This window comes from Pholcus phalangioides, unplaced genomic scaffold (genome assembly GCF_987345545.1).
Source record: "Pholcus phalangioides strain wild (caught in Gottingen) unplaced genomic scaffold, Ppha-v1.0 ptg000028l_1, whole genome shotgun sequence".
Lineage (NCBI taxonomy): Eukaryota > Metazoa > Arthropoda > Arachnida > Araneae > Pholcidae > Pholcus > Pholcus phalangioides.
This window is the reverse complement of record NW_028301618.1, coordinates 676,616-778,950: the sequence shown is the minus strand read 5'-3', so window position 1 is coordinate 778,950 and position 102,335 is coordinate 676,616. Positions and strand designations below refer to the sequence as shown.

The 102,335-nt window shown below is 41.6% G+C and overlaps 5 protein-coding genes and 1 non-coding gene across 7 annotated transcripts; 4 read left to right on the top strand and 2 right to left on the bottom strand.

Moving 5' to 3' along the window:
• The first annotated feature begins 11,710 nt into the window (after positions 1–11,710).
• On the top strand, positions 11,711–13,096 carry LOC149067698 (uncharacterized). Its single transcript, XM_089252357.1, has one exon. The coding sequence runs from the start codon at positions 11,711–11,713 to the stop codon at positions 13,094–13,096; it is 1,386 nt and encodes a 461-aa protein (XP_089108483.1).
• An 8,513-nt stretch (positions 13,097–21,609) lies between these two features.
• Positions 21,610–43,165, top strand: Atg3 (Autophagy-related protein 3). Of its 2 annotated transcripts, XM_089252095.1 has the most exons (10): positions 21,610–21,682; positions 26,261–26,449; positions 29,015–29,056; positions 32,380–32,500; positions 35,435–35,542; positions 38,060–38,112; positions 38,226–38,351; positions 39,940–40,104; positions 40,237–40,364; positions 42,753–43,165. In XM_089252095.1, exons 2-10 carry the CDS (start codon positions 26,378–26,380, stop codon positions 42,907–42,909), a joined length of 972 nt encoding a protein of 323 aa, XP_089108221.1. In that variant the 5' UTR covers positions 21,610–21,682; positions 26,261–26,377; the 3' UTR covers positions 42,910–43,165. The 2 variants fall into 2 exon arrangements, with proteins under 2 accessions (XP_089108221.1, XP_089108220.1); XM_089252094.1 differs by lacking the exon at positions 21,610–21,682 and having other exon boundaries at positions 26,249–26,449.
• Positions 22,374–25,899, bottom strand: LOC149067697 (uncharacterized). Its single transcript, XM_089252356.1, has 2 exons — positions 25,811–25,899; positions 22,374–24,781 (listed from the first exon to the last, which is right to left on the bottom strand). The coding sequence occupies exons 1-2, from the start codon at positions 25,897–25,899 to the stop codon at positions 23,905–23,907; spliced, it is 966 nt and encodes a 321-aa protein (XP_089108482.1). The 3' UTR covers positions 22,374–23,904.
• A 9,138-nt stretch (positions 43,166–52,303) lies between the features above and the next one.
• LOC149067694 (uncharacterized) lies at positions 52,304–80,600 on the top strand. Its single transcript, XM_089252225.1, has 2 exons — positions 52,304–52,422; positions 75,445–80,600. Exons 1-2 carry the CDS (start codon positions 52,320–52,322, stop codon positions 76,989–76,991), a joined length of 1,650 nt encoding a protein of 549 aa, XP_089108351.1. The 5' UTR covers positions 52,304–52,319; the 3' UTR covers positions 76,992–80,600.
• Positions 73,565–73,759, bottom strand: LOC149067695 (small nucleolar RNA U3). The gene has a single exon (XR_016195313.1). It is a non-coding gene; the product is annotated as a small nucleolar RNA U3 (small nucleolar RNA).
• Positions 80,601–84,000: 3,400 nt separating the features above from the next.
• Positions 84,001–100,170, top strand: LOC149067693 (PAT complex subunit CCDC47). Its single transcript, XM_089252106.1, has 12 exons — positions 84,001–84,268; positions 84,374–84,610; positions 88,017–88,139; positions 89,481–89,655; positions 91,082–91,263; positions 91,719–91,820; positions 91,962–92,069; positions 94,051–94,133; positions 94,247–94,305; positions 97,019–97,128; positions 99,139–99,306; positions 99,837–100,170. The coding sequence occupies exons 1-12, from the start codon at positions 84,263–84,265 to the stop codon at positions 99,906–99,908; spliced, it is 1,425 nt and encodes a 474-aa protein (XP_089108232.1). The 5' UTR covers positions 84,001–84,262; the 3' UTR covers positions 99,909–100,170.
• Positions 100,171–102,335: the final 2,165 nt, after the last annotated feature.

The following is a 102,335-nucleotide window of genomic DNA, read 5'->3' as shown; positions in this document are numbered from 1 at the left end:
TCAGCATAGGCGGACGTACAGAGCTGCATATCATTCGGAATGGCACTTTGACGGCCCGAAGGTATACAGACGAGATACTGCGACCTCATGTCATCCCTTACGCTGGAGCCATTGGAGATTCCTTTGTTTTCCAGGATGATAATGCCCGACCGTATAGAGCTCGTCTGGTGGAGAACATGCTTGAAGCTGATACAATACAGCGTATGGAATGGCCAGCGTGCTCTCCTGACCTGAATCCAATCGAGCATGTTTGGGACATGCTCGGACGACGCATTGCTGCGCGACCAAGGCCGCCTGTTACTGTCCGAGACTTGCAGATTGCACTTCTTGAGGAGTGGAACAGTATTCCCCAAAGTCTGATCGATAACCTCATCGCATCCATGGCAAACAGGTGTTCAGCAGTCTTAGCTGTTCGAGGAGACCACACGCCCTATTGTTTAGACATGATGCATGAGTTAAAACTCATGCATCATGTCTAAACAGTACTTTTTTTTATCGTTTACATGTAACCAAATTGTTGCCCTAAATCATCTTTTCATGTTTTTTCCATATTTTCAAAGAATTAAAGCTTAATTCCGAATTTTTTTACGTCTTTTTTCTGTATTGCGCATTGATACGCGTGTACTATCCATTGTATGCCAATACGTGGCTGTCTCGCACGGTTTTCTTCACTTTTTTGCTTGCTCCCCTAATTGTTTTGAGCAGTGTATGTATCTATCCACTTTTGACATTTATTCGCATCTATTCGATTTGTATCTTCTCATTATTGAATTTTGTATATACACATATATTTCCCAATTGAACTTGCATATTGAGCTTGACCTGCATATGATGTACATTTGAAAAAGGTGTAAAAAAAAAAGAGCGAGAAGACTCTTTTTGAATTTTGGATTGTTTTGCTTACATAAAATTTGTCAATGGTAAATGCCCATTAATTTCTGATGCACTGAGTTGAAACAGAACTTTATTACCTGTATTGCATTTTTGATGTTATTGCTGGGGTTTTTTGCGTCACGACTCCCATGTGACGTTTTTTCCCCCATTTCTCTTCGAATAGATGTTGCTAGCTGCAGATTGTGTGACCTGCTTCTGTGAACTGTGATGACATTTGCCTGCTTATAGCCAGATCATGACTTTTAACCAATTCGACCAGTTCTTTTTACATACACTACACATTCATGCAAACCAGGGTTGGTAAAAAAACCGGTTTTTTTGAAAAAAACCAAAAAACCAGGTTTTTTTGGTTTAAACCAGGTTTTTTTGGTTTAAACCAGGTTTTTTGGTTTAAACCGGTTTTTTTTGTTTTAAATAGTATTAACATTAAAAACAATGAAATTTCTGAAAAATCATTCAAACTTCTAATAATTAACTAAAATAAAATGGTTATTACTGTAATTAACACTATTCCCATACTAATTAATCAATAAATATTTCTTACATTTTAACAAAAACCAACTTTTGCAATTTAATTATTTTTGCTTAACTCAATGGATTACTGTGTGTTTGAAAATTCTTTCAATCTTATTATTAATCATATAATATATAAAGGTTTTTCTCTAGTTACTTTCAAGAAACTTAATTAGGAAGCTATTTTGCAAAAACTAATAAAAATTAGGTGAATATAATGTATTTAATGAAGCATAAATAATGCAGATTAATTAGCAATGATTTACGATGTACAGGGTGATTATAACTAAGGTTCTGATTCCAAAACGCTGTAAAAAAGAACGATTGTCAAAATGACTTGAAAATTGACATGAATATTCCTGAAAAAATTCAATTTTATTTGGTAAAGGGGAAAAAATACTTGAAAAATTAATGACATCATCCAACAAGTGGGAAATTTGCTCACAGAATGGAAACGATAGCCAGTCATGGCAAAATGATACCTTAATTATAGCATTCACGATTTCATAATTCATGGAAACATCACAAAAAACGAAGTAATTGAACAAATAACTACAACTTACTTAAGAAATGTTAAATATGTTGTCCAACCTGAGGTTGAAAGCACAAAAATTGTTGTTCAACAACAGAATCGGAGTATGCCATGGTCATGATGTGGATGTGCTTGCAATTCAGCTTTATTAAACCAAACGCCCCCCCCCCCCCGTTCATATTCCTGAGGAACTTCTAACATATAGGGAATGTGCTGGAGATTGCAATACACCAAAGTTAGCAATCTGCCCACTGTTTATAACATTTTGAGCTACACCCACAGCCAGAAGTTGCAAGGGTTAAGGTGCATCCTGTCAAAATTAGTCTTCAGCAGCTGCTTTGCTGGTATTGCAATGTGCATCTTGATAGAAGTTCTATCCACACACTGATGCTGTGGAAGTGCTGAAATGATGTGGTTGCACAAAATAGATTATACTGCTGGCCAAGTACAGCATCATCTACTTGCACATTTTGCACTACTTGCACTTTTTTCCTTTTGCAAAAGAAACTTCCATTGCTTCAGGAGTATCCATGCAAATTTTCAAGTCATTCTGACCAGTACTTATTGTCTTATTGTATAGCTTTGGAATCAAAACTTAAAATTATAATCACCCTGTATATAGCTGATTATGTTTCATAAATCTGTTACTACACTGCTGGCCACCCAAATTGCAACACCAAGAAAGACAAGAGATATCGCAACAATATTTATTTTGTAGATAGCATGTTGACCAAGCATCAAATGATTAAATTTATAGACTTCTGTGAAGTGTGGTTCCTGCCAAAATCAGTAGCCAGAGTAGCCGCCATTGCTGGAGATGACCGCTGCCACACGCCTCGGCATTGATTCAAAGAGACTTTGGATGTGTTCTTGGGGTACAGCAGACCAAGCAGCTTCCACGCATTGCCAAAGTTGATCTGGCGTGGCAGCTGCGGATGTAATCTGGGTCAATCGTTGAGCAACCATGGACCACATGTTTTCTATCGGCGAAAGATCCAGAGAGCGAGCTGCCCAGGGAAGCAATTCAATCTGGCGATTGACGAAGAACCTTTGGACAATGCGTGCCACGTGTGGTCGCGCATTACCCTGTTGAAATATGGCTGTGGCCAAGCCCTGAAGGTAAGGAAGGACAACTGGCTCCAACACCGCGGAGATGTAGCGCTGGCTTTTTAAAGTACCGGCAATGCGTACTAGAGGAGTGCGAGAGTGATATCCATTACCGCCCCATACCATAATACCCAGTGCAGGACCAGTGTGGCGGTGCATAACGCAGCTGTTCAGCATCCTCTCTCTACGGTGTCTCCAGACTCGAATCCGACCATCGTGGTGTTGCAGACAGAAGCGTGACTCGTCAGTAAAGACAATTTCATTCCATTGTGACGCCCACATCCTTCTTTCATCGCACCATTGGCGGCGGAGACATCTGTGGTTCTGCGTCAAGGGTAGACGAAGCAATGGACGTCTTGCGGACAGACCACTCTGCTGTAAACGGCGTCGAATGGTACGCGCAGACACTGGATGATGCGGTACAGACTGAATGTGCTGTGCTATGGTTGGTGATGTGGCTGAGCGATCCGTCACTGCCATACGCACAATATGCCTGTCATCACGTGAAGTGGTGCACTGAGGTGGATGCAATCGAACATGTCGGTCCGTCGTACCCTCCTGCATCCAACGATTACATATCCGCATTACAGTTGTTTGGTTTCGTCCAACACGACTACCGATTTCCCTGAAAGATAATCCACAATCTCGGTAGGCCACTATCCTTCCTCTGTCGAACTCGGATACTTGATCAAAAGATGATCGTTTTTTTGAAAAAACCACAAGAAAAACACAATTGCCGTACTTCAAATCGTTGAAATCTCCAAGCCTTAAATAGCGCTTTGAAGTGCCGCCACAGGCACGCGTGATGTGCGTCTGCGCTGAAATTCTAATCATTTGCATATCTCACATCCGCTAATGCATGTTGTAAATTTCATATTATTTGCATGCTTCCTTCAGGGTGTTGCATTTATGGTGGCCAGCAGTGTACTATACAGTAGAACCTTGATTAACTGGGCTTAAGTGTGAAAGTATAAAAAAAAACAACTATTGAATATTAAGACTGGGAGATATACAGTAGGAGATGTACTACTTCTTATGGGAAAGAAAATGAAAATGTATGTTAGGTAATGTAACTACTAGTACACTGGTCTTTGTCCTTTAAGGACAGCTGGTGTCTTTATTGGATTATAGGACCACCTGCCCCTAGCATGATGGTGTCACTACTGTTGCTGCTTCTTTGTGAAGGGAAAAAGAAACCCCGTGAGATAATACACCACTACATTTAGATGTGTGATGCAATCCTTATTCATGAATTTGCTGAAGATAGAGCATCAGAATGTAGCCAAAGGTTAGAAAATGTTGTAAGAATGAGAAATTTTGGCTTTTATATATAACTTTAAATAACTAAGATACTTCATATGAAAAATATATATATATTCCGGCCACTTTTATGAGACTTTTTGAAAAAAACCACTTATAAAATCTTATGTCATTTAAAGATATACCATCAGAATGTACCCCAAGGATATAAAATGTGGTAAAAATGAAGCATTTTGGCTAATAATGAACCAATATGATATTTTTCAAGGAAAAAAATTATATTTAGGCAACTTTTATTTGATTTTTTGAAAAAAACCAAACTGGTTTTTTTAAAAAAACCACTTGGTTAAAACCAAGGTTTAAATGGTTTAAACCAAACAACCCTGATGCAAACACATATCTATCTACAAACATGTACACATTTTCTTCTTCACAGGACTTCTTGGCCAGTTTTTATGCCGCCAGTTGGCCCTCGCGGGCTGGGAATCGGCTCAAAGTTCAATTCTGGTCTGGTCTGGTAAGTACGACAAACACTGAAATCAGTGTTTGTCGTAGATATTCGACGAAAATTCGGAATTGGCGGTTGCAGATATTTTGGCGACAATTTGATTTTGCAAAAAAAAATCGTAAAAGGTGACACTACCTATATCTACAGGACGCCTGGATTTAATTGCGAGATGACCAATTTGGTTTATTGTTATTCTAGGCTCTTTCGGAAGCTGGTGAAATGGACAAGTTTTTGGCAAATTGACCGATTATAGCAGCTGGGAGGGTGTTTGGGGACCTTCAAGTATTACGTCAGAAAAAGTCCGCAAAACTCTGACCCCTCCCCCTTGCCAGCAAAATTTCGTCACACACACACACATCTGCCCCCCCCCCCACCTCCTAACACATATTGGTGAGATCAGAGTCGTATTTGGGGGGGGGATGTTCGTGGCCGCCCTACCCCCCAGACACGATCAAAAATTTATTTGCGAAGAAATTCATTGCGACCCACCTCCTAAGCCTTATATGCTAAACCTTGGCCCGAGGTCCAACTGTGGTGGTGTGGGGGGGGGGGTGATTATCGCATGCGGCCTTCCCTCAAACCTAATTTTGTAAAAATGAACTAAGCGGCACATTCACATATCACTTAAGTGACCCTTGTCTCAATTCCAGAGCATTTAAGCGGCCCGTGGCACATTCACAGATCACTTAAGCGGGGCGGGGGAGGGGGGAGAGTAATTATCTCGGGCGAAAATTTTAGGTGGGAACAAAGAACTCCATTATAAAATTGTCGAATTTTAAAGTTGTGGGTTCGGCAAAAAACATAGTTACGGCCCTGACTTAAGTGACCCGCAACACAGTTCCAGAACACTTGAGCGAGTCCCCTCAAGTGACGACGGAGTGAAGACGTGTCCCTCGCTGCTCTCCTGAAGAAAGGAAGGAAAATTTTCCTTTGAGTTGAAATGCCGTTCTGTTAGATTTTTGGAAATATTTTTTGGAACTTCATCGGGTCCCCCACGGAATAATACATGGTAAACTATCAGTGTACAGCGTTCGTCATCTCAACAACGCTCTCAAAACTGTTTGTGTTATATACTGTGTGTGTGTGTGTGCTTTTAGACGCTCGAAAATGTGTTTGTGAACGAACAGTGTTTTGCTTATAACGACGCTTCAACCAACAGAGGGATTTTTCTCTTTTTATTTCAATAAACAGACGGAACACGGTAAGCTTGCTCAACTTTATAGCCGCTTAACTTTGCGAATTTATACATTTGATCCATTCGATCTCCATTTCTCTCTCGTACATCGAGCAAAATTGCCGCCGCCGCCGGAAAATTTTTGATATTGGTAAACCTCGGAACACATCTTCCTACGGACAGAATATCAAGGTGTTTGGTATCGCTGTGACCGTTATAAGGTGAATAAAGGCAATATACTGTTAAAAGTGAATTTTTCGCGAGTAATTTCAATTGAAAAAAAAAAAAAAAAAATTCAACTCTGCGCCATTTTCGTGTGTACTTCCTGTCCGGTCTATTGATAAAGAAAGAATCACACATTCCCCTTCCCCGAGGACAATACGGTGGCGAAGAAGAGCAATACAATAGGAGAGGGAGAGAGAACCTGACTGGCGGACAATAAAGCCCACACCCATCGTATTGCGACTTGGCCCAAAGCCTGCTTGATAAACAACTCACCCTTTTGCCATATATCCTCAATTCCTCAGGACAGTCTCTTTTCTTCCGGGACACAACAATCGTCTTGAGTTCGCTTCCAAAGCAGAGATTTGTTAACGAATGGTCTCTCTCTCAACACATGTACGAATGTTTTCTTCTTTTCAACAACACTTCATTCATAGTGTACGGGCTATCACGGTTACGTGTCTTACCATATTCCTCACACCGTCCCGTTTTTCGTCCCGTATCCCTTCTTCACAGTACCTACGTGAAAATAAGAATAACGGTCACCTGTGTTTTTGAAGTGGGAGCCATAGCGCATCAATAATACGTCTTTAATACGCTTTGGTGGGAACTTTCCCACTGTCTTCATAGATTTTCGCGTTTTCAACACGCCTCGAGCAGTATAGTAGCAACTCCATCCGCGAACTGATTCTGAGACATCTGACGAGTCTCCCTGTACACAACAGTGCACAATCTACGAGTTGTCGAATACTAGATAACGACAATACCACCACAATCTTCTGTGGGACATAAACTGTCATTTGGCTCTTCGGACAAACAAACACGACTCTCATCTAGCGATGGACCAGCCAACTTCCTCTCCGTCTGGAGCAGAAAAGAAGACACCCCCTCCTCGCGCCCGTACGAAGCCTCCAACAGTCATACGATCGGCAAATACGATCGGCGATCTCAGGACCTCCACCGCAACGCGAGAAATTGTACTTCCCCCATCTCATAAAACATATTCGCGTGGTGCAAAAATAGCACTATTGGCTAGCCAGCGCAATAAGAACCCTAGTGTTACGCAACCAATTACCGCAAGACACTGGGTAATGATCAGTCCAAAACCCGGGAACACCAAAGACCCGGACACCAGCAGAAATAACAGTGCTACCGAAACCGGATGTAGCACCAAACATGCGCCAGAAAGAGATGAGCCGGAACTACAAAGAAGCACAGAGAAGACCACCCCACCTGACTCCCCAGAAACTGAGTATCTCGACAACGCCACTATCTTCAAGCATATTTGGAATACCTTGGTGTCTCCTACGCAACGGAAAGGTGACAACAAGCCTATCAAGAGACTTAACAAACTGAAAACGCAAGACCTCAACCTACTAAAGCTCCTCATTCGAACCCTTAAAATCAGAGCAGACCGAGCAGAAAGACAGAGCAAAGGAGAACCCGCAGATCACATCATCCCTACCGAAGAAATAAAAAGTCGCAAAGAACAATGCAACAAAGAGACGCAAACGGAGAGCAGAGAACAGGAACAAACAATCAATACACAACCATTAGCCATGGAACAAACCAACAGCGGGGAACCCCCAAGTGTGGAAACAAGCCTCACGAAAGAAGAAGATTCCCAAGCAGTAGCACAAATCATCGAGGACCTGCTGCAGAAATGCTGCCGCATTCCTGATCGTGATACAACCGCTGAAGAAAACGATAACCCAAACGGAGAGAAGATCTCCAGGTTCTTCGGCGGAGGAATTGAAGACGATTTCGAGCTATCAGGAGAAGCAGGACTCGAGGATGTCCTAGACCTCTTCAATGAGCAGCCCGAAAAATACTCGAAGAGTGCATACCTGGTAAAAACAGACAATGCAAAACAGGGAACAACCAGGATTACGAGACAGGGAAAGAAAGCATTGAGGGCTAAGGGTGACAGGGAACAGACGACCCCACAGCCCCCCCAGACATCTACCCCCGGAGCGCCGCAACGAAAAAGAACATCGGGCCCTGAGCGGAGAAAGAGGGACACCACACTGGAAGAGGACACAGACATCTCCGACTCAGATATTGATATACCAACAAACCGGGTCAACGGGGACGAGACTCCAAAAAATTATATAGATGCAGATGCGGAAGATCCCGCCTACATTGAGAAGATTCTAAAAGAACATGAAATTATAAAGAAAAAATACGGAGTTATAAACATAGCTGAAATGATAAGACGGGTGAGAGTCGCCCTGCACTACAGCACCGGTCCGAACGAACGACGAAAATACAGCGTGCCCACCCACGAACGCCGTAGAGCGGACAAAATGTTAGATATTATCCTTCTATGGGCCGAGGCAACACTGAAAGTAGCAAGATCGACCGCTTGCCAGACCGAAACAAACGAGCAGAACGGACCATCGGCACAAAATGAAGGCACTAAAGATGACCCCAGCGACACACAGGACACTTGCCCCACTGTCGACCAAACTGACAAGACAGAGGAGGAAATTTCCACCAGCATCCCCGAAGAAGCGAACCCTCAGAGACCTGAAGTGAGAGAATCTGGAGAGGGAGAGAACGGAGAAACCACAGGACCCCAGAGGCGAATCCCCAAGACAACTGCGAACAGCAATGGAAGAGGACAGGTACAACAGACCACTCGAAATAACGACCAATACGCCCCACTCAAAATCACCATTGCATCATCGACCACAGAACGCACAGTGGAACAGATAGAGGGAACAACAGAAGAAGGTTGGAACACAGTAAATACTAGAAGAAGAAAGAATAGGACCTACTTCAATCAGAACCTCCTAGTACATGATAGCAGAAGCGGCTATGAACAGGGAGGTAACAAACGTATGGGAAACCCGGACACTTGGCAACGAAGGCAACACATCGCAGGCTCTCATATACAGAGATACATGAGGCAGACTTTTCCAAGAAGGAATAATCAACAAAGATTTAAAGAGATTGACAGAGATCAAATTAAAGAACACAACCAACTGCCACACACACTCCGAAGGAGTGCGTCAATCACCCAGCACAAAACCTTCGCTCAAGCCATCTCACAAAGGTCAAGCTTCACACTCCAAACTTTCTTTTTGGAACGTATCAACACGCAGAGAACGAGACGAGACCTCATCGAACAAATGGCGTACTCAAAACTCGATAAGTACATTCTTAACACCAAAATGACCAACGACGGCATACAAATAGTGTGCTCGAGCCCAATCTTCGCCAACGCCATCAGTCGAGAGATCTCAAACAATTTCAAATTGAAATACCATCTCGCAATATCGTCCACAACACACCGCTGCTAAAACAACTACATATCTAAACGAAAGAAAAACCCAAAAAATGAACCAACAGAGCACTAAACTGCTTCAATATAATTGTGACAGGAGTGAGCCAGTCACTCATCTTCTGATTAAATTTATTCAAGAACAAAAAATAGACATGGTTCTACTGCAGGAGCCCTGGGGTGTCAGAGACGACGGAACACTGAAAGGATTCCCACAAAAATGGGCACAGTGGACCTCGATCAACAAGAAAGCTGCTATCTTGATCCCAAACAACAGAATTCAAGGAACAACGTTCGCAACGTCAGAGAACAGTGTAACCATCAAGACCAGTCTCACGAATCGAGAGTACATATTTTCATCAGCTTACTCGTCCCCATACGATAAACTAAAAGATACGACAAATGAACTCCACACAGTAATAAGAAGAGCTGGCACCACACCGACCATCATCTGTGCAGATCTCAATGGACCCCACACGGTGTTTGGATACAAAAAAACTAAACCCAGGGGCTCAAAACTCCTGGATTTTATAAGATCCTCTAACCTAACGATTCTCAATGACGGAGGAATCACATACAGCCACGATGGAAAAACAGGGTCCCCTGACGTCACCCTTATAAACGAACATACCATACTGGACCGCATCGAGTGGCAAATTCACGAAGAAGCAAGCCCAGGTCTACACAAATACATAGTCATTCAGGTACACAATAGCCCCAAAACAGAATCAATAACAAAATTCTCAAACTCAAGAAGGCGGATCGAAAACTTTCTCAAAAAGCTAAAAACAAAGGTGAAGGGGCTGACACATAAATTCAACAGGGCCAATAACGAAAATGAACTCGAGCAAACAGTAGAGGAAACCTTTAAAATTCTCCAGAACATCGGGGACGAGACACTAAAGGTCTCCAGAGAGACAGAAAAAGATCACACCCCATGGTGGAGCCAAGACCTCGAGATCATGAGGAAACGATATCGGGCCAGCAAAAAACGATACAACAAAGCCAAGGACGAGGAAAAAATCAGGGCCAAGGAAACATTCCACAGAACTAGAGCAGCTTACTCAAAAGCGATTAAAAAAGCCAAACGAGATCAATGGAAAAAGTTTTGCACGGAGGCATCGGATCCATATGGTGCAACATATAAAGGCACAGTAAAAAGAAAAGCAAGACCAGCCCAACTTATGATGGAGGAGGGAGAAAATCTCACGATAATGGACGCAGCAAAACGCCAACTGGAGAGGATGTTTCCTGCTTGCAACACATCCAGGGAACTCGATCTCGAACAACTTTTAAGTACCCCCAGGAACAATAAAATCAGAGAAAGGCCGATTACGAAACCAGAAATATCTAGAGTTATTAATCGTTTCAATGACAAGAAAGCACCGGGCCACGACCACATCAATAATAAACTTCTCAAATCCATTAACCGAACGTTCCCCGGATTCCTGCCTGCTATGTTTAATAAATGTTTTCAATTGAGTGTATTCCCTCAGCACTTCAAGTTGGGGAAGATTTTCCTTATCCTCAAGAAAGATAAGGATCCAAGGGACATACACTCGTTCCGTGCAATACATCTTCTTCCAACTATCGGAAAAACGCTGGAGAAGATCATAACCCAACGTATCATATACCACACCGAGAAAGAGAACTGGTGGAGCGACAAACAATTTGGATTCCGCCAGGGACGCTCAACTGAGCACGCATTGCTTGAAATAAAAGAAGAAATCGGCAAACGAAAAAAGGCTATGCTCGACACAGTGCTTATCTCATTAGATATCAAAGACGCGTTCAACTCGATCAAACACAGTACAATCATAGAAAAACTCAACAATATGCCAATCTCAAACCAACTCTTCAAAATAGCATGCAACACGTTGAAAGGAAGAAAAGTTGCGATACAGACGCAAGACGGACTAGCCACTCACGACCTTTCCAAGGGCTGCCCGCAAGGCTCTTGCTCCGGGCCAACACTTTGGAACGCAGTCATAGACAGCCTACTTAAAACAAAGTGGCCAAACAACACCAGAATACAAGCGTTCGCTGATGATATTGCAGTGTTGGTATCGGATCATACCAAAGAAAAGACAAGGAAAAGGGCTATGGGGGTCCTCGACACAATACATAAATGGATGGAGGCACATGGATTAGAGGTGGCTATGAGATATGTAGATATGAGAGGTTAAATACCTCGGAGTACACATTGATGGAAAGATGTCGTTTGTGGACCACATTCAGCAACAAGGAGACAAGGCCAATAGAATTCTCCCCACTCTACTCAGCTGTGCGGGCAGCAACTGGGGAATAAACAGCAGAATGCGGCGAATATTATACATCACAGTCATCCAAAGAATTCTCACATACGCGGCACCAGTCTGGGGGAAAAAACTGTCCCAACAAGCCAAAAAGAAGCTGGATTCTACGCAAAGGGGCTTCTTGCTATACATCACGAAAGCATATTCGACGACCCCGACCAACGCCCTTCAGACGATCACGGGTCTCCCCCCACTAAGTCTCTGGACAGAGTTTGAAGCCAAGATGGGACTGCTGACCAGGCTTAAAAGACCCGCCAGACCGGAGAGAAGCTGCGGGATAGTCACGCCCTCACAAATAGACCAAAAGGCTACAGGATGGTCGGCCCACCCAGCCACCAGCACCAAACAGGGACAAATCTGTCTGAAAGAGGAGCAACCAACAACAGAGACAGAGATTTACACAGACGGGTCTAGAATGGATGAAGCCACGGCGGCAGCTCTCGTCATCATCGAAAAACAGAAAATTACACACAAATGGGCCCATAAACTAAATAACGAGACCTCGGTCTTCCAAGCAGAGATGTATGCTATTCTGGAGGCAGTCAAAAAGGCCCAAGTGATGAATCGACCAGTCAGAATAATAACGGATTCTCTCTCATCACTTCAATCGATTGCTGACCCGCTATCCAAAACGGAAGCAGCCAGAATTATCAGAGGAATTCTTATTAATAGCTCAAACATCTCGCTCTCCTGGGTGAAGGCGCACGAAGGCAACTGGGGAAACGAGGAGGCAGACACACTGGCTAAACAGGCCACCAAGAAGGAAACCGTGGATCACCACCTCCCGTTCCCCAGAGCATGGGTTAAAAACAAGTTTAAGCAAACCATGCTTCGAAAATGGCAACAACAGTGGGAAACCAACACCAAAACAGGAAGAAAGATCTATCAGATCCTTCCGAAGGTCAAGATTGGTGACAATGGCTGGTCAAGGGGAATGACCCTGTACCTTACAGAGCACGGGCCCTTTCCCGCCTACCTCAAAAGATTTCATGTTCGATCAACCGACAGCTGCAAGTGCGGGGAAAGAGGCACCCCCATGCACTACTCCACAAAATGCCCCCTCACAAAGGAGTTACATTTTGGTGCGCCTTCAGAAGAAAACATATCTTTATGGAGAGCGGAACTTCTGAAAAGGGCAGACCGCACGGAGAAAATAGGAAAACTTATACGCCTTCTTGAACGTAACCAAAACGACTACATGCCTATAGAAGCTCGTCCACAAAGTAACAGAAAACCCTCGATGGCTGCTTCGTCAGAGGAAGACTCAGACGTGGTGGAGGAATAAAGTGATAAAAGGACATCGCCAGTGAACCACCCTCTAACACATCCGAAGATACGTTTTCAACTCTCAGCTTAGATACGAAAGCAAACGACAAGCACCGACAACATCATCTGCCCCCGAGGTGGCACAATATCGCGAGGCAGAAGATGAACTGCACACAGGAAACGCTGCGCCCCAAGGAGGCGAATGCTCGCGAAGCAGTTTCTGACAATTTTGTAAATAATTGTTAAATTTTGGAGAGGTAGGGCTTCGCTGGGTGGTGCGCATGTGCAACATCGGGAGCCACAGCTTGGTAAGGAGCCAGATGGCAGGATTGCATCAAATCAGGTCGGAACGAGCGGCCCACAGGGACACCACTAATGCTGGGCTGCTTGATGGGAGGGGGGGGGGACTGGATAGTGCCCTCATCATGGATAAAAAGAGGAAAGGGGGCTGGATGTGCCGGACCGGATGGCCTTCGAATGTATCTCGAGGGCTTCCCGGTCGGACACCTTCAGCACTCTCCAGCACGGACCAACTCAGCCGAGTAAATGGCTAATATCCCTAGCGGGACAGAGCCAGGTCCCTGCCTGGTAAGAAGAAGAAGAAGAAGAACACTTGAGCGATCCGTGGCACATTTAGAGATCCCTTGAGTGACGTGGTGCATTTTTCGAGCTCTTAAGAGCCGTTCGTCAGTGCGGTTCTATATCACTTAAGTTCATGGCCCCCACATGGGGGGGGGGGCTGACAGGGCTCCAGCCCTGGGGCCCGGGAGTCAGGGGGGCCCGTGGAAAGATCTTTCGATTTTTTTCCCTTTGATATATATATATGCCCCATAGGAAAATAGAAAAATAGACAGGACTCTTTAATATCAATCACATCAATTTGTACTCGTATGGACGGATATCTTGAACTACGTACCTTAGATCTCATTGAAATTTTTTTTAACTATACACATGTACAAGTAAACAAAAAAAACGAAAGGAAAACCCCGGAAACGAAGAAAAGAACATTGTACAAGGCCCCCCCCCCCCGGCTCTCATGGCAGTCGTTCTCCTAGGAAGGAAGAAAAGTGTCCTCAGGGCTATAGCCACTAGAATAAGGGAGGCCACTAGAAGTCGAGCGTGTGTAGGGACCTACAGGGCTGCCGCGCGACCCCTGCTGTTCCAGTTCGTAGAAGGCCATAATGTCTCGATAGAATGGAAATTGGAGTAAACAGACGTCGTATTCCACAGTGAAATTGCCTCTGGGTGCCGATAAAGCACATGAACCCCCCTCCCCCCCCCAACATCCTGGAACAGGGGCCCGTAGACTGCGCTCTTCAGCGGACCCCCTCTGAGAAAGATGAATGAGAAGAATGGTCCAGGCCCCACTCTCGTGGGTGGGTTACGATACTGAGACAGCTTTGCTGCAAGCTTTTGTATACAGTGGATCCCGCATTATTTTTTCCTTCTTGGGTCCTGCGACTCTCTGGTGCCAACTTTTATTACTGATACTCATCGAGATTTCTCGTTTAAAGCGTTTTCCCGCAAAAAGTATTGTACGAAATAGCTGTAATGACGTGTGTACTGAATCACGGCCCCTCTAGTAACCCCCTCCCTCTCCCAGTCCGAACAAATCAAGGGGTTTTTTTCCTTGCTTCTGAAAAAAAAAGGCTACATTCCGCAAAGCTGCATTAAGTAACTTTCAAGCGGCTTTGACATTCCGCATCGGCCTTTTTTATTCCCTGTACTGTCTTGAGGACACATCTCCCCTCAAAACTTCTATTCACGGACGATATTGTTGAACAGAAAAATATTTACGGTTCGCGTCTGCAAAAATCCAGTTGTTCGAAATCTTTTAGTAAAATAGTTGAACGAGTTTGCGTACATAAAGGATTAATTTTTTTCCCACGTGGATGAATCCTACGGTTCTAGCCCAAAAGAACGGTAAGCAAAACTAAAAATTTGAATTTTTGTTAAATTTTTATTTTGAGCATTAAGAGTTAACTGTAATGAATCTATGTTAGAAGAGTTTGGCCCTGCATCGAGGCTAGTTGCGATGTTTGTTGAATTGTGTTTCATAAAGTTTAAAAACGATTATTTTTAATAGGGCATATCTACAAATTACAGAGTAACCTCGTTCATATGTCACTCAGTTATACAACTTTCATGTTTATACGACGTTTAACTTGGGGAAGCAATTGGTAACAATACATTTTAATGTTAAAATATTTCATTCATTTATTTAACGTAAAACCTCAATTATTCGACGTTTTCACTTCGACTAAAACTCGGAAACTTTTGAAAAAAGAAAAACGTAATTTATATCCATCAAATGCGCACAAAATTTTTGTATGCAGTGAAAAAGCGTTGCTGCAACAGTTCTAGCATATTGTCATCGCAAAAGACATAAATTTTAGGGTGATTGCTGACGTATACGAAAATTGCCACTGAGATGGCTGATGATCATTTAGAGTGGACTTAGATGATTTGTTTATTGCCTCTTTCTGAGAATACGCAGATGTGGAGAGTCCCGAAGAAATGGGTTTCAATTGTTTTGACGGCCATATGACCTTTCAGAATTTTTTCTCTCCCTATGTTTTCAACGTTATCCAGAGAGGGTGAGAAAGTCTACTGTAAGCATTTGGGGGGTACAGGTCTGCCGAAAATAGGTACACATGCACAGCAAGTTCTTTCGATCATTTCCTGTAGAACTTTCTTTCGATGTGGTGCTTTGCTTGCTGACAGGGCCGTCTTAAGAGCATCATGGGCCTCCGGGCCAATCGATTTTTCAGAGGCCCAACCTAGAGAATTCTCGAAAATTTCAATTACTTCCCATTTTACTGAGGCCCCCCCCCCTCTTCTCTTGAGGCCCCCGGGCCGTGCTCGGGTGGGTCCATGCGTTCAGACGGCACTGCTTGCTAACTGTGTCAAATTCGTCGTTCGTAATGTCGGAAAAACAAAAAAACGCTCTCTCTAAAAAAACTGGAAATTTTGGAAGAATTCAACAAGAATTTTAAATTGATAACGAAAGTTCATCTTGCAAACAGGCCCGTCATTTAGGGGCTTTAGGGTCATTAGGGCCCTGGCTTTTGAAAATACACTAAAAATGGTATATATATACATACATTGAGTACCCTTGTTTTCCCCTATAGTTAAAACGTTTTATAAAACGTTTTGACTCGGCCTCTTGAACGTCGTATAAACGACTGTAACAGAATTGTAAAGTTGCTCAGTTGAATAGATGAAGTGAACATAAATATTTGAATTATTTCAGTTCACACACACAATTTTTCAGGCCGGTGCTTCAACCAAGGCCAATGAAAATAGTTTTCAGTATTATTACTCTAACTTTTTAATTCACTAAATTTATTTATTCTTTTTGCACGCCTGTAGTGAATCGCCTGGCATAACGGAATCGCTTCGTTTTATCAAAAAAAGCATTGCATGGAATAACTTCCCGTTAGAGCAGGGCGTCTCAAACTTTTTCCACCTGAGGCGCCCTTTTTCCCTATTCAATGCTTATCTGCGAGCTCCCCCGGCTCTCCAGACCTGTTTAACAAAGAATATTTTCGAAAACGTCACACCATGACAAAGGTTGGAGGAAAAATAATCTTTGATGTTCTAAATTGAAGTTAAACGTTTGGATAGAAATTTTGTTTTGTGTAAAACACGTTTCAAACTGGTTCGTCATGTATAAAGATTCTACAGTAGTTTCATTTGGTGTAGTATGAGTATACTTGCTTGCTTGGTGAACAACGAAACTATAGAGATGCGGTGGATATCTTATCTGAGAGAAACTAAGGATAAATTTGATACTGTGCATATATATCTATATATAATTGATTTTCTGTCTGTGTGTATGTTCTATATACAAATCCACAATTTTAAATCGATCGTCGCCAAAATTTGGATATATACCAAACAGGGCCCGGATTGAACGATAGGCAACTTCAAAACTTCGTCAGAGAAGGGCAGATACCCGAAATGGACGAAAAATCGTCGGCAACAATGGTTTCTGGGCCTCAATAATCACTTTCGAAATGTTTACTTTGATTACCGTGGTTCCCTAGTAATGCGTTGTACACGTGCCTTTACAATGGCTTGTCACTTCTTTAATCCTGCCAGTATTATATATTTATTCCTTTGTAATGGTTTGTCACTTTTCCAATCCTCCCAATAAATGAAGAAAACACGGGCAGCGCCGGGTATTGTAGCTGTTATTGCTAATATTATGCATGATAAAATTGCAGTGAAATCTCGATATAACGATATTCTGTGGACGAAGAAAAATACCATAATAGAGGTATTATCGTTAATCGAGAGACTTTGACATTGAACACTAGCCATCAGGGCCGCAACTAAATGCTTGATCAGCTGAGGTAAGCACATATTTTGACATTTCCCCCCCCCCATCTAATTTTGAAGAAGAGGCTATGAAAGGTGAATTTTGCGCACTCTGCTAGTCCTGGGCAAGATACCTGCTTGTCCCCCCCCCCCAGTTGCGGCCCTGCCGACCATGGATCGCGATCACCATTGGCGTATGCAAAGAAGGTTTAGGGTTCTAACCCCCCCCCCCCAGAGCCGAGATTATAGGGAAAATTAATATAAAATTATTGCAGGAAAAAAGAACGTAACCCCCCACCCTCGTGAAAATGGCAATACGCCTATGGCAATCACAAGTTTCTATGAGAAAACCATATCGCCTAACCAATTCGTTCTTTTAACTGGCCCATAGGGGAGCTCTATTATATTGCGTAAAATTATATACAAATCACATGATCATATCTCGAAATGTGATAATATTTATCACACACACACACACAATTATATTTTATTCTTTAGTTTAAATAGACAGTGAAACCTTGATATAACAATATTCTACGGACCAAAAAAAAATATTGTGGTAGAGAGATTAAAGAGGTAACATTATCCTCACGTGTGATCAAATTTATGCTATTGTCATTTTTTCTATATGGGCATTGTTAATATTATCGGAAAATACGCTTTTATGTATTTATTCGTTACAAAAAATTGTAATTGATTAGTTTATTTGTGAAATTCACTTAGATGTGTATTGTCCCTGTACAGAAGCTTACCGCATAGTGCTTTTGTGTGTCGTACACATATTGCAGCAATACAAATAACGTTAGCTTTCGGTGATCATTTAGTGAAAAATATTGTGGTAGCGATTTAAAAATTCTCCTAAGAATATCGGGTTATAGAGGCGTTGATCATAGTAGATGATGTCTTTGTACTGAGAGTTTAACATTAAGCCAGGCAATTCCAAACAAGATTTGAAAAAAAATATCATTGTAGATGTATTTATTATCGATTATCGTTGTAGCGATGTTTTGCTGCATATACAAATACCGTATCGTATGCAGGATTTCTCATGAAGGGGGGGGGGGGAAGAAGGGCATTCAACATTTTTTTCTTCCCGAAAGGGGTTTCTTTTTTTTTTTACTGAAAAAATACACCATAATCATTTCTCAAGGTTTGCACAAAATTTTTCGGAGGGGGGGGGGGGGGTAGGGGGCCCGGCACTAGCATGTGGGGGCCATGCTTAAGTTACCCGCGGCACATTCCCAGATTACTTAAGTGAAACGCGACGTAATCACGGATCACATGTATGACGCGCGACACATTTCCAGATCACTTGGATCCACGAACCATTTAGAGATCACTAAAGTGGCTCTGTAGGGGACTTATAAGTAGTGGGGGGGGGGGATGTTACTTCAGGTGCCCACAAACTAGCGAAAGATTTTTCTCGTTTTTGGCGCACCGAGTAAGATGCCGTTAAGAATATTTCATATTTTTATAAAGGGTGTGGTTGATGACGTAAGCATCATTCCAACCCTCTCCCCTTTGTCATCAAAAGTCATCAAATCGGAAACCCCATCCATCGATGCTGACGAAATACTTGAATGACCCCTTATCGCACACTAACACAGGTCATATCTCGGGCTGCCCTTTAGCGGTGCCTCTGGCAAAGGATGGCGGATGTTTGAGAACTCCTGACCATGGGCAGAAATACGGGGGGCGTGGGGGCAATGCCCCCCAGCGTCAAAGGTGGAGTTGACTGATCTAATGTATATATGAATTGACATCATCATCGTGCCCCCCCCCCCAGACTTCCAAGTCTATCTCCGCTATGCCCCTGACAAGGGCCGCAACTAGATGCGTGGTCACCCGGGGCGAGCGTGCATTTTGACGCTCCCCTTGTAATGTTGAAGGAGAGGTTTCAGAATGAAATTTGTGCCCCCTCGGGTCTAGCGCCCGGGGCACGAGCAGCGCCATCTTAACGCATGGGCTCACCCGGGCACGGCACGGGGACCTCAACAGGAGAGGGGGCCCCCCACAAAAATGAGAAGTTTTGTTGAAATTTTCAAAATTTTCCAGGTAGGGCCTCAAAAACATCATTTGGCCCGGGGACCCATGATGCTCTTAAGACGGCCGTGCTCATGTCGTCCATACAGCAATTTACTACCGATCTAGTTGGGTCTTTAGAGAAAGTCATGATACACTTCCGTACTAGTCTTGAGCACGGTAGCGGACTTTGCGAGGGCATATCAAGAAGGCGCCATCTATCGGTAGTCACCTATTGTCTGGTAGGGAAAAGGACTTTTCGTTATTCAATTTTTTTTTTAATCGGACAAAGCCAAATCATGTGATGGGGGGGGGGGGGCATGCTGAGGGTTAGATTGAAAATTTGTGGGGCTAGGCTCAGGAAATCTCTTCCAGAAATTTTAGTTGCTAAGGGGCCATTCAAGTATTACATAAGAAAATTTTTGGCCATTTTTGACCCCCCCCCCATTGTCAGCAAAACGCTGACCCCCTTCTCCCCCTCCCTCCTTGTCAGCAAAATTTCGTCATCAGCGCTGCCCCTCTGAATCCAACTCATATTTTCATAAAGGGTGATTGATGACGTAAGCATTATCCAAACCCCCTCCCCCCCTTGTCATCAAAAGTCAGCAAATCGGGAAATCCCCCCCCCCCCATCGATGATGACGTAATACTTATACGGCCCCTAATCCCCAAAAAGTATTTTAAATTAACAAAAATTGATTATACAAAACTTAGGTCTTTTTTCCTATTTCATTTTTCCCCCACCATTTTTGTTGTCTCCCGAGTGCACGGGCTCCCCCTATGCCCTTCCCCGCTTACGTCTCTAAGGCCGGTATTACATAAAATCCCACTTATAAAACTAGAAAAATCATACTTCATTAGTACCTAATTTTCCGCTATTGGCAATTTCTCAGTGATTTTAACAAACTGTTTACTCACTTTTGGCATCATTTTTGGCAATAATTGGTAACGCCCCGTATATTTTCGAGAAAATTCAGGCAGTTTGTGATGACTAAAGCTCTGATTTTTATGACATAAAGATGAAACGTCGTCGTTTATAAGAAAAAACCTGAATTTCAAGTTTTTTAATCCATCAGCAACAAAGTTTCATCATAAGGTCAGGGGCCATTCAAGTATTACGTCAGCAGATTTTTAACCCTGTTTGACCCTCCTCCCCCCCCGTCAGCAGCTTAGAATATTTCATATCTTCAGAAAAGGGTGGTTGATGACGTAAGCAACCTTCAACCCCCCCCCCCTGTCATCAAAAGTCAGCAAATCCGAAACCCCCCCCCCCGATGCTGACGTAATACTTGAATGGCCCCTCATGAAAATCCGAGCCCTAGTCATTGTCACCGTGACTCACGGTGGTCAACACTGAGCTATAAGTAGGGTGACCATACGTCCCGTATTTCCCGGGACAGTCCCTGTATTTTTGGCCGTCCCGACTTTTTGGCAAAAGTGTCCCGGTTTTTCCCGTATTTCACACGAAGTCTACTTGAATTTTTATTCTTTATTCAAATCAAAGATTGAAATTATTTTTCAACTCATGAATTATATTGTAAGAATTACACTATAAATGAGAATATTAATCTCCCACATTTGTCTTGAAGAACGTTTTGTTTTTCGTGGAATTAATTTTAATCCACTGCAATTAGCAGTAATGCTTCATTTCCCACTATTGGGATTTTTCCGTAATTTCAACAATATTTAGCAACTTTGTTCGGATTTGGCGTCATTTTTGGCAATATTCGGCGATGTCCCGTATTTACCCGTATTTGGAATCGCAATTTCCCGTATTTCTCTCGAGGAAATATGGTCACTCTAGCTATAAGTATCAGTGAGGCATGACAGTGAACTACGGGACTATTCAAGAAAATACGTGTCATATGGTCACCGTAAGTGTAACATTCCTTCCGTGTTGCAGTATCGAATCAAAAATGAATTCACAATTAAGTATCATTCAGAGATTTATTAACTGTGCTATCATTGGTAGTTACTAAAATGTCAAGAACGCGCACTTCTAAGGAATGAAAAATGAACTACTCGAACACAAAGAAATAAATTAACAATCTGAACATATTCAAAATAATTTATCAACATTTAAATGTAAATTTTTGGCGCGAAAGGTTAAAATATTTCTTGTGTAATATAATTTATATATATATAATATATAATTTTTTTTCCAGATATTGGCGAAGTGTTCCTATCGTTTGAAGCCCACCTAGTTAAAATCGATCATTGATCACGAGATCAGCTGACAAATCCGTTTGATACTCACTGTCAAAGCGCTTGAAGAGGAAGCGTCCCCAGTGTGCATTGCGAGAGGCCGCGAATTTGCCTACAGCGCCATCTTGCGAACGGGGTCAGCACCTACGTTTGACCACGCCCTTACCCATGTGTGATTGACAGTTCAACTCGGCAATATTTATTTTTCTCCAACGCCCGATGCATTTTGGGTAGGATTTCCAGATAGTCATATTCAAACGGTAAATATTGTGTTTTCCGAATTAAAAAGCAATTTCTCTACGAACCCGTCCCGGATCATTTTTTAATGTCACTCCCTTATGTAGACACGATTAGATAAAGATAAATTCTTGACAGAAATACATATCAAATTGTTTGAGAGGAAATATGGCAATATTCAAGAAAATTTCGTCGTGCAGTAAATGAAAGTTGTTAGCCGCAAAATTCACTTATTTCGTGCCTCAAATATATAATACTGATTACAGGATGACACACAATGAGCCCAAATTCTAATCAAAGTATTTGATACAAATTTACCTAAATTTGTGATTTGTTAGTCCATGTTACAGATGCAGAATTTCATATATCAATTGATTTTTTTGATGCACATCATGTGAATTTTATGATTTATATATAACTCAACCTCCCCTCCCCCACAGCATATAAAAATCCGACAACCTGTTACTGCAAAAATTTAAAAAAAGCAAAGTAACAAAAAACTCATTTATTTTACCAGCTTCTGTTCCATCAAAAAATAGTCTTACAAAGAATGAGTTACAAATATGCCTTCAGATGACAAACAATGGTATACATAAGACTTGCATTTCATGACTGATAGCAGTTTTAAAAATTTCAATGAAATGAACATATATCGTATGGGCAAACTGAGAATATCTAGGGCTGTGTAATAGCGTCCTTCACATAATTCCAACCTTAAGATATTCATCAAATAATAAAAATCACAAAAAATAACAATGATGAAATACATTTAAAAAAACCTTGCTATCACCACACATTGGCTATGACATTAAATTCAGTAATTCAATTTTTATTAGTTACTGATGATTCATCAGACTGTGATTACACATACAAAATTTAGTTTTGTCATAGTTGAATATTGCACTAACTTGTTAACATGCCTGTTTCAAAAGAATTTCAGTGGCTAATAGGTGTAGTGGAAATGGATGTTAACGCAAAACACAGGAGGTCTCGTATTTCACACCACTACCAATTTCTAATATTACAATGTAAAAAAAATCTATATTTATAAATGGGCTGTTTTAGAGCATTTCACAACTAGATAATAAAAATTATATTGGTTACAAAATCCAAAATAAAATAAATATCCTCCCCGACTCCTTAACTCTTGCCAATAATTTCAATTCCCATTTCATCAATGTTGTCGCAAATACTCGACGCTCTAAACAAGAATACAAACAATATTTGCCAAATAACCGTAATTCTATATATTTTTCCCCAACCGATGTTACAGAGATAAAAAAATCAATAACTTTAATAATTCTGTCAAGATTCAATGAATGCAGTTTTTTAAATATGCTCCAGATGGTGTTCTTCAGACTTTTTCTGAACTTGCTAATAATTGATTAGAAAATGGGATTTTCCAGGCTCACTGAAAAATGCAGTAATAATCCCTATCTATATAACAGGTGATAATAATGATTTAATAATTAGACCTGTGGTGGTCCTTAGCACTGCTGCTAAAATCCTAGAGACCATCATCAGGAGCAGACTATTCTCATTTTTAAACTCTAATCTATTTTTTTCAAATAAATCAACACTACTTCCTCCCTAATAAAAAAAAACAAACTGCTCTTTTCGAATTTAATAAAATACATCGTTGATAGCATGGACAAATTTAAAACAACAATATCAATTTTTCTCGACATTCGCAAATGTTTCAACAATATTAGTCATAGCATTTTGCTTGACAAACTATGCATACAGCATTAGAGAGGAGAAATGCATATAATCTTTTTAACTCTTACCTTACTAATAGGACTCAAACTGTCAAATGTTAGAAAAGTGTCCAATGATGGAAACTATGATTTAAAGTAAAGTTTTCTTAGTTGAGAGGTTTTGAAGTTTTAAATAACATTTTTCTACTAATGCAAAGATAACTTAATATCAAGAAAATTAAAACAAATTATCAGCAGTAGAATACAGTGACTACTACTATTATTAAACCAGACATGCACGTCGTCCGTATTCTTCTGCGGAACCTCTAACGAATTGGTTAATTCATCTTTTATCGTAAACCAAGAATGGTTTGATCGACATCTCGTCAAAAACCAGAGCAAACAATCGTTCTTGCTTGCCCTTTCCTTGCAAAACGTCTTTCAATGCAGTTAAAACATCTCTGTTAATTCCGGGCTTAGACAAACGTGATGAAATGAAACGCTGAAGTGTCTGTGGTGATGGCAGTTGCAGAAAACTCCGAAGCATACGATATGCTGAACGGCTCTTGCAGAAAATTTTGTATGCATTAATTTTATCATATTGCGTAAATCTCTTGCCTTTCAGTTTTTGTGTGCTGAGTTTCACTTGCCGGGCGATGAAAGTTGAAAGATTATCGCTCACACCTTGCTCGACAAGATTCTGCTTCAGAGAGCGTTGTGTAGCAATCTGGATGGACTTCTTGTATTTGGCAAACTTTGCTCTCAATCTTCGTGCAGAATCCTTCTGTTTTTTGAGTTTTTGCGCCAGCTTTACCTTTCGAGGTGTATATTTCTTACTGGACACAGGAGTACTGTAGGACATTGGAGTAGGTCTACTGCAGGATGCAGGAGTTTGTTGAGAAGTATCTGCAGTTGATGGTGGAGTAAAGGAAGGTGTAAGCATAGACCCAGAAAGCACACCTTGATGGTTGCTGACCATGGTTACTGGATGTATGGTACCTTTATCACAGTCATCAGATACATACGTGTCTGGGTGGACATTGCGAGGAGGCTTAGGAGCATTTGGAATGGCATTGTGGACCAAACGATCTCTCTGGTTGATATTCATGAAGCACCATTCTTGAAAATGATGGTCACAAACACGGGCGTTTGCATTCAGCCTTGCTTCAGGAATCCCAACTAATTTCGAATTTCTACAGGCATCTACCCATGCTCGGCATCTATAAAAAAAAATCAAAGAAAATGTTCAATGCAATGCATCTTAGTTAAAACAAAAAATCACAAGAAACAATGTGCCTGAGACAATAAGCGTTCTATCCTGTCTATAAATCCTTGGAAAAACGAACGAAATCGCTACGTATTGTTCATGTTTAGGTGCACTGCCCATGCATTCTTTTTTCGAAAATTGCAATACAGTTGAATCCTGTTATAACAAACGCCAAGAGACCGGAGGAACGGAGGAATCACTTCATTAAAACGAAATTTTCTTATAAAGTAATTCCAGGTTTCGCTAGCATTGTTCCCATGTAAACTTATTTGGGAGTTAGAAAATTGTTCATTAAAACGAGATTTTCGCTCTATCGGTATTTGTTAAAATGGGATTCGACTGTATTAAATACACTCAAACCTTCAATTTTTTTTCTCGTCATTTTTCTAGCAATGTATATCTAATGTGTTTCGACGCCCCTTATCATTTGACACCTCGTGCAATTGCACCGCCCTGACTGCATCTACCAGCATGAATTATTTGATTCGCAGGGTTACCAGTGAATGATGGGGGGGGGGGGGGCAGTGGACAATACTACTTTTTACAATAACTTTTTGGAGGGACCCACTTTCACTCAAAAAGTACATCGATTTTGCCAATAACCTTGGTCCCGGGACCCAGGTAAATTAGAGTGCAGTGGTATTATCTCTGGTAATTTCTGCACAGGGACAATGATTTCCCCCGCCCCTTCTCAAATTTTCTTTCCTTGTTAATTTTTTTGAAAATATTTTTGTCACAGGGCACGTAATATTTCCCCCCCCCCGCGCAAGCCCGTAGCCAGAAATTTTTTTCGGAGGTGGACCTAAGTGCTAGAACAATACATTTGGCCACCTTTTCCACTTTTTTTAGGCATTTTCGCACATTTAGCAAAGCGTTTGCAAACAGTTTCTCTTCAAGCGCTTTGACATTTAGGGGCCCCTCACAACGACCCTGCATACGTCTCTGATGAAGAATTGTAAAACAAAATAAATTCATTACTAACCTGATCTTGTCTTTCGGAAAGCGAAACATATGAGCTCCTTCGGACTTCGAATTCCTCTCGCATCCTAGGAAGCTGCAGTGATTCGACATTTCGAATTACGATGAAATATGGGAGAAAAAAAACAAATAAAAAGGAAAAGAATAAAAGCTAGAGAACAGAGAAACCGATGAGAAAATAAAAAAAAATTGGCCCTGATAAGGGCCTTTTGACAAATTCGTTAAAAAACGGCAAAATTTAAGTGGAAATGAGACGTAAAAAAACACGCCAACAAGCACGTGGAATGGATAAAAAAAGTAATGGAGGATCCAATTTTTTTTTTTAAAAAAAAATCAGATGCGCATGCGCAGTGCGACTTATAGTAGTTCTGACCCCGTCCGCTTTGGCGCAAGCTTACGACCGGTTTCCCCATTGAAGTGAGAACGCTTTCTCTTCAAGCGCTTTGCTCACTGTGTCACGTACGAATTTCATTAATCGTGTGGGAATCGTGCCCTGTGTAGCGCATTCGATGCTCATCTAGCTCATATTTATCTGTGCATCTTGGGCTGGTCACTGTCATTTTGCGTCGCCATGCAGAGCGTATTCAACAACGTCAAAGGGAAAGCTCTGAACGTAGCCGAGTTCTTCACCCCCGTGCTCAAAGTGAGTCGTGACACCAATTTACGTTATTCATTCCCCGGACGTTAATTTGTCACTCATTTCTCCCGGATATAATAAGATGTGACTGTGCTGGTGTTGAAGTGCAGTAAAAGGTCACGTAGCAACGATTGAGGGGGGGGGGAGAAGGAAAGGGGGTGTACCAGCAACACGAATGGTCACGTGACAGTTTGACGGTATTTCGGAAAATTCTTGTGGAAATGATGTGGTGACTAATTTTTTAAATGCCCCCCTTTTTTTTCCTAATTATCTAGGGCAGTGATTCCCAACGTGGGCGTTAACGCCCCCTGGGGGCGATGGAATGTTCCAGGGGGCGGTAGAAGCTACGGGTTTAACATAGGATCCTATGGGTTAGATTGCGTTGGGGTGGGGGGTGATGGGACAAAAAACGTTGGGAACTATGATCTAGGGTCACTTCACGTGCTTGCACTTGTTCTAGGTCACTCTTCTGGTCATTCACATGCTTACAGTGTTTTAGTGACTCACTAACCTGGTCGCCCCTTGATCTGTAGTTCATGTCCTCACACACCCTGGGTCACTATTTTGGTCACTCACTGCTGTAGTTGCTCTCTCTCTCTTGGTTTTTTACTGATGTAGTCTGTCTTGTTCTAGGTCACTCTTTTGGTTGATCACTGACCTTGTCTCTGTCTCTCTAGGTCACTTTTTTTGGTCACTCACTGACCCCAAAGCAGAATGTTTAGCACTGTTCTGCAACGAGCCCTCGGCTGACTGGAAATGTTCTGCGGTAAAAATCCCCATACATGTAATAGTGTTTTGCGCTAATTGTTCTGCGACGTACGTCACAGATTTTAGCACATTCTGCTTTGGGGCTCACTGACAGGTTCTTTGCTTTCTTAGTAATGTTAATTAATTAATCCGTCACCCGCTTGCGTATTCTTTTGTTCATTCGCGTGCTTATTACCCTGTAGGTCACTCGTTTGGTCACTCAACTCGCTGATGTAGTGTCTCGCTCTTTAGGCAGAGGCAGACTTTGTCCAATTCCAAATGTACAGTATAACGTTTTGTCACCAAATTTTTGTATGCGCCAAACCAGGGCTACAACCAGAAGGGAGCAGGTGGGTCTCGTGCCCCGGGCGCTGGACCCGAGGGGGCACAAATTTCATTCGGAAACCTCTCCTTCAACGTTACAAGGAGGCGTCAAAATGCACGCTTGCCCCGGATCACCAAGCATCTAGTTGCGATCCTGTGACAAATGAGCAATATGTTGCCAACATAATTGTTCCAGGTCCTAAGCATAGATGCCACCACTGTCTCCGATTTTCTTTTCCGGCTTATTATTGCCATTTCGTTTTCTTCAAAGTTGGTTTTGCTTTTTCTGTGTTATTTTTTTCACGCTGATTTCTTTGTTTTTTTTCTGCGTTATGGCTGAACGCGTAGATTTAATGTATCTGTACTGCGTACAATATGAAGGGCCAAGAAGCGTTAACAACTTTTGTATGAAGATGGGCCTGTGTAAGTTTGCCTTTTCAATCATTTTTGGGTGTTCGGGCAGTATCCTCTAGTGCATAGTGCTTTGCCATAGCCTTTCTGGTTGTCTGAGGTTGATATTTCTGGGGGCTGGACCGTCCCTTATCACGTTAAACGTGAACAGGGTGTCGAAGCCATTTGCTTAACACGCTCGTACGAAGTATGGCTTACAGGCATTTATTGATTTTCATTGGTTAAATAACAATTATTATTAATATATTTAATGTAGAAATTTAAAAAAATTATCCATATGGTTTTAATCATTTTTGGGTAACCCTAGCGCTAAAGCTGGTTAGGCGATAAAAGTCGCAAAATCAAGGTAGACAAAGGTAGACATCTTCTGATTCGAGCGAATGTAACCAAAATAGGGTTATTGGTTGGGTTTTTTTCCAATTGTAGTGGAACATCTTTTATCAAGCTTTTATATTATAATCCCGGCCTTATGTATAAATAATGGAGCGGATACATAACAATTTTTACTGTTTCACTGAGGAAAATATCTGCAAGGTGTCCATTCCCTTGTACGTTATTCCCTACTGTTGCCAGTGCTGTCTTAAACATGTGGGCCCACACAGGAGCCTCAACTGAAGAGGGGGCCTTGCAAAAATGAGGTATAGTTGAAATTTTAGAGGAGCATACATGTAAATTTGACTGGTAGGGCCTCAGAAAAATCCCTTGCCCCCGGGCTCAAGGTGCACTTAAGACAGCCCTGACTGTTGCCACCTTTGCGCAACATGATAACTATGTGTCTGTGGTGTTTCCGGATACATAAGAATCGACTTGTTAATCTTTCACAGTCTACATCTGATTACTCAGAGGGGGCCATGGGTTGAGCATGTATGTTGTACGTAGTCTTGCAGGTTGATAGCGATTACTTGGATGGTGGGGGGAAGTCTCTGGTTCGACCTTAACTTTATAATATACAAAAAAAAACCCATAATATTATAATAGTGGTTCATTCTTTTTTTTTATGAAAGTGATAACACTACCCGAATGATAGCATTGTCTGTGATCATAATAAATGGTGTTTACTGTATTTTTTTTCACCCCATATTCTATTAGGAATCCAAGTTCAAAGAAACTGGTGTTCTCACTCCAGACGAGGTAAGTTTTGTTTTAAGCTTTTTTTTGATTGAGCGTAAATCAAATGTACCTCTTATGTTCGAAAAGTTCCAAAACTCATTTTATTACTGAAGAATAAGTACAGATATAGAACATGTTTTGTTTGGCATTTCCTTTGAAGTAACTACTACCCTGTCTAATTATGCGGTTTTTTGCTAGCGTTATTAGAAATATGTAAATGTTGATTGCAAGCCTCGTTTTTTAAATGCCACATCCCCCAGTGTCTTCGCTGTGTGATAAAGCCCAGTGACAGACTTAAACAGATGCTAAAAGGTTGTGACGTTTAAGCTGTCACAACCGGGATCAAAGATAAATAAGCACTGCGAGCAAACGTAACAAGAGTCGAGAATTGGAACTTATTACAATTAACTCTTATTATTGAATTGAACATTATTTTTAAACATATTGAACATATTTGAGAAATTTTGACAAAGATTGAGTTCCGCCATAAGTCTCGCTCCGTGTCGATGTGACAGTCTGAATCTTCAATCTATCAAGAATCAGTCCTTCAAAGTGTTTGTCTATCACTCTCAAACTACGCCACAGAGTTCCTTTACTTCTGAGTACCTTAGAAGACGATACAGCGCCAGAGTTGAATTCGGGAACACCGATGACAGGAGGAACAGACCGAGGAAGCAAGTTAGAGATTCGAGATGAGATGTAATGTCCCCGAGGTGATCTCGCTGTCACCTTATGTAGGGTTGGCTGCTGTCGAGGCAACCAAATGGCGGAAGCAGTAACGACACCATGTTATTTTACCGTAACAGCGATGAGGCATGTGAATCCCGACGACGATATGCCACCACATCAGACGACTTCCGGTCAACCCCAGACGAGACTTGATATTTCAAGTGAACTATTACTATTAAAAATATAAATATTAATTAGCACTTAATTAAAATGGAGTGGGGGCCCTCTCCACCCACTGCGGGTTTGTACCATTACAAGGTGCAGCTGCATCATGCAGTCTTCTAAATTTTAAGGGCTGCAAAACGGAATCTAAAAAAAAATTTTCTTAAGTTATATTTTGACTTCTTAATAAAGCAAAAGCTTAAAATTCTTTCTAGACAGGGAACACACGGCCTACGGTTTTGACCACCCCCAAAGCCAAAAAAAGCATGCAGGTTTGATGCCCTGAGCACTGGATTAGAAAGAGCACTGAATTCTTCCTCCAACAATGTATTTAGAATTGCACTGGGGTGGGGATGCATGCTTGCCTAGACCGAATGAAAATGTGTGTAGCTCTGGGAAGTGATCGTCTAGCCTTGACAGCCCTTCCATTTTGGTTTGCCTGCGTATATATTATGGACATGGAATCTTGGCTGTGTTTGTGCGTGACCAGGACAGATCCTCTACAGTGAGTTTACAGGATGAGAAGAAAAAAATATGAATAGTTCCGGGCTGGAGCCGTGTCAGCCCATAATGGAGCTGTAATTCTAAACCAGAGGTCTGCAACCTTTTTTTTCCTAGTCCCGAGCACTGCCTGTACCTATCATCAAAAAAAGCACCCCTTACGGTAATTATGAATGCATGAAATCAGGAAGATTTTGATTTTCGAATGCAATTTGCACAAGATTGAGATGTTGATGAAGTGCTTGCGAGCACGAAATCGGACAAGAGCATCGAGCGTGTTGAGTGCTTCAGAGAGCACCATGTCACAGATGCCTGTTATAAAGCTTAAAGTGCCCGGGGTCACTCTTATAATTTTTCTTCCTGAGTAGTGGGTACTATTATCTGAATTCATTTGCCAGATAGCTTTGCATTACCATGTTATGATAATGCACAGTCTGATAGTCATTATTGACTATGAAAAACCCACAGGCCGTCACGGCAGGTGAGATGCGCTCAAGAACACTGAAGGATCTGAGGGTAAAAGTTTTAGAGGGGCCTTAAAGTTGTTTTCTCATTCAACAACAAAATACTCTAGTCCGTCCCTGGACAAAAACTGCTTGCCACTATTGGGAGGACGATAAGACTTTCATGATTTGAAATAGTTTAAAAATATTCGCCTAGCGAGTTATTTTGAAAATGGTTCTGTTCACAATGTGAACAGACCATCGGAATACAGACCTGTGAAATCATGTGAAGTTCACATGATTTCACAGGTCGGTAGCCAGAAAGTTTGTTCGTGGGGGGGGGGGGGGAACCAAAGTGATAAAACAATAGATTTGGCCATCTTTTTCCCTTTCTTCGGTCATTTTCTCACATTTTGGGGGAGCAGACCCCCAAGTCGTGGTCCCCCCAAAAATAATAATTCTTTAATGTTGTTTGAAGTTGCTATAGGCCTCTGCTCAACAGAAGGAATTCAACACCATCAACAATAGGGGGAAAAAATTGGTGCTGAAACACGTCTGTGAGCAGAAAATGAAATGGGTGAGCAATGAAAGGGAAATGACAAAATTCAACAATGCAGTAAACAATTTGTCCAATCGCTAACATAGGTACATGCAAATAAGTCATAGGGGGAACGTAGTAAAATACATCTATAACCATAGATGTGATTTTCGCTTTCACTTTGTCATGACACCTCGCTGTAACTAATAAACGATAAAAAAAAAGGATCTGAAATGCTGCAGCTTACAGCAATGCAAATGTATTGGAATATTTGGGAATCACTAAATTATTGTAGGGCCCAGCTTTGCAAGCCGTTATTGTCAACTTGATGCGCTTGAACCGCATTTGATTAAATGTGTTTGAAAGGAAATGTAGTTTTTCATTGCGATAGCGGCCCCCTCTGATTAATATTGCAATACAATTGTACAGGGCTTTTGGCTACTATGATTATCTCCTGTTATCAATATTATTTCACTAAGCAGGTTTAGAGCCCTAGCAGACAAAGAAGGCAGTATAAACCAGTTTGAGCGTGCAAGCACAGAGAAATGCACGAAAATTTCTAAGAAATTCGCCATTTGGCGACTTTCTGAAGGGTATCTAAAGCCCATGCTACCGACAGCACGAAATTATCTGAAATTATGCCTGTGTGTCTGCTAGCATGTAAAAGGGGGTCCCCCATGTCCTGGACATGTAAAAAAATGTTATTTTGGACCAATTGCATCGGGGAAAAATTGCGTTCCACGTATGAAATTTCGCTGTTCCCCTTACATTTTTCCCCCGATTCGTCAAACCCTGCTATAAGGTTTGTTCAGGAATTTTATTATAGACATTTTTTTTCGCTTTACGGATCAAACCAAATAAAATAAGTCGATCAGAATTGTTCTTTTTTTGGTTAAAATGTAATTAATTTTCCATGTCAGTTAATTTCTGTTAGAAATTATTTTTTTGCGTTATTCTTTCCACAATTTCAGTTCGTGATCGCTGGAGATTTTCTCGTCCATCACTGTCCGACTTGGCAGTGGGCAACAGGCGACGATGCAAATTTGAAGAGTTACTTACCCAAGGAGAAGCAGTTTCTTGTGACCAGAAATGGCAAGTAAAGCATTCTCTCAATTTCAGTGTATTGGAAAAGTCTGATTTTACATACAGTAAAACTTTGATTAATCGTCACTCGTTTAACCGTCGGTTTCTGTTATCCGTCATCTTAAAAAAGGAAGAAAATGTGGAAAAAAAGCCTCGGGTTTTAAGGTCCAAAGAGATCGGATCACTGCTGTGGTCTGTGTAAAATTCTGATGGCAATCATAGCCGACTGCCATCTTGCCTGCTTGTAATCGGTAAATCCAGATAAGCACATGCTTTCCGAAATTTGAATATGAATGCATTGCATGTAAACTATTATGCCCAAAAAAAGTGCTTGGATGAATCAAATTTTTTCAGAATGGTAACCACAACGTTTTTGTGCCTCAAGTTAGAGCTCATATGGACGAAAAGAAGTTGCCACAGGAACTGCCTGCAGTTAATGGCCAATGCCCAAATGCACCCCTCTTGTGACATGAAAAGTGATGATGGCAAAATAACAGGCCTCTTTCTCCCAGAGAATGCAACTCCATTATCCAGCCTATGGACCCTGACATTGAAAATATGAAGTGGCGTTACAGAAAAGTTTTTATCGAAGGCTTGCTTTCATCTGATAATGCCATGACTGTCAAAGAATTTTGGAATAGATGCAACATAAAGGACTCTATTTTCAATGTCACCACTGCCTGGGCTGACCTTATATTGAAGTTTATACAGGGTGTCCCATCAAGACCTCCCAAACTCTGCACAGCCAGATTCCTCGCTTGAAATACATAAATATGCCCTAAGAGAACTGTACCTGTACGACCCATAGCTTTTGAGAAAAATGCAGAAGAAGAGTACGGCGTCATATCCGGTGTCTTTTAAATACAATTCAAACAATGGCTTGACATCATTCCACGGCACGCATGCATGCCTCTATGTGCTGTGGACATTTTAAACATTTTTTAACGGATATGACGTCATACTTTTCTTTCGTATTATGGGTCATACAGGTAGTTCTGGCATTTTTTATGTATTCCAAGCAAGGAATCTGGCTGTGCAGAGTTTTGGTGGTTTTGATGGGACTCCCTGTATTGATCGTTTTATAAAGAATAAATACAATATTTAGATATTATTCACTTTTAAGGACTTTATTTTCATTTTCGTCCAAAGCCCGCAATGAAATCATGTCAGTGTATATTTGTATTAAGAGATTTTGGTTATATCCGTCACAGCTCTGATCCAAGTGGTGATGTTTAATCAAAGTTTTACTGTAAATTTAATTTGCTAATAATTCCATCTGTTTCAGTCTGGAAAGATGGTATGTACAAACCTTTTGAAGCAGCTGTCACACATGCTTGTCACTCGGACCCCCCCCCCTCATTCTACCTCTCGCTAAGGAAGTGCCTCCCATCATGTATAGTTATTTTTTTCTTTGACTTTTACATGAGTATATATACAACAGGGTTTGCATTGCGCATCACCATTGTGCCAAATCGCTACAAAGTATTCAATTTGGCAAATTAATAAAAGATCATATTCGCCAAATCTCGAGTGTCCATTGGGCCTCTTGATGGTCGAATCAGCCATTTAACGCAGTTGTTTTAGAATTCACATTTTATGACGTGTCAATTTGTCTTAGGTTCTCTCTCATTTGGCTACAACTTTTTCCATCTGATTAGCTAAATTGTTACAATTGATAAAAAGTGAGGGAGAACCCTGATATACAGTAAAACCTCGATAAGTCATCACTGACATTCTCGAAAAATTATAACAAGTTAAGCAGGGTGATGACTTACCGAAGTGGTGTTAATTTCATTATATATATATTGTGAAAATCATGTAAATTTGGAGTAATATAACATTTACGGAAATATGAATTAGAAGATTCATTAGCAGAATGTTTTTCATTGTTCTGTAACGTTCGTCGACTAACTAGGAAATGTTCTGCAGTAAAAATTCCCGCCGCTGTAGTGGTCGAGTGGTCATAGTGATGGACTCGCATCGCGTGGACCCAAGTTCGAACCCCATTGTCGCTGAAGTTGGTTTACTGTGGTTCCTAACTTTGAGTAGCATATGCGAGCCGATCTCCCCATTAAACACACGTTATTGCACATTAATATACAGTAACATAATATTTTAGTGCTATGGAATTCTTCATTAGTAGCTCATGATACAACTAAAAGTAATCTTGGACATAAGTCCCACTTTTGACAAAGGAGGGGGGGGGGGATCCTGGGCAGGGAAAATCAGATGTTAGAGAAACAAACAACTCCAACTTGAGAAAGAAAATCTTGTTTTTCAACAAAGATATTTTGTTTAAATTCAAATCTTCAAATTAGCGGGGATGGGGGGATGGGTGTGTTATAAAGAAATCGGGTTCACCTCAAACAGTCCCTAACATTTGTTTTCTAGTCTGCAAATGAAGTTCCTCAGCATAAACTAGTGTTGCTCTTGAGCTGTTCCGATTCGGTATATAAGACTTTTATGGTCATTTTTGAACATATGACAATGCTTTTATCAAGCTTTTTCTAAAGATGGAGCCATAGAAGTCATCTGTTCCTCTCTTTAAAACTTTTCCATAGTGACTAGTTGACCTAAATTAGTGATGGGTAAATGAGGGTTTTATAGCAGTGTTATCTGCCGCTGTGGTGGTCGAGTTATCATAGTGATGGACTCGCATTGCAAGGACCCGAATTCAGACCCCATTGTGCCACAGTGGGGGTCTGCTGAGTTGGTTTTCTGTGGTTCCCACCTTTAAGGCGCAAATGCAAGCCGATCTCCCCGTTAAAAAGTCTCGTCACAGTGAGCAACAGCCCTACAATTACACCGTGATTCACAATATAATGCCCAACTCGTATCGCCAGAATTCTGCTAATGACATCGTGACGTTAAATAGGGGTTTTACTGAACACTGGTTTTTTTTGTTTTTTTTTAACGTACGCTTATAAAATATTTGTCTTGCAGTGCCCTGCTACAAAAGGTGTAAAGAGATGGAGTATATGCAGGAAAACGAACAAATTATAGAGTCTGAAGATGGGGACGGAGGTTGGGTTGACACTCACCATCATTTAGGTATGCGCTATACAGAGAAATATCTTTTTGACTAAAATATGATTATTATTCATCATTTGAAATTTTTGCATGATTTCCATGAAATTACATTTTTTGTTATGAGTGCGTCGTTATATCCAAATGCTCAAAATCCTAATATTGGTCGATTCATAATTATTTAACCCTTCCAATTTTTTTTTCTCGCTCCTTTTAATCCTAGAATACTAACTAAAATAAAAACTGCACGTTAACTGTCTGTACGTCTACGTTTCTGAGATGTAGAGCTAGTATTCTAGGTTTAATGGAATGTATTTCTTCTTACACCATGCCAGGGTTTAAGCTAGATAAAAACTTCCTTTAGCAAAAATGGAGTAATAGCTTTAGCAAAATGCTACAATGCTAATGATTTATCGTTGGATGTCTTCTCATTTCATACCTCCTGTACGCATTTTTGCAAAAGTGGCTACTACTTTTGTATTCTAAGATTTTCTTTCGCATTTTGTAAAAAATGCGACCGTAGCACAATAGAAGTAGACAATTTGGTATATGTAGGTTAGGGGATGGATGTCTATGAATGAAATTTTGTTATTAGAGTAGGTACTAGTGATTTTTGGCCAAGAAACGAGTATTTGTAATCATTTGTTTCTCATTTTAAGATGTCCATTATCTTTTCTTTTTTTTCAAACGAGAGATTTTAATCCTTACCAGTGTTGCTCGAACCCAATTCAGACAACTTAAAAGTATGTTTCTCTCTCTCTCTCCAAAACATTTGTATGTTTATAAAAGAAGTTGCATAAATCTGGAATACAAGTTAGATGTCATACTATGTGCGCCTCACTAAACACCAACTCTGGCCATATCAATACATTGTAATTTACTACCATTAATTAGTTGAGTTGGAAACGAAGGCACCATCTATCGGTGATAGGCTCAAGCTGATTAGGAAAATGTCTTATCTACATTCTCTGGGTGTGAACCTGGGACATTGACAGAAACCTTCACTGTGGTAGACGAGCATCTTACTACCATGCCACCGTACTATACAGGTACCAAAGCCAAGTGAAACTCGTCTTCAAAAATGTTTTCTTTTATTTAGATATTTATAAATATTCAATTTACTTCCACAGTTAAGAAGTGAGCAATCTTCATGTATGTCTTATAAATTTAAAATCGTGATTGTTAAAATATAAATGGGACGAATATTTGGTTCGGCTGAATGTTTATTTATTTATTTATACAATATTGTTGGCCCTTGGGCCTATACAAGAGGATGCGAGATATTTGGCCGGATGTCTGTGTGAATCTGAGTACATTAAACTAATTTTTTAAAAATTATATTAGAATTTTTGTGCATATATTTAAAATTTACTTACTTTTGTGTATACATATTCCATCGTGGGGTGTATATCTCCTCCGTGAAGTTACGTCAGGGTTAATTTCTAAGATAGGGAAAATATGAAACTGAAAATAGAATCCTACAGTAATAAGGTGAAAGTGAGTATGAATCACACAAGTCAAGCTCACTACTGAAGAATGTAGCTAAAGAAAATACTGATATACCTTGGCTAATCAACGCCTCAGCTTACAAATGTTTTGGATAACAAATATTTTTTTCAAAGCCTTTTTTCTGCCTTGGCTAGCGAATATTTTACTTGATATGGATGTATCCGATCTCATTAAACAGCTACGTCATGAACTTAAATTTTTGTGCCAATTAAAATGAATTCAATGAGTAACTGTCACTTGAGCCAGGTTAATATTTTTCCCCACCTCAATCGCTTTACTTTCAGAAAGATTTTGAGTCGTCTCATGTAAAATGAATAATTACGCTAAGAGAAAGTGCATTTAAAAAAATCAACAGAAAAACGACTTTTTTGAATGGTTTCAGTGCATACAGCAATTCTTAACACCAAACCGAACAATCTGGACGTTCTAGGAATTTTATCTTTTCTATCTGCACATGTGTGTATAAGAAAGAAATGAGCTGATTGTATTTCATAGCACATCACCTCTCGCACAACTGTCTCATGAACCCGGCTGCATAGCTTAGTGCCGTCTTAACGTATGGGCCCACACCGGGCCATCTCAAGAAGAGAGGGGCCTCACAAAAATGAGAAGTGGTTGAAATTTTCAAGAATTTTCCAGGTAGTGTCTCAAAAACATCACTTTGCCCGGGGGGCCACCATGATGCTCTTAAGACTGCCCTGCTTAGGCATACATAGTGTAAAGTAAATAGATGTTCAGTTTTTCGTCTTCCTTTAAATTTTTCTTTATTCAATTGTGAAGTTGTTTATCTTAGCCTTCAGTTAGTATTCGTCCTTTTTATGGTGCCTCGTACTGTTTTATGAAAGTTTCTTTGACATTTTTGGCAGTTAGTATGAGTTAAGCGTTAGAATTAACTCATAACTCATAACGCAGTTAGAATGAGTTATTTTCCCATAGAAACCTATGGAAAATCAGGTTGCGACTAATGAATGTGATTCTAGAACGAATTATAATATTAGTCAAGCCATCACTATTTGCTTCTTTTTTTTCCAGATGGCACGATGGAAGCGTTGTCGGAACAAGTCCAGGAAATGATGGACATCAAAGTGAGAACCTTATCAATTTGCATTATTATGATGGAAAAGTGATTTGGTTAAGCTTATTACTTGCAGCGAGTATTTTGATGCGCGTCTTGAGAGTAACAATTCTTCATTCACAGAAGCCATCAACACCAATAACGAACATGGCAAAGGTAGATGATGATGATGACGACGACGATGATGATGATGAAGTGTGTGATATGGAAGAATACATCCAGAGTGGCATGGTGGAAGAAGAGGATAAGGTAAAAATATGGTTCAACTTGTGTCCTTTCTGTAAAAGAAGTTCTTGTCATTGGCGTTTAAGATCACAAAATGGTAATATCAACAGGAAAGAATAATTTACGCAAGCAAAGATATATATAAATGTCCTTATACTCTCTTTAACCTTTGAACTCTCGGTTATTGAAACATACTTTCACTTACACGATAATTATGGCTGTATAATGTAATATAAGTTGGCAAAATAGTTCAGTTCGTGAGGAGAACAACGGCACTGGTCTGAAATTCTCAATTCAAGATAATCAAGTTTTGAGAGCTGGGCAGGTGCTGTTCTTCCACTGATTCAAATTTAAAATATGCCTGGAATGAATCTCTTACACTCAATGTTTAGATCCACATTTATTGAACCGATTCATAAAAAAAAGAGCTGAATCCAGACTTGTACTGTGTTTTTCTCACAATCCAATTGGAGTCTTTGATTTCAGTGAACAAAAATTCGATGGGCTTTGTCCGTAAAACAGGAGATCTTTATTTAAAAAAATTTGGTGGCCAAAATTACTGAGAAATACTGCAATGTCCTTGAAAACGGGTCATTATGACATACCCGTAGAAAATCCAGATTTTTTTTCCCCTTTTCATTTGTATGACATGTTTTGTTTGTTATCAAAATGTTTCGTCATGTCACAAACTGATTTTTGAAGTTAGGGCACCTATGCAATATTGGTAAAAATATCTGAATAGCATACCCATTTTGTTTGTACCCATTTCATTTGTTTCACTGCGGGACATACACTTACTACAGTGCTTGCCGCTTTTATTATGATTGCTTTTTATGCTAATGATTTTGATTTTATTACAAGTGGCTGATTTTCATGAACTAGTGAATGGCTTACATTCAGTAAGCAATTAGATAATTAACGTTATTGTAATGATTCTTTATGCAAGTGTCAATATTAATGAATCACCATCTTATGTAACTTTGACAATTCACTTTTTATATTTGAACATTCCTTGAATTAGTCCCAGGATTATATTGTAAAATTTTGATAAAAGAACTTTTATGGTGTAATCCCGGCCTTAAAGGTATTCCAGAGGTATCCATGCCCGTAAGCACAATGGCCTGGGTGCCTCCGGACTCCAAAGTCTACCATACATTTTGTACTTTGTATTTGACCAGTACGCCGTACCTTATGCAAATGGGTCGCATAAATTACAGTGCTTTGGTTTTCAAAGCCTAATATTCTCTCCCTTAGCAGTACTTGTAATACAAAAGACTTCTCTGTACTCTAAGTTACAGTACAAAGCTGAAGAACTGCTCGCTAAATGAAGCATTATTGAATAAAAAGTGTGGGACATATCGTTAAGATCATCATTGGGATCCTCCGCGCAAAATTATTTTTCTGAGGGCCCTACCTGGCTAGAATGTCTGCTTGCTAGTTTACATTCTTAATCTCTAAATTTTTAACTGTATCTCATCACAAGGCTCACTGGTCCGTGTCTGGTTGGGTCCTATGCATTAAGACTGCACTGGGGGGGGGGGGGCTCATTATTACAAGATTAGGGTTATCAAAATTGTTTATAAACCTATTCCCATAACTGTTTGCTCTGTAGGCCTCTTATGACCTTAATGCAGTGAAACAGGGAGAAACACCCGCAGATGCTGTGGACAGTGGCTGTGGAGAAACGAACATTTTGGCTACAAGAACTTACGACCTCAACATCACTTATGACAAGTATTACCAGACGCCCAGACTATGGCTATTTGGTTACGATGAGGTATGTGAATTAGCATATTGTTGAAAATTGATATTTTTCACGATCCTTGGAAAAATTACTAATTTCTGTTTGTAGCAGAATTTGTTAGAATACTTTTATTGTCCTTTAACGAGGGTCTTGTGTATTTGCTAGAATCGCAAGCCTTTGACCATTGAAGAAATGTATGATGATATCAGTCAGGATCATGCTAAAAAGACGGTGACGATGGAAACGCATCCGCATCTGCCAGGAGCACCCAGAGCATCTGTACATCCTTGCAGGTATGTTGCAATAGAAACACAGATTGATATTTCTACCGGTTCATCTCGGGTATTTCATTATGCGTTACAGTAGAACGTCTCTGACAGACACCCATGGGACTGAAAGCATTGCCTACTAACAAGGAGTGTCCACCTCTAAGAAGAGAGGTAACAACCCCCTCCTTCCCACCTTCATTACATGGCATTAGATGTTGCACACCATGATATTCTTAAAATGGATGTTGCAAACCCTGGTATTCTTAAAATGGATGTTGCAAACCCTGGTATTCTTAAAATGGATGTTAGTTTTCTTGTTCTAGAGCTGGTTTTTTTTTTTTTTTGGACTATGATTTTCATATTGTCCTGAAGCAAGAGCACAGCTGGGGGAGGAGCAGCAAGCGGGTCTGATCTCCACATGTCAGAATGGGGGGCACAAATTTCACTCTTCAGCATCACCTGTCCTGAAGCAAGATGAGTCGATTGTGGTCAGAATAGTATCGCTTGCAACTTGGATTCCTGTATTCTAGGAATTTAGATGATTAGTAAATGTGTGGGGGAAAAACGCACACGCAAGTCAATATATATGAAGGGAATATAATGTTTCAGAATGGGAAAAAAATTACGGAAACCTGAAAAAGGGGGGGGGGGAAGGTGAATTTTCTAAACGCAGGAGAATGTAGCTTGAAATTACATCAAAAAGGGGGACATGGAGCAGCAAGGCCTCCATGGCCGAGGCCAAACCATGGCCTCCTTTATCTCTGATAACCACTACCCAAAAGTTACCAGGATTTCTTTTTTAAAATTTGTTTATTTAAATTTTAGCTGTGAGCTATCATTATGCTATTATTATCTAAGGCCGAATACATGGTGAAGCTGCACGATAAGAGGGCTACTAGCCTCGAGAAAATACATCAGGGTGTTGGTAGAGGTGCCCACACATACTAGAGGCTGCTGCGGAGAATGAAAATGACCAGAGGGGTTCTAAAAACGGAAGGGTGTGATGATGCCTCCGCAGAGGAAGAGAGAAAATGGGCCAATCACCAATGAGCTAAATGCCTTACCTTGCATTAAAAACAAGATTTTTTTTTTGTTCGACTTCCTTACCTCGTTGAGTTTCCTCTTTGTCTTCTTTGACTCGCTGTTCGAGTATGTGAGGAGTAGAACAAAACAGTACAACTGTTTTCGTCACTCGCCTCTACCTTTTATTTTGCCGCTGCACTATATGTTTGGCCTAAGGAGGTCATCCTCCCCCATCCTACTTTTTTAGTCCTACCTTTTCCTGCTTCTAATTTTTTGAGTGGGAGCCCCGGAAAATGGCAAAAATTAACAATCGATTGATGTCAATTAAACTGGAGATATGGTCATCATATTTGCTTTTGGATGTCTTTCGGATATAACTATCATTTAGTTATTTTTGTCAAAAGCCCAGAATCCCGATGTGATCACTTAATGTAGCATGTACTGTATAAACTTTTGTACGCAGACATGCATCACATGTTTTCTTCTTCTGTGGCTTGAAGGGAAGAAACGCTATATTACTGGACTGGCCACATTAGCACAAGGCCTTATTATCGAGAACGTACTGTACAATCAACACTGGCTTTAGTATACTGAAGCACTCATTTGGTTGGCACAACCCAGTCAAGTTCGTAGGTGTACCCATCCATTCGTGTTTTGGTCAGCTCATTTCTGTGTCTTGTACATCGCAGATGGAAAATATAAGATCTTGTAACGTCCAGACTGTTTGGTTTTGATGTTGAGAGGCTTGTACTGACAGAACGCTTGCTCTGAAAATAACCTTTTTTTTCTCAATGAATTTTCATCTGTTCCTTGTGAGTGTAGGTTCGCAACAATGTCATGTTTTAAGGGAGCTGCGAGTCCATTAGTGTTAGTCTATTGATATTATTTTGTGTTTATTAAAGTTTATTATTTTTAAATGAGCTCGACTCGCTGTGCATTAAAAACCTTTTTTTTTGTCTGTCCGCTAAAAATAAATTCACCAGAAAGTACGCGTTCAAATACAGTTGATTTCTGTTTTAATGAATACCAATATAGCAAAAAAATCTTGTTTTAACGAAAACTTTTCTAATTCCCCAGATAAGTTGGCATATTAACACTGAATTCCTTTATAACGAAATTCCGTTGTCACAAAATGATTTCTCCCGTCTCTCCAATTTAATTATAACAGGATTCAACTATATTATACTTACATGCCCGAAATTACAGAACAATTCAATCAATAGTTTCCAGAAATGCAAAAAAGATGTCTGTACTCCAACCTGAACTGTCTCAACACTATGTAGCGTATTTTATTCAAGTTTCGTTTTTCTGATTGTGTTTCCCCCCCCCCTCTTTAATATATATGTAGCTGCTGTTTATTGATTATTATTAATGAACGTGATTTTTCAGGCATGCCGAAGTGATGAAGAAAATTATACAGACCGTGACGGAAGGTGGTCGAGAGCTCGGCGTCCATATGTATCTGATAATTTTCCTTAAATTTATGCAGGCAGTCATTCCCACGATCGAGTACGATTACACCCAGAATTTCTCTCTTGATTGGTAATTAATTGTTGAGCTGCTTCGTGTGGCAACCTTGACGGATGTAGATTGTGTGCACGGGTTTGTATCTGAATTCTGCGCCGGCGTTCTGAATCCTCAGATATCTAATTGTTGTTTTTTCAAAACTATTGCTTATTATATATATATATGAATATACATTTGCACAAAGAGCCTTTTTAGTCGAGTTTCCCTGTTCATTGAGCGTTGATGAATTGTCAGTTGTAAACGAGAGCTGTTTTGAGAATATATTTTTATTTTAATAAAGAATGAATTGGAGCTCTTGAAAAGAAAAAATTGTCTCATTTGTCTAAAGAAGCGAGCGTGTTAAATTGCTTGTTTTTGATTTGTGAAAGAAACGCAGAGGTTGGTTTTTCGTTAATTGCAATTACAGTAGATTCTGCTTATTGAAATCGGGGATATTGTTAGAGCACTTAGGTATTTTTATTACTTTGCAAAGGACAGGCCAAACATATATAACATGGGGGAATTGTTTATAGTTATCAGGATTCTGGTTTAAATTTTTTTTTTTCTGTCCATTGCTTTTTTTTCTCTCTCATTTTAAACCTGGGGTCGGGCCAGATTTAATTCTTCTATAATTTATCAGCCTGCAGATTATACAGGGTGAGCATGGCCTAATCTGCCAAACGAAAATGGGCGATAGACGAGCACAAGTAGAGCATAAAACACCATGGCAACCCTAGCCTATCTCTAACCGTTTCAGAGTTATGGTGGATTATGGAAGAAAAATGCCTTTAACTCTGAAAAAAAAAATGTATTTGTGCAGTTTCTGAGACCTACACACACACACACACACACACAAACTAAGCACATATTTGGAACGGGTAGAAAAAATGACTGTATAATGACACTATTTTTATCAGAATACCTGGATTTAATGGCGAGCTACAACGCTGAAAGATAGATGAAGTTCAACATCAAATTATAGCCAAAAAGTTTAAAATCACCAATTCTGCAAACACCCTTGTAGTTACAATCAGTCAAATTTACCAAAAAAACTTGTCCATTGCACCAGCTTTCGAAGGACCTATACGATAAACCATACTTGTGTTCAAGTTCAGAGGAAAATTCAGCCTTTTGTTCATAGTGCATCAACTGAAATCTGCATTCATGAAAGTAGGTAGTCAATGAAAATTCAAAATTTGTGATTTCAGATTTTGATGACAATTTGATTTTGCAGAAAACATCCTATAAGGTGACACCATCTCTATCTGGATTTCATGGTGAACTACAAACGCTGAGAGATTGGGGAAGTGTAAAATTGAATTGTTGCCAATATCTACTAAACTGCCTGCTTTGACTGATTTCAGTGATGTACTACAAACAAAAGGCTAAATTCACCTGAACTAGTTCACCGATATGGTTTTTCAAAGATTTAAGATAGGACAAAGTCATGGCCCCCACATGGAGGGAGAGGACGGACGAACGACTGACTCAACACATTGTATTGAGTCAGCCGTGATACAGGATATGAATCTGGTTAGTATGTTTTTACACTATAAATGAATTTATAGTACTGGGACCCTGTTTCTAAGAGACCCCAGTGAGAAATCCGGGTCTGGCTCCAGGTTGTGGAAGCCATGACCACGTTCATCTGAGCATGTGCTCCCGACACAGTGATGTTTTGATCATCATTGAAAGGGGGTGTGTCTCGTTGGGCCCATACGTTAAGGGATATGTGTGTATAACACTATTTTTAGCATAAATTACTGGTCGGGTCATTTATTTTCCCCCTTTTTCGTGTTCATCCTTATGTATTATTTTGCACCACACTGGCAATACATCACAATAGGCAATGCACCTACCTCAATGCGCGATGGACCACCATCACAGGATACTGTGATATATATTTTTTTACATGAACCGAACAAGACCCAGACTCATCGCTAATCAGCAATTTCAGCCATTAGCGGTCATTCAAGTATTACGTCAGCATCCATGCGGGAAGGGGAGTTTCCGATTTGCTGACTTGATAAAAGGGGGGGGGGTTGGTTGACTGATGCTTACGTCATCAATCACCCTTTATGGAGATATGAAATATTCTGAATGGCATCTTCGGTGCTCCAAAAAACGGAAAAAACCTTTCGATAGTTATTGGGCAACTGAACTAACATTCTCCCTATTAATAAGTCCCTACAGAGCCAATTTAGTGATCTCTAAATGCTTCACGGGTCCTTCAAGTGCTCTGGAAATGTGTCCGGGCCGCTTAAGTGCTCTGGAACTGTGCACCCAAGTGATCCGTGATTATGCCACAGATCACTAAGTAATCTGGGAATACAAGATATACAGAAGACTGGATGTTGTGAAGATATTTATTATTTTAGATGTTAATTTTTTAAGGAAGGAAAAAACTCATCTCTGCCTCTACCGGGAGTCGAACCCGGGTCCCTCGATTGCCAGACGAGTGCTCTGACTATATCTCCTCTGTAGCTTAGTGTATTCTGTATATCTTGTATTAACAAGTGGAGAGCGACATTCATGTCATAATCTGGGAATGTTCCGGGCTAACTTGAGTGATGTAGAACCGCACTGGGGGCCGCTTAAGTGCTCTAAAATCGTAGAAGAATAATTAAAAAATACTATGGTACTTGCATGCTCGTGTCCGATTTCGTGCTCGCGAGCACTTGGTCAACGTTAAAATTAAACACCTAGTACAAATTGAAATCAATCCTGATTTCATGCATTCGTATGTTAAAGGGTGTTCTTCTTTTGATGATCGATACAGTGTTCGCGACTAGAGGAAAAGATTGAAGATCTCTGATCTACATTCAAGTGAGTTATCTGCATTTGAATTTTGGAAATGTTTTGCATTTTGAAAGAAAATTAATGGAAAAGTGTAGCTTTTTGATTAAAATTTAAGCTGGTCAAGTCTGAAAAAAAAAAAAATTTGGAAATTTTTACGCCACCTGTTGATTCTAGGTCGTTTTACCTATCCCAGAAAGGTACCCTTACTACCCTCTCGTCATTAACATAAGAAACGCTATCATTCTACAGTGGAAAATCCTATAACGGACACTGCCGTTAGCAGCCACCTCCACAAACGGACTTCTTTTTCTTTATTTACGGGGGACTCAATGTACACTCATTGCCATAAAAATTTGCGCACCAAGAAATAATTGTGGGATCGAAACGAAAGTTGGCCTGAAGGTACATGTCGGGCAGATATGCAAATGATTAGAAATGCAGCGTGATGGCGCATTGCGTAATGCCACTAGAGGGCGTTGAACTTCGTTCCCCTTGGAGTATAAAACAAGTAAGCAGAGCTTGCTGGAGTGTATTTAATCGTTTGCAAAGGAAATGCTGAGGTAGACCATATGAGCAGTTGTCAGAGTTCGATAGGGGAAGAATCATCGGGATGATGGAAGCTGGGTGGTCAGCTCGGCGAGTAGCTCGTCAACTAGGCCGTTCTGATTTTACTGTGAGGAGGTGTTGGGACCAGTGGACAGAAGAGACGTCATTTACACAGCGCCCAGGTTCAGGACGCCCTCGGCAGACCAGTCGTCGAGAAGACCGTCACATCATCCGAAACGCACGCGTAGAGCCAACTGCCTCATTGGCCGCTATCCAGACACAGGCAGCAGCTTCACTACGGGCCCCTGTGTCTTCCCGAACCATCGCAAGACGCTTGGCTGAAGGACATCTGGTATCGCGGCGCCCATTACGTGTGCTGCCAATGACACCCACCCACCAACGCCTCCGTTTGGAGTGGTGTCGAGCACGACGGGATTGGACTGCAACGGAATGGAGCCAGGTCGTCTTCAGCGACGAATCGAGATTCAACTTGAGCAGTGATGACAATCGTGTTCGTGTGTGGAGGCCCCGTGGTGAACGCTTCAATCCTGCCTTCGCTTTACAGCGACACACCGCTCCCACAGCTGGTGTCATGGTATGGGGTGCCATTGCTTACGATACACGGTCACCCCTAATATTGATCCATGGCACAATGACAGCCCAGCGGTACGTCCATAACATCCTTCAGCCACATGTGTTGCCACTCATGGCAGGGCTCCCAGGAGCCATTTTTCAACAAGACAATGCTAGGCCACACACAGCAAGGATGTCACAAGACTGCCTCCGCCACATTACCACCCTTCCCTGGCCTGCTCTATCCCCAGATTTGTCACCAATCGAGCATATCTGGGATCATTTGGGACGGCAAGTTGGACACCCTACGAGGTTGGTCGAAATAGAGGCGCATTTACAGCAACTGTGGAACGAGATGTCTCGGGACATCATACGGAACTTGTATGCCTCAATGCCCGCTCGTATCGCATCGTGCATTCGCGCTAGAGGGGGGGGGGGGGGTCCAACAGAGTACTAAAACTTCTATTCATCTTTACTTTTTTCCGCAATAAATGATCCTTTTTCTTGGATTTTCTAATCACTTACTTATATCAACGTAGTACTTACATGTGTAAAATTTCGTTTCATTTTGACGACTTCTTCTGGGTGCGCAAATTTTTATGGCAATGAGTGTATTTTCAATTCAATATTTTACTATAAATTAACGGAAACTTTTCGTTAGCGGACAAAATTGTAGGTGTAGAAAGACGTCATTCTCCACTGTTAATACAACAGAAACCGTAAACTGGATCAATGAGGAGATATCGATGTTTCAGGAAAGGAAAGTTCATCTCTGTCCTCACGGGGACCGTCCGTTACACGTAGCCATTTAGCATACTCTACGGGGGAGGGGGAGGGACTCTATCTGTCTTCATAGCTTAGTTGGTAGAGCACTCGTCCGGCAAGCGAGAGGACAGAGATGAATTTTTCCCTTCCTGAAACATCGATATCTCTTCATTCATCCAGTTTTCCGTATCCGTTGTAAAAATTGCAGGTTTCCCCCGTGTGACCGTTATCGAGAGGTTCTACCAAAAAAATACCGAAGTGAATGAACGAGGTGGATATGTTTAATAGTAAACGACTGACTTCACACTGTAATTTTTACCAAAAATATTCCCATTGGAATAAACCAGTTTCCCAACCTTTTTTGTCCCATCGCCCCTTTCTTCAGAAAACGTTTTTGTCCCATCGCCCCTTTCTTCAGAAAACGTTTTTGTCCCATCGCCCCCCCCCCCAACGCAATCTAACCCATAGGACCCTATGTTAAACCCGTAGCTTCTACCGTCCCCCTGGAACATTCCATCGCCCCCCCAGGGGGCGTTAATGCCCACGTTGGGAATCACTGGAATAAACCCTGTTGCATAATCCGATAGAGCTCATCCCGGGACCGGACACCTCTCCAAGATTGTTTGTGGAACCATGGTACCCATAATCATCACAATGAAGGTGCGTCAGTTTATTGACGCATACGCTCTGCTGGCTTCCCCCCCCCCCCCCCACCGAGTGGTTTGAAATTTCCCATCAATGTATACCGACGGATGTCACGATATTTTCCATTGCTAGCCAAGCAGAGCGCAAATAGGTGCATGTTAAACATGGAAGAACTCATGGACGGTCGGTACATCAAAGAGACTTGAATGTGACTCTTGGATTTTGTGTAGGGAATACTGTGGCGCTGCGGCAATCGCAAACAGGTTATGGGGGCGGAAGAAAAAGTCCGGCGTTTTTGTTGATTAACCCACGATAAAAGCGAGTGGACATATGTTATAATGTGCGATCAGCACGTATTCCCAAGAGAACTTTACGATCTGTCCAGGGAATTTGTTAGTGTTAGTAGACATCCATGCCCGAACCCAGACCTGCACAGTCAGAAGCTAGCTCCCTAACCACTGGACTGCCAGGCGGCGTCATGTAGACGCACATGTTTTGACCAGGGAAGCGAAACAGGACCGTAGCTTGGGGGAGGGGTGACTTGAGGGCCTGGTCCTTCCCCCCCGAAATGTGAGAATATTACTAGAAAAGATGGCAAAATCTATTGTTCTATCACTTTGTTACCCCCCCCCCCTCCTAAGGACATTTCTGGCTACGGGCCTGGTCCACAACCTCCAGCCCGCGGGCCAATTACAGCCAAAGAATTGTCGAAAGCGCAAGTTGAGGTTGCAATTATACAGCCAAAAAATTTTCAAAAGCAAGTAATGTTGGCAATAATAGCCAAAAAAAATTGTCAAAGGCGAGTAAAATTGCTCATTACAGAGCTTACTGTTTTCAAAGGCGGGTAAGGTTGCCAATCACAGCCGAAAAAATTGTCATGAAAATAAGTCTCGTTGAAAATGACGGGGGGAAAAACGAGACATTTTTTAAAAAAGGTGTGAAGACCAAAATTTGGGGTAATGTCCAGTAAACACCGGTTATATGGTCACCCCAGAGTTATAAGTGTTTTTGGCCTGCGAACTTGAAACGTGTTGTGTCTCCCCACCCTGCTTTTAACAATCAGAAACAGGATGCAAAATGGGGCTACTTTGTCAAAAGTCGACCTGTTGCTGAGCAAATACCATTCAAATTATTAATGTTGCTTGAGTATCATTCATTGGTTTTTTTCATTGGCGAATTTATAGGATGATATTTTTTTCTTTTTTTTCCAATGAGGAAATTCGCATGTATGGGGCCATTCAAGTATTACGTCAGCATCGGGGGGGGGGGGGATTCGGATTTGCTGACTTTTGATGACGGGCGGGGGAAAGGGAGGTTTGAAGGTTGCTTACGTCATCAACCACCCCTGTTTTGAAGATATGAAATATTCTAAGCTGCTGACGGGGAGGTGGGTCAGTGTTTTGCTGACAAGGGGGGGGGGTCAAAAATGGCTGAAAATCTGTGCTTACGTAATACTTGAATGGCCCCTATGCGTGAAATTACAGTAATTAATGAAACTCTAATTACTTACATCTTAATTAATAAGATGGCTATATTTTGAAAGTTTTCTTGCATGCAATGGGAAAAAAGTATTCTAACAAAAATAATGTATCAAAAGAAAAGAGTCCCTATTACACAGTGGAACTTCGGTTAACGAGCTTAATTCGTTCTGCCATCATTCATTCACATAAATGAGCCCGTGAAAAGTGCATCGAAAAAATTCCACAGCTTTAACTAAGGATTTTTGGAAGCTGGAACAGACAGATGGATAACTTGAAGTTCAGGGGGGGGGGGATCGAAATGCCTAGCGCCCCTTAAAAAAAGAAAAATATACATTCATTTCTACGTTTCTGTGTAAATCTAGATTTGTTTATTTCATGAATCGCGCAGGTCGCCATATTGGTTAACTTGGACACGGTTTGTATGTCCCTCAAGAAAAATAGAGGGAGATATCACGTGATCCAAAAAAGCCCCATTGAAGAAAACCCGGGCAGCGCCGGGTATTATAGCTAGTGAGTAATAAAAACGACATTCAATTAATAATTAAACATAATAATAATACATAACACAATAAAATAACCATGATATAAAAATAAATAAACACAATAGCCATAATTAAACATACTATACGATAATGTTTGCAAATTAACTTACTCTAAACGACGAGAGAGAGGACTATCGTTTATAGCAGTGGTTCTCAAACGGGGGCCATATGGCGCCCTAGTGGTACTGGGATACTTCGGGGGGGGGGGAAGCACGGAAGAAAATGGAGAAAGGGGCCATGATAGGTGGTTTGGAGGGCTGCAGAGAGCTAAGAAAAATTAAGGTGTGAAGAAATAAAGCTTTTATATTAGTGACTATACACTTGCAGAATCCAACAAAACCACCCATAAAACAACCAGAGCCGTTTTGGGGCCACCCAGGCATCACCGCTTACATTTTGCAACAAGATCCCTGGGATGGGGTTTTTCGCAGGTCCACGGCTAGATTTTTCACAGAACCCTTCTCTATATTAAATTCATAGTGTGAAAAACAAAAAATGATGAAAACCATATCCGGCCCCGGGCTGCAGCTCTGTCAGTCCCACTCTTGTGAGGGATCATGCCCGGGGTCCTCATGTTCATAAGTACACCCCACCTTATGATATTTTGTATAGTACAATTAATTTTGAAAATAAGTAGGAAATATGTAGGCTGTTTATTTCCAGCTGTAGTCTACCATAGCATCACTTTGCCTAGGGGGGAACCCATGATGTTGACACTGTCCTGATAGAACTCGGACTAACGGGGAGATCAATAAATTCTAGGCCAGTGGTCGGGGAGCCAATTTTCTTTGTAAAAATTTTCGTTCAGTATAAATTCACTGAAAAAAAATCATTTCAATACGTATAAAGGATTTTGCTTCTAGATGAGAGTTGAAGCCTCTGGGTAAGACACGGGAGCCACGAGAAAAAAAAAAAATATGGTTCAAAGGGGGCCACGGGCAAGAAAAGGTTAAGAAACACTGGTTGATAAGATGATTTACAGACTCGCTGTTGTTTGCAAACTCATTCTTTTTGCATGAATTTCCAAAGAACCTTATCCAACGGCACTTGCTTTTTCCTCCTTTTTAGGATTTCTGGGAAATAGGAAATTGCAGTGTGCGTTGGACAGATTCATCGCTCGCACACTGCTACAGCTTTATATGGGTGTACGTTTGTACTTTTCTACAGAGTTTTGCGCATATTCTCTCACATTCTACACATCTCTCTAATTTCATTTTATGAGAGGCACCACTAGTTCTTGAATGCAATCCTCATTCACCTCCAGTCCATGGTCTTCCCCCAAACACACAGTCTCTTCTACAAGTAGTGGCTCCTGTTCATGAGCCATAGCCCCTCAAAGTCGCGTTCAGTATTGAAATCGACCCACAGTTTCCTCCAGAATTTAAAAAAGAATTTAATGGAAACTTTCAAGCGCACATACGCATGGCTGCAACGCTGCTACACCTAGTTTCGTATCGTAAATATTCGCACTCTCACGTGTGTTAATTTCCCGAGTGAGGCATGCTTACCGGAGACTGTAGGGGAGAATATTACTCAGAATTCCATAGCACGTGTGTGGTCGAAAGCAAAAAAAAAAGCCATCAGTTCAGTTTTGATAACGTCAAAATAAATAAACAAAAGCGCAAATTTCTTGCTCGTTATGCGAATTGCTCGTTAACCGAACCACTCGTTAACCGAAGTTCCACTGTATTCTTTATAATCCTCGAAACAGAACTATTTTATCAAAATAAAAATAATTATTTTATAAGTGTATGTTAAATGTAAAATAGTCTCGTTGTGTAATTTGTATATTTATTTTTACTTTCTTTTTGTTTTTCTTAACTGAATTGTGATGGGGTCTTATTGAATTGTAGGTAAAACGAAATAGAGCAGATTACATTCATTCCTTCGAGAGAGACAAAAAAAAATTGATAAAGATGGAGTGTGTATTTTATTTTTTTCGTCACGGCAGACGACACACGCAGAAAGAGAGAAGTAGGCCACACATCATTACTCGCGGTCCAAAAACAAAAAAAAAGATAGAAAAGAAAGAAACTTCCTCGTAAAACGAAAAAGGGAGAGAGAGAGAGATTCGTTCAGACGAGATTCTGGCGGCGATCATGACAGTTGCACGCGGTTGCCGCTCCGTGATTTGTTTATGTTTGTTTGTGTTCTCGTTGACAGTTGAGGTCCGTTTTGGAATAGCCGAGCTGCTGTCAAGAGGTAAATGCAATTTAGACTATTATTTTTAGAGGGGGGGGGGTGACCATATGACCCGTATTTTACGGGACAATGTGTTTTTATATAATGCTGTTCGGATATTTTTTTCATCGTTTCAAGTAAAAATACTCATTTTGCTAAAAAAAAAAAACTTTGAGAGAAACTTTTCAATCGTAAATTCATTATTACAGTCGACGCTCGGTATGACGACCCCCCTTCGTCAGTTCGAAAATGGACGTAAAATTGGAGGGTCGTAAAATCGAAAGCAAAACGTGATAGTCGTTCTATGAAAACATTTAGGACTTATCCTACCGGTCGTTGTAATGGAATGGTCGCTATAACGAGCGCCGAATGTATAATGCGAGGAGCGTATCAGTGAGATTTACGGGGGAAGGTTTGGGGGTTCTATAGCCCAAGGCGACAAATTTGAGGAACTAATAGTCAAGAAAATTAGTAGAATGGAAGGGTGGAAAAATTTATATCGCCCCCATTCCCCACACGCAGTAACACCATAAATCCGACTCTGTCTAGAGTAGAGACAGGGACTAAGTCAGTGAGGGACAGAAAGAGTGACCTAAGGAGTTTGCAAGCCTGTGAGTGATTTAGAGCAAGGTACGAGGTCAGTGAGCTACTTAGAGAGCAAGGGATCCGGGTCTGTGAGTGACTGAATGATCTAGAGCAGTGTTTCCTAACGTGGAAAATATTGCCTCCTAGGGAAGGGGGGGGGGGCGATGGAATGGTTCATAGTGGGTGGTAAAAACTATGGGTTTAGTAATAGTATAGGATCCTATGGGTGTTGGCCTCAGCTGGGGATGATGAGAAAAAAAATTGAAGATTGTAATGGAACAAAAAGTTTCAGAAACTATGATCTTCCAGAGCATAGTTTCCCAACCTTTATTGTCCCATCGCTCCTTCTTCAGAAATTTTTTTCTCCCATCGCCCCCAACGAAATCTAACCCATAGGATCGTATGTTGTGCCCGTAGCTTCTACCGCCCCCTGGAACATTCCATTCCCCCCCCCCCCGAGGGCGTTAACGCCCACGTTAGGAATCACTGTTCTAGAGCATAGTTCCTTAAACTTTTTTTGTTTCATCGTCCCCTTCTTCTGAGTTTTTTCTCTCGTCGTAACTCAAGCGTACCCATAGGATCCTATGGGTACTCTTAGTTGTACCCGTAGCTTATATCGCTCCTTTCCCCCATAATTTGGGAAAAAGCCCACTTTGGGAAACACTGTTCTAGAGGGTTTGTAGCCATGGAAGCGACCTGGGGAGTGTGCTAGCATGTGAGCGGTCGAAACAGTGTGCAGTCATGTGAATGACAAAAGAGTGACCTGTAGATCGAGGGACTAGAGACAGGTATATATTTACTGGGGGGGGGTAGCTAAGAGTAGTACGTATAGCCCAAGACGGTAAATTTGACTAATGAATCAATAAATCAAAGAAATCAGACTAGAATGAGAGAAGGCTTGCAAGACCATAAAGAAATGTCCCGTTTTTTCGAAATATGGTCACCCCAATAAAAATTCATTTTTGAAACAAGTTTGTCTTTTCCCAATTAAGCTTGAAATATAATTTCTCAGAAAACAATGTTTTGGGGAAACCTTTCTCAAATAGCATTCGTGATATCTCACTGTCATCTGAAGTATGCATTCCTCAAACAGCATTCCTGAAATATCTGCAAGACCCATTGTTGTTGGAAGCGTTCTTGAATTGACTCTTTATAAGCCAATTATTTTGTCGGAAGCAATCCCTGAGTAACATTCTTGAGACTTCTTTGCTACCGGGAACAAGTCCTTGCAATTATTTCATTCTTTTAGCTCCATTGTTGTCGAAGCGATCTTGAAATTTTGCATTCTTCAAAATACCATCCTTGTCGGCGTCGTTTCTTGGAACCCTGCAGTTTCAGGAATCATTCCTGCTACTTTGCTATAATGGGCGTGCTGGTATAATCTACTGTTGCTGGAAGCGTTCTTAAAATGGCCATCTTTCAATACCCGCCCTATTGGGATCGCTTCTGATATAGTGGTTTTTTTTTCAGCTGCCGGAGACAACATTGAAGGAAGCATTGCCGTGATCTTCAAAGCCCACTGTTATCGAAAGCGTTCTTCTTTTTTTATTACATTCTCTAAACACCACTGTTGTAGGAAGCAGGTAGGGTTGCATAGAGGGTTCCCTGGTAAGAAGAGCTCTTAAAGTACGACATCCATCTGAAACTGCTATTGTCGGAATCTTTCTCGAAAATTCACTTTCCTGAGGCATTCTTGAAATCCAACTTTTGTCGGAAATACATATACTATAATATAAGGGTTTTTAAAATCCCACTGTTGTCTGAAGCGTCCTTGAAACTCCTTTGTCGCCAGAAATATTACTAAAGTAGCATTTTTAAAATTCCACTGTTGTCTGTTCTTGAACTGCATTTTTCTTTGTTGCAAGCATTGTTGAAACTATTCCCCCCCCCCTATATTTCAAGTATTATTTGAAGACTTAATTGATCGAAAAATAATAAAACCTACTAATGTAGAAAGAATTTTTGAAAATACCATACTAAATACCAATTTTTAAATTGAATTATTGCAGCCACAACAGCTGTGTTCAGTAGCGCATTCCACAAATTCCTTTTTTTTTGAGACCCAGTGTAACATCGTATCAACCCCATTATGATCAAAAGCACGCTATTGCTGAAAGCGTCCCTGAAATTTCATTGTTGAAAACTCATACTATAGTTGATAGCGTTCGTGAAAGTCAATTGTTGAACCGCTTTCATTGTTGATAGCATTCTTGAAATTTCATTGTTGAAAATCCAATTTCGTTGATAACGTTCTTGAAATTTCATGTTCCACCCACAATTTAATGTTGACAGCGTTCGTTAAACTTCATTTTTAACAACCCCCCTATTGTTGATAGTGTTGTTGACATTTCATTGTTGAACCTCTACCATTGTTAATAGTGTTCTTAAAATTTCATTGTTTAACCCCCTACTATTGTTGATAGCGTTCTTGAACTTTCATTGCTGAATTCCTCTATTGCTGGCAGCGTTCGTAAAATATCACTGTTGAACCCTTACTATTGCTGATAGCATTCCTAAAATTCACTATTGTTGAAAGCGTATTTTTGCCACTATTTAATTATTTACTTCATCCCGGAAGCATTTTAAATAATTACATTCTTTCAAATTCACTCTTGTCAAGCGGCATTCTCAAAATTAAGTTGCTTTTGTAACTTTAATAATTATTAAAGTTGCAAAAGCATAACAATTATAATTGTAAAGGAACTCTAGCATTCTTGAAACTATTTTTTCCCCTCGTATTTCAAGAATTTCTGAAGCCTCTTTTGTTCGGAAAAAAAGAAAGAACAAACACCATTATTGGCTAATGTTAATTTTTTTCAAGATACTTATTATTCACGTCAATTAAAAATACCATTATTGAGAGTGTCATTGTTGAAGCCCGACAGCCGAGTGATTAGCATTCAAGGAATCTGGATCCGGCTCCTGCATAGATTCATCAGCTTGGCCATACAGATATCTTTTGAACGCGATCCAATTAGTGCTTAGGATGCATTAAAAATGAACAAAAAAACAACCATTGTTAAAAAAAAATTGAACAATGTCTCTTTTTGGTGGGAGGAAAGAAACACCGGCCCCGTTAACATAATTGTTGCGAAGAGGAAATTAAGCAGACATTCAACGTGAAGGAAAGGACATTCTTCAACAATATCGTGTTCATTAATTTGCCCGAAAGTGATTGTTGTCGTTGTCGTCCAAACCTGTTGGCATCCAGAAGTTTCCACGAGGACATCCATTGTCGCACTAACAAAAGAGACCGTCCATTCATTGTTGGAAGGATGCGCTCCCATTTCCATGGCGCAAAATGTTGGACAGTCCGATTGAAAACCGTATTTAATAATGAGCTGCCATCTTCCCTTTCTTTTCTCTTTTTGCAGATGGATGTTGTCCTAAATAGGGACAGGATATTATGACACCGTGTGAACTTGCCTCGCAGGTACGTCAATCACGGCGCCCTCGGGGCATAATAATGATGAATTCATTTTCAGTGACATTCAACCCGAATCTGATGGCTATCGTCGGAAAAAACCAGACGAGGAAACATCTCACGAAGCGTGATCGAAAGTGCGTCGTCTTCGTTCGACCCACAAGCTCTCCTCTCTCCATCCTCATTCGGAATGACCGACGGTCACACTGGAGAAAGCGGTCGAGAGACTCGATCATGTCCGATGACGACCGAACAGAAATGGTCACCAATATGAGCGCAGATTCGACCCGAAACGGCGATTGTGCGGGGATTCGAAAACTAGGGAAAAGGACTTTATATGCCAATAGACCGATCGAAGACATCACGGAGACCCGAAATAGAAGATTTATTCATTCGGGATTAGGATATGATTGAGGAGGACTCGTCGAATTTGATCGATCATGGGCTGATCTAGAGCGGTCGTCGAATTAAGCCGGGTTTTAAGCCTAGGACCAGATTTTTAACGCCGCGTGCAACGTGAATCGCCCAGCGCGATATGCCGTCCTGGGGCGGCCGCCTGTGGGGCTACACGAATTTTGCCGCCCTTCTCCCATTCTAGTCTAATTTTCTTGACTACTCTTTCCTCGAATTCGTCAGCCTGTGCTTTAACCCGTTTGGCTTTCCCTCCTATACTCCTGCAAGTACGTTTGTCTCTAAAGTCAGTCTTTTAGTCATTCACATGCTTACGCAAGTGTGTATGTCACGCACATGCTTGCTTTGGTCACTCACATGTTTGCATACTAAGTCACTCTTTTGCTCACACACGTGCTTGCAAACTTTCTAGGTGTCACTCTTTTGCTCACTCACGTGCTTGCAAACTCTCTAGGCGTCACTCTTGTGCTCCCTCACGTGTGCTTGCTTTCTCTATCCTTCTTCCATTTTTCTAATTTTCTTGGCCACTCGTTCCTCAAATTTGCCGCCTCTTTGAAGTTGCCACCCTTGGCTATAAGCCCCCTGTAAATACGCCACTGATAAGAAAAGCGGTACGACTTTTCCTACAGAGTGCAACAAGCCTCACGCCAGCTTTACGTCGGGCGTGATTAGCCGACTTCTTCTGGAAGAGTCAAATGCGTCACGCGTTTTGCCGCTTCATTTCTTTTGTGTGTTGCGTTTTCTTTTCCTTCCCTTCAAACCGGAGCATGCAGACCACAGAATAGCTGATGCCAGCACCATATATTATATAGCCGCACTGATGCGCCACGCTAGGGAAACACAAACGCGTAGCGTGATTATGTAACACGTTTCTGCCGACGCGAAATGGTCCAATTCGGTTCTCCCTTTCTCTCACACAAACACACACACACACGCGGTACAAAAACCTAATCCTAGGAAAACACGGCTTTAGATTTAGTAGCATGATCGGAATCATACATATTAACGAGATCACATCGAATTTAATCGATAATGATGGTCGTTATTGAGAGAACAGAATCTTTATGACTGGTGAGAGGGGGGGGGGGAACCGGAAGTGGACCTACGGCAAGCTCTCCTCATTCGTCAGATTAACAAGGGCTTGTCTGATTCGATCGAATATGAAATAAGGACTTACGATTGACGAATGATCATCTGATTCAATCAAAAATGACATCAAGACTTATGATATAAACGAGCACTTGTCTCATTCGATCGAAGACAGCACCAAGACGACCCAAGGCTGGCGATGAACGAGCACTCATCATGACATCAAAGCTTGCGATTAATGAGCACTCATCCAATTCGAACGATGATGAAATCAATACTTGCGATGAACGAACATTCATCTGATTCCACAAATGACATCAAAGCTTGCGATTAATGAGCACTCATTTGATTCTACAGAAGATGACATCAAAGCTTGCGATTAATGAGCACTCATCTGATTCCACAGAAGATGACATCAAAGCTTGCGACTAAGGAGCACTCATCTAATTCGAACGATGATGAAATCAATACTTGCGATGAACGAGCACACATCAAGATTTTAGATCATCGAGCACTCTTCTCATTCGATCGAAGATGGCATCTAGACTTGCAATTGACAAGCGCTCATCTGATTCGATCAAAGATTACATCAAGACTTCAGATCAACGAGCACTCGTCTGATTCGATCGATAATGATGGTCGTCAAGAGCAAGCATCTTCGAATGGACAAGAAAAATCTTTTTGGTTGATTTAATTAAGGCATTTGTCTGGGTCATGACCGCACAGGTGCTCGTGAACTTTATTTGACCCCCCCCCCCGCCCCTGGTTCCCTACTTTTAATGCTTCACATATCACTTGAAAACGTGCAGGATGTTTGTGTATATGTGCGTAGAAAGTGTGCACACCCACTTACAGGGTGTGGGAGGCTTGCTTATGAGCAGGAGAACATGTCTAAATGACTTTCGTACCCGCCCCCCCCCCTCCACCAGAAATGCGTCGAAAGCGTGCATATCTGTAGAAATGCTGAGGATGCTTGCTTATTCCTAGGCTTTCGTATAATCCTTGCATATCCCGATGATCAGAAGGGGGCGCGTAAGTGCCTCATACGTGTGGGCGAGCTGGAAATGTTCAAGAGGCTTACATACACCACTAGAAGCAGAAAGAGTGTTGCCTACGTAATAATGCCCATGCGTAGATGTTACTGAAAACAAATTTCATTTTTTTAAATTACTTTATTAGTTTTCCCCCCGTCATTACTGATTATTTTTGGCTTTCCCCTAAATGCCCCCGTCGCGTACCCCCCACAAGTGCATAGGCGCCGGAACCGAACCTAGTTGGTTCAAGTTATGAGCCACCCAATAAATTTTGTGAAGTGTCAGAGCCTTTCCCCCCCCCTCCCCTCCCAGTCCCACACCCAATAATTAGTGAATATACAATGCAACCGCACCCTTTTTCCTTCTGCGTACGCATTTGAATCCCGTATGTACGGGATGACCAGCAACACTTTCAGTTTCCACCCCCCCCCCCCATTCTTTTTAATGACGGCGCCTAAGGGTATGTCTATCACTGACTGGGAACCAATGTCTTGTTTTGAAAGATTAATTTTCGGAGCCAGGGTTGTTATCTACTCTGGGGGGCCCCCGTGCATCTCGTGGTACGTTCCCGTATCTCGGTATCTGAAGCTGGTAGTAAAAACGCCTACTCTTAGTTGGCATATCTGAGTACTTACAATATTTCTTCTGTGAGGTATGTACTGAACCAACTTCTCGAAACTGTAGGTCCCGGTCCAATTAATCCGTCGTGTGGACGTCCCGATCTAAAATCGGCCTTTATGACGTCACCGCCCGTCGACATACCCGAGCGCACTCACCGGTTTCGGACCCGAGTCCAGGATTCATATTCGTGACTCGTTACCATCGCATATATTGAGAAGTGAGGGCTAAGTTCATCGAGCACGTGTAATTAAGAGAGCGTGGATTATATTTGTAACCCCCCCCCCACCCCGCCACTATCGTCCATATTTAATCCAATATGGCGTCCGACCTCTTTTGTTATATTCAGCCAAAGTCTTTGCTGTTGTTTGTTTTTTTTCTCTCTGTTTCCAATTTGAACCTCGGAAAAAGAGCGGAACTGAAACCGAAACTCAGTAGAGCGTTAAAAAGATGTTCTTTTTATATCCCCTCGTTAGCATTTCGGCCGTTTCTATTTTCCCCCTTTAGAACCAGAATGGTGATAGCTGTAGATTATGTTATTCGCCATTTTAAATTAATGGGTCGAGTCAAGGCCGCCCTTACTAGACGCGCTGCTAACTACGAAAATGATCGGGACAATGAAGTGACAGACCATTGTAAAGGCATATACACGTCAGAAACGTATTGCTAGGGAATCACGGTACCCAAAGTAAACATTCCGAAAGTGATTGTTGGGGCTCAGAAACCATTGTTGCCCGACAGTTTTTCGCCCATTTCGGGCATTTTGCCAGCTCTCACAAACTTTTGAAGTAGTCTATCGTTCAAGCCGGAACCCTCTTTGGTGTATATATGCCAAATTTGGCGACGACAGATCTAAAATTGTAGATTTGTATATATATATATATATATATACTTTATATAGTTTATTCCCTTATAATGGTTTGTCATTTTTTTCAATCCGCCCAGTAACTGAAGAAAACCCGGGCAGCGCCGGGTATTATAGCTAGTTCTTCATAAAATTTCGGCATGGGCCGTATCCGCTCATCTGCGTGGCAATGGACCTGGCAGCTCCCGATTTCGGGGGGGGGGGGGGTCCTAGAGCAGTGTTTCGTTTTTCTATTTCTTTCTTTTTTCTTTTTTTTTGAGCCTATGGTTCCCTTTGGATCATATTTTCTTCTCGTGGGCCACAACTCTCATCTAGGAGTGACGAGACCCTTTCTACTTATTCAATTGAATTTAGTCAAAACACTAAACTTAATTCAATATAGAAGTTTTATAAATAAAGTTGAGTTGAATCTGGACGCATCGGCCCACTCTGGCATGGCTCAGGGTTTTCTGATCTAGTGGGATGTTGTCGAACCGAGCACGACCAGACTCTGTCGCTAATGCGATATAAGTCCAGTGTCCCGGAGGCAGGGCCGTCATTTCAGCTTTTTCCAGGGGGGGACAAACTTCTTCCGGGGGGGGGGCAAAACACATGAACTCAATGTATGTATGTATATATTTGTATATATATATATATATATATACAATTTTTAGTGTATTTTCAAAAGCCGGGGGGCCGTTGCCCCCCCCCCTCTAAATGACGGGCCTGCCCGGAGGGTCTAATCGTGCCGGAAAAAAACTGCAACCGGTTTAGCTTTCGGCCTCTTTTATTACTGGGCTAACTAGTGGGCTCTCTCTCGGCTTCTTTTCTTACTGGCCAGTGGGCTCTTGGCCTGTTTTGTTTTTACTGGGCCAACTGGTGGTCTCTTGGTTTCTTTTCTTGGTGAGCGGGCTCTTGGCGTCTTTGCTTACTGGACTCTCGGCCGCTTTTTTCCCCTATGTTTCAGTTAGTGGGCTCTCAGCCTCTTATCCCTTGATTCAGTTGTTAGGCTCGCTGCCTCTTTTCTGGTAGGATGATTTTCCAGAGTAAGAATGAAACCCATGGGTGGATGCTTTCAGCCTGGTAGAGAGCCCAAGCACATAAACTGGCACGCGGGGAGGGGGGGGGGGCGATGCTGTTAAGATTACCTTGGAGAGAAGGGCGATCATCCCTCTCAAGAGCAGGATTTATATATAAAAAATTGGTCTGTCCCGTGAAATACGGGACTATCCAACAAACAATAAATCGTCAGTTGAAAGGGGGAACGATTTATATTACCCTGGATCTGCACCTTCCCTGAGCTGGAGTTCAGTGAGCTTCCATCTTGTGATAATTCTATGAAGGACTATTTCAACATCTTGGGTCCCCGAACAAAGTGATGTTCTGTGGCCTCCATACTTAGCTGGAAGTAAGAATTTACGTGTTTGCCAACTTACTCGCGGATATCACGGTAGGCCCTTTATTTCATCATGCAGTCCTCCCGTGGGTATGAGACCTTCCCCCACCCCGGTCATGCCTGTATGTGCTCATACATTAAGATTGTCCAGGCTCTATGGGCAATTCCGCTGGATTTGGAAGTAGTCACGTTCTTTTCCACCATATTCCACGTAGAAGCATTATTTCTACATAGCCAATTTTTTTTCCCACAGCTCTCTGGGGGCCTCTTAACCACCTGCCAGGACCGCAAGAAGGTTGAGAACCGCTGCCCTAGAGTATTATTTTATCAAGAGAACCCCGTGATGTTATTGACGCTTGCTTACCTGGCACGAATGATTTCTTCTCGGCAGCATAGGGCGTCGACACCAACGTCGGTGATATATTCGCTTGCTACCCGAAGAGAAACGCTCCTCCTTGAATACAACTCCCTCGACCTTCGGCGACATCCTTTGAATATTTGCCATCTAAAGGGGTGTCGCCGCTAAAACGACGACGTCTTTACGTGCCCACTCGTCTCTTTGCCATCCTCTCTCTCTCTCACGTAGCGTTTATTACGAGGGCGTTTTCAGGGACGAGTACCATCCTCCATCTTCGACAAGGACTCATCTTCCATACAAAAGATCCGGAAATGTAACTAATGGTTCACGATTCCGACCTTGAGCCAAGGAATACCAGAGCATGACATCTTTTTTGCATACATGAACCTATGGGGAATTGTTTTGCATTGTTTATGACAGTCGTTCTCAACCTGTGATACGCGGGGGAAAAAATGAAATAGTGGAAGAACCAAAGCAGTTCGACATGCTACGAGGGTGCACGAGTCAGTCCATGGGGGCACTTGAAGAGTGAAAGGTTTGGAATAGCTCATATTGTAGAGCAGGAGCTGTCAATCAGTGAGGCGTCGATGTTAGTTGGGATGGAACCGAGCATGGGTGGAGAGATACGTTGGGGGGGGGGGGGGGCTCTAGCGTCGAGGGTGAAGCCGACTGATATAATGTATGTATTTGCTTATATGTATATATGAATTGACATCATCATCGTGTCCCCCCAGACTTTTAAGTCTATCTCCGCCTTATAGAATCGAGAATTTATTTAACATTTGAGTAATAAGATACTCTCAGGTACCATTTTGATAAAAATAGAGGGTGGGGGAGGGGGAAGTAAACCTTTAGAAAGTTCACGGAATACAGTTCATATTTAAGAAGGTTTAGAAAGCACATTTAGATTTTTTTCGCCGCAGCGAAGAATTTCTAAACCAGTGGTTCCAAACCTTTTTTAAGGCCATTCCCCACCAAATCATGTATGAAATCCTGATGTTCCTCCGTACTTCTGTTCAGGGTACTCCACACCCCCGTCCTCGGTGAAACTTCATAGTTCCGCAACAACATTTTTTTTTATTTGCCTCCTTAAATCCATAAAACCGGGGGGGGGGGGGAGGTCTTTGCCCCCTCCCCCAATTTTTGTCTTCTTTTCTTTAGTCAAAAGCAGTGGGGTTCTTAATCAGGGGTCCTCGGAGAGACTTCAGGGACTTTATTTTGCTGGCACAAATTTTCCGTGGAACACAAAACATTAAGAACCCTTAGTCAAACCCCCCCCCCCTTTCCACTGAAAAATAAAAAATAATAGAAGTCATCAAGAAATCGTTCAAAAATTAAAAATTTGAACTCGTGTTAAAAAAAATGAAGTTTGGAAGGTCCCTTAGATGTGAAAATATAAAAACTCAAATCGCCTCCCCCCCCCCCAAAAAAATCACATTGCCCTTCCCTTGTGGTCCCACGTTGGGAATAATCGTTCTAAACCCTTGATACTAGCCAGCTTTTCGGAACAATGGACCTTTTGACGATAGCAGGCGTGAGGTGTGAGCCGAACCAACACCTCCTATAACTACAGCTATAACTACTAACTATAGCTATAGATGGCGTTGGCCGAACGGCAATTACGTATTACGTATCCGGCCGACCGCTCACAGTCGCGTGGGTATCGTCATGGCTTCGCGTCGTGAAAGTCAGGAGTTTGATGCCCACGATTGGCGCACTGATGATCGGCCTAATGTTTTTAACTCCGAGGCGCAAATTTTTTTTTTTTATACCCCCCCCCCCCCACCTTTTCCCATTCCACCGTTTAAAATAGCCTTTTTCAATAATTCTGCACGTGAAATGACTGTCATGATCTAGGGCAGTGGCGCGCAAACCGTGGGTCGCGCGAGAGATTCTCCAAAATAATCATTTGATCATTTTTGTCGCACCACGGTCATTTTCTGCACACGAGGGCTAATTAGACCGGGACCTACAATTTATTGCCGATTCCGAACGGCAGGCTTATTTTTTATACTCGTCGAGAGGTTGGTGCGCTAACCCCTCGATGGGGGAACTCCCTGCGGTAGCAATGTTTTGCTGCGGTCAAGTCGCCATTTTTTGTTGTACCTCTGTGTCAGGAAAGTTTTCTGACAAGGACGAACCGGGTATCGAACTCGCGACACCTCTAAACATCCTTTGGTACTTTAGGCGAGCATCTTATCGACCGGGCTACCGCACCCTTCTCCAAAATAAAAACCTACAAATAAGAAATTCATTTCCATTTAATAATATGTCAAAACTAACGAATGCCTTTATTCAGCTGAACTAATTAATTACCATGTATATCATACAATGTAATTATATCAAATTCTACTTGTGCGCAATAATCAATATGTAGACTCCGTCATGCCAGAATCACGAATGTGCAATGTCCTTGCAAAAAAAAAAAAAGAACGTGGAGAATGACGTTTGAATGTTTACTCTGCCCATGTGTCACGAGCGCACCCAACACTTCTCTCTCACCTTCCCATAGAGAAACCACACATAAATACATGGAAGCAACACGTGTGTTCACTTTTCCCTCGCCAGGGAATTCTACGCCCCTTTTTTGTACTGAATAAGTACAAAGTTACACAACGCAATCACAATCTTCTCTCGTCACCTGAGACAGGCAATGTATTGTATAAATATTCATATTTTGTGTTGTTGTTGTGTGTGTGTGTGTTTAATATTACGGGTTTTATGTGAGTAAAAACGTCGGAAATCTGGTCACAGGGGAACCCTCGAAGTTACATGTTTCAGGAATCACCCATGAAATATTCACTGTGTTGATTATCTAAAATAAATTTTCAGAGCCCTGCAGAATATTACTATAACCCTTTGCATTGCTGTTCATTAGTATCTCTCTCGCAGAAACCTTTGACATAAGCCGCAGTGAACGGGATCTTCGGACGCGCATTTGCAAAAGGGGCCATTCAAGTATTACGTAAGCAGATTCTCAGCCATTTTTGACACCCCCCCCCCTGTCAGCAAAAGTCAGCAAATCCGAAACCCCCTTTCCCCCCCCCCCCCGATGCTGACGTAATACTTGAATGCTCCCCAAGGGCTAAGCGATCTATAGCCCAGGTCAGCAAGTGTAGAGGAGTTACAAATTTGACGAATAAGTGGCCAAAATAAAATTCGAATAGCGTGGAAGAAGAGCAGCAAAATAATAAATTTGCCTCTGCCTGTAGACCGAGGGACTACGACAGTGAGTGACTAAAAGAGTGACCAAGAAGTGAGGAAACCAACACAATGATCGAAGAAGAGAGTGATCTGGTGTGAGTTCAAGCATATGGGTGACCAAACAGTGACTTAGAGACAGAGGAATATCGGCAAGGGAAAGGAGTCTGAATGGGGGGGGGGGGACTAACCCAGGACGGCAAGCTCTCAGTGATGGCAAATTTGAGAAATGAGTGGTCAAGAAAATTGGACTAATTGGAAAATAGCGCACAGGCGGCAAAACCCATAAATACCCCTCTAGACCGCGGAAAACCATTTGAGAAAGGGCTGCTTCAAAGTTTAGCCAGACGTTTTAGAATCAACCTGTACACAAATCTATTTTTGTAAGTAAAGTATGCCATGATCATTCCAAAATGAGATATGGTCTCCTCTCAGTGGGAAAAACTCTCTGGTATCGGTCAAGGCAGCCGGAATTTTACCTAAACCTAATCGTGGACAAGAGATTTGGTTGTCGAATCAAAGAACCACTTTGTGTCCGTTCGTACACTTGGGAAACCCCCTCTCTTTCGTTCGAGTATTGTTTCGAAACAAGTAAAAACAAAATCCAATGACAACGTTTTTTTTGTTTCTCTTTCCATGTTTCAAAACATCTCTTTTGATTTCAACTATTCAATGTTGTTCTTTTTTTAGTTTCTCATCCGATTGTTTCGACATCCATTTTTATGGCTTCAAGTGCCATAATGGCAACTGCTTCTTTAACCCTCTTAAATGTCTCCCTTCGGGCTGTTGTCTCCGTTTGTTTTCCTTATTGCGTGAAATTTGCATAAAACGGATTAATTTCGAGAGCTTGGGGGGATCAATGTTACATTTCCTTTATTATTTTCCCATTTCTCTCTCTCTCTCTTCCAGACAATGTTTTTTAATGTCCCTGCCTCGAGGCTAATGGGTGCTTATACCGAACCGGAAGTTTAGTAATAATGCCCCCTTGCACATACATTTTTGGACTACGTGTAGTATTGTGGAACAATCGAGTTTTTCTATCGTTTTGTAATCCGTATGATAATTAACAAAATATACAGGAAGTTCGGAACGCGTGCTCTCTGACAGCGATGCGAACTAATAAGGGGGCCGTTCAAGTATTACGTCAGCAGATTTTTAGCCATTTTTGACCCCTTTCACAAATCACTAGAGTGACCCACGGCACAGTTTCAGAACACTCAAGCAGTCCGTGGCACATTTAGAGATCCCGTAAGTGGCATATGGCACAGTTTTAGAGCATTTAAGCGGCCCGTATTGCAGTTCTACATCACTCAAGTTACACGCAGTACATTACCAGAGAACCTAAGTGATCCGCGGTATCACTTGAGTGACGTTCGCCGGGCCGTAAGGGGCCGTTCAAGTATTACGTAAGCAGATTTTCAGTCATTTTTGACACCCTTCCCCCCCCCTGTCAGCAAAACACTGACCCTCCCCCGATACTGACGTAATACTTGAATGCCCCCCCCCCCCAGGCTGTAAAGAAAATCTCGAAAGTGCTCTGTAAATATGCCACTGGCCACTTTGATCACTGGTAAGTGATCTGGAACTGTGCCGCATATTACTTAAGCGATCTGAAAATGTGTGTCGTGGGCCGCTTGAATCGTGGTCTGGAATCGCGCCGCAGGTTACTCAAGAGGTCTAGAAATATGCAGTGTAGTTCATTTCTATGAAGTCATGTTTGTGGTTGCAGGCCGCATCATATCACTCCGAGGACCATATTTGGCCCACGGGCCATGTACTGAGCATGTATTATAAAGATATTCACACACACATCAAGCACATACGCATGCCATATTCATAGTTTCTTCCCGTAAGGATTCCTACGATTTGTAGAAAACCTCAATATTTAGTCAGAACAAAAAAGGGACGTGTTTAAAGAAGAATCGACGTATTATCGATCTTTACGCCACGTCGATTCTCAGAAAGTGTTTTCACACATCACTGATCGGTGAAGATACGCTCGTATCTTCCATATAACGTTATAAAAGGTACATTGTCAATATACTCTCGTAACGCTTGGATAACGTCATATATGGGAAGAAAAGGGGAAAGATTTTGCAACTTGGGAAAGTAGTACGCGTGTAAGTACGGTATATGCTCTCTTGTGATATGGATGAAGACGATGGTTCAGTGAGTCCCATTTTCTTAAAAAAACAACGAAAACCAACGCTAATCACTACTTTCGTCTTAACAAAGTCAAACTCGCTTATAACACGGTGTTGAAGATTCTGTGAGAATGTTTGTCGTTATAACAGAGGTTGACATTTGCAAGACCTTTCGTGTGCGAAAAATATAACCAGATATGGTGAAATGATGTACATACATCAGGGAGCTGCAGAACCTTTTCATTCCGCGGGCCGGATAAACGATGCTTCTATCACTTGCGGACCAGAAAACCTGCATAATATAGGGTGACCATATGGGTTGACATATAACATGACCTCGTTGAAAATAACGGGGGGGGGGGGAAGCGGGATATTTTATAAAAATAAGTTGGGACAGCCGAAATTATGGTAATGTCCCGTAACATACAGATTTAGTTATATCTGTATGTTACGGGACATTAGAAGACAAGAAAAAAAACCTAAAAAAACAGCCGATAGGTGGCGCTGACGTACACAGGTCAAAGAAAAGATACACAAATAACAAACAGAATGCCTCCAAATCGTTTACTACAGCAGTATGTGTTCCACATGACCATCACCCATGGGGATAACCACAGAGTAAGAATAATATCTTTAGTCTATGGGGATAACACATTGCAGGAGTCGCAAATCCATCAACGGCAGAGTGCAGCAGGTCCACTTACACAGTTTACAACGGTGAACTGGTTGTGGATTGGGAACGAGCGCAAGTTCTTGTAACCGTCTCATTTGTATATTTCCACCGAAGTCGCTCGTACCAATGCCATCTATCGGCTGTTTTCCTGTCTTACAAAAATCCCCGTGAACTGCGATGCGTAACCCTGCATACCGTTTTTTATTTCGGTCATTTTTCCGGTTTTTATGAATTTTTAAAGTTTCTACGGACTTTTTGCTCACCCTGTATAAATACTGTACATTCATCTTGCATATTACGGTTACTGGAACTGTGCCGTAGGTCACTTAAGTGATTTGGAAATGTGTCGCTGGTCACTTAGGGGTGATTTAGAAATGTGCCTTGTGACAGTTAAGTTATTTGTAAATGTGTCGCGTGTCACTTAAGTGATCGGTTTTAAAAATATACGCGGTTTTTTTTTTTGCATTTTCATTCCTTGCGACTTGCGTCTTATAATTCCCGCCCATTGGCAATCTTTTAGCAATTTTGGTGATAGTTGGCAACCTATGATTGCCTTTGACAATATTTCTGTCTTAATTAGTCACCCTACTTGCGTTTCGGCCATAACTGGTGACTACGTGTCATTGACAATTGTTTCGGTGATAATTGAAGATATCCCGTGCGGATCCCGATTTAAACCCCCCCCCCCACCCCTGAAATTTTTATGAAGGAAATTATGGTCACGCTAGGAATTATATATCTGTTATGCGTATTGATAGTTTCCCACCCGAACACCTTCGCAGGCCGAATGGAACCCCTTGGAGGGCGGCATTGGGGCACATGCCTTAAGACTGCACTGGTTAGACCATGCATTCTTTGATGACAGTTGTTTGAATTGGCGGTACTATCGCCTCTTGAAGTTTCCCCCCCCCCCCCCATCTTTTCTGAATCGCCCTGTATATGTCACTCATACGTATTTTTTTGGTATGTTTGCATTTTTATCCATTCCGCGCGACGGGCAGTTGCTCCCCATTTCCCGCCATTTAGCGATTTTTCAGTAATTTAAGCCAGTGTTTCTCACCCTATGGTCTGCGGACCAGAGGTGGCCCACAGTTCAGACCTCATAAAATTATTGTTTAATTTTATCGTTGTAATTGGTTTTACATTAATATCCATACGGATGCAAGTAAAATTATACCTTCATATTTGGGTTCACTATACATGATCGAGGAGAAAGAGTGCAGGGGAAATTGCGATCCTAAATACTAGATATCACTAAATTTTGCTAAATATCGCAATTTATTGCTTTAAATGTGATTTAACTAATTACTACTAGAACTTCTGAAGGGAAATAAATGGCAGCTACAAATCGCACAGTAAACGAAAAATAATATCCAAATCATCTGATGACCATATTTCATTGAGAAAAATAATAATCGGTAATCGGGATCTCTTAAAAAATAATCCGTGATAAAACAACGGGAAAAACGTATAAAAAATCGGAACAACGAAAATTACAGGAATGTCCCGCAATACGGGACACAACCGGTCCGTCAAATTGTTTCAGACATTTTACCGGTCCTTGTTTTCAGAAAGGTTGAGAAACACTGATTTGAGCGAAAGTTGGCAACTTTACCTGCTTTTGACAATTTTTTTTTTTTTTTGTCGGTAATTTTCGATGTCCAGTATGGATAGCGATTTCCCGTATTATGAAGGACATATAGTCAGACTAGCTTAAGCGGATACAGGCTCTTCGTTCGGGGGGGCGGGGGGGGGAGTGGGTTTTTTAATTCCACCCTTCCACCTATGATAGTAATACAAATTTTTTATAAGACGGGGGGGGGGGGCACGATTGACTCTTTCGCCTTCTTCCCCCCCCCCCTCCCCAGTATCCAGCTATGCAGCCTAGACATTTATCGTTTTGTGTGCATTGATACTTTTCTTCGCGGGTTGGATGGAACCACTTGGCGTTCAATCGATTCTGAAATTGTTTCTCTCATTAATTCTGCATTTCAATAAATTCTGGGATTTTTTTTTTCCTTCATTAATTCTGAATTTTCATTCGTGAGTAGATACACAGCATTATTCTTGCATATTCTGCGATATGCATGAGTCTTTGGATGTGGAACGACCCCCCCACCCCCAAATATATAAAACAGAGGCTAAGGAACCCCGAAATTATTTTCGCACCGGCCCCCGCGTGTTATAAGAGTGGCAAACCCCCCCACCCTCCCCCTACACTCACCTAATTTTCGCTTTGGGAACCTTGGAGTAGGTATTTTGGTGTTAACATGGTTCAAACAAAAAATAAATTAACAGCAGTGAGATAATTCTGAAAAGAAAAGAAACCAGAACAGTTTCTTTAAAGGCGGGACGTATGGCCAAGCATATTCTGTTGGTGAACCAATGGTTTTGTTACAAATTGTTTTTTCGGGTTCGAAGACCGTCGTCCGTTTGAGTTTCTTCTCAACGTTTCCCCAACACTAGTGGTTGGCATCATCAGGAGAATTGATAAACTGGATCAAAGTCTTGGTTTTGTGCCTTCGGGCGAATGAAAGATCAGGTTTATCTCAGGGTCACCCCCTTGGCTTTCAGCCTTCCACCAGGGGCGGCACATGAGGTTCTGCACCATTGCTGCAGGTAATAAGCTAGAGCCGCCCGTGCTTCTTGATCATAGAAGTTTACATGAATACCGTCTTAAAGAATCGATCGGACCGATACGCGGGACGTCCATCTTCCGTCCCGATCATGCAAATTCAGCGAGAGAGAGATAGAGAAAACCCTTCTTATTTGAGATATTTTCCTTGTAACTATAAAAAGGCAACAACCAAAAAAAAGTAAATAAAATAGGTATTTTTAGAACGAACGGGGGCCCACACAAGAAAGAAATAATAAAAAGGACCTGAATAGACCCCGCGATTCTTTCGTTTCTTTTTCGTAGCGCATCCAATTGCGAGCGGTCAAGGGCCAAAGATTATTGACCGAATGAATGGCATCGGCCACAAAGTGCATAATACACTACTGGCAATCGCTTCTCGCTTGGAAGACTCTCCTTATTTACGCCGTCGACCCTTTTCTTATTCTTCTTTTACTAAATGGAGGACGACGTCGTAAGAAAAATAATTATTAGGTAATTGCAATTTTTTGGGGGGGAAAGTAAGAGTTTTTATCTTCTTTCTTATGCACTTTCTCTCTCTCTCTCTTCCTAATGATTAGTGTCTCTTCCGGAAAGATTGCTCAAACCATTTTTTGAAAGTAAAAAAAGAGTGGTTTCGAAAACTTCCTCGTGATTTCGTAAACGCCATCTTTTAGGAAGTTCTTGTATAAAGTTTCAACATTTTCTCTCTCACGCTGGGATAGAGAGTGATGACTTCCTCGTGGATAACTTCCTCACGGTACCTTGGATATCTTAACTTAACGACCTTATGCGGTTGATTCCAACGTGGCCGCTGACATCGACTTCCGAGTCAGTCAATCTACTCCCGAAGGGTCTTCCACCTTTCAGACATTGCCGCCAAATTAAAGACTTTCTATATCTTCTCTCCCGCGGGCCACCAAGTTTTACACTGCTCAAAACAATTAGGGGAGCACATGGTTTTAACAAAATTACGCAAAGATGTATACCGATAAGTAACATAAAATGAATCATCCATAATTTAAAGCCTAGCAGGAAACGGAAGAAGAAAACTTCATTTGCAAATCAAAGTTCATGACGTCAAAAACCAGAAAAAGGAGATAAGGGCAGAAATCGGGATGTTGCAGAAACGTCTGTTTTACTGCCGTAACTGTGAAATTCGATTGCGCAGTATTTTTTTTTGAGACAAGGTGACTTGTCTCAAAAAGGATGTCTCAACAACGTGATTTACCGGAATCCATGGCATGGCGTGTTATAGGCAGACTGGAATCCGGGCAAACACAACGTAGTGTCGGGGACGCTGTTGGAGTCGCCAGAAGTGTTGTTGCAAGGCTGTGGAATCGATTCCAAGAAACAGGAAATGTTAGACGTCGACCAGGGCAAGGTCGGCCACGCGCCACTACAGCAACTGATGACCGGTATGTACGGTTAACAGCCCGTCGAAACAGAACATAGAATGCTACGCAGCTGCAAAGACGGTTGCTCTTGGCAACAGGACGAAGGGTGTCCAGCCAAACGGCTTCATGAGGGAGGGCTCTATGCACGTAGGCCAATGGTCTGCATTCCGTTGACCCCACGCCACCGTGCGGCCCGAAGAAGATGGGCTGCTGAACATCGAGATTGGGAGCAACATGATTGGAGCCAAGTGCTGTTTACAGACGAGTCCCGATTCAGTCTGGAGTGTGACACCCGACGTGTTCTGGTATGGAGGGCCAAATTGTTGCCCTAAATCATCTTTTCATGTTTTTTCCATAATTTCATAGAATTGAAGCTTAATTCCAAATTTTTTTACGTCTTTTTTCTGTATTGCGCATTGATACGCGTGTACTATCCATTGTATGCCAATACGTGGCTGTCTCGCACGGTTTTCTTCACTTTTTTTCTTGCTCCCCTAATTGTTTTGAGCAGTGTACTTTCTTTTTTTCCTTTTCTTTCAAACCGAGCACAACTCAGGTCTATCACCATCTATGGGTGATTTATTACCTAATCAATTGTGCCGGTGTGTGTAACTGCGTATGTACCTAACAGTCTGAATGCGTATGAAGTGTTGTGTTTGCTTTTTCAGTGCCGCCATATATATTTCAGAAGTGCAGTGAGTGATGTCTTATGATTGAATTTGTGCTGTTTGTAGGTCTGTTGCTCTCTGTGACGGGACTTTTTAAAAGGGAGACACCAAGTTTTACTGCAGTAGTCCGAATCGTATAGGCAGAGGTCCACACCCGCAGAGCTGCGCTGAATTTCGCAGCGTTGAAACCGGTTTCGGGGTGTGGCTACGCAAAATCAACGATTAAAATCGCCCGTGCTGTGCCCTAACTGCACAGGCCCGTCATTTAGGCCCCCCCCCCCCCCACTGCTTTCGAAAATATACTAAAAATGGTATTTGCTGAACACTTGAAAACTTTTTGTTCTGAACACGAAATTTTTCTTTTTGTTCAGTTGCAATTTTTTTTCCTGCACACTAATTCTTTTCCCTTTTGAACCATAGGCGGAGATAGACTTGTATGTCTGGGGGCACGATGATGATGATGATGTCAATTCTTATGTGCATATATATACATTAGATCAGTGGTTCTCAACCGGGGGCCATATGGCTCCCTAGTGATACTGGGATACTTCAAGGGGGCCACGGAAGAAAATGGAGAAAGGGACCATGACAGGTGGTTTGGAGGGCTGCAGGGAGCTGAGAAGAAAAACTAAGGTGTGAAGAAATAAAACTTTTATATTAGTGACTATACACTTACAGAATCCAACAAAACCACCCATAAAACCAGGGCCGTCTTAGGGCATGGACCCCCCCAGGCCTCAACACCCGGCGCGATCATCAATGGCAAGAACCTGTAAGGTTACGAGCCGGCTTCACGCTCAGGAGGCAACCCCTCACGTCATCATCGTGGTTTGGGTTGCGAGAGTTCGAAGACACGAACTCCTAAATCATACTATAGAAATGATCCTATGAAGTATGATCTTGCCTCACCGCCTACATTTTGCAACAAGTTCCCTAGGATGGGGTTTTTCGCAGGTTCACGGCTAGATTTTTCACAGAACCCTTCTCTATATTAAATTTATAGTGTGAAAAACAAAAAATGATGAAAACCATATCAGGCCCGGGCTGCAGCTCTGTCAGTCTTACTCTTGAGGGGTCATTCCCGGGGGTCTCATGTTCATAAGTGGCCCCACCTTATGATATATTGTATAGTACAATTAATTTTGAAAATAAGTAGGAAATATGTAGGCTGTTCCAGCTGTAGTCTACCATAACATCACTTTGCCTAGGGGTCCCATGATGTTGACACGGTCCTGATAGAACTCGGACTAACGGGGAGATCAATAAATTCTAGGCCAGTGGTCGGGGGGCCAATTTTCTTCGCAAAAATTTTCGTTCAGTATAAATTCACTGAAAAAAATCATTTCAATACGTATAAAGGATTTTGCTTCTAGATGAGAGTTGAAGACTCTGGGTAAGACACGGGAGCCACGAGAAAAAAAAATATGGTTCAAAGGGGGCCACGGGCAAGAAAAGGTTAAGAAACACCGCATTAGATTAGTCGACTCTACCTGTGACGCTGGGGGGCAACGCCCCCCCCCCCGTATCTCCGCCCATGTTTTGAACACTCAATTATTTTTTCCTTAACACTTAGAACTACTTTTTCCGGAACAATTGGAATTATTTTTTCCTGAGCACTTGAAATTATTATTTTTTTGAACACTTTACATGAAAATGCAGAAAAATAATTAGTTCAAATTTTTGTCGGTAGAGGGTGCGTCATGAAACTCCGTGCAGGAGTGATTGGAACCAGGGCCTGACCTTGAATCTCGTGAGCCACGCGACCCGCAAAAGCCGCCAATTGAATAGGGGCCGATTTCTTATGGCACCAACTGAAGAAGGCTGATTTTTTAGGGTGCCAACTGAAGGGAGGGTGCCATTTTTTATCACCAAAATTTTATTCTCTTACATTTGGAGTAATCCAGAACCGGCCCTGGCTAGACCTGAACCTTTCTTCCGTCTTTTCTGGGACCGAAACTTTCGTAAAGCTCCAGCCGGCGATTCATGGCTGAGATAAGACAACTTCACCGACAGTGAAATCACCAATCCACCAATTTCATCACAATAGAAATGTTATACAAGCGCCAGTAACAAGCTCATTCAGAAATGAGCTGTTCATCGTACACCCTGCAATTTATAGGACTCCGATTTACTTTACTTACAGTGATTTGCTTTCGTGCAGTGCCATCTACCGACTGAAACTCGAACTATTTTTTCCTACACCAAAACAAATGAGAGATGACTTCATGAGAATAACTTTTTCCCAAATATTGCATTCGAATGTACCAATCCTTCAATTTATGAATTTTTAAACTATTCAGGAAATTATGAGACACCCTGTGTGGTGAAATGCAATTCAATGCAGTGTTTCTTACCCCTTTTTACTCGCCCGCGGCCTCGTTTGGGCCACATTTTTTGAACATGTGCCGCCCCCGGTAGCATCCAGGATCACAAGAACCCCCCCTTTCTACATTGGTAGCATGTCAAATTACTCTTTCCATGCCCTTTCTACATTGGTAGCATGTCAAATTACTCTTTCCATGCATGTTTGTATTCCATTGTTTACTGTGTATAAAGATGTACTAATCGCACACTTTGTGTCTTCCAGAACCGAGACAGGTGATATACGCAGACTCGAGCCTCGCATCGTTGGACAACGACAATAACGACGAGGTCACGAGGGAAGTGCCAGTCGGCGGCGAACGCCTCCTGCCGTCCATACCTTATCCCGGCGACCTGAGCAGCTTTTACAGGACCGAACCCCAGACCACCATCTCGTTGAAGTTGTCTCAGGAGGGTGGTACGAGGAGGAGGCGTAAGCGAGGCGCTTACCTGCGCGACGACGACGACCGCCAGCGGTACTCGATGCGGCGCGGTGTGATGCCGCCGGACTTCTCCGAAGTCGAGAGTCGGTTGATGGAGGTCTACCAGGCGGACGAAACAAACCTGCAGGAAATGTCCTTCAACGGGGCCGGGTACCTGCGACCCGCCGGTTACGACAACGACATGCAACGAGTGTCGCAGAGTTTCAATCCGCCGCCGGAGAACCGACGAGCCGCACATGACTTCCAGGCCGCCTTCCATCCCGGTCGCAGCCGTGGCACTTTCCGAGACGACAGTTCCGGTACGCACTCGGCACCCAAACCAAACCCGACGTACATCGAAGCCTTAGACCCGGCGATACACGGTCTGTCACCAGTTCCACCAGCACCTGAGAGGGAGCCGCAAACACAACAGACAAGCGAGGTCTTCGACGCGTTCTCGCAGCATTACCAAAGCGTACCGGAGCTGAACTCTTTCTTCTACAAACAACAACAACAACCACGAACCATTCCCACGGAAAAACCAAAAACGGAACCAGCGGCCGACGACAGGAAGTCCTCACTGAAGAACCACCGAATGGACCAATCGGCTTCACAGGAACTGAGGGTGGTCATGACCAAGAGCGGAAAGACGGTAAGCGGCCCCACCAAGAAGGACTCGGACACCAAGAAACGAAAGACCAGACGCCGCAGGAGACGTTCCACGTCGCCGGACAGGAATGCTCACCACGACCCCGGGTCTGACGACGGCGACACCGCTGCCAGCGCCAGCAGCCACAGCGGCGAGACCCGGGAAAGCACCAGGTACTCGATCCCGGAAGACCACCACCAAGACGCCGGGTCCGGTTTCATACCCCTGACGGGAACTTTCAACGGCGGCACCATACACTTCAGCCTACCCACTTACTACGGTTCTGCCGGACCGGTCTCGCCGTCGTACTCGTCCGGGCCGCCCGTCGGATACAGCTCGTACGCCCCGGCTAGGCATTACGGGGGTGGTGGTGGTGGTGGCGGCGGCGGCGGACCCGAATACTACGCACCGCATTCGGAAGCCAGGCGCTATTCGTACGGCATGTTGGGGAGCGGGAATTTTGAAGTGATCAGGGGCGGCCTGTTCCCGGAAAAGAAGCACCAGCTTCTGGGCGGTTTTGACGGCGGGCGCTCGCACTACGCCCCCGCGGAGGTGTTCAACGGTTTCGGCGGTGCCACGGAGATCATCATCGACGGACCGATACAGGGATTCCAGGGCTTCGACAACTTCCCCGCTCATCTCATCAACGCGCTGTCGAAACGGTCCGAGGTGGTCGTCGGCAAACCCCCGGTACTCACATGATGGCGGAGACATTTTCTCGGAAGACAATCATCTGCTGGCCGCGTCCAATATCCACTCACGTGATCGTTTGCCACGTGTCGTTATCACCATCCTTTTCATAACGCGTGTCAAGACTGTCACTATTTTTCATCTAGTCTGTTTATGAATAAAAGGAAGTATACGGTGGAACCTCACGTAACGGACACCTTTTTGAATTACATCAACGGGCTTCAATGCTACTTCGCTACCTATTGACGAACACTCCTTTGTTTGCGGACAATATTTCCGGCTCTTATGTGTGTCTGTTATCTCTGGAGGTTCCACCGTATACCATTTTTTGATACGAGGGAAAGCATGATATTCCTGATACAGTGGATAACACTCTATATAACGGACACCTTTCTTCCTCCCGCTCACGTGAGACCGAAACATCCTGTCCGCAACTGGGAGAGTCCGTGGTAATGGCTTAGTGAAAGACATTGAAGCTCTGTTCTACGAAGATTCAAAAAGTGTCCGTTATGGGTGGTTCCTCGCGACTCGTTCATCTGCGACAGGAGGGTGCACAACCTCCGCCGCGAAAAGTTTTTAGGTAGGAAAGAAAAGCGGGATCCGTACCCCCAAAAAGACGGATTTTTTTTTTCATGGTCTTGCCGCATGTGGGCCATACAGCGCAAATATTTTGCCCCTTCACACTCATTCTACTCTAATTTCCTTGACCACACATTCCTCAAATTTTCCGCTCTGGGATAGAGTCTACATACCCCCCCCCCCCCCTAAGTAAATATGCTTCTATCCCTAAGTCACTCACCCGTTTGATCACACGTGCTTTCACGCTCTCTAAATCACCCTTTTGATCATGCACGCTCTCTAGGTCACCCTTTTAATCATGCATGCTCTCTAGGTCACCCTTTTAATCATGCATGCTTTCACGTTCTCTGGGTCACCCTTTTAATCATGCATGCTTTCACGTTCTCTGGGTCACCCTTTTAATCATGCATGCTTTCACGTTCTCTGGGTCACCCTTTTGATCATGCACGCTTTCTAGGTCACCCTTTTGATCATGCACGCTTTCACGCTCTCTAAATCACCCTTTTGATCGTGCACGCTCTCTAGGTAACCCTTTTGATCATGCACGCTCTCTGGGTCACCCTTTTGATCATGCACGCTCTCTAGGTCACCCTTTTGATCATGCATGCTTTCACGTTCTCTGGGTCACCCTTTTGATCATGCACGCTTTCTAGGTCACCCTTTTGATCATGCACGCTTTCTAGGTCACCCTTTTGATCATGCACGCTTTCTAGGTCACCCTTTTGATCATGCACGCTTTCACGCTCTCTAAATCACCCTTTTGATCGTGCACGCTCTCTAGGTAACCCTTTTGATCATGCACGCTCTCTGGGTCACCCTTTGATCATGCACGCTCTCTAGATCACCCTTTTGATCATGCACGCTCTCTAGGTCACCCTTTTAATCATGCATGCTTTCACGTTCTCTGGGTCACCCTTTTGATCATGCACGCTTTCTGGGTCACCCTTTTGATCATGCACGCTCTCTAGGTCACCCTTTTAATCATGCATGCAATCACGCTCTATAGGCCACCCCTTTTTCGTCCGTCTCACTCTTTTCTCACACACTACGTAACTCTTGTCGTCCTTCACTCTCTAGGTCACTCTTTTGGTCGTACACTGATGTGGTAGTTTGCTCTCTTGGTCACTCCCATACTCTTCCACACTCTGTAAATCACTCCCATACTTTCACACTCTGTAAATCACTCCCATACTTTCACACTCTGTAAATCACTCCCATACTTTCACACTCTGTAGGTCAGTCTTTTAGTCACTCGCTGACCCTGCTTCTCACTCTCCAAGTCAGTATTTCTCAACAACAGGCCCGCGGCCCAGTACCGGGAACCACCATCAGTCAAACCGGGCCGAGAGTGATTCACTGTTTCATTTTTCGTCATTCATTTTCCATTCGTCGTGTGTATAATTGGGCCTTCCCATTTGCCCCCCCCCTCCCCCAGCGTCAAAAAGGGAGTGGGCAGATCTAATGTATATGTTGTGTAGGAAGTGACATCATCATCATCGTGCTCCCCCAGACTTCCGAGTCTATCTCCGCCTATGCTTCCACTCACAAAAAAGAAATCAACCAGGCCGCTGGCTTCCAATGGTTGAGAATCACTGCTCTAGGTCACTCGCTGGCATACATGCTCAACTCATGGCCCGTGGACCTAATGCAGCCCTCGGTGTAATATGATGTGGCCCGCGACCTCGTGCCCTAATTTTGTGAAAATGAACTCAGCGGCACATTTGCACTTAAGTGTTACCCCCACGGGATATTTACAGATGATTTAAGCGGCCCGCGACACAACTCCAGTCCACTCAAGCAAGCGACCCGTGGCGTAGTTAGTGACCACTTAAGTGGCCATCGGCAAATTTACAGATCACTTAAGTGATTCGCTGCACATCTATAGATGACTCAAGTGGCCCACCACGCAATTCCAGATCACTTAATCGCCCGCGACACATTTTCAAAAGATTCAAGTTACCACGCACTCTCCTAAATGTTGAACACCCTTGCCGTAAGAGGTGCTCTCTGTTGGATGATAAGCATAAGGCAGTGCCACAACTAGATTCTTGGTCACCCGGGGCAAGCACACATTTCGACGCCCCCTTGTAATGTTGAAGGAGCGGTTTCAGAATGAAATTTGCGCCTCCTCGGGTCTAGCGCCCGGGGCACGAGACCCGCCTGCTCTCCCTTAGTTGCGGCCCTGAGCATAGGCAGTGCTCGCGACTCGATAAAAGTTGAAGACCCCCCCCCCCCCTGTCCGGGTGACACGGCTCATAAGCTACTACTAGTTATACGCCGGTCGTCGTTATAATGAATTCTTACACACACTTTCTCTAAGAATCTCATGCACACTCTGATTAATCCAATGCTCACACAGTCACTGATTTGGTCACTCACTAATCTGTCCCTCACTATCCAGGCAGAGGTGGATTTATGGGGTTTTTTACCACTTTTTTTCAAATTCTTCTACAATCCTCTTGGCCAATCATTACTAAAACTTGTCCTTTCCCCCCCCCTTCGAATTCATTGCCCTGGGCTAATGCCCGTTCAGCCCTCCTATATAAATACGCCTCTGTATCTGCCCCGCTGGCTGAAAAAGGTTGTGCACCCCCCCCCCCCCCCCACCTGATGAACACGCGCGCTGAAGAGAGAACAGCGTTTCCCTTTTCACAGCTCGTCGGAATAGATTCCCGACGGAATTCGAAGAACCCGATTCACACTCCTTAACCCTTCAAAAGCGGTTGCCAAAATTTTTCCTGATCGGCATTACAACTGTCACATTGGAAATAAAAGCGTATTAAGAACCCGAGATGTTTCGGGTTGACCGAAATGAAGCAACATCAAGTTTGACGAGATATCTCGGGATTGCCGCTGTAAGGGTTAAGCACGTTGATCGGGTTATCAGCAACAACATGGCGGAAGAAGAGGAAAATAACCCCGAACGCGGTGTTCTTGATATCGGACATTAATTATCCATCGATGAGATTCGCCGCGACATCTTTATTCAAGTGTGAATATTAAAATAAAAAAGAAATTGAAATATATATTTTGAAATTTGTTTTGGCTACTGTTATTTTTTTTTTTTTTTTTTGTGCCTTGTTTTTGTGTTTTTAACCTCCACTTAATACGGAATACTCAAAATCGATCTCCAGTAGCCTGCAAACCAAGAGACCAGAAGACTGGACGACTCAAGTTTCCCGTTTTTCCTTCACATGCTCTTGCCAAAATTTCGAAACCCAGGCGACTGAGTAAAAATGACGCAAGTTCATACGACCGCAACAACGGGGCCGTCTAAATGAATCTGATAGCCCCGGGGTCAGTGACGGATTAAAGTCGGTCGAGGCCCCCTGGCGCAAAAGAAAATATTGGGGCCCTTAAATTAGAAAAAAGTGTGAAGTTTCGATTTTTCGGGTGGGGGGGGCCCTTTTGAAGTCGGGGTCCCAGGTGCGCCCACTGTTAAATCCGCCTCTGCCCGGGACTATCAAAGATGTTTTTTTTAATAACGTGATCATCACGTATTCCCAAGAGATCATGGAATTTGTTAGTGTGTTAGTAGGCATCCATTCCCAATCCGGAATTCGAACCCAGACCTGCATAGTCAGAAGCTAGCTCCCTAACCACCGGACTGCCAGGAGGCAAAACCACCTTGGGACAAAGATGCATTGGTACTTACGGCCGTCCTCACGGGGAAACTAAAATCGAATTGCCTCAACTTGAGAGTTGAGTTGACTTGAACGGGTCGAGTTGCCCGTTCTCCCTCACACGGCGCTACTAAAAAAATATTCAAAGCCCGGGAAACTAAGTAAAAACAGCACAGTCTATAGTTCTTTATCTTCCGGTACTATGTTGCTAATCGGGATAGGAAAAATCGAAATTTATCAAAAATAAATAACAAGCGTTACAAAGAAATAAGTCAAATAATTTCTATTATACGCTGAAGAGCCAAAAAAACTGGTACACCTGCCTAATATCGTGTAGGGCCCCCGCGAGCACGCAGAAGTGCCGCAACACGACGTGGCATGGACTCGACTAATCTCTGAAGTAGTGCTGGAGGTAATTGACACCATGAATCCTGCATGGCTGTCCATAAATCAGTAGGAGTAAGAGGGGGTGGAGATCTCTTCTGAACAGCACGTTGCAAGGCATCCCAGATATGTTCAATAATGTTCATATCTGGGGATTTAGGTGGCCAGCGGAATTGTCTAAAGTCAGAAGAGTGTTCCTGGAGCCACTTTGTAGCAATTCTGGACGTGTGGGGTGTCGCATTGTCCAAGTCCGTCGGAATGCACAATGGACATGAATGGGGGCAGGTGATTTGACAGGATGCTTACGCACCTGTCAGAATCGTATCTAGACGTATCAGGGGTCCCATATCACGCCAACTGCACACGCCCCATACCATCACGGAGCCTCCACCAGCTTGAACAGTCCTCTGTTGGCATGTAGGGTCCATGGATTCATGAGGTTGTCTCCATACCCGTACACGTCCATCAGCTCAAAGCAATTGGAACCGAGACTCGTCAGACCAGGCAACGTGTTTCTAGTCCTCAACAGTCCAATGTCGGTGTTGTCGGGCCCAGGCGAGGCGTAAAGCTTTGTGTCGTGCAGTCATCAAGGGTACACGAGTGGGCCTTCAGCTCCGAAAGCCCATATCGATGATGTTTCTGTGAATGGTTCGCACGCTGATACTTGTTGAAGGCCCAGCATTGAAATCTGCAGCAATTTGGGGAAGGGTTGCACGTCTGTCACGTTTAATGATTCTCGCCAGTCGTCCCGTTCTTGCATGATCTATTTCCGGCCGCAGCGATGTCGTAGATTTAATTTTTTACCGGATTCCCGATATTCACGGCACACTGGTTCCCCTCCCCCCGAAATGTGAGAAAATGACCGGAAAAAGATGGTCAAATCTATTGTTCTATCCCTTTCGTCTCCCCCCCCCCCGAATGGCTACGCCCCTGGTTGGATTTATTATTATATTAATTTATTGTTTATTAGTTAAAGTATTGTCACGTAGGATTTTAAATAGTTTCATGAGATGATACGGTAAAAGCTACGGTTCGGAGAGGCAAAAAATAAACTGTAGGCGAAACTACAGACAAACAGCATGAATTGTTGTTTACGTTTAAGGAAATGATTTTCCCCGAATACTTCCACACACAGACGTGCGTGTACGCGACCTAAATTACAGGCATTCCAAGCAAAGGGGAAAAATCAGAGAGCATCCCTATAGAACATGTACTTGTTTAGGTACACGTTGTGGAAAACCATAATTTGAAAATTCCTATAGGTGCTTAGCGCTGGACTGCTTAGCGCGTTTCGCCGATCTTCTCTTCAATTTTATTGTGTGTTCTGTCCCTTTTTCTTTCTGTCTCCCAGGGCCGTCATTTCAACTTTTTCCGGGGGGGGGGGGGGCAAAGCACATGTACTCAATGTATATATATATTTGTATTAATATATATATATTTGTATAATTATCATAGCATGAGTAATCTGTGATTTTGAGATTAAGCCGGGTTTTCCTAGGAGCAGGTTTCCTGTGCCGCTCGCAACGTGATTCGCCCAGCGCGACACGCCGTCCACTCACCAGTAAGAAAAGCAGCATGACTGTTTTCCTACAGAGCGCAATACGCCTGACGATAGCGCTTTACGTCGGGCGTGATTGGCCGACTGCTTCTGGAGGAGTCAAATGCGTCGTGCGCCGCGGTATTGCCGATATTCTCTTCACTCTTGCGTGTTTTCTTTTCCTCCCCTTCAAACCGGAGCATGCAGACGACAGATTAGCTGATGCCAAAGCCATATACTTTATATAGCCGCCCTGATCTGATGCGCCTCGCTAGGAAAACACAAACGCGTAGCGTGATTATGTAACACGTTTCTGCTGGCGCAAAATTGTCTAATTCGGTTCACGCGGCGCAAAAAACTTATTCCTAGGAAAACCCGGCTTTATAAACAAATAATTTAAATCACCTGTCATATGCTTTTTTCGAGAGTCTTTGTTTTCGATGCTTCCTTATGCTCATAAAAAATAACTGAACTTGTAGTCCAGTTCAGTTTGTGAGCTTCGCTTGTAGGGAACTGAACTAAATGAAAAATTCTGATTTCTTCGCCGAAACTTTATAATCACCATATGAGTCATTTTCAAGTTTGAGATTAGATGGCAGCACCAAAAGTGACTGACGAGACATTTGAATATTTCACCTGTCGTCTGCTTTTTCTGATGCTCATTGTTTTGGACGCTTCCTCATGAATTGAAAAAATAACTGACCTTGCTATTCAGTTCAGTTTGTGGGCTTCGATCGCAAGGATCTGTACTGAATGAGAAATTCGGCTTCCTTGACCCAAACTTTTAGTTTTTGTGACTGTAATATCATGGTCATCTTTCAAAGTCAGACCAGGTTCAGAGTCGATAAAAAAAATAGTTGAATCAAGACAGTTATGTTCTTTTAATAAATTTTTAACCAGAACAATTTTGCTTAACGCTGGTACGGTAACAACTCGGCCACTAGATGGCGAAATTCAATGTCACTCACCATTATTTTATCAGTTTCTATATTCGGATGATTACGTTTCACTATAAGTTGCAGCAACTGTAAAGGCTGCATCTTTATTTTCCAATAATCGGGGAATAGGGCATGTTGAGGAAGCCCCAACATAGTTTTTAAAAATCCAAATAGCTGCGCCTGGGAAACAAAATTTTCAAAGGATATCCTCGGTCACACTAGATGAAAGTAAGTATCGGTGTTTGCAGTTAATTTACGATCTGAAATGTGCATGATAGAGAAAACCCGTATCAAGTGAGTCTCGTGTGTTTATTTCACCCCTCCTTATCGCAGGTCATGTTCCGCTACTTGACATGGTTGTTTCTGATGACCGGGCTGGTCGTTTACGTGCTCGCAGCGAATTTCCACAAAGCCGACGTCGAGGATAACGAGTTTGCTGAATTCGAAGAGTTCGACGACGAGGAGGAGGTCATCGTGGGGAAGGATTCCGATGCCGCCCGCAAATCGGGCCCCGATGACGAAGTGAAATCTTCTCCTTCCCCAAACTTTGATGACGAAGTTCAGATAGAGGTTTGCGCGATAATTTCGGAACAGCTTTGGTATAAGGGACAGGTTGGCGACTTTTTTTTCCGACGCCAAATATGTCCGAGAAAAAGCCGCCAGACACTACGTGCGCCAGAGAAAAAAAATCGCCAGCATAGAAAACAATAAAAACAAATGGTATACAAAATGGCAAACAAAAATAAGCTCTGGATTGTTTAAAAAATAAAACTGTGGATAAAAATAAATCAATCTGGGTTTAAATAAAACCCGGGCATTGTTTAAATGAAGCCCGGACCGTTGTTTAAATAATAAATCGATCAGGGTGTGAATAAAATACGGGCACTGTTTAAATAAAGGAAAAAAAAGGGAACAATACAACCTGACCAGTGACAAAAATGTAATCTAAACACTCGGAATAAGCTCAAATGACAAAATGGCTGTACGGCTGTTTGAAAAGACGCTCTAAACAACTAACGCCGCCTGGCAGAATTTCCCAGAACAGCGACAACCCAGCAGAGCAACACCGAACCAGAGTGCACTAACGATGTCAACTTATCGCCGGAAAAAAGTCGCCAATTTGGCGTGTCCCATATACCAAAGCTGTTTCATAATTTCTAATAATTTTCAATTACATGTTTTTTTTTTGTTGTTTCTTTAGCATTGATAATCATTGTGTTGATGAGGGAGTTTGCGAGCCATTCGGAGGCTTATTTAAAGGGGAGAGGGCGCTGAGCGGGCTGTAGCCCAGGGCAGTGGATTTGAGGAATTGGTGGTCAAGAAAATTTGACTAGGAAGCGGGAAAAAGGGGTGTTAATATATCATATATAATTTATGATATCAAAAAAATCCTGGTGAAAAAGCACCCTTCTTAGTGCCAAGCACTGCCGAGTCTAATGTAACCCCACGAAAGAGAAATGAAAAACTTTTTTTTTCACTGCTCACCTGCTTTTTGCCCCATACTGCACCGCACAGCAATAACCCCGTAGAAATTGAAATAATCCTTAAGGTGCGTACACGTGAAATAATTCCAAATGCTCGTAATAAATTGAAATAATTCAATGGAATTGAATGGGTGGTAAACTCATACTACAGAATTTTAAAAATAAGTCACGACAATACGAAATTGAAATTTAACACTGTCAAGAATTTTAAAAATCTGTGTTGAAACGCGACTGTGAGCAGAATATCCTTGCAACAACACGCGATAGAAGTGAAATGGCACGTAGTTCAACAATGCATTAGCGCAGAAAACGTTTCATAAGATCGCTGACATAGGTGCGTGCGAATATGTAAATAAGAGGTAAGGGGGGGGAACATAATAAAATTCCTACAGCTATAACCATAGATACGTAAAAAAAAAAAGTTTCAGACTACTTCATTAGTAACATGGCCTGTAGGCCGAACTTTGTTCGGGCTCGGCCGTTAAAGGGGGGTCCCTGCCCCTGCAGGAATCTATCAATTCTGTTTTCACCACAACTGGAAACATGGCAATATTATTTCACTAAGCAAAATTAAAGCTCTAGCTGACAGACAATGCAGTATAATCCAGTTGAGGCCAAAGATAAACAAACGTTTCGGAGTTGCCACAGTTGGCGACTTTCTGAAGGGTCTAAACTGCATCCCACCTGCCACATTGAGTAACATTTTGACTTCTTAATAAAGTAATCGCTTTAGATTCTTTCCAAGATGGGAATTAACAGGCTTGAGCAGTGTGCAACGTCCCTTATGGGAGTTGCTTGCCCGGTTCGAAATATCCAGTAATAAAGTGGCAAACGACAAGTGGAAAATGATTGCAAATAAACTTTCGCATGAAATATTATTTATTCAAATTAATTATAGGGTTAGTCAATTTTAACAATAGATTAGTATTACGTGGAGCCCTCTATTTGACGTTAACAGTAAAGATACTGGCTCACCAATTGATGATCATCAACAGTCAACTTGTATATTGATAGGACATCCGATGTTGTTAGCCTTTCCCAGCAAGTATCAGAGAAGTTTTCTCGGTTGAGAGCCGGAACACCTTGATCAGTTCCAGGGGGCTCTCGGTTGAGGGCCGGACCACCTTGATCAGCTCCGGGGGGGCCTCTCGGTTGAGGGCCGGACCCACCTTGCTCAGCTCCGGGAGGCCTCTCGGTTGAGGGCCGGACCACCTTGATCAGCTCCAGGGGGCCTCTCGTTTGAGAGCCGGACCACCTTGATCAGCAATGAAGAACTTTGACTGTGAAGATTATTTAATATTTTTGACTCCGGACCTGCCGGAAAACGGATTCAAACAATGTAAATTATTGCATTTTAACAAATCAGCTTAAGGCCAATGGATACGGTAGCAAGACGGTGAACCGTCCTGCTAGAGGGCTTCAGTTGAATAGAACAAGAAAAGATGAACGCGGAATCAGACTGTTACAACGTACGGCCGGTATTTAAAGGAAAAACACCCGACCGCACGTGTCTGATCAAGCCAATCGGCTTCAAGGTCACCTTATTTGCATGCGATCGCAGGCGACATCACGATCGGCCTTGATCGTCGCCATACGATCACAGCTGCAGATTAGTAACATTTATGACAACAGATCACGTGATGGCGACTACGGACTTTTACGCCGGGGGATCATCGGCACGTTACAAGTGATGGATTAAAATCTGTCACTGTCAATTCATCATCTGTCAAGTCATCACTAAATGTGCTGCTGATTTCATTTTAAAAAATTTTGGTTTGAGGCAACTGGCTACATCAAGTGGCTCCGAGGGCCATGTTTGGCTCACAGATCATGAAATGAGCATATATGGTTTAAAGGGTAAAGAAATAAAACACAAGAGGCGTTGAATCGTTCTGAGCTGGAGCTCTGTCAGCCCCACCCTTGTGGGTCCATGATTGGAGATCAGTGGTTAACCTTCAATTACCCGGGCCACACTTACAATTTTTCTCACTGAGTGGTGGGTGCTATTGCCTTTTTTCTATTACCATAATATAGTACATAGTTTGATAGTCGTTTTCGAATGCTGATATGAGTCTGGAAAGCAGCGGGTGCTTGAGGACACTGAAGAATCGAAAAAAATTATTTTAGAGGACCACAAAGCTGTTTTTGCACTGGGCCACAAAATACTTAAGCCTGGCCCTGCCTCTGATTGCAGTGGTGGTGGTGCAAACTCTGTGGGTGAATACGGCCGTTAGAAGACAAAAATGCAAATTAGTCTTACCTTTAATATGGATTTTCCAGCTTGAGCATTTCATGAACTGCTCTAGTGAATTGGGGCTTTCTAATTTTTTGAAATGCACTTGCATGACAAAACTCACAAAATCATGCTAATAGTACCGATACTGCTAAAGACCGATACCATGCTAATAGACCGATATTGCTTTTTCGTTCTGTTGTGTAAATGTCCTTTCCTCTCACCACCGTTCATTTGTTCGTTTGCTTTTCTATTTCAGGAAGACGTAGAGGAGGAAGAGTTTGACCATTTCCAAGACGATGAAGAATTCGAGGGCTTAGATCAAGAAGTTCCTTTATCCAAGGGCAAGCCCAATGAAAAGCCTGATCTCAAGATAACGAAAGTATGTTTGTAAAGTATACCTTTGAAAATGCATAGCAAAAGCATTTCAAAAAAATAAATGATAATAAACTTTCTCATATGCAGGTGTGTATCAGGAAAGTCTTTTTTGATCCGAAATGACCTTATGAATGAATAGATATGCTGCTTTGCGACTTGGATTAATGTTAATGTAAAGTGACTGAACCTGATCGGCAGAGGCCTGAAGCAGAATTTAGTCGGGTGAGGGGTTTCCCCCCCCCCCCCCGTTAAATTAGAAAAAAATGTAGGGTTTATAGCAGCAGAAACTACAGCCATCTTTCAGCTCTGGAATGTTATCTTGAACATGTGATGTGATGGCAATGCCATCTACTGGACTACAAAAGAACTAAAACAATGTTTCATACTTCTAACCATAACAATATTATTACTACAGTCTACCAACTTTGAACGGTGCTCTTTTGTGAATTAATTTCATTGAAACTTTTCTTTCCAAGCAATTTTTTTTTTATCAGCTTAGCGTAATTTTATAATTCTGAAATTAGGCCGTGGAGCCCCCCCCCCCCCTCCCGGGGTCCAAGCCAGGGCCATAGTGTGTCTTCTCTGAGGTCCCAGGATAGGCTTAGTCTTGGGACCCCCCCCCCCCCCAGAAAAGATTATTGCACAAAATACGTGCTGGGCCCCCATTTGGCTTAGGGTCCTGGTGCAGTGCCCCAATTGCCCCAGCCTAGTTATGGGCCTGGTCCAGGCACCTCTCTCCTCCCAATCATGAACCACTGACTTAGAGAGTGTGTAGGCATGGGAATAACCAAAAAACCTAGAGAGTGAAGAACCAAGTCAGTGCATGGCCGAAAGAATGACACAGATGCAGGGATATATCGACAGGGAGTGGGGCTATAAACCCAGGGCAGCAAGTTCGGAGGGTTGGCAAATTCAAAAGATGAGTGGTTGAGAAAATTTTACTAAAATAAAATGGGAGAAGCATGACAAAATCTGTATAGCTTACGTGCTACTGCTGATAAGATGCAACGAGCAGCATTTAACAATGTGAAGTAATGATTGGGGAATGATTTTTCCTCGATATAACAGGAAGAGGCCCAAATTTCACTAATTAAAATTTTTTTGATTTAGAGGGGGCGGGGGCAAACACAAATTCTGGTTTCTATATTTCCCACAATTATTACTTTATGTACTGCTTTTTGTTTGCATCTAATCTGTTGTGCTCGCTTTACTGTGCCGCTATTCTAAGTTGCGTAGCTGTAGTCCTCTACGTTCGCATGTTGTTCTGGGTTGAGAGCTGTATAAATTCTTTCATGTACATATGCGTACAATCCCTCACATTTTTTTAATTTCCACCTTTTTTCAGGTCCCTCTTCATCTGAGAAGGAACTGGGAGAGCTTCTATCTGGAGTTCCTCATGATCGCCGGCCTCTTGGTTTATTTCATCAACTTCATAGCCGGCCGCAATAAAAACCAGAAACTCGCTACCGCTTGGTTCAACTCTCATAAGCAGCTTTTGGACAACAACTTCTGCCTTGTCGGTAAGACTTTTTTTTTTCAATCACATCAGTATGATTTGATTTGTTTGAATGTCATGTTACAGAGATGCCTAGTCTCCCAGATTTCTACTCTCGCACTCCCGTAAAACAACTTTGGTCAAACAAACCTTAGTCTATCGTCATAGCCAATTTATAGCATTTTTTATCTCAGAATCTCATTGGGAACATTATAGTAAACCTAGCCGTGTATTTGTGTTTCTGAGAGTATTCAGATTTCTCAGGCTGTTATGCCTTAGGCTTTAAATTTGAATGAGGGATCTGAATCCCTCCTCCAATTAGAAATGGCCACATCATACCAACGTTGATGCATCACTTGCTCCACATCACAATGATGATACAGATTCTGCCATGTCTCCAGCTGAAGTGGCAGTAGATCTGTCCCCCGAGATGGTTGTTTCATCTCCTTGCTTGTTGTGACCTGCACCAATGATGCCACTGCAGTAATGGATGAAACATCTACTGGTAAAAGGCCTTGAACACGCGATAACAGCCCAAAAAGTCTGAATACTCATACACACTCTGACTATGAAAGCATGCCTTCTCTTACATGAGTTTCGTTCACGTATGTGTTCGGGCTGGGCCGTCTTAAGAGCCTCACGGGCCCCCTTGCCAAGTGATTTTTCTGAGCCCCTACCTGGAAAATTCTCAAAAAATTCAATAACTACTTGTTTTTTTTAGACCCCCTCTTCTCTTGAGGTCCCCTGGGTGGGCCCATGTGTTAAGACGGCACTGTGTTCAGGTAATCAGTCTTCTAAAGGGGATAGTTTTATTATGTGATCAATCTAAATTATATTTTCCCAAACTTTTTATTCCATCTCCCCCTTTATCAGAAAAATTTCTCATTGCCCCCCCAACTCAAGTGAACCCATAGGATCTTATGTTAAATCTGCAGCTTCTATCGTCCCCTGGACCATTCCATCACCCACCAGGGGAAAGTGCCACTTTGGGGAACATTGATCTAAATGCACAGTAAATGGCCGGGCTTCTCACTTGCACACCCTGGAAGAATACGAGGAGGCAGCATAGTGCAAAAACAAATTGAGAACTACACCACTACTTAACTACAGAAATGTTTTTCTAACCCAATAATAGACAAAGACACATTTTGCATGCTTTAAAGTAACACGTTTGAATTGTCATGGTGCATATGAAGACCATTCGCAACACCTCTGTCGTTATAGGGTAATTTACTGCCACTTTATCCAAGAAAGGGCGACTTTTGAATGCAGTGTCTATCAGATGGAATTTTTTTTTTTGAATGTGAATGTGAAATTATTGCAGTCTTAGTCTATTCTGTTTCATGTTAACAAAGTTCAAGTTGGCCCAACAGAAATTTCCCCATGTCCCTTGTGTGCTGTTTGTTTCCCCTCCCTGTAGTTTATTTCCATTTTTGTTCTCCCTTCTGCAGGCGACGACGGCAAGAAGGAAATAGAATCTCCCGGTATCCAGAAAGAATCTGAGAACGTTTACACTCTGTGGTGCAGCGGTCGTACCTGTGTCGAAGGCATGCTCGTGGAGTTGAAGTTTTTGAAGCGCCAGGATCTGGTCAGTGTGATATCTAATTTGATGAGGCCTTCGTCGGATCAAATTGTAAGTTTGATATTCATTCTTGGTTTTGAAAAAATATTCTAATAATCGATAAAGTTAGGCTTTTCAATTCAGCATATATCGGACTGGGGTTGTGCTGGATTTACTTTTTGCACAGTTAAATGCTCATGAACTTAAACAGTGAAAATAGTCTCAGATATACCGCCATACACTTGCGAAGCTCAAAGATCAAACAACATTTTAAGATCCATGTTAAAGAGTTCCAACATTGCGAACCGCGCTTGTTATTTGCTTCATGTGCAGGGAATTATGCCACACTAGCTTGTCTGATGAAACAAATGGATCATTAAGTCAACACTGCTGTGCGTGATCAATGTATGATTTAAGAGAACACATTCAATGGTGCGTGCATATGCATGCTATTAATAAATGATAAGCTTTGTACAAGTATTTTATCATAAAATTTGTTTATTGTGTTTTTTATCCTACCTTTGTAGATCGTCAAGGTCACAATGAGCGCAGACTGCATGGACAGCTTTATCTTCTGCGTAGCCAACAAAAAAAACGCTAATCGTCTGGCAAAAGAGATGAATGATTTGGTGAGGTTTTTTTTTTTGGGCTGTTATTTATTCTATTTTTAAGCAGCTTTTTTTCCCCCGATTTCACTATTGTCACAGACTCTGTACATTTTAAAAACCGCACTCATTATTACATCTGATTTCTCACCCTTCTTTTTGTAGAGTACTTATTGCCCCGAGAAGAGACTTGCAGACAGACTTGGGGTTCCTGAGGGTTTCATTATGCTTAGCGAACTCGGAGAAGCAGCTAGTGCCATGTTAGATAGTAAAGTAAGTTTGCCACCGTCCTTCCCCAATCATAGTGAAATTAAGATTACAAATTTTAGTCTTAAATTCTGCCTTTTAGTTCAAACACGATTTCACATTTTTATTCTTTTATACAGTAAAACTCCTCCAACTTGAAAAAACTCTATATCTCATACAAGTAGAAGTTCCGTGCATATGGAATACTAAATCAATGCATTATGCAGGGCTCCCAGTCGTCCTACTTTTCCTACTTTTTGGTAAAATGTCCTACTTTTGTCCTACTTTCTCGGTTTTGTCCTACTTTCTAGTTTTTTATCAGCCACCTCGTTGGGCATTTTGCCTGTTGTGGCGTTGTATTTGTATTTGTCCTTTTCCTACTTTTTATCAAATCCTATCGACAAAATTTGTGTAATTGATTTTAATTGAGCAGGAAATTATTGATATATTGTCAAATATTATACAAATGTTAGAAAATGCAATTAATGATTCTGCCAAAGCAGAAATTGTATCATTTTTAAGGTAATTTGGAGGGGGGAAGGTGTATATGTGGACTATTTGATTGACTAATTTAACATTTGCTTAGTTTGAGGGTTCAACAAGTATAGTAGTCATTAAAAACTTCTGTCTGGATGGAAAAATAATTTTGTATTTATTACTTCGTGGTCTTGGACAGTAACTTTCATCATTCAAAATTATGGTGCAAATAGGTGAAACAACAGTTTCAAAGCAGTTGGATACATAAGCGTATTCTAGGTTTGGTGATTCTGATGCTACCCAATAGCATTCAGTTGTCTTCTGTATTTTTAAGGTATGAAGAGGCATAAACAATATTTACAATGCTCAGCAAAGAGCTAGAAATGGAAGTGCTTCATTTGTCAAAAATGATTACACTGGCATTGAACAGTAAAATGTGAACAAAACAGTAAAATTTAAAAATGATGAACAACGCAGTAAAACTATCTGGTTCACCTTGCCTTATTTACATTGGATCTTGTAATTTACACATTTTGCATTGTGCTTTCAAAAGGGGTCTCGAAGGTGCCTCATTCTTAAAAAACTTACGTCTTCGAAATATGTTGTGCCTTGTCGAAGAGAGTTGACAAGCTCTTCACTTTGGAAGACTCCAAAAAAGAATGTAGTATATATGAGGAGAGACAGCGAAGAATTATCTGTGGTTGCTAGTGCACTGTTTTGGCCAAAAATTGGTTTTGTGACCAAGTCATTTATCATTTTGTTTTGGCTTGACTGAAATAGTGCTAGGGGAAAAAAAGTTAATTCAAAATAAAAAAAATTTTTTTAATTAAATTTTTTTTTTTGCAAAAAAAAAATTTTTTCAGTGATTTTTTTCCATTATGCTATGATTATGTTGCCTAAGGGGGTTACCCTCCCCCATCCTACTTTTTAGTCCTGCGTTTTCCTACTTTTTCTCATTTTTTGAGTGGGAGCCCTGATTATGTTTTACCAGTGAAATCTAAAATTTTCCAGTTTGTTCAAACTTTTACCATTAACATATATAGTAGCGCTCAAAAGTCAGCAATAAATTTGTCGTAAAAAAATTGTATTTGAAAATTTTATTGAAATCTATTCAATGGACGAAAAAACAACCTAGTTACACAAAATATTATGACAGCAGAGTTGCTTACCTATGCTTTGTAAAATCAGAAAAAAATTTGATCATGCTCGCATGGTGGGTCAAAACTCTTTTGACACAAACAAACAAGAAAGCAAAAAACTAATAGTCGAATCGTCATGTAATTGACATTATAATAAAGTGCAAAAAACGACTGTGGTGCAACAAAAATGATCAATAATCAAACACCCATATAGTCACTCACACTCACTTGCTCATACTGTTGCTCTCGCAGTCAGGCATTTACTTTGTCACTAAGGGCAGGCAAAATGTCTGAAGCAAAATATATGTATATATGATGAAATATTTTGTGTCTTTGCGTACCTCATAGATACATATTTCTTGTATCATCCTTACCCTGGTATACTTTTACAGCTGATAACCATGTTGCAGAAATACGAAGATTACATAGAATATATTCATTTTTCCGACCAGTATTCGGGGCCAAAAGTTCAAGAGTAAGTTCTTTTTCCCCCTCTTATCAAATGCTGCTGTTCTGTGACGCTTTAAAATTAGTTTATTTCTTTTTTTTCTAAATGCAGTATTATAAGTATGTCTTTTTTTTTTGCAGGGAGACACAACCTACTAAATTGCCGGATACTAAAAAGATGTTGATCTTTGGATTCACTGGTGAATTTTTATTACTTTTTGTCAATCTTTTAATCAGATTTTTTTTATGTATGTAGTGACCCGTTCCTACCGCATTCTTTTTAAATGTTTATTATTTATATTATATAGTGGAAACTAGTTATAAGGACTTTCATCATTCCACAAGATCGGGTGCTGTATCAAACGTTTGAAAAAAAAATTAGCTTTGTAAGAGAATTCCATATTTGGATGGAATAAAAACTTATATTGCTAATTTTTTTTTTATCATGTACACAGTTACAATGAAAATGCGTCAGGTTAGAAAATTCAGTGGAACCTTGATAAACCTCTGCAGACCAGAAAAAATTATCTTTGTAGAGGGATTATCGTTATATCGAGAAATAGTATTATAACATGCCACCAAATTTAGCTGCTGTTGACATTTTTTCTAAACCAATGTCAGTATCTCCAAAAAATGTGCTTTTATACATTTATTCACCTAAGAAAATTGTAATAGTTCATTGACGAAAATCCAGTTAGATGTGTTGCCCCCGGTAAAAAAGTTAATAGCATAACACAGGTTCTGTCAAACTTCTTCAACCTACGTCACCCCCTTTCCCTGATAAATGCTCATCTGCTGCGTCTCAGAGCAGTTCAACGAAGAGCGCCTTCAGAAAAACCTTTGTCATGGGGCACCATTCTGCGATGCATACACAGTTTGAGAACCCCTGGCATAACATTTTTGTGTCGTGTACAGAAAGAAGTGATATCAACAACTCTAATACCATTTTTTAATGATCTGGTGGTGCAATGTTATTTGACATTCTTGGAAGAATAAAAGAGGTGGTGATTCTGAAAATTATTGAAAGTGATTTTGAGAGAGATTTTTAACATTTTTTTATCAATGAAGCTGTTTAAGAAACTCTTAACAAAAATGGTTGTAAAAGGATTTATCGTAGTAAATGATATCTCTTTGTATCGAGAGGATTTCAACATTAAACTATGGGCGATTCCAAACAAGATTTCAAAAAATATCATCATTGTAAAGGAATTTATCGTTATATCGAGTAGTGTTGTAGCAAGGTTTCATTGTAATAATTAAACTGCAATACAATAGCCGCTGCTTGTAAGAATCATGTTTGGTTTACCCATTTTGATTCTTATACAGCAATTGCCACTAACGTATGCTGAGGTGGGGGAGTTTTTTTGCATATGTAATGTTTAGGAAACATGGGGGAGCCCTTAGAAATGTATTTTTCACTTAATTCTTCGTTTTAAATTATGGCAGTTTAAATATGCATATACAGGGTGTTTCATAAAAAATCACCCGATTTGAAATGCATATATTACGAAAAATATTGAACATAGACACTTAAGATTAATTTTATATTACATGGCTAATCATAAAGTTTTTTTACAAACTGAATTGAAGGTGCTCAATATGTCCACCTTGGGATGGATGCACGGCATGTGTCTATACGGTAGTCAAATTCGTTCCAAACTTTTGCGAGCATGTTTGCATCCACTGCTTCCATGGCTGCTGTTGTGCGTATCTTCAGTTTGGCTAATGTAACTGGAAGGGGAGGCACATAAACGTAGTCTTTTATAAACTCCCAGAAGAAGAAATCACACACTTTGAGGCCAGTGATGTGTAACTGAATCGTCTGATCCCATACAGCCGATCCATTGTTTAGGAAGTTCAAAAATAAATTCTTGGATGTCCAAGCTCCAGTGTGGTGGTCCCCCCCATCCTGCTGGAAAATGAAGTCATTCGAATCGGTTTCTAACTTTGGGAAAAGCCAATCTTGAGAAACACTGAAGTGGTGGCCGAAGAAAGAGCATTAGCGCTACCTGTGGGCAACTGCCTGAAACTCAAGGTTTCCCTCTTTCTACCTATACATTATTCGATCAAAACAGATTAAAAGTTGAATAGTTATGATTTTTTTAAATCAGATGATTCTTTTTGCCTGTAGTTTCATTTTTAATACATACCACTGTTGGTTATTCAGCGCAAGAAAATTATCTGTCCAAATTTCTAATGTTGAGGCTGCTTCTCTTTGGTTACAAAAAGGATGAGAATCGTATTTTTTGAGCAGATTCGGCTTTTCGAGTTTAAACTTAAAAACTTGGGCTTGCAACAACGTCATTCGCAAAATGTCAATGTGGACTGACTAAAATGTTACTACAGTAAACTAACTATTCTCTGAACGCATAGCTCTAGATCAGAGTTTCCCAAACTTTTTGTTCCATCGCTTCCTTCTTCAGAAAAATTTTTTCCTCTCATCACCCTAACTCAAGTGGGACCCATATTCTGTGTTATACCCATACCTTCTATCATCCTTCCCCACAGACAGTTTCATCGCTGTCCAATGAGCAATATCATCCACTTTGGGACACACTACTCTAGAAAATGGTGGCAGTTTTTGAAATAAAAAAAATTGGATTCTTATAAGCAGAAATCTGATTCTTATAACCGACAATTATCTTATGTTGAAACAACTTTTGGTTTTCATTTCGTCAATTTAATTCTTATAAGCGGTTTAGTTCTTATAACCATTGATTCTTATAAGCGATGGCTACTGTAATCAGAAATTTATTATTTACATTAAAATTTATTATGCATGTACTTATGTACCAAATTCTCCGTCCTATGCTCTCCTATTTTGCCATATATATTTATACCTTGAAAATAAAACATGTATATGATGAATATATACACACATGTGTTAATTTTCATTTTTCCTCTATGATATAGTTCCAGGAAGGGGAAAGATTGGTCCTGACATGATGGAAAGCTTGAAGCCTCTGATGCAGCTTGTTTTCTACTCGATTGAGAAAGTGAAAAGATTTCATCTCAGCAAAGAGGTTTGTTTCCCTGATTTGATTTTCATTTTTGCAATACTCCCCCCCCCCCCTCCCCCCATTGTTGAGATTGGCTCCATTGTGTAGAAAAAAAGAAATTAATTTCCTTGTATGAGGAGCAAGAAAAGAACGCAATGTTTTGTTTCAAATTGTAACCAGATACACTCAAGAGCAATTGAATTAGAGACCGCTGGCAGTATACAAAAGATCCACCTTGGGTTGACCCCTGGCAGACACAGACATGACAGACACAAGCAGAGCTCCTGCAATAGAAGGAGTGCTGCTCATAAGAGCATTAATAGTTGAACGCATTATGGGCCAGACGAAGGATCTAAAATCCTGTTTACATGGGAAATAAAATATCCAGGGAAGTTACTCGTGACAGGGATTTTTGATACAAACCTATTTGCTGGTATATTCTTCCCCCCCCCCCTCACTTCTTTCTGGAAGTCGTCACGGGGGTTTAACAGAAGTGGTTGGCTCAAGATGGCTGGCAAAGAAGCTAACTGTAGTTTTTGTGGCACAAAGGATTATGGAAGAAAAGGTCGGGCCATCCACCATTCTCTCCCAAAGGGGGACTTTGAGGGATCTCCGCCCCCTTTTCGCCCCATGAGAAAAAAAAGTTGCCATGCAGGTAATAATCGCCAAAGCAACCCCCTAATCTTATACATGTAAACAGGGCTTGAGTGTATTTGATTGTGGAGAAAAATTGTCTGTACCACCATATCGCGAAACTCACAGAGACATAGATTTCCACATGCCACAGCTTCATGAGAGTGAATGGGTAAATCCATTCTGGTAAAATAATTCCAGCTGGGGCCAACTGGCATGGATGGCAGCATATATATGAGCAGGGTAAATGTTGGCTAGCTCACATTATAACAGCGAATAGACAGACCCCACACACAATGCAACTAATCACCTAGTGTAACAGAGCCTGTGTGTCACGCAGTTCCTATCACTATCAGCTATTCAACGCTGTCACATCAAAATGTGTAAGTAACTACACCATCCACAACCATCTTCTTTTGCTCTGGGAGTGCAGAAGTCATTGCTCCACAAGAATACCTCTGTTGACCACACGTCACAAGGTGCAACAATTAGCCTGGGCACAGGAACATCGTCACTGGACCCTAGAAACAGGGGAAAGGGTTGCCTGGATGGATGAGTCGAGATTCACGTTGGTACATGCCAGAGTGCGAGTACAGGCAAAACCTTATGAAGCAATGAATCACTCATGCCAGCCCAGCAGGGTACCCTTCAAGCCAGTGGAGATGACATTCTCATCTGGGGAATTGTTTATGTGGATCAAAATGAGACCTCTGATGCGTGTGGCATCGTGAACATCCTTGATGGCCATGTGCTCTCAGTTTTGTGGCTACAGCATCCCAATGATGGCCTTATTCTTCAACAGGACTATGCACTATGTCACCACTCCTGCATTGTACCAAAATGGTTTGAGGAACACTCCACATACGTTAGCTTGACTTCCTGGCCAGCTACGTCACCAGACCTCAATTCAATCAAGCACATTCGGAACACCATCAACAGAGATGTTCATGCTGTCAATCTCCCTCCAAAACATCTTTGTGAACGTGAGAGACTTTGCAGGAGTCCTGTTATTCGCATGATGCCTAAATATTTCCAGAGCATCTTGTTGAGTCTGTACCCGAAACAGTTGTTCGTTCCTGTCATCAGGATGAAAGGTGCTACACGATATTAGACAGGTATCTCTTATTTGATTGTTCATCAGTGTGTATAACAGCATGACTCCGATTGTTCTAGTTAATGTGGATCAAACCACACCTACCTCAGACATCATGGACCTTGATACAGAATTTTGGAGGTAAAAGTCAAATAAATGAAAGTCGAAAATGTGTGGTGAAAACTATTTTCAAAAATACCCATAACAAACATGGTTGTTTTCAACTAAGAATACTGTCATTGCATTAATAGTCTTCCTGCACAAAGTTATCGATTTTCTTTCTTATAAGTTTTTTATTTGCTCTGTAGGCCAAAACTAAAGCCGACAAGAACCGCCAACGAGTTGAGGAGGCTTTCTTGAAAACCACCCACGCCCAACGACAAGAAGCCGCTCAACAAAGGCGAGAAGAGAAACGCCGTGCGGAAAAAGAGCGAATGATGAATGAGGAAGATCCAGATAAACAAAGAAAGTGGGAGGTAATCAAATCTCTCTTGATGTGATTGTTTGGTCTTGTACAGTATACGAGAGACTCATTTATGTATTACTCTTCTATATAAGATATCTATGAGGGTTAGAAAGAAAACAGTTATACAACGCCTTGTAGAAATGTCATGCAACTTAGCCTGACAATATCGTCTATGGCAGTGTTCTTCAACTGCCGGTCTGCAAAAAGTTAGGCTCAATTTATGTAACCGCTACTTAGTTCCAGATTTAAATAATAAAATACTGTCTCTAAATTTATTATTTCTGTTTTTGCCGTCAGCCAGTCTGGAAATTATTCCTACTGTTTGCGGGTCTGCAAATAATTTTTCTTATTTATTTTTTGCATCCGTAATTTTTTTATTTTTTTTGTAGTAAAATTATTTCTTCTATTTATAATCTTTTTTGGAGGTCTATAAATATTTCCTCCTATCCATTTATCCTTTGCTGGTCTGCAAATTATTTCTCCTATTTATCTTCAGCTGGTCTGCAAATTATTAAACATTTGTTTCTTCTTATTTTGTAGGAGCGGGAACATAGGCGTGAGATGAAGAAGCGTGCACCAAAAATGAAACAGCTGAAAGTGAAGACTCTTTGAATAGGAAAAAAAAGTGCAATTAATTTAACCAAATTTCTCTATTTAAAGATATCCATTATTCTCAAATTCGTTTGTACTCGTTATCATGAGTATTATCATGAGAAAAAAATAATAGGTATTCCGATAGTCTCTGAAAGAAATTTAGGTTTCGCTCAATCACAAATTCATCATTCGGCTTCTCTTTCCGAACTCCTTTTTATTTTTGTGAATAGTGTTTTCCTATGTGTTTTGTTTCTACTTAAAAATAAAGAAATCTGCTTCATTGGTTGTTTCGCTTATTGATATTTTTCTACGGTTAATTTTTCCTTTCCAGTTCAAATAATCAAGGATTTTAATTTGGTTTTCGAGATTTTCAAATATGAAAAGGTATAAAAGCAATACAAAATATGCAGGTAGGCAGATAATGAAAGAAATTTCAAAAATAAGTGTAGGGCTGGGATTACACTATAAAAGTTTGACAAAATATCTTTCACAAAACTTGGGAAAACAACAAAGGGGCCGTTCAAGTATTGCGTAAGCAAATATTTTGCCATTTTTGACCCCCCCCCCCGTCAGCAAAATTTCGTCATCAGCTCTGCCCCTATGAATCCTAACTCATATTTTCATAAAGGGTGGTTGATGACGTAAGCATTATCCAACCCTCCCCCCTTGTCATCAAAAGTCAGCAAATCGGAAAGCCCCCCCCCATCGATGATGACGTAATACTTGAACGGCCCCAAATAAGCCTGTATGTTACATCTAATGTAACAGATACACTTATCGGCTGCCTAATACCGGCCTGAGAAAAGTCTTCTTGTTATGCAGGGCAGCAACAAAATGCTTGGTCAGCCATGGCAAGTATGCATTTTTTGCGCCCCCTTGTAATGATGAAAGATAGGTTAAAGGGTGAAATTGGCGCCCTCCTCTGGCCCGGGCGCCAGACCCCCCCCCCCCCCTGCTAGTTGCGGTCGTGATGTTATGTATGGACATTCGGCAATCAAATGGAAGGCAAAATCGAAATTAGTTCTTGTATTCTGCATTACAAGAGCATCTTCAAACCAAGTACAGGTACCAAAAATCGGTAGTTGTAAAACGAATTTTACTACCGATAATTTTTGTCTTGATGCCATAGTAAAATGGTGTTTGGTAGTTTATCATAAAGACGCGAGTAAAAGTGATCAAATAATCTACTTTTTTTTTCGTTTTTATAAATAATGTTTAGACTCTAATTATTAACTCTTCCGGCGTTCACTTTTTCGCTCCTAATGTATTTTTGCTTCATCATGTAAAGATTTACCGAAAGTGGAAACAGGATTCATAGGAAAAGCTGGAGGAAAATAAATTATTCTAGTTCAATTTTTTCTTTAATATACATATATAATAAACGCTTAGAAGTACAGGATTTAATAATAGACGATGTGGTATATGGAGATTGGAGGACATATATCTGTGCAGGGCCGCAACTAGATGCTTGGTCACCCGGGGCAAGCGCGCATTTTGACGCTCTCTTGTAATGTTGAATGAGAGGTGGCACGAGACCTGCTTGCTTTCCCCCCCCCCCCACATCTAGTTGCGGCCCTGTATCTATGATCGAATGTTCATCCTTTAGAGTAGGTATCGAATTTCGTTTCACACAAAACAAGCCTCGTTTATTTTTCTAAACGGGAGAATTTAAAATTTCTTACATTAGGGACTACAACTTTGTATTTATATAACTTAAACTGCGGGACGTTGGTAACAAGAATGTAGAATGTAATACATTCTAGAGAAAATATTGTAATAGGCTCAGAAAACAGAAAAAAACATTTTTAATTTATTAACATGCTATTATGTTGGGAAATTGTTTAAGTAAATAAGGTACGTGTGTATATTTTTCGCTTTTAAATTTGTGATAAGTTAACTTTTTTTCACGGAAACTGTTATTATATTCTGCATGCACTTTTTTTTTTGCCATATCAGGATGAATAAGATTTTGGTGTTCAAGCTACAGAAATTCTTGCTGTCTAGGTTTTCAGTATGCGTGGTGTTTAATTTGAAAAGATTATTATAATTTTTATTCGTCATTTCAGTAATTCACGTTTTAGTAGTGACAGATAAGATGCTTCAGAAAAAATTTAAATGGACTTTAATTTGTGAAGGGAATTTATTTAGAATTGTTTGTTCCAACCACTTTTGGCAAAACTTTCGGCATTTCACAGAAAAATTACTCCTTATATTGCAGATACAGTTAGTTTTTAGTTCTGCTCCAAAAATGGATGAGGGGCGCTTGCAACCCTGATGTATTCAAAAATCTGAATTTTTACATGAAGCTCAGAGTAACCACAGGTGTAAAAGACTTCGGAGGATCCAAAAGTTTTCTTCACTTAACTGAACTTTTAAATTCTAGCAAAAAATATGGGAAATTAATATTCCAGTGTAATATCACGTCGAAAGGGAATCACTGGGTAT

Excerpts from the sequence above, each read along its gene's own strand:
- LOC149067698 (XM_089252357.1), top strand. The coding sequence starts at position 11,711 with ATGTCGTTTGTGGACCACATTCAGCAACAAGGAGACAAGGCCAATAGA.
- LOC149067697 (XM_089252356.1), bottom strand. The coding sequence starts at position 25,899 with ATGTCGAATCACTGCAGCTTCCTAGGATGCGAGAGGAATTCGAAGTCC. Across the intron at positions 24,782-25,810 it reads TTTCCGAAAGACAAGATCAG|ATGCCGAGCATGGGTAGATG; the intron begins GTTAGTAATGAA and ends TTTTTTTTATAG.
- Atg3 (XM_089252095.1), top strand. The coding sequence starts at position 26,378 with ATGCAGAGCGTATTCAACAACGTCAAAGGGAAAGCTCTGAACGTAGCC. Across the intron at positions 38,113-38,225 it reads AGGAAATGATGGACATCAAA|AAGCCATCAACACCAATAAC; the intron begins GTGAGAACCTTA and ends CTTCATTCACAG. Across the intron at positions 40,105-40,236 it reads GGCTATTTGGTTACGATGAG|AATCGCAAGCCTTTGACCAT; the intron begins GTATGTGAATTA and ends TGTATTTGCTAG.
- LOC149067694 (XM_089252225.1), top strand. The coding sequence starts at position 52,320 with ATGACAGTTGCACGCGGTTGCCGCTCCGTGATTTGTTTATGTTTGTTT. Across the intron at positions 52,423-75,444 it reads AGCCGAGCTGCTGTCAAGAG|AACCGAGACAGGTGATATAC; the intron begins GTAAATGCAATT and ends TGTGTCTTCCAG.
- LOC149067693 (XM_089252106.1), top strand. Across the intron at positions 84,611-88,016 it reads ATGACGAAGTTCAGATAGAG|GAAGACGTAGAGGAGGAAGA; the intron begins GTTTGCGCGATA and ends TTTCTATTTCAG. Across the intron at positions 92,070-94,050 it reads GTGCCATGTTAGATAGTAAA|CTGATAACCATGTTGCAGAA; the intron begins GTAAGTTTGCCA and ends ATACTTTTACAG.